Source organism: Rhinoraja longicauda, chromosome 12, assembly GCF_053455715.1.
Source record: "Rhinoraja longicauda isolate Sanriku21f chromosome 12, sRhiLon1.1, whole genome shotgun sequence".
Lineage (NCBI taxonomy): Eukaryota > Metazoa > Chordata > Chondrichthyes > Rajiformes > Arhynchobatidae > Rhinoraja > Rhinoraja longicauda.
In genome coordinates, this window is record NC_135964.1 from 37669569 (window position 1) to 37813747 (window position 144179).

The 144179-nt window shown below is 40.9% G+C and overlaps 2 protein-coding genes across 7 annotated transcripts in view; both read left to right on the top strand.

Annotated features, from left to right (window-relative positions):
• The first annotated feature begins 4288 nt into the window (after positions 1 to 4288).
• On the top strand, positions 4289 to 74246 carry LOC144598927 (sentrin-specific protease 7). 6 transcript variants are annotated; one of them, XM_078409515.1, is made up of 25 exons: positions 4289 to 4484; positions 5060 to 5151; positions 10459 to 10536; positions 21655 to 21771; positions 23983 to 24101; positions 27105 to 27317; positions 31650 to 31765; positions 34333 to 34523; positions 37075 to 37426; positions 41962 to 42152; positions 43572 to 43730; positions 45860 to 45893; positions 49079 to 49246; positions 49692 to 49951; positions 54652 to 54788; positions 57218 to 57334; positions 59776 to 59898; positions 60227 to 60319; positions 60771 to 60982; positions 61807 to 61868; positions 65336 to 65391; positions 67132 to 67200; positions 68585 to 68735; positions 70515 to 70641; positions 71776 to 74246. In XM_078409515.1, the coding sequence occupies exons 3-25, from the start codon at positions 10477 to 10479 to the stop codon at positions 71784 to 71786; spliced, it is 3138 nt and encodes a 1045-aa protein (XP_078265641.1). In that variant the 5' UTR covers positions 4289 to 4484; positions 5060 to 5151; positions 10459 to 10476; the 3' UTR covers positions 71787 to 74246. The 6 variants fall into 6 exon arrangements, with proteins under 6 accessions (XP_078265641.1, XP_078265645.1, XP_078265644.1 ...); XM_078409519.1 differs by lacking the exon at positions 27105 to 27317; XM_078409518.1 differs by lacking the exon at positions 21655 to 21771.
• A 7475-nt stretch (positions 74247 to 81721) lies between these two features.
• Positions 81722 to 144179, top strand: part of impg2a (interphotoreceptor matrix proteoglycan 2a) — a 63422-nt gene continuing 964 nt past the window's right edge. The window contains exons 1-19 of the mRNA XM_078408594.1: positions 81722 to 81780; positions 83864 to 84085; positions 93303 to 93469; positions 98156 to 98187; positions 98307 to 98330; positions 98754 to 98812; positions 99987 to 100045; positions 106139 to 106291; positions 109333 to 109391; positions 110101 to 110121; positions 111744 to 112000; positions 112114 to 112173; positions 114321 to 116215; positions 117253 to 117472; positions 118823 to 119033; positions 137825 to 138013; positions 139194 to 139395; positions 140440 to 140519; positions 144123 to 144179. The exon at positions 144123 to 144179 is cut by the window's right edge and continues 964 nt beyond it. Of these exons, the coding sequence (XP_078264720.1) occupies positions 83974 to 84085; positions 93303 to 93469; positions 98156 to 98187; positions 98307 to 98330; positions 98754 to 98812; positions 99987 to 100045; positions 106139 to 106291; positions 109333 to 109391; positions 110101 to 110121; positions 111744 to 112000; positions 112114 to 112173; positions 114321 to 116215; positions 117253 to 117472; positions 118823 to 119033; positions 137825 to 138013; positions 139194 to 139395; positions 140440 to 140519; positions 144123 to 144179 (3857 nt within the window). The 5' untranslated portion in view covers positions 81722 to 81780; positions 83864 to 83973. The remainder of the gene's footprint in view (positions 81781 to 83863; positions 84086 to 93302; positions 93470 to 98155; positions 98188 to 98306; positions 98331 to 98753; positions 98813 to 99986; positions 100046 to 106138; positions 106292 to 109332; positions 109392 to 110100; positions 110122 to 111743; positions 112001 to 112113; positions 112174 to 114320; positions 116216 to 117252; positions 117473 to 118822; positions 119034 to 137824; positions 138014 to 139193; positions 139396 to 140439; positions 140520 to 144122) is intronic.

A 144179-nucleotide genomic window follows, 5' to 3' on the forward strand; every position in this document is an offset into this window, starting at 1 on the left:
GTTTACTAGACTAATACCTAGAATTGGAAGTATCTTATGAAAAAGGATGGACAGGTTAACTTGTATCACTGAAGATGCTGGAGTCAATTATTAAAGAGGTAATAACGGCGCATTTGGATAGCAGTAAAAGGATTGGTCCATGTCAGCATGGATTTATGAAGGGGAAATCCTGCTTGGCTAATCTTCTGGAATTTTTTGAGGATGTGACAGGTAAAATGGATGAAGGATAACCAGTGGATGTTATGTGTCTAGACTTTCAGAAAGTTTTTTAAGGTCCCACATGGGAGATTGGTGAGCAAAATTAGAGCAATAGACAATAAAGAAGAAATAGCACAATGTATTGGGGGTAGGGTATTAACATGGATAGAGAATTGGTTGGCAGACAGGAAGCAAAGAGTAGGAATAAACTGGTCCTTTTCAGAATGGCAGGCAGTGGCGAGTGGAGTGCCGCAAGGCTCGGTGCTGGGGCAACAACTATTTACAATATATATTAATGATTTGGATGATGGAATTAGAAGTAACACTAGCAAGTTTGCAGATGACACAAAGCTGGGTGGCAGTGTGAACTGCGAAGAGGATGTTAGGAGGTTGCAGGGTGACTTGGACAGGTTGAGTGAGTGGGCAAATGCATGGCAGATGCAGTATAATGAAGATAAATGTGAGGTTATCCACTTTGGAGACAAAAACAAAGAGGCAGATTATTATCTCAATAGTGTCAGATTAGGTAAAGGGGAAGTGCAACGAAACCTGGGTGTCCTTGTACACCAGTCACTGAAAGTAAGCATGCAGGTACAGCAGGCAGTGAGGAAAGCTAGTTGGCCTTCATAATGAGAGGATTGAGTACAGGAGCAAAGAGGTCCTTCTGCAGTTGTATAGGGCCCTGGTGAGACCACATCTGGAGTATTGTGTGCAGTTTTGGTCTCCTAATTTGAGGAAGGACATCCTTGCTATTGAGGCAGTGCAGTATAGGTTCACTAGGTTAATCCCTGGGATGGAGGGACTGTCATATGAGGATTGGAAAGACTGGGCTTGTATTCACTGGAGTTTAGAAGGATGAGAGGGAATCTTATAGAGACATATAAAATTATAAAAGGACTGGACAAGCTAGATGCAGGAAAAATATTCCCAAACTCTGGGGGAGTCCAGAACCAGGGGCCACAGTCTAAGAATAAAGGGGAGGCCATTTAAAACTGAGGTGAGAAGAAACTTTTTCACTCAGATAGTTGGGAATTTGTGGAATTCTCTGCCATGGGAGGCAGTGGAGGCCATTCACTGGGTGAATTTAAAGAGAGTTCAATAAAGCTCTAGGGGCTAGTGGAATCAAGGGATATGGGGAGAAGGCAGGCACTGGTTACTGATTGTGGATGATCAGCCATGATCACAAAGAAGGGCCTAATGGCCACCTCCTGCACCTATTTATTATGTTTCTATGTTTCGAAAAATGAGAGGGGACTTGATTGTAATATTTACAAACCTATGATGACTTGACAGATGGATATGGGGAGAATATTGTGTTTTGTGAGAGAATCTCAAACATGAGATCACTGTTTAAACATGATCAGTAAGATTTCATTTCTCAGTGTTCTAAGGCTTTGGAACTTCTTTTTATCGAAAAATGAAGTGAGAATCTTTCAAAATTTTAAGCCATAGGGAAATAGAGTGAATGTGATATGCAGATACATGACAATAAGGAGGTTATCAGACCAGTCATATCGAATGAAATTGCTAAGGAGGTGTGACAAGCTGAGTTGCTACTGCTTCTAATTTGTATGTTCACAAGTTAAAGAATAAATTTAATTACAAAATATTGTTACATTTCCATCGGAAAAAGATTTAAAAAAATCATAAGTTCATAAGGGCGATCACGGTAGCGCAGCGGTATAGTTGCTGCCTTACAGTGAATGCAGCACTGGAGACCCGGGTACAATCCTGAATACAGGTGCTATCTGTACGGAGTTTGTACATTCTCCCCATGACCTGCGTGGGTTTTTCTCCGAGATCTTCCGTTTCCTCCCACACTCCTACATCCACTAGGGACAATTTTTACGTTTACCAAGCCAATTTACCTACAAACCTGTATGAGTTGACAGGTTTGTAGGTAAATTGGCTTGGTAAACGTAAAAATTGTCCCTAGTGGATGTAGGATAGTTAAAAAATGGGGATCGCTAGTCGGCGTGAACCCGGGGGCCAAAGGGCCTGTTTAGTATCTCTAAAACTAAAACACATAGGCTATTCGGCCCATCAAGTCTACTCTGCCATTCAGTCATGGCTGATCTATCTTTCCCCCTCAACCCCATAACCCATGACACCCTTACCAATCAAGTATCTGTCAATCTCCACTTTAAAATACCCAATGACATGGTTTCCATAGCCATCTGTGGCAATGAATTCGACAGATTCACTACCCTTTGAAGAAATAAATTCATCTCCTTTTGAAAGGTCTCATTCTTTTATTCTGAGGCTATGCCCTCTGGTTCTGGACACTCCCATGAGTGGAAGCATTCTCTCCACATCCACTTTATCCAGGTCTTTCATTATTTGTTAAGTTTTAATGAGGACACTCCCATGAGTGGAAGCATTCTCTCCACATCCACTTTATCCAGGCCTTTCATTATTTGTTAAGTTTTAATGAGGTCCCCCCCGCATCCTTCTAAACTAATTTGACGGGTTCCAAAACTAAAAGATGATTTACAAAACTGAAAAACTGCATTCTTCAGTGAAAACAAAAATTTGGGGACTGATTTGTTAGAGGCACTGAAAAATGCAAGAGTTGATAATGGCAAGTGTGGTAAATATATATCCACTGTTGGGAGAATCTAGAATTAGAACCAACTAATTAGTCAGGCCAAATTTCTTTAACAAAGAGTGGTTAGAATGGAAATATGTATTTAAGATGGGATGAAATATTATAGAATTGAGAATTTGAAATCACAAAATATTAAAGGAATGGAGGAACTCAACAGGTCAGGCAGCATCTTTGGAGGGAATTCTTATTTCAAAAATATATTTTATTCAGAATTAATAACTACAAAACAAAAACTGTACATTCAATAGTGTCATAGCTTCTCAGCCAGTCTGGTGGGGACTATTGTGTTGAAAGCTGAACTAAAATCAATGAACGGCATCCTCACATAGCCCCCCTTCTGGCTGTCCAGATGCGAGAGAGCGGTGTGCAGAAGCTGGGAGACCGCATCATCCGTGGATCTTTTCGGACGGTATGCGAACTGCAGTGGGCCCATATTGCGAGGGAGGAAGGCACAGATGTGGTTCTTGATCAGCCTCTTGAAGCATTTCATGATCATCGAGGTGAGGGCCATCCCTCAACATGTACTGCTAGTCTGGAATGGGCCAGTCGGCAACATTCCCTGATGGACATCTCCCTGCGCTAGGAGACCACCCTGTAAATCAAAGAGTCCTGTGTTACGGAATTGCTTGGATTGAACCATGATAGGCACCCTTGCATCCTTCTCCAGAGCCTCTGCACATCCACATTCCTTGAACAGGTGGGAAACCGTCTCCTCTTCATAGCATATACAAAAACAACTGTGCAACAACTCTTTCACGCATTCTCAGTGTTGAAACATTCAATAGTGTCATACTCAGTAGTGTTTGCAGCTAGCTTTAAACAAACCATCCTTGGCACTCTGGAGTGAGATCCCTTCCCTTGTTTGAGGATTGTCCCTACCGGACTCTTCCCCTCAATGTTCAGCAGGTCGTACCCCAGACTGTGGGCAGTGGAGGGAATGGACAGACGGCGTTTCGGGTTTGGATCCTCTACATTTCCTTGGTCATCGTTTGCTTCGATCTGTCGTTTTCAACGGTACCCTTCCATTTGTCACCCATTCCTTCTCTCCAGAGATGCTGCCTGTCCCGCTGTTTCTCCAGCATTTTGTGTCTATCTCCAGTGTAAACCAGCATCTGCGGTTCCTTCCTGCACATATTTTTCCCCGTAGGTTCACGATCACAATAATACTTTATTAGCCAAGAATGTTTTGCAACATACGAGGAACTACAGTCATAACAATAAAAAGTAACAGGCCACACACAAAATACATTTTAACATGAACATCCACCACAGTGACTCCTCCGCATTCCTCACTGTGATGGAAGGCGAAAAAAAAAAGTTCAATCTCTCCCTTCTTTGTCCTCCAGCGGTCTGGGGGCCGCGAACCTTCCGTTGACGGGACTTACTTGACTCCCGGAGCCGGCGGCGGGCATCCCTCGTCGGGCCTTGCTCCTTTGGCGTTGCGGGCTTTACTCCTCCCTTTCCGGCGTGTCGTGGCTTCCTTCTTCCCCAGACGGAGAGAGAGAGGGGCACACACACACACACACACACACACACACATACACAGACAGACAGAGAGAGGGGGGCAAAGGTGCGGCGGTTCTCCAGGGAACCCTATCCCTTTGGAAGTGGAGGTGGTCCGGAGGCCGGGAACCGGGCCTGGATTAGGCCCAAGCAAGGAGAGTGGAGCTCAGGCCAGGTTAGTGTCTCCGGAGATACATGACAGCCAGCGGCCTGGTAGCCCAGCCCGGCCCGGCCCGGCTGCTGCTGCCCTTCCGCAGTCAGCGGGCAACAGGCCGTTATCCGGGCTGGAGTTTAACTTCCCCAAATCCGACTCGGCTGGAGGCCGCTAGCTGCCGGGTGCCGGGCCTCGGCGGTGACCACTTTGCTTTGACCGTCGGTTCGGGCTGTTGCAAGCCCAGATGTGGCTGATCAACAAGGTGTTGTCTTGTTTGTTTTTGACCGCATCTGTCTTATTTGTTGCTTTGACCGCGAGAAGATGAACGTGTTATGATAGGTTCTGATACAGCAAACTGTTACTCCAGCATTTTGTGTAAAATTCCACTTTGTCGAAAAACGAAACTAATATGTTCTTGATTAGTTTTGAATTCCGTTCGAAATTCAGTCAGTGGTGTTTACTTCTTGATAAAACGTGAACAAGCTAATCGAAGAGGGGAGGAAATGTATAATTACGATTTTAACGTGATTACAATTTTAAAAACTTCCTGGAAATGGCAGTACTTTTATATCGGTTTTTATTTCCAAACCTTGTAGAGCTACGACAGATGAAGATGACTAGTGTCTAGCACCAGTGTGATCTGAAAATTCACTTGCTGCAACATCCGATCTCCTGCGGCATCATTTCGGTGAGTCAGATATTGTTTATATCTAGCGCTGTCTTGTACAAAGTGGGATGAGTGAGGTACTGCAGAAATATGAAGGTACATGGGATGTACTGCTATATGTCAGCATTTAAATTGGGATTCAGATTGGGACAAACCAGCACTCCTTTAAAACAAGGAGAAATAAAATAGTTTTCCCCCATTTATTTCCATTTATACAGCAACTAGACCAAGTGGACCCTTTGGGCCCGCTCCTTGTTGGGTTCCCATCGTGACTTGGGAAAATCGCGTAGGTTCTTTAAAATAACTGGCATTTTTTCTTTTAAAAAAATCTTATCTGGAATGTTTTTGCTTTATATGGTTACAATCCTCTCGGAGATACTCGAGACTGTGCCCTCATTCAACAGCAGCGTCAGCTCGACTGACGCAGTTGATTTGAGCGGGAAGGAACCGCTCCCCCCACATGGGACCCGGACCAATCGGGCGTCGAGTGGGAGGTTGGAGCCAATCGTTCGACCCGGTGTAGGGACCTGGGGAAATCGGGTGTCGAGCGGGAGGTTGTAGCCAATCAATGGACCCCACGTGGGGGTGAATGGCAGGAACAAATCAGGACGCGCCGGCAGCCAAACAGAGTGGGGAGTGCTGGCGCTCCCTCCACGTGGGACCCGGGCCAATCGGGCTTTGAGCGTGAGGTCGGAGCTGAACACAAAATGGCAACCCTCCACAACTGAACATGTGTCAGAGCTGAAGACAACATGGCAACCCTCCCCCAACTGCGCACGTGCCGGAGCTGAACACAAAATTGCAACCTTCCCCAAACTGCGCACGTGATGGAGATGAAGACAACATGGCAACCCTCCCTCCAACCGCGCACGTGCGGATCCGGCGGCCATCGTTTGACCCAAAGCTCTCCTGCATTGGTGTAGCACCCACCCCTCCCCGACTTTTCCCCTTCCCCCCCACACAACCCCCTTATCCCCTCTTATCCCCCCCCACACCCTCTCCATCCCCCACTCTATCCCCCCCTCTCCCCGCTCCATTTACCCACTCCATTGCCCACCCGCCACCCCCCCACACTCACACACTCCATCCTGTTACATATTTCTCATCTAACAAATCTGCTATCCCAGTAATCAATCTGGTAAAACTTAATTTTACATTGGTCTTTTCCTGGTGTTATTCAAACATTTCTTCCAGCATTTTGCAACCCAGATGCTTCATTTTCAGACATTTTGACATTAATAATAGTTTGTTTACCTGAAAAGGAGGGCCAGAAAATCAAGATTTTGGAGCATGTTCCAGTTCATTTGTTGATTCGGAATGTAAAACTGGTAATTATTTCAGAGACTGCAGAAGAGGTTTGCCAGAATGCTGCATGGATTAGGTGGCATTAGCGACAAGGACAGGTTGGGCTAACGAGTATTGTTTACTCTGGAATGACAGAGGTTGAGGGGAGACCTGTGGGAGGCATAGTTAAGGTAGACAGTCAGAGCCTTGCAGCACTCCACTCGCCACTGCCTGCCATTCTGAAAAAGACCTGTTTACTCCTACTCTTTGCTTCCTGTCCACCAACCAATTCTCTATCCATGTCAACACTCTACCCCCAATACCATGTGCTCTAATTTTGCTCACCAATCTCCCCTGCGGGATCTTATCAAAGGCTTTCTGGAAGTCTAGATCCACTACATCCACTGGCTCCCCTTCATCCAGTTTACTTGTCACATCCTCAAAAAATTTCAGAAGATTACTCAAGCATGATTTCCCTTTCATAAATCCATGCTGACTTGGACTTATCCTTTTACTGCTTTCCAAATGCGCCTTTATTACATCTTTAATAATTGACTCCAGCATCTTCCCCACCACTGATGTCAGGCTAACTGGTCTGTAATTCCCCGTTTTCTCTCTCTCGCTCCTGTCTTGAAAAGTGGGATAACATTAACTATCCTCCAATCCACACGAACTAATCCTGAATCTATTGAACATTGGAAAATGATCACCAATGCGTCCACTATTTCTAGAGCCACCTCCCTGAGTACCCTGGGATGCAGACCATCAGGCCCTGGGGATTTATCAACCTTCAGTCCCATCAGTCTACCCAATACTATTTCTCGCCTAATACAAATTTGTTTTAGTTCTTCTATCTCCCTAGATCCTCTGTCCTCTAGTACATCTGGGAGATTGTGTCTTCCTTAGTGAGGACAGATCCGAAGTACCTGTTCAACTCTTCTACCATTTCCTTGTTACCCATAATAATTTCAGCCGTATCTGCCGTCAAGGGACGCACATTTGTCTTTGCTAATCTTTTTTTCTTAACATATCTAAAGAAGCTTTTACTGTCCTTCTTTATATTCTTGGCCAGCTTCCCCTCGTACTTCATCTTTTCAGGCCATATTGCCCGTTTTGTTACCTTCTGTTGTCTTTTGAAAGTTTCCCAATCCTCTGGCTTCCCGCTACTCTTTGCTGTGTTATACATCTTTTCTTTTAGTTTTATTCCATCCCTAACTTCCCTTGTCAGTTGCAGTTGCCTCCAACTTCCCTTAGAATCTTTCTTCCGCTTTGGAATGAAATGATCCTGCATCTTCCGGATTATGCCCAGAAATTCCTGCCATTGCTGATCCACCGTCATTCCTGCTTGGATCCCTTTCCAGTCGACCTTGGCCAGCTCCTCTCTCATGCCTTCATAGTCCTCTTTGTTCAATTGCAACACTGACACTTCCGATTTAACCTTCTCCCTCTCAAATTGCAGATTAAAACTAATCATATTATGATCACTACCTCCAAGCGGCTCCTTTACCTCGAGTTCTCTTATCAAATCTGGTTCATTGGACAACACTAAATCCAGAATTGCCCTTTCTCTGGTAGGCTCCAGCGCAAGCTGCTCTAAGAATCCATCTCGGAGACACTCTACAAACTCTTTCTTGGGGCCCAGAACCAACATGATTTTCCCAGTCTACCTGCATATTGAAATCCCCCATCACCACAGTGGCATTACCTTTGTTACATGCCAGCTTTAACTCCCGCTGCAACTTACACCCTACATCCAGTCTACTATTTGGTTGTCTGTAGGCAACTCCAATTAGTGTCTTCTTACCTTTACAATTCCTCAACTCTATCCATAGTGACTCTACCTCATCAGTCCCTTTGTCACCCCTTGCAAAGGACTGAATTTCATCCCTCACCAACAGAGCTACCCCACCTCCTCTGCCTACCTGCCTGTCCTTTCTATAGGATGTATAACCCTGAATATTAAGTTCCCAGGCCCACCCTCCTGCTGCCACATCTCTAATCCACACAATGTCATATCTACCAATCTCTAACTAAGCCTCAAGCTCATCTACTTTACTTCTTATACTTTGCGCATTCATATACAATACTTTTAATTCCTTACTCATCTCACCTTTCACATTGATTCTTATTACACTTGGCCATATTCTCCTATCCCTTTGTGAGCGTTCTTTCCCGTTAATTCTGGGGTCATTAACTATCCCTTTGCTCTCTTTCCCTTTAACTCTATCCTTGACTAGCCCATTTGACTCCCCCCCCCTTATTTAGTTTAAAACCGCCCGTGGAGCAGTGGCAAACCTGCCTGCCAGAATGCTGGTGCCCCCCACCTGTTAAGATGTAATAATGAAGAAGATGTGCCACTGCCTTTGCTTTTGTGGAAGACATTCAACACGTTACTGGAAGTCTGATGAATCTCTGCAGGCGCACAATAGAAAGTATCCTCGTTGTGTCATGGCCTCGTACAGCAATTCCAATGTACGGAACACAAGAGGCTGCAGAGAGTGGTGGACTTGGCCCAGTCCATAATGGGTACTGCCCTCCCCACCACTGAAAGCATCTACATGAGGTGCTGCCTCAAGAAGGTGAAATCAATCATCAAGGAGTAAGCCCACTTCTCAATGCTATAATTGGGAAGGAGGTACAGAAGCCTAAAGTCTCTCACCACCAGGTTCTGGGTAGCTACTTTTCTCCAGTTATCAGTTTCTTGAACCAACCCACACAACCCCAATCTTGCTTATCAACTCTTTCACTGCTGTGGACTTCTAATTGCATTTTGCACTGGTGTCTTATTTCTTTTTACTGTCTTGCAGAATTTAAGTGTAATTTATGCATGACTTACGTATTGTGTGTTCGAGAATATGTACGAGAGGTACTGCATTTTCATTGTAGTTATACCTTACAGTACTTGTGCAATTGACAATAATGTAGACTGAACTTGACTTGACAGTACTTTGTGCCTGAAAATAGTGCACATGAATCTTCAGGACAAGTGTCTCACTAGTGAACCTAGCAAGAAGTATTTACCCAGAAGTTACCATGTCAACGTGGGTTGGAGGTAAAACTTAAAGTCAGTAGAAAGTTCTGACGCATTCAAATGAACACTGCAGCAGAGTACTGCCTACTTAACATATGTTGTATGACATTTTTTCAGACATACTTTTGCATAAGTACCCTGCAAATTAAAATTGCACTCTGGGCCATTGTTATCTTAAAACACAATCAAATGTGCCATGGAATATCAGATGCAAGAACTATTAATTATTACAACCAATGCATTTTGGTCTGTTGGTTAAGGACTGGCCAAGGTCCTGAAATTCAATTGCATGATTGCTTGCAAATAGCAGAACTCGTACCAAAAGGTCTAATTGACAAAAACCCTAGAAATTGAGAATCAGGAGAAGATGGGTTGACTGTCCCAAAAAAGTAGAGTTTGTTCTAATTTTCTCCCTCTTTAATTTATTTATAGTTATTCTTTACTGGTTTTTTTTTAAAGAATTTCAGCGCTTGATTATCATGACAATTAATTAAATTTCTAGAAGACATCTCTCTCTTTGCGGCCATTTTCTCTTTGGTGTTATGAACCTTAATAGTGTATCTTGTCCCCCTTGGTAATGCCGTCAATTAATTTGATTAAGCTAATTTGATAATTTCATTTTCTAATGCTCACTGATATGATACAATGCTAAATTACCACTATTAAGCACTCTAAACTCTTGTTACCAAGGACATTTTCCAGCACTGACATTTTCAAATTGGTTCTTTTCCGGTTTATAAAAATGAAGTAAGGAACCTGGAATAGCACCTCAAATTTTTAAATAGATCAAACTGAATGGAAGCAGCATTACTAAATATTCAGCGTCAAACAAGAATCCCCTTTTTTGTCTGCAAGTTAATTTTCCTGTGGGAATTCGTTTTGTGATGTTGGTTTAATTGTAACTAAATAACTTGAGACTTAATTCCCACTGTGATCTTTACGTCAATAAACACTGACAGCGGAGCTTGCATGCTGTTATTTAACGTTTTTGAATATTCTTTTTGTGCACATAGGACCCTGCAGTGATCTGAATGGACAGGAAAAAGGTCTCGACTCAATCCACTTGTCAGGATCATCCAGGGACATTGAAGGTTGTATTATTTATTTTATTCTGTAATTTGAACTGTTTAAAAAAAAAATTCTGCTTGTACCAACTTTATTACATTTTACTAATGAAGATGATGAATGTTTACACAATTTATTTCCTTTATATGGCAGTGGTCTACCATAATTCCAAGGCATAACAAAATATTTTTGATGGTGACAAGAATTAAATTATAGTTGATAATTGTTATGAACAGGATTAATATTTTTCCACAACATTTTTATTTTGGCAACACCCAATTGGGACAAGTTGATCTGGAGTTTCTGCTAGATTATGCTTGGGTAGTTTTTAGTGCAATCAACCCAACATACAAGATTAAGGAATTATAAAGAGTAGAATGCAGACAGTGTAAATTAAAAATCTACCGTATTTTACAGTAGTTCAGAAAATATTCTTTTAGAAATTAGCTTCACCCACATATTAAACAATTGGCTGTTTTACTTTTGGGCACTTTGATGTAATTCAAACTTCATCTTTTTGGGGAGGGGGCACACAGATTTAAGGGGATTTAAAAAAAAAATTGCCTTTCATTGAAACCCTGGTTCTGCATGGCAGTTTGAAGTCAATTAAGATTAGGTTATTCCTGGTGTACTGATTAAATTTCTACTTTTGTGATAAATGTTTTTCCATATAGACAATAGACAATAGACAATAGGTGCAGGAGTAGGCCATTCAGCCCTTCGAGCCAGCACCGCCATTCAATGCGATCATGGCTGATCACTCTCAATCAGTACCCCGTTCCTGCCTTCTCCCCATACCCCCTCACTCCGCTATCCTTAAGAGCTCTATCCAGCTCTATCTTGAAAGCATCCAACGAACTGGCCTCCACTGCCTTCTGAGGCAGAGAATTCCACACCTTCACCACTCTCTAACTGAAAATGTTCTTCCTCATCTCCGTTCTAAATGGCCTACCCCTTATTCTTAAACTGTGGCCCCTTGTTCTGGACTCCCCCAACATTGGGAACATGTTTCCTGCCTCTAATGTGTCCAATCCCCTAATTATCTTATACGTTTCAATAAGATCCCCCCTCATCCTTCTAAATTCCAGTGTATACAAGCCTAATTGCTCCAGCCTTTCAACATACGACAGTCCCGCCATTCCGGGAATCAACCTAGTGAACCTACGCTGCACGCCCTCAATAGCAAGAATATCCTTCCTCAAATTTGGAGACCAAAAGTGCACACAGTACTCCAGGTGCAGTCTCACCAGGGCCCGGTACAACTGTAGAAGGACCTCTTTGCTCCTATACTCAACTCCTCTTGTTACGAAGGCCAACATTCCATTGGCTTTCTTCACTGCCTGCTGTACCTGCATGCTTCCTTTCAGTGACTGATGCACTAGGACACCCAGATCTCGTTGAACATCCCCTCTTCCTAACTTAACACCATTCAGATAATAATCTGCCTTTCTATTCTTACTTCCAAAGTGAATAACCTCACACTTATCTACATTAAACTGCATCTGCCATGTATCCGCCCACTCACACAACCTGTCCAAGTCACCCTACAGCCTTATTGCATCTTCCTCACAATTCACACTACCCCCCAGCTTAGTATCATCTGCAAATTTGCTAATGGTACTTTTAATCCCTTCATCTAAGTCATTAATGTACATCGTAAATAGCTGGGGTCCCAGCACCGAACCTTGCGGTGTAAAAGAAAATTGTATCATTTTTCCAAATAATAACTTAGGATTCAGGGAGGGAGAGACAAAACGGGGAATTATAGACCAGTTAGCCTAACATCGGTAGTGGGGAAAATGCTAGAGTCAGTTATTAAAGATGTGATAGCATTACATTTGGAAAGTGGTGAAATCATCGGACAAAGTCAGCATGGATTTACCAAAGGCAAATCATGTCTGACGAATCTTATAGAATTTTTCAAGGATGTAACTAGTAGAGTGGATAAGGGAGAACCAGTCGATGTGTTATATCTGGACTTTCAGAAGGCCTTCGACAAGGTCCCACATAGGAGATTGGTGTACAAACTTAAAGCACACGGTATTGAGGGTTCAGTGTTGAGGTGGATAGAAAATTGGTTGGCGGACAGGAAGCAAAGAGTAGGAATAAACGGGTCCTTTTCGGAATGGCAGGCAGTGACTAGTGGGGTACCGCAAGGCTCAGTGCTGGGACCCCAGTTATTTACAGTGTATATTAATGATTTGGACGAGGGAATTGAATGCAACATCTCTAAGTTTGCGGATGACACGAAGCTGGGTGGCAGTGTTAGCTGCGAGGAGGATGCTAGGAGGCTGCAGAGTGACTTGGATAGATTAGGCGAGTGGGAAAATGCAAGGCAGATGCAATATAATGTGGATAAATGTGAGGTTATCCACTTTGGCGGCAAGAACAGGAAAGCAGAGTATTACCTGAATGGTGACCGATTGGGAGAAGGGGAGATGCAATGTGACCTGGGTGTCATGGTGCACCAGTCATTGAAAGCAAGCATGCAGGTGCAGCAGGCAGTGAAGAAAGCGAATGGTATGTTGGCATTCATAGCAAGAGGATTTGAGTTTAGGAGCAGGGAGGTTCTGCTGCAGTTGTACAGGGCCTTGGCGAGACCGCACCTGGAGTATTGTGTGCAGTTTTGGTCTCCTAACCTGAGGAAAGACGTTCTTGCCTTAGAGGGAGTACAGAGAAGGTTCACCAGATTGATCCCTGGGATGGCGGGACTTACATATGAGGAAAGACTGGATAGACTGGGCTTGTACTCGCTGGAATTTAGAAGACTGAGGGGGGATCTTATAGAAACATATAAAATACTTAAGGAGTTGGAGAGGCTAGATGCGGGAAGATTGTTCCCGATCTTGGGGGAGTCCAGAACCAGGGGTCACAGCTTAAGGATAAGGGGGAAGTCTTTTAGGACCGAGATGAGAAAACATTTCTTCACACAGAGAGTGGTGAGTCTGTGGAATTCTCTGCCACAGAAGGTAGTTGAGGCCAGTTCATTGGCTATATTTAAGAGGGAGTTAGATGTGGCCCTTTTTGCTAAAGTGATCAGGGGGTATGGAGAGAAGGCAGGTACAGGCTACTGAGCTGAATGATCAGCCATGATCATATTGAATGGCGGTGCAGGCTCGAAGGGCCGAATGGCCTACTCCTGCACCTATTTTCTATGTTTCTATGTTTCTATGATTCATTGCAATCTCTGATGAGTGTTGCATTAAAAAATAAGTGTTATGAATTTTGTTGAACATGCATTTTCATTGTGTATTAGATTTAAAAAAAATGTGTTTTACAGTATCTTGACAGCTGCATTATGAGAATAAAAGAGTTCTGTTCTGCTTGCTCCTCAACCACATTGAATGGGCAAGTGCTGAGAACATGCCAGTGTTTACCAAAGATAATAGAGCAGAGCAAGATAGACCACTCGACCCTAAAAACCGTAGTATGTCATGGCGCCATTTTAGTAGGCAGAAACTTGCAGAAATATTTTTAAAGAAAAATAATAAAAATCTGGGAATTGATAGATGAGAGATATTCTGCATTTTTATGGTATCATCACACATACTGTTCCCCCAAAACACTGATTACACTGCAAGAGGCATAACAGACGGCGGGGTTTGCTTACTAAAATGGCGGATGTTATGCTCCTTTGCATGCTACACATCAGTATAGGCGATTTCAACGGAGTGGTCCATCTTGCTTCTCTAGTATCTTTGGTGTTTACTGAGAAGTAATAGGAAAAGTTGGTGGAGAACAAATCCGCCTGTTGTTTCTTTATGAATTATGCAGCTAGATGCACTGGTATTAGGAGGCCTGGGAACAAAGAATGAAAAATATCCAAAGGATAAAGGATGTTAGTTATGTGATTGGTGGGAAGGGGAAATTGTTTTATTTTATTTGGTTCAATATGAATTAGTTGGAGTGACATCTTGGTTACTATACCAGGTAAGAGAATGGAACATGTCTGTAATGTATATATTGCATTGTTATAAGCCTTGTACAGCATGTTTGCTGATGATATCCTGTTACGTTCTTCATAAAAATTGTTTCTACTTAAGAAAACTGGTCTTCATCACTTAATACACTTATTTTTAAGGAACAAAGATTTTCTTGAATTACATTTGTGTTTAATATCCCAAGGCACTAATAGATAAACATGGAATATATTCATTGAATCACACCCTTTTAACATGAAGAATACAATAAATACCAGGAGTAGGCTACCAATACCTTCTCGCCTGTTCTACCAATCATCAAGATTGTGGCTGATCTTACACTTTTCCTACCTATTGCCGTTTAAAATCCAGAAACCTATCATGTTCTGTTTTGACTGAACTCGATAATTAAGCCTCAAAAGCCCTCCATGGCGGAGAAATTCAAAGTTCGCCATGTTCTCATGGAAAAAATTCTCGCCTAATTCGTTGAAAGCTTTTCAAGCATATAGGAACTGACTTCTGATTCTAAATTGTTCAGCCAGGGGAATTCTTCAGCCTGTCAAGGCCTGTAAGAATTTTGTCATAGTGTTATGATTTAAAGAGCATATGCTATTCAAACTGTAAATTTGTCCATGGTGGGTTGAACTCTATTTTTGTGTGTGATAGACTCCAGAGATGATAATTAGCTGTGGTGCTTGTCTCAATCGAGTCCTTGAGATGCTGATGCCATAAATCCTTTTAAAACTGTCCCAATGGGATGCATGCAGGTACCTATGATAATTGCTGCTTTGAGACGAAGAAAAATATTCAATTTTTCTCTTTCTTTTTTCTTCTGAAATATTTTGCATTCTTTCAAAAACATTTTTCGATTTTTATTTTATGGCACAATATTTTCTACGTGTTCTTGCCATAGAGAATACGGCCAATGTGTTTGCAATTAAAATCTAATATCTTTCAAATGTCACTATTTGCGTATTTGCAAAAGATTCAAGTAATAGATTTTTCTTGGCAAGACAGCCAATATCATAATGTTATGGTACTTGGCTAGAGAGTTTGATAATCCATTGAGAAATCTCTTAATGACACTTGGGATCTGTTAAGTAAATAATATGGAATAAAAATACCAAATATCAGTAACATTAACTTTTAAGGTAATAAGTTGGCATAAATCCTATCTTGGGGTCTCAAAGATTTAAACAGAAGGAAATCTGTGGTTGATGCCTGATTAGGTTATGATGTGACACCGGACCCAAATCAATGCATCCGTGTCCTAATTGCCCTCTGATATGGCCTTTTATCATAACACTATGACATATAATAAAAGTCAAACATGGCTGCCCATCCTTCAACCAAGACATTGGTTTTGGACACAAAGGGGCAACCAGTTCACTTCAAAAATATTGGAAGTAGCGTTAGACAGCAAAAGACCTTTAGACATCTCACAAGCAGCAAATAAAAATTGAGAAATTTCACTCAGCATTCTTGAATATTCCATAATGCTCTTTCCCACTGGCAGCACAGATCCACTAGAGGGGTAGCACAGTGATGCACTTGGGAAGAAAAGCCTTGAGAATTCACAGCATTGACGTTGGATTCTGTGGTCAGAGTTGCTGAGTAACTGCAGTGCATTTTCTGGATGCCACACATCAAAGCCACTGAGCTGGTGATGGAAGGAATTAATGTTTTGGGTAGTTGTGAGGTGTCATTCAAGTGGGCTGCATTGTCCTGCATACTGAATTTACTTGAGAGTTATTGGAGCTGTGGTTAATCAGGCCAGTGGAGAGTATTCCATTACACCTTTAAGCCTTGGCAATTTAAGTGGTTGTCGAGAAACTCGGGTCGCTTTAGAACATTTAATCTGTTATCCTAATCCAAGATCCTATAGTTTCAGGCATTTCTGCAAAGGAGAAAGGTTTCCTATTGTTAACCTACCACCCCCCCCCACCATACATCGCCTCCACCTCCGTCTTCATCCGACACCAACCCCCACACTTGCCATTCCCCCTGACCTCCCCCTTTCAGATACTGAACTGTCTGGCCTCAGCAGAGGCCTCACCTTTGTTCCCCTCCGCCCCCACATCAACGAGTTCCGGGTCCGCCACGATGTGCATCTCTTCTTCCGTCGCCTCTGCCTCCGAGCCTTTTTCCATGGGAAGGAGTCCTCACCACCCAGTGATAACCCCTTCTCCCCCTCCAGAGGATCCCCTCCTCTTGGACTCCCCCGGTTGGCCAACTACCCTCACTAGAACTTTTCATTTCCAACTGCCAGCGTGATATTAACTGCCTCAAATTCTCCACTCCCATGACTCACTCTAATCTCTCCCCTCCTGAATTTACAGCCCTCCACTCACTCTGCCACAACCCCGACTTAGTCTTCACACCCGCTGACAAGGGAGGTGCTGTGGTATGGCATGCTGACCTCTACCGGACCGAAGCCAGACGGCAATTCTCAGACACCTCCTTCTACTTATCCTTGGACCATGACCCCACTGACGAGCACCAGACCTTAATCACCAACACTATCACTAATCTCACCAATTCCGGCGCTCTGGCCTTTAATGCCTCCGACCTTATCGTTCCCTAGCCCCGCATGGGCCGAATTTACCTTCTCCCTAAAATCCATAAACATAACTGTCCTGGCAGACCCATTGTTTCTACTTGTTCACGTCCCACCAAACTAATTTTCACCTACCTCGACTCCATCCTATATCCCCTGGTCAAATCCCTCCCCACCTATGTCCAAGACACCTCACATGCTCCTCGCCTCCTCAATAACTTCCGGTTTCCAGGCCCCCACTCCCTCAACTTTATCATGGATGTCCAGTATATCATGATGTCCAGTCACTCTACACCAGTGGTGTCCAAACCTTTTTCAAAGAGGGCCAAATTTGATAATGTGGAAATACCCAAGGGCCAATGACCCCCCCCCCCCCCCCCCCCCCCCCCGGACCTTTAATTAATGCGCTCCCCCCCGGGACCTTTAACAAATGCGCCCCCCCCCCCCCCCCCGGACCTTTAATTAATGCGCTCCCCCCCGGGACCTTTAACAAATGCGCCCCCCCCCCCCCCCCGGACCTTTAACTAATGCGCTCCCCCCCCCCCGGACCTTTAACTAATGCGCTCCCTCCCCCCCCCCGGACCTTTAACTAATGCGCTCCCCCTCCCCCCCCCCTGGATCTTTAACTAATGCGCTCCCCCCCCCCCCCCCGGACCTCGCGTCTGACAATCCGCAGATCGGGCAGCGCTGACCGCCGGGAGGTATAGTCGCCGTCGCCTCTCCCGCTCGGGGCGGGGGGGGGGGAGGTCGGGCAGCGCTGACCGCCGGGAGGTGTAGTCGCCCTCTCCTCTCCCCCTCCCCCTATCTTCATTCTGTTAGACAGTGCTGGCGGGCCATAAATAATACATTTTAAGATGGAAGCTGCGGGCCGTATAAAATCTGACCTCGGGCCGCGATTGGCCCCCGGGCCGGACTTTGAACATGTCTGCTCTACACCTACATCCCCCACAAGGATGGTTTTGAAGCCCTCAGTTTCTTCCTCGACCGTAGAACCAGCCAATCTCCATCTACTAACACTCTGCTCCGCCTAGAAGAGCTGGTTCGTACCCATAACATCTTCTCCTTTGACTCCTCCAAACCCGAGGTGTAGCTATGGGCACTCGCATGGGGCCTAACTATGCCTGCCTCTTTGTCCGGCATGTCAAACAATCCCTGTTCCAGACGTACACCGGCCCCATCCCCGAACTCTACCTCCGCTACATTGACGACTACATTGGTGCTACCTCCTGTACCCATGCACTGACCATACATTTCACCACTAATTTCTATCCTGCTCTTAAATATACTTGGACCATCTCCGACATCTCCCTACCGTTTCTGGATCTCACCATCTCCATCACGGGAGACAGACTAGTGACTGACATCTACTACAAACCCACTGACTCGCACAGCTATCTGGACTACACCACTTCCCACCCTGTCTCCTGCAAAAACTCTATCCCCTACTCCCAATTCCTCCGTCTACGCTGCATCTGCGCCCAGGATGAGGTGTTTCACGCTAGGGCATCAGAGTTGTCCTCATTCTTTAGGAAACGGGGCTTCCCCTCTTCCATTATAGTTGAGGCTCTCACTAGGGGCTCCTCTATATCCCGCAGCTCTGCTCTTGCTCTTGCTCCCCCTCCCCCCATTCGTAACAAGGACAGAATCCCCCTTGTCCTCATCTTCCACCCCATCAGTCAGCGTATCCTCCAAATTATCCTCCAACATTTCAGTCACCGCCAACAGGACCTCACTACTGGCCACATCTTTCCACCTCCTCCCTTTTCTGCGTTCCGCAGAGACCCGTTCCCTCCATACCCCCTGGTCCACTCGTCCCTTCCTACCCAAACCACTCCGTCCCCAGGCACTTTCCCCTACAACCGCAGGAGATGCAACACCTGTCCCTTTACTTCCCCCCTCGACTCCATCCATGACCCAAACAGTCTTTCCAGGTGAGACAGAGGTTCACCTGCACCTCCTCCAACCTCATCTATTGTATCCACTGTTCCAGATGTCAACTTCTCTACATCCGCGAGCTCAAACGCAGGCTCAGCGAACGTTTCACTCAACGTCTTCGCTCAGTCCGCCTTAACCAACCTGATCTCCTGAGCAACCTGAGCACTTCAATTCACCTTCCCATTCCCAGTCTGACCTTTCTGTCATGGGCCTCCTCCAGTGTCATAGTGAGTCCCACGGGAAATTGGGGGAACAGCACCTCATATTTCGCCTGGGCAGCTTACAGCCCAGTGGTATGAACATTGACTTCTCTAACTTTAGATAGTTCCTCTGTCCCTCTCTCCTCCTTCCCAGTTCTCCCACTGTCTTCCTGTCTCCACCTATATGCTTTCTTTGTCCCTCCCCCATGACATCAGTCTGAAAAAGGGTCTCGACCCGAAACGTCACCCATTCCTCCTCTCCAAGATGCTTCCTGACCTGCTGAGATACTCCAGCATTTCGTGATACCAAAGTTTCCTATCCTATCCTCTACTCTTAATTTTGTATACCTCAGCCAGGAGTCCTTCAGCCTCTGCCATGCACGGGAAAGCAAATCCATTTTACTCAGTGTCTCCACATAACTGAAATGCTCCTTCGCTGGCAACATTATGGTGAATCTCCTGTACAAACTCCAGTACATTAATCCATCTGAAATTGGGGCAATCAGGACTGCGTTCCTTACTCCAGCTGTGGCTTGACAATGTTTTATACTATCCACTGGCTTAAATACCTTTTAATGTATCAATGCTGCTGCTTGCAGGGATTGTTGGACATGTATCCCTCTTTTCCTTGATATTTCCCAGGGTCTACCATTCATTGTCCTATCCTTATTAGGTCGTTCCCCCCCACCCCTCCCTCCCAATGCATCACTATTATCTTGATTAAGTCCTATCTGCCGTTGCTGTTCCATGTTTCCAACCGATCAATATCATCCTTGATTTAAGAGTTCAATACTATCAACAATTCCATCAATGTTAATGTTGGTTGCTAACTTGCTAATCATATCTCCTACCTTCATGTCTAAATTATTAATGTATGTATCAAACAAAAAGGGCCCTGGCACCAATCCAGATGCTTCACCAGTGGTCGCATGTTTATGATCACAAAAAAAACAACCTCCCTCATCATCCTCTGTCTTCTGTCATCCAAAATACTAAGGATACCAAGAGAAAACTAGTTATCCAGTTTTGATATTTGATAATGTGCACCTTTACTTTGAGGAATAGTATGTCCAATGGTTCTTCAGAAAACCTATTGATGGGACTAAGTGCACAAAATTTTAAACGTATTTGGGGTGTTTTCTTTCGATGTTCTAAATATTGTTTTTGAATTATACAATTATAATGTTAACCAAGGTTACGTAGGAAGTTGAGCCAATATTGTTTTCAGCAATCCTTGTTTTTTGAAAAGTTGAATGCTGTCCTGTCGATTCTAGAATGAGAATCAAACTAAACATTTCAAAAAGAGAAGGTAGGGGATTTAGAATCTTAACAATTATTTGGTACCCAAGGTATTTGTGTGGAATTCGTGCAATCGTAGATCCCTCATGACTGCAGGGATTGAGTAAGATATTTGTTTTGTTTATTCAGTGTTCTGAAAATGGAGCCAGACTCGTTTGCCTGCTGTGATGTATGTGGTAGGCTGCTGTTTCAACTCCAGAAGAAATATGGTTCTATATTTTGATCATTCTCCATTGAGGAATTTGAATTTCTCCCTTTTTCATTCGAGTTTGCCTTCTCTTTGTAGGTGAGCATTGGTCATCTTGGCTTTTAGGAGAATGCAACTTGCAGATGAGGCACAGGAGGAGACAAGCTTATTTTATTAATTAATTCTAACCTTAATTTTCCTGCGTAACTAGTGTTGTGAAATGCCTTTAGAACAGGTATTGGATAATTTTCTAGCATTACCAGGTATTCATTCATTTTTTGGTTCTTTGGCTCTGATGCCATTTTGGTGTGCAGTCAATTTATTCGATTTTTATTTCGATTCATTTTGTTCCTTAAATATTATTTGATCTTGGAGGTTTCATTTTATAGTCTGCTCCTTTGCCACTTTGTGCCTTTTTAAAAATAATCTATTACCGTGGCAACTTCTCACAGTTTCATTCTTTGTGTTGTGCTTGAAATCACAATGAGAATTTGACTACATATTTCTGCTGTTAGCAGGATTACCCATTTCCATCTCCATATTGTCCCTTGGTTTCAGCGTTTCCTCGGCTCATCTGCCAGTGAACCAATCATCACTGTGTCCAGTGCCCTCTTGGACAGCTCCCTTACACAATGCACTTCATAAAACTGATACCACCCAAGTAGCTCTTTGTCTTAATGTACTCTTCCTGCAGGTATGGCTAATCCTTAAGCATGAGAATTCCGCCGTTAATTTTTCCACCATTTTTTAACCTAAGCCATTCTCTAAAACTACCCCTTTGACCCAGCTTCAGATCAAATGTCCGAATACTTTCTTATGTGACTCAGTTTTGTTTTAGATTCCTGAAAATTGCCTTGGGATGTTCTGCAACAGAAAGGGGCGATGTATTATGACATTAAAAATATTTCAAAATGTGTGTCTATTTCAAATTCAACATTCACAAACTCCATGAATGAATTTAAGTTTACAGAATTTTTTTTAAAACTTTTAAGTAATTAGGTGAAGTTTATCTTTTATATTTTATTGTGTTTTTTTCTCATTTCTAGTCTGGGGGAAATTTTAAAATTCCAAAGAAAAAGATCTCTGACGTGGACAAGGTAGAGACACAATCTCCTCTATCCAGACTTTGTGAAACACGAATTGAAAATTTAAAAGCATCAAATGTGAGTTAGAGAAATTAATTAACCAGTGTCTTCCTTCTAACTCTTGCCATACTTCCTAAAAAAGGTTGGCATTGGTAAGTTAATCAAGTGGGGTTTCAGTTTTTTTTGTTCACTCATAGATACTGGAGATTGATGTCAATATCAGTATTAATTTCTCCTTAATTGGTCTTGATGACACAAGCAGTGTTGGGAAACATTTAAGGTTTAACCATATTACCTTGGCTCTGGAATTGCTAGTTGCTATGGGGCACAGGGTTTCTCTTCAAAGGACACCATTGATTTTGCAGCAATCTGAGTTTTTGATTAACAGTAATTGCAAGGCCGATCCTGCTGTACCTTTCATGTCCTCAACTGGGAACTTAAGCTTAAAAGTACCTTTCTGTCCTCAACTGGGAACCTAAGCTTAAAAATACATTTAAAAGACTTCTTGTTGGCTTTCCTTACTAGTGGCTCTTCCACAACTCGGCCACATTGGGGGGGGGGGGGGGGAAAGTTTCTGAGTCATAGAGCTGTAGAGCGTGGAAATGGTCTACCTGTACTTCAGTTTGTCCATGCCAAACATATTTGCGTACAGGATAGACACAAAAAGCTGGAGCAACTCAGCTGGACAGGCAGCATCTCTGGAGAGAAGGAATGGGTGACATTTCGGGTCAAGACTTCTTCAGCCTGTCCTGCTGAGTCATTCCAGCTTTTTGTGTCTTATCTACGGTTTAAACAGCATCTGCAGTTCCTTCCTAAACATGTTTGCATACAGGATTAGTTCTGTTTGCCTTAATTTGTCCCCGCTCTTATTAGGATGAAATTTCAGCTGCCGTTACATCTTACCAACTGATCGATATTAAACTGTGTCGAAGACTTCGTACCTTCAGCTGCACTATCAATTTTCAAGTCACTTGTAAATCATGCTTCCTAAACATGCCTGAATTTTAACGTATGTATTTAATAAGGGTCTGTGAGTGTCCCAGAAAAGATCCCCGTGGTACATCACTAGTCATAGGCTTCCAATAACAAAGCAACCCTCCACCATCACCCTCTCTCTATTGCCAGGCCATTTGTGTTTTCAATTTGTTTCCTTGCCCTGAATCCCATGTGCTCTATCCTTTTGGATCAATTTCCGATAGGAGACCTTGTCGAAGGCCAAACTGAAGTTCATGTAGACTGCATCATGTACATAGTCCTCATTAATGCACTTTGTTATCTCTTTGGAAAAAGTTTTATCTTGCTAAAAGAATTAAAATTACTAGGGACTACTTTTTTATTGAGAGAAAAATGACAATGGCGTTCCATTTCTCGAAGTTCAGTACTATAACAGAAAGCTGGAAATCTCAAATCAGACAATGTTGGAAGTGCTCTTCCAATGTGAAGAGTTGGAAATGAGAATTTGTGTTCTCGCTCCATGTGTTTGTTAGTTGTTACTCGATGAGTTTAAAGAATACTATATGGTATGGTTTATTTTGTTGTGTTCGAAAAATATTTTTATATTTGTGTTTCGAGCAATCTACGTTTGTAAGTCTATGTCAAGTTGGCCTGATTAATTAAAAACTCTAGAACTCCTCCCTGACTCACAGAGAATACATCAGGCAGCTACATGGAAGTGGAGACCTCTTCTGGAAGTTAGATTGTAAAGCTTCATGCACAAATGTTCACATTTAATTTTACAATAAAGATGTTGGTACTAATCTCATTTTTAAAATGTATTGGTTACTTTTGTGCAGATGTAAAAGATTTATAATCATCATTATCTTGGGAAAGGTTTTTACTTCAATGACTCTTGAATTGGTGCTGTAGAAAATCCATCTCTATTTCTCTCAATAGACTAGAAATGCATGATTGAATTTTCTCCATATTTTTTACTAAGTTAATTTTGTTTGAAAAAACTCCTGCTGCAAAGCACCCAATTCTCTGCTAACTCTATTCTAATCTCATTGGAAGGGATCAGCCATGATCATATTGAATGGCTGTGATGGCTCGAAGGGCTGAATGGCCTACTCCTGCACTTATTTTCTATGTTTCTATGGAAGGGAGTTGAATGATGATACAACACTGAGGGTCTGCTTTGTACTTTCGGCGGATCGGTCCTCACCATTTGCGAAGTATTGTTGGAACAAGTGGAAAGGCATGTTATAGTGTAGATGATTCCAGTGACATTTCAGTTGAATATGTTTCCACAGAAAAAAGTGTTCAAATCTTAAATCTTCAATCTGTTTCCAGAAATATTGCCCATTGAATTATAATGCTTTCAATAAAACAAGAAATCGTCATACGATTGTTTATAATCAAAGGAGGAACTGCCAATCAAGACGCAACGTCACTACCGCTGGACAGCTGAAGTAAGAATATAATTAACTGTCCTTTCGTTAGTCTGATTGTGGGGATGATTCTTGAAATCATTTGTATATAAAGTTTGATGTGGCATGGTTCAAATAACAGTAGACAATTTTAATCAAAAATGTGCTGTTTAAGTTACTTTTCTAAGTTATCTGGTTAAGCTATTTAATCGAAACTGTGTTAAATTATAATGTCATCCAATATGCCATATGCTCAGATTTACTCCAGGGGGAAAGTCTCTATTGACCTTTTATTGGCCACCTTGGAGGGTGGCAAATGTGCCTCTATTCAAGAAGGGCTGCGGGGAAAAAAGCTGGGTACTATAGGCCATTGAGCATAACATCTGCAGTTGGAAAGTTACATGAGAGTATTCTGAGGGATAGGGCAGACAGGCATTTGGATGGACAAGGGCTGATTAGGGATAGTCAGCATGGTTTTGTACGTGGGAGGTTCTGTCTCACAAATCTGAGTTTTTTTAAGACGTGACCAAAAAGGTCGATGAGGACAGAGCTGGAGATTTTGTACACATGGACCTCAGTAAGGCATTCAACACGGTTCCACATGGTAGGCTGCTCTGGAAATTTAGATCGCATAGGATCCAAGGAGAGATAGTTGAGTGGATAGAAAATTGGCTTCACGGAAGGAAGCAGAGGGTGATAGTGAAAGGTTGTTTCTCAGACTGGAGGCCTGTGACTACTGTTGTGCCACAAGATTCGGTGCTGGGCCTGATATTGTTTGTCATCTACATCAATGATTTGAATGAGAACATACATGGCAAAATTAGCAAGTTTGCTGATGACACAAAAGCGGGTGGTTTTGCAGACAGTGAAGATGGTTGTGAGGTCGATTGGCCATGTGCGCTGAGGAATGGTTGATGGAATTTATTATAGAGAAATGCGAGGTGTTGCATTTTGGAAAGTCTAACATGGGCAGGACCTACACAGTGAATGGTAGGGCTCAAGGGAGTGTTGTAGAGCAGAGCGATCTAGGAGTGTAGGTGCATGGTTCCTTGAAGATCGAGTCGCTGGTAGATAAGGTGGTCTAAAAGGTTTTTGGCACATTGACCTTCATCAGTCAGAGTATTGAGTATAGAAGTTGAGATGTTATGTTGCGGCTGTATAAGCCCTTGGTAAGACTGCATCTAGTGTATTGTGTTCAGTTCTGGGCACCATGTTATAGGAAAGATGTTGTCAAGCTGGAAAGGGTACAGAGAAGATTTACGAGGATGTTGCCTGGATTAGAGGGTCTGCGCTATAGGGAGTGGTTGCGTAGGCTGAGATACTATTCCTTGGAGCACAGGAGGATGAGGGGTGATCTTATAGAAGTGTATAAAATCATGAAAGGAATAGATTGGGTAGATGCACAGTCTCTTGCCCAGAGTAGGGGAATCAAGGACCAGAGGACATCAGTTTGTGAAAGAGAGAAGATTTAATAGGAATCTGAGGGGTAGCTTTTTCCCACAAAGGGTGATGAGTGTATGGAACAAGCTGCCAGAGAAAGTAGTTGTGGCTGGGACTATCCCAACATTTAAGAAAGTTAGACAGGTACATGGATAGGACAGGTTTGGACGGATACATACCAAATGCAGGCAGGTGGGACTAGTACAGCTGGAACATGTTGGCTGGTGTGGGCAAGGTGAGTCGAAGGGCTTGTTTCTATGCTGTATCACTCTATGACCCTTTTATATATTTGTATTTGCAAGTAATGACTCGACCACCTAGTTAATCTTTTAATTACAGTTTACCTGCTGTATAATGTTATGGTAATTTGTTTTATTTTGCATCTTTATTTGTGTTATGTTTGCTTTAGTTATTTAGCTTAATGTAGTTTTTATCCTTTATTTATACAAGCCCATACAGTAAACCCTCAATATTCAGTTTCTTGTTGAAGCCCTTCTGCAAGAAAGACGACAAAGACTCTTATTTATAAAACGTTTGAAAATAATATGATTTGAATAATGCCTGCATTTGATTTTGGCATCGTGAGGTTTCAGTAAAATTGAAGGGAATAGGGAATCCAAAGTTGTGGCAAGTAGAATGGGGGAGGGCATCACTGGCTGGATCACACAAAATAAATGTAAAATGCTTATGGTTCTTGGAGGTCAATCATCTTGAACATAATGTATTATTGCCGGGGTCCATCAAACTTCATCATTATCCTGCCGATCATTACAAGATTATTCTTGGGGGTTTATGTTTACTATTTGGAACCCTATACTCCATATTTGCAACTTGGACAGGATTCGAGCATGGACTGGATTTGTGGAAAGAGACATTTATGCCACACATGTCGAGCATTGACCATCTGTACCATGTAAATCTGATCATCTTCCCTAGATGTTCAATGGTCGTACTGGCCATATAATCCAAAGTTAACATCTTTGAATCATTATTAACCAGAAATTTAATTTGACCAGATTATTGTTGCTCAAAAAACAGATCAGATATCAGATGCTCTGCTTTTCTGGATTCAACAATGTCTTTCCGCTATCTACAAGGAGTGAATAAAGGTGGACTGCATTGAGTGTTCTCTCCTGGCCATGATGAATGCCACAGCAACAGTTGTTCAAAAGATTTGCATCATCCAGGACAAACATCTGACATCTTAACATCCACCTTAAATGGTCACCTTCTCCACCACTGCAGTTGCAGTGGGCAATTCTCCACTTGCAATGCAACTGACCAAAAAACGCATCATATACACCTTTCCTAGTGCAATTAGAGCTGACCACAAATACTGGCCTTCCTTGTGATACTCATTCTGTATGTAAGCTAAAATAAAATGGAATAGATAACCATAACCACAGAAAGCATTAAGCCCAACTAGAAAGCGTAGAATGGAACCGAACTGTCCAAAATCTAATAATTGCATCTCCATGAAAAGTCCTAACCTTTTACTGTATTCAAACTTTTAATTTTCCCCACCTATCTTCATTTTACTTTGGCAGTGCTTTCACTAATACATTTTCTAAAATAAATGTGTTTGTTACACTTTGCTTACAACAGGGAACCCAGAATTATACTCAGAGATGTGCTGGCGACGGGTTCAGGAAGACAACATTTAATGCATCTAAAAAAAGGAGACTGCAGCAATGCCAAAAATACTGACACTTCACTTGCAAAGCATCACACATCAGCAACCAGTGAGCAAACAGATACCTGTCATGAGGAAATCAAAACATCTCACCATGATAGTCAATCCAACATTTTATTCAGCAGGTGGGTTTGTTCACGAGCTTTGCATCTACCAGCTGCAGAATGCACAAATGCTGTAGCATCTGTTTGGTTTCTTCCTGAAGTCAACAAAAACTTATTTACGCACTGGGGTTATGCAAGTTGCCTCAGGAACATGATGATTGCAGGAAAGTAGCTGTTCCTGAACCTGGTGGTGTGACCTCAAGCTCCTATAATGAAAGCAATGAGAAGAGGACATGGCCCGGACGGTGGGGATCATTTCTGATAGATGCCATTTTTGTGAAGCAATGACTTGTGTAGATATGTCCCGTGACTTATGTAGATGCGTTCAGCAGTAGGGAGGACTGTGCCCATGATGGACCAGGCTGAGTCCACCATTCTGCAGCCTATTACCTTTCTGTGGAAAGGCTCTTTGGAATAGCCGTACCAAGCAGGATAAATAGCAGGATAAATTTTCATTGCAATCAATGAAACTTTCTACAGTGTATCCGTAGAAGTTTATTAAAGTATTCAGTGATATGTCAAATTTCTTTAAACATCAAGGAAAGTAGAGCTGCTGGCCTGCCTTTTTCGTGATTACATGTATGCGCTGGGCCCAGGACAGGTATCTGAGTTGTTAATACCCGTGAATTTGTAGCTGCTAACTCGCCAACCCACCGATGAAAACTACTATATAATAAAAGAAATACACATATGAAACAATCATTTTCCATCTATTTTTGGTTGTTTTCCATATCATTTAACATTGGGAGCGTGGGTGAGGGGGGAAATCAATGTTATAATCCAGATGAATGCATTAATGCTGTAGACACAGGCTGTGACCACTAGATGGGGAGGCTGCACTCTATCTTGACTCCTTTGAAACTGGGAAATGCCTTTCAATATGTATTGTTGTTTACACCAGCATAAAAAAATCCTCCATCAAAAAAGACATAATAGGATTGACTGGTTTGGTTTAGTTTAGTTTATTGTCACATGTACCGAGGTACAGTGAAAAGCTTTTGTTGCGTGCTAACCAGTCAGTGGAAAGAAAAGACATGATTACAATCGAGCCATTCACAGTGTACAAATACTTGATAAAGGGAATAACGTTTAGTGCAAGATAATGCCAGTAGAGTCTGTAAAGTTAAAGACTTTGGTTCTACTCTTAACCACCAAGAATATTTTTGTCTTAAAATCGCACAAGAGTCAAGGAAAATTGAAGTCCCTGCGATGTGGGTACACCTATTTGCCAATCCCGCAGGGCTGCACATACTTCACTTCCTCTGGAGATGTTCTCTGTGGCACCTTGTGTAAACTGTCTGCCGACAGATGATCCTAATAGTTTGGTGCTCTGATTAATGGCTCCAAATTAGAAGTAATACTAGCAAGTTTGCAGATGACACAAACCTGGGTGGCAGTGTGAACTGCGAAGAGGATGTTAGGAGGTTGCAGGGTGACTTGGACAGGTTGCGTGAGTGGGCAGATGCATGGCAGATGCAGTATAATGTAGATAAATATTATCCACTTTGGCGGCAAAAACAAGGAAGCAGATTATTATCTCAATGGTGTCAGATTAGGTAAAGGGGAAGGGCAGCGAGACCTGGGTGTCCTTGTACACCAGTCACTGAAATTAAGTGTGCAGGCAGGCAGTGAAGAAAGCTAATGGCATGTTGGCCTTCATAACGAGAGGATTTCAGGATAGGAGCAAAGAGGTCCTTCTGTGGTTGTATATGGCCCTGGTGAGACCACACCTGTAGTATTGTGTGTAGTTTTGGTCTCCTAATTTGAAGAAGGACGTCCTTGCTATTGAGGCAGTGCAACCTATGTTCACGAGGTTAATCCCTGGGATGGAGGAACTGTCATATGAGGAAAGATTTGAAAGACTGGGCTTGTATTAACTGGAGTTTAGAAGGATGAGAGGGGATCTTATAGAGATGTATAAAATTATAAAAGAACTGGACAAGCTAGATGCAGGAAAAATGTTCCCAATGTTGGGGGAGTCCAGAACCAGGGGGCACAGTCTAAGAATAAAGGGGAGGCCATTTTGAAACTGGGGTGAGAAGAAACGTTTTCACCCAGAGAGCTGTGAATTTGTGGAATTCTCTATCGTGGAAGGCAGTGAAGGCCAATTCAATGGATGAATTTAAAAGAGAGTTAGATACTCTAGGGGCTAGTGGAATCAAGGGGTATGGGGAGAAGGCAGGCACAGGTTACTGATTGTGGATGATCAGCCATGATCACAATGAATGGCGTTGCTGGCTCGAAGGGCCAAATGGCCTCCTCCTGCACCTATTTTCTATGTAACATTCTAAGAGCTTTGCCACTTGTGGAAGTGTCTTAGCATGTTTGCCAGGGTCAGGTCACAGTACTATGCCTTTCAAGAACTGTTTCTGACCGAAGCCTTATTATGTCTTGTTACCCTTCTGATTATTGGGTACGGAGGCTCGGATCTCTGTAATGAGGCAGGCAAATCCAGATTGAAAGGGATTCCGTAGTGCCGCACATGAGTTACTAATTTCTGTGGTCCCTTCCTACCTGTTCTCCAAAATAAAACATTTTTTTAATCTCGAATCCCACAAACACTAACTCCTTTCTCCTTCTAAAATCTACTCTATTTGAAAATTGTGCTATAATTTCCTCATTAATCTTTTTCCCTTTCTGTCTTATGAGACCTAATATAAAGATGCAGATCAGCAATGTCATTTTAGCTAATGTATCTTTTTAATTGAAGACCAATTTTCTTATTAATATTCAGATTTTCCTAAAGATTTCCTCTCAATGTAGGTATGTCTAGTCATGTTGATCAGTTTCCGTTTTTTTTTTAAGAGAATATATATTTCTTTAGGCCTTGTATTTTATTGCTGATATTGCTCCTTCTTTTGGGCACCCTTGCCTTGCTAAAATATTACACAGACGACCGACCCCATGTTATGGTAAGTTGGATAATGGAAATTCGCCCTTACAACATTTTCAGAGCACCAGCCAAAAATTTTAAATACTGAATAGAATTCACTCTGATGGAATTCAATGGCAAAAATGTTTTTTCCTACTGGCGTTTCTTGACGCATTTGCAGATGATGCGGTTTTGCATGAAAGAAAATTCTGATATGGACAATTACCCAGGCACGCAACCTCTCCTTTACATGGGGATCACTTGTATAGTTCTCCCCAGTCAACAAAGTAGTCAGGTTCCGAAAGAATCCTACATCATATGCAAATTTATTAAATGGGAGATACAGTAAATTCTTAACAGGATGGTCAATAATAAGAAAAAATCAGAAGGCAATCCAGGAGGGATGCAGTAAATCAAAAGCAAACTATATTTGTTATGACAAGTTGAAACATCCAAGTTGAAACTTGCAAGTCTTTCATGCTGTGGCTGTGGCCAAGTTGCCAAATAAGGAGGGCAGGTGTTCAAGATTTTTTTCCCTATTTTAAATAACTTACTTATTTCATAGACCTTCCCATTATGTAAAAGATTGTTAAAAGTTACTGTCAGTTTAACCATAGTCCTTCCAAGTTTGTAACCAAGTTTTCTTTACTGTATTAAATGTAAACTTTTAAGGTATTCTCATTTTATTTCCCACAGTCGAAATGCCAGGTGCAGAGTAGTCAGCATAAGTTTATCTTTCTTGTAATTAATGCAACTCGTTTTCCCTTGATTATTATTTTTATGCCCAGCCAAACCCTTTTTGTTATTTTAAACTGCTGTGTAACTATGTATACCTTTATGCAAATTTAACAAATATTATAAAGACATGATAAAATATGGTTCACACTGTATATCAAGCACATTTCATAAGTTAATATCTCACATTATTTCTCTAAAGTAGAAGTAACTTTAAAGTAGAAACAAATTCCAATATGGATATTTTTTAATTGTTACATGATTTAAAAAAATCTATATTCAAGATAGTGTAATAGCACTGGGCGTACAGTGGCACATTTGTTAATGCTGCTGCCTCACAGTGCCAGAGACCCAGGCTCAATTCTGACCTCCAGCATGGTCTATGTGGAGATTGCACCTTCTCCCTGTGACCCGGTGGATTTCCTCTGGCTGTTCCGGTATCCCCTTTCATCCCAAAGATGTGAGGCTTGCAGGTAAATTGACCTCTAAATTGCCTCTAGTGTTTCGGGAGTGGCCGGGAAAGTGGAATAATATAGAACTAGTGTGAACGGGTGGTCGACGGTCGGCATGGACTCAGTAGGGCCTGTTTCCATGCTGTATCTCTAAACCAAAGTACCGGAATCTATTGTCTGCAGTTAGATGATATTTAGGAAAAAAGGTCATCGCTTTTATTGGAAGGTTTCCATTACGAAGCACTGAGGTTTTTGCTTAAATTTACTTATTGCATGGAGTTTGATCATTTTCAGTGGGGGGCAAACCGAGAGAAAATTAGAATGTCGCATCCGGAAGCAGAATGAAAATTCAGTCAGACCAAAGGAAGATGATAGTTCATCACTGAGAATTTCAGAGAAAGAAGTCAAAGGTGCGTGGAATTGTATTATCTATTGTGTTAATGTGCTATTATAATCATATTAAATACCATGAGTAGAAATGTTTACAACCACCGCAGACATAATCTATTTCATCCAGCATGAGAAAAGTCTGAACATCAAACATTAATTTGTCTCTAACGATGGCTTGAAGAAATTCAACTTTTTGATCCGCCAGTGATCTGACACAATTTTGGTCACATAATTTACTTGTTTCTGAAATGATGATTGGTTAGATCGAAGATATTGCAAATATTTGTCACTGGAGTTGAACATCTTTATTTAGGGATCAGCCATGATTGAATGGCAGTGTGGACTCGATGGGCCGAATGAGCCTTCTGATCCTATAACTTATGAACTTACAGTTGCAATCTGTGCCACCTCATATCATCTGCAAGGAAATGCCTGTTATTCTAATTGTGATTGAAAGGCATGAGTTTGATTGACCTGTCCGACCTCTTTTCCCTTGTTTTTCTGCTCTTTGAACCCGATAGTTGCATGGTTGTATATGCCTCAGCCAGTCTTCTGCACTAATCAATTGTTAATTTTGTTAATTTAGCCCTGGTATCATTCTAAGTGACTCTGTGCACTAATCCTACTATTGCCACATTTCAGAAACACATCAGACTGCAGATGCAAGAATCTGAAGGTTCCCGACCCAAAATATCCTCTGTCAATTTCCCTCCACAGATGCTACAGGGCATGCTGATTGCCTAATTATTGCTACCAAGTATTTTACAGACCTATAATAATGATCAATTTTGCCTCTCTTCCCTATATGCTCTAATAAATGTAATTTAAATAAGTTACAATAACCAGGTTAACATAAATAATAAAGAGCAAGAATGGACTTTGGAAGATTCCTGTTTTTTATGACATGTACTGTAACAGCTTATGTGTGATGTTCCCAATTGAACTTATCCCTGTCATGTTAAGGTTCCTGTTAAATCTCAGGCACATTCACAATTTTTACTGAGACGAATGTGCAAGAAGAAATCTTTAGGAAAATCTAGATTTTAACATGAAAATTATTTTTGCAAAATGATTACCTTGCAGAATATGTAGGAAGGAACTGCAGATGCTGTTTTACACCGAAGATAGACACAAAATGCTAGAGTAACTCAGCGGGTCAGGCAGCATCTGGAAAAAAGGAATAGGTGATCTTTCGGTTTGAGACCTTCAGACTATTATTTTTGAATGGACATTATGATAAAACACAATCATTGACACTCCTGTGCACGTTTGGAAATAGTACATTTAAGTTTTTTGCTCAAGTCTTCACACATAATGCCCAAAACCTCTTTTTGGCACCAACAGATTTGGAATTTAGTTTCTCAATACAGTACAGGGAAGCTTCGGATCCACCATTATCTGTAATATCAGGGTGCCCAGACTTATAAAGAGTTTTTAACTCCGTATTATCCCAGGATTATTGTTCAATGCTAATGGAAGATCTTATTTCGAAAGCAACTGCCTTTGTGACTTATTTTAAGAGAGTTATCTTGATGATTGATTTTTGGCAAGCCTTCACAGCGTTCTCAAGAGCATGGTATGGTCTGGAACAATCTGCTACTTTTAAATGCTTAAGACCATGAGAAAGATGAAAATGCATTGTCATTTCCTAAAGTAATTCCAAACACAAATCCCAGTAGTGAAGGTAGAATAACTTGCAAAACTTTGATGCCATTTGGCACTATGTTTTAATTGACGTTACCCAACCTCCAGAAAGTTGGTTGCTGTCAGTGTTAAAGTTTTCACCAGAAATGCTTTTTATCATCATTTTGCAGAGATGCCCAATTCCTCATCAATCCTCCGAGAGATGTTCTGATAAGGAATTGACCGTCCTGTTCACACTCTACTCCAGATCCAAAGCAGCTGAAGGGGCTGGGAGGGAACTTGCCTTTGAGGTAGCTGCTTTACAGCACCAGGGACCCGGGTTTGATCCGGAGTACGGTGCTGTCTGTACGGAGTCTGTACACTCTGGTCTGCGTGGACTTGGTGGACCGAAGGACCTGTTTCCATGCTGCATCTCTAAAGCTGACCCTGCTCTACAATGTTTGTGGACAAATACATCAATCAAAACATTTTGTCCACTAACTCCAATGTGTTGTCTTTTCCACTACCAAACCAGCAACCCTTCCAATGCTTTCATCTTTGTAGTCATTCTTTTGGCCAACGTGTTAGGAAATAATGGAGATCCCAATTAACAGAGTTGGTAAGATGCTGAGAACAATCTACTGCGATAAGAAGTAGATGCTTGTTTATACATATTGCATTTCACAATCCCAGGATGCCCAGAAGCTGTGCAGCTGTTGATGGATTTTTGAAGTGTAAAATAGGAATCTTTGCCACATATTTGTCACAAGATCCCACAAGCAGCAATATGATATTGACCAGATTTTGTATTTGTAATTTTAAAGTTGAGAAAACCTTCACAATATCTATAGGACTAATGTAGTTCACTGATTTCAGAATTTGAATCAAACTGCTGAAATTTAGCGCTGTGAAGTTATGTGAAAATGGCACGTGCAATGAAGTGTTTTTTTGTTTCTTGCTCCAGGCATTTGCAGAATAAAGCTGACAGGAAAAGGAGAGCAGCTGTCTGAACATACAAAAATAAATGAAAGCCAGTGCAAAGTAAATGTTCAGAAAGACCCTATGACAGATTCACCTCTTCCAAGCCCCAAGAAAAAAAGATTATGCACTGAGCTTCAGGATCATCCTCTCAGAGGAGAGGTTGCATGTTCTCAGGTTGGTCACACATTTTAGCAGTCATTTACAAGGCATTTTCAAAATCATATAGATCCATGTAGTTCTCGTTGAATAACTTGTTTAAATAACTTGGAGTTCAGGAAATTTACTTTAGGTTGATTGATTTTGTTCAACAAAAGTATTTTTATGTTATCTTTAACTAGCCTTTTCACGTTGGACAAGCTGACCTAAGTAAGGGAATTGGAGGGGAAATGGTGTCTACCAATGGTTCAGTGGTTCTTTATTACCACATGTACAAATGTACAGTGAATTTCTTTTCATATAGTTTAGAAAATTATTACCACAATTTTACATACAGTTCAGAAACGTATTACCACAACTTTGTCTTGGATCAAGTTCTGAGCATTAATATGGGAGAAGTCATGGATCTAAATGGTTAAATTGGGTGATATATCTGAATTTATTTGAATTTGGTGAAGCCAGAGTTTAATGTTACAGTGTTTTACAAACAAGCCAAGCAGAAAGAAAAACATCATGTCAGACACAAAATGCGTGACAGGCAGCATCTCTGGAGAGAAGGAATGGGTGACGTTTTGGGTCGAGACCCTTCTTCAGTCTGCCTTCTGTGTCTACCTTCGATTTAAACCAGCATCCGCAGTTCTTTCCTCGACATCATGTCAGAGCTCATTATTGCTACTTCAAAATAGTTGATCACTTAATTGTATGAGACGTCACATATGGAATCAGGATACAAGGATGCATTATTGATTGCAAGGTGCCAGTTTTATTAATGTTTTCTCTAGATAATATTATCTAGATAAATGTTGTCACCCAGACCATTTTAGACACCATTGCTATTGACATTCTTGCTATTGAGGGAGTGCAGAGTAGGTTCACTAGGTTAATTCCCAGAATGGCGGGACTGTCATATGTTGAAAGATTGGAGCGACTAGGCTTGTATACACTGGAATTTAGAAGGATGAGAGGGAATCATATAAGATTATATAATCATATAATCATATATCATATAATCATATTGAAACATATAAGATTATTAAAGGATTCGACACGCTAGAGGCAGGAAACATGTTCCCAATGTTGGGGGAGTCCAGAACCAGGCCATTTAGAACGGAGATGAGGAAAAATGTTTTCACTCAGAGAGTTGTAAATCTGTGGAAATCTCTGCCTCAGAAGGCAGTGGAGGCCAATTCTCTGGATGCTTTCAAGAGAGAGTTAGTAAGAGCTCTTAATGATAGCGGAGTCAGGGGGTATGGGGAGAGGGCAGGAACAGGGTACTGATTGTGAATGATCAGCTATGATCACATTGAATGGCGGTGCCGGCTCGAAGGGCCCAATGGCCTACTCCAGCACCTATTGTCCATATTGTCATTAATCAACTCAATTAGATGAGTATATTGCTGGAACTGGAAATATCCCTGCCTTCTGAAACAGATGTGTAGTAAAGGAGAAGAAATTGTATTAGTTTTAGTAAACCCGCAACACTGGGTATTGTTGGATAAACCTTTCCCATGGTTTCATAGATTAATTAAATGTTTAGTGCACCCTTCCAAATTTGGCAGAAAGTTCCGCTTTCTTATTTAATTTCCGCCATTCCGATTTCGTTTCACATTTTTCCGCAAAACAGTTGGTAATTGCAATTTGTCAATTCGGCCACTAGAGATCGCTAGGGGTTCCGCGAGAAATCCCCTGCGCCCTGGAAGTCTCCCCGAAAATGTGGCAGCAAGGCTGGGCAAGGCAGCCAATCTCGACCTCATCGGGACTTCCATGGTCGATCGGTGGGTTGAATTTGCAACCTGCGGCCGGGGCACTGGAACACCAGCCCAGCTGGAGCCAGCACATCTATCCCCATTGGCCTGCTGCATAAACCAGCAAAGCTCTGGAACCAAGAGTGCCAGAAAATCAGTGGTGGAACTGTAATGAATAAATATTAAATTTAAGTGCAAGATTATATAACTAAATTAATTAATTAAGACGGGGCTAAAATATAAAACACAGCAGAAAAGCCAAATTCCACCTTTTGGGTTGATTATCAATTAATGTGCGAATTTACTTCAACAAATACCTCCGTATGCTTAGTCGAGTCGCATATATCAACTCTTTCTTCTTAACTTAGTCATACATTTTATGACCGTTGTTCTTTTATTCAATACCAAGAGAATTGGGATGTGTAAGGAAAAAGCAAAATAGAAAAAACAACACAAAACAATTTTTTCTGTGTGTTGCAAGAAGTATCTCTGTTCACTAACCTTTCTATAAATAGCAGAATATACTCATGATCGGCCTGACATTGTACATGTAGTTCAAGAACTACAGACTGCTGGAAATAATAGTCATTTTTCACCCATGAATGTATCGCAACATGTGCATACCTTTTTTTTCTGAAAAGTTGGATTATGCACCATTTTATGAATTTTGATGTAAAATTCTGAATTTTGGACATCAAAATTATGAATTTGTAAAATCAAATGTTGGGAGGTCTGTTGGTGTATGAATGATGCACAGTTTAGATAGGCAAAGTGTTCATGGAGCTTTGTCGTTTAAGCTGAAAATATCTTTATTTTTCCGGAAGGATGGTGAGGATTCGCTGAAGAAGCTGCTTAAATGTCTAACATGCGAAGAGCAGACTCAAAATTGTCATTGCTTTAACAATAATGCAGAAGATAAGGATCCACTTATGGAGATCTCCCAAACTGAATCTGGTCCACAGCAAGAGACATTTTCGTCATTGAATACAAAGCAACAAAGCCCCAATCATAGGGACCAAGAACCTGTCAATAACAACCCTTCATCCCCGGATGGTGATATTAATCGGAAAGTATCCCAGTGTCCTCCAGTACAAAATGGACAGAAATCTGGAAATTTGCCTATATTGAAGCTTCAGATTAAGCCCTTAAAACCAGTGGTTGTTTCAAGCGAACCAAGTGAGTATTATATTGCGCTGATTGATGTTTCAGAAGGTATAATGATTTCGTACTGATTGATTGATGCAAGACTGACAAAAATGGTAAAACAAGACTTTAAGGAAATGTTCAAAGTTTGTCAAGTCTTTGGCCTACTGAGATTTTGAAAGGTACTTTTTGTGCAGCAAACAATATGCACTGCAATTGGCTAGACTTGGCTTATAAATATCTGTGGTTCTGAACAGAGCTGTCGTGATTTACATGTTTAAATCCCAGCAAGTCCTGAACTTCTGCGTTTGTAATAGTTAATGCTGTATCTATTGATAGAGTCCAGAGGTGGATCTCAAACTTGCTGAGGTTCCCCAAATGGTGAACCTGAGTTTGGATCTTACACCAGTTAGACCTGGCACAGGATCCACAGCCCCTTGGATTTCAATGGGAAATGTAGGGCTGTAAAGAAGAAAGCAAAAGGGAAGGTAAGCTCTTTAATTATCCCAGTCTTGTGCAATGTTGTTAGTTTAAAAAAAAGTACTTGGATCACGTTTCATTTTAATAGGTTTTAGATGTATCTGAATGTTGGAGACTTTTGGAGATATGAGGTTTGAGGCATTTGTTTGAACTTGAGCAGATAGGATGTGTTGAAACACATCAAAATTCATTATGCTACTACCATTAGCAGTTGTATCATCAATGAAGATAAGTGAGCCAGTACCTTCAGCAGCCAGACATGCCCAGGTCATAACACCCACACCACCATGTTTCACAGATGAGGTGGTATGCTTTGGATCTTAGGCAGTTCTTTCTCTCCTCCATACTTTGCTCTTGTCATCACTTTGATATAAGTTCATCTTCGTCTCATCTATCCACAAGTTCTGTTTTCCAGAACAGTGGTTGCTCTTTTTGAAGTACTTCTTGGCAAACTGTAACTTGGCCATCCTATTTTTGGGGCTAACTAGTGGTTTGCATCTTGCAGTGTAGCCTCCATATTTCTGTTCATGAAGTCTTCTGTGAACAGCGGTCATTGACAAATCCACACCTGACTCTTGAAGAGTGTTTCTGATCTGTCGGACAGTTGTTTGGGGATTTTTCTTTATAATAGAGAGCATTCTTCTATCATCAGCTGTGGAGGTCTTCCTTGGCCTGCCAGTCCCTTTGCAATTAGTAAGCTCACCAGTGCTCTCTTTCTTCTTAATGATGTTCCAAACAGTTGATTTTGGTAAGCCTAAGGTTTGGCTGATGTCTCTAACAGTTTTATTCTTGTTTCTCAGTCTCACAATGGGTCTTTGACTTTCATTGGCACAACTTTGGTGCTCATGTTGACCAGCTTTGGTCCAACAGCAATAAAAGTTTCCAAAGGTGATGGAAAGACTGGAGGAAAGACTAGGTGCTGAGAACTCTCTTATACCTGCATTAAGGAGGCAATTGAACACACCTGAGCAATCACAAACACCTATGAAGTCATGTGCCCCAAACATTATGGTGCCCTGAAATGGGGAGGGGGGGGGGATATGTATAAACACAGCTGTAATTTCTACATGGTGAAACCAAAATGTATAAAAATACCCTTTAATAAAATCTGACAATGTGCACTTTAACCACATGTGATTTTTTCTTACAAATCTCAAATTGTGGAGTATAGAGGCAAATAAATAAATGATGGGTCTTTGTGGAGAAAACATTATGGAGGGCACTGTATTTAAAACTACATATTTTGTTGTGTGGAATTTGCATTTGTATTGGAGTCACGCTGCTGAAAGGTATATCTAGTTTTATTCAAATACTTAATTGAAAGGTCCGGATACAATCTCAGTGATCAGTGAGGCTTGTGGTTTCCCTTTAGTCTCTGTGCCGCAGAACATGTGATTGTTGGTTCTAGTGACCGTTACAGTCCCAGGGTCCAGTAAGGAGTTAAATCCGAACCCACCTACTCAGACTCCCGTTTTCCCCTGGTTAGACACTTTCACATTGATAGTCCAGTACATGTCTGACCTATTTTATCCATCTTCACCCTGCTGCATCTGAATTGTTGGTCACCATGGCAACCCCTCCAATTTTCACTTCACCAATTATGTAATACCTTGGTACTAACATATTGGTACAGAGCTAATCAGATATAGAGAAGCACTAAATTGACTTCCTGACGGTTCATTCAAAGACTTAACTCCCCGAATGAGTCTCATGATCAGGCCTATTTTAGCAAGAGTAAAAAAGAGTGTGAATATATGAATATTAAATTTAATCCCAACAAGGTTTTATGTAGAAACAAGTAACTACGGATGCTGGTTTACACAAAAGGACACAAAGTGCTGGAGTAACTCAACGGGTCAGGCAGCACCTATGGAGAACACGAATAGCTGACATTTCGGGTCGTGATCTTTCTTCATTCAGACTGATGTCTGAATAAGGGTCCCAACCTGAAACATCACCCATCCACGTTCTTCAGAGAATGCCTTACTCGCTGAGTTACTCCAGCACTTTGTGTTATTTGAAGATTAGTTAATTATGGACGGCACAGTGGCTGCTACCTCACAGCGTCAAGGACCCGGGTTCAACACTGACTTTGAGTGCTGTGTGTGTGGAGTTTGCACATTCTCCCTCTAACCGCTTGGGTTTCATCTGGGTGTTCCAGTTTCCACCCACATCCCAAGGACGTGCTCCTAGTGTGCAGGGTGTGGATGAGAAAGTGGGATAACAGAGAACAAATGTGAACCAGGGCTGAAGGCCCTGCTCCCATTCTGTATCTTTCAATAAATCAATCAAACAATCAATATAATTTGTTGCTGAAGTGTTGACATATTTAAATTTGTCCATTGTTTCCCATATGGTTAATTATCAGTAACTAATAGATATGAATTAGCTGTGTGCTTTGCACAATATTTTGGATATCTTGCAACAGTGATTTGGTATTAAATATTGTGTGGGCGTTCTTCTCTAAAGATAAGGTCCAATGCAGAATTGTTAATGTAGTGTTGATTTTCATGCCTGTGGTTAGGATTCTAATGAGATCTGTCAACTCATCCCCAAGAAATATGAAAAATATTGAGGTGTACTCTACTTGCACTGATAACACTTTGTATCTTTCCAACTAATCGCCAATCCACTTGTCAAGAAACAAACAGTTTTCAAGGATTTAGACGATGAAGAGAGAATGCTTCAACAATATAAAACTGTGATAAAAATAAAACATATAATAAAACACCAATAATTCAATGGTAAAACCACAATAAACCAGTGAGCCTCATGCCTTTCTGCACACCGGGGATCCCTTAACTGTGGACTGCCTAGTAAACTCAAGGGTCCTGGCACTTTTTGGGATCCCAGCCTGAGAAATCCACTGTGCTCGCTCGCCCGTAGCATGCACTTATATAGAAACATAGAAAATAGGTGCAGGAGGATGCCATTTGGCCATTCGAGCCAGCACTGCCATTCATTGTGATCATGGCTGATCATCCACAATCAGTAACCTGTGCCTGCCTTCTCCCCATATCCCTTGATTCCACTAGCCCCAAGAGCTCTATCTAACTCTCTTTTAAATTCATCCAGTGAATTGGCCTCCACTGCCTTATGTGGCAGAGAATTCCACAAATTCACAACTCTCTGGGTGAAAAAAAGTTTTTTTTAACCTCAGTTTTAAATGGCCTCACCTTTATTCTTAGATTGTGGCCCTAGGTTCTGGACTCCCCCAACATTGGGAACATTTTTCCTGCATCTAGTTTGTCCAGTCCTTTCATAATTTTATACGTCTCTATAAGATCCCCTCTCATCCTACCAACTCCAGTGAATACAAGCCCAGTCTTTCCAATCTTTCATCATATGACAAAGCCGCCATCCCAGGGATTAACCTCGTGAATGTACGCTGCACTGCTTCAATAGCAAGGTCACCCTTCCTCAAATTAGGAGACCAAAACTGCACACAATACTCCAGATATAATCTCACCAGGGCCCTATACAACTGCAAAAGGACCTTTTTACTTCTATACTCAAATCCTCTCGTTATGAAGGCCAACATGCCATGAGCTTTCTTCACTGCCTGCTGTACCTGCACGCTTACTTTCAGTGACCGGGGTACAAGGACACCCAGGTCTCGTTACACTTCCCCTTTACCTAAACTGACACCATAGAGAAAATAATCTGCCTCCTTGTTTTTGCTGCCAAAGTGGATAACCTCACATTTATCTACATTATACTTCATCTGCCATATAATTAATAAGCTTGCACTTCTTTCCTTACCTACTAACCACAGATGCCAGCTACTTTTGGAAAACAAAGGCTAGCCTCCCTCACACAGGATTAAAGTTATTTACTGCAATGGGCCCCATGCTAGTCCAAATCACATTTTCATAAACTAGTTCCTCTCATCCCACTATCTTACTATATGTTTTGCCGCTACAGGCTCCCGTCACCTGGGAGCTTTTAACTGACAACTCCATTTCAGTTACGGATATGTTTTGACTATTTGCATTACACCACATTAAATAACGATTGGAAAAGGGCATTAGTCCTCAAAAATGTTAGAATGAATCCATCTGATTGTGTTTTCTCACATTGTATCTCAGTTGTGCTTTCCAGTGATGATGAAGATGGAGAAAAGGTGCAATCTCATCTCCAGTACACCACATTAACTCCAGAGACTAAGCGTTTACATCTGGGGAGTAAGCTGCTGCCAACTGACAACTGCAAAAGAGAAGTTGAGACTCAGTCAGCAAAGCGGGTGACAGAGAATGTAAAACCATATTCAATCGGGCAGGTAAGCATTATCAGAATTTATCCATAAATGCTTTGATTTCCTTTTAAAGATGTTTTGATCGTTCCAATATTACTGCAGAAAATGACTATTGACATTTCATAAGTGTGAAACTTAAGAAATAATATATTTCATCTCATTTTCACTTCGGTCATTTATTATAGTTCTACTGTGCACCTTTTTTTCATCAAAGTTTTAATTGATGCTGTAAATCCTGCACAAGAGCTTACCCTCTTGTATACAATTCATTGCTTTAAGTATTGTTTTCAGTTATAAATCTGTGTTCGTTAAATGTATTCAACATAACCATTACGCCTTGGGCAAAATACAAAGGGATGGGGTAATTTGGTGGGTCAGACAGCATCTGTGAAGAAAAAGGGCAGATAATGTTTCCAGTTGGGACCTCGTCAGGCCGAGTTACTTCAGCACTGTGTTGTGCTCAAGGTCCCGAGGTTTCTTGCTTCTTTGTAAGCATTATATTGTGATTTAAAAAAAAAGATCTTATGTATCATCGGAGTGGATTAATTAAAGGTTCATGTTTGCTCTCAATTTCCTTCATCTACAGTAAATTTATAAAATATTGGTTCAGAATAAGTTTTCTGATTCCTGATAGCTGATTTTTCATTTGATAACATATTTTTGACCCTTCTCAATGGACATATATTATATATAAAAAGGAAAACACTGGAAATTCTACACAGTTGAGAAGCAAAACACAGCTAGAGTTTTAGGTCGAAGACCTATTGTCAGTTGTGGGAAGGAGATAAAATAAACTTGTTAAGCTTCAGGGCAGATGGGGCAAGATTACATCTCTGTTAGGGTATAACGGTTTGACTGTGGAGCTAAGCTGTGAACAAGGTTTAAAAGGTAGAGATGCAAGATTGCAGATGTTGGAATCTTGAGCAAAACACAAAGTGCCGGCAGAACTCAGCGAGTCAGATAGCACCTCGGGAGAGAATGTGCTGGCGACATTTCGGGTCAGGACCACTCTTTGGACTCTGTCTCTCCATCTCCATCACAATGAACAGATTGTGTAGAAGTTTTTAAGTAATTTTGTTCTTACATTTGGGAGACTGGTCTGTACATATATCGATGCATGCATCTAAGCATTCTCTGGCCAGAGTAATGTGAGGTTTTATTGATGTAATCCATATATATTTTAAATTAAAGTGTCTATCACCCCTAGCAGGCAAATGGTTTGGACATCGTCTTTCAGCAGATGCTTTCAAATTGGTTTTCGCAATCACCAAAATAAAAACCTGGGGTGCCACACACCCCTTTTGGAAATTATTGCTAATCTCTGAATAGCAGGCAAAGTCAGTAGAAATCAGCAGCTTGAGTAATGTAAAAAATAAATTATGTTGATTCCTTAACTGAAATACTTATTCTTGCATATCTCTGAAGTTGATTAATTATGTTCAGGATGCAGGTGAAACAAATGAGAAGAATAAGTTAGCTGATGCAATGCAGAGTACAGAAGATTCTTTGGATGCTAGCACGATGACAAAAGCAACGTTGGATCTCACTTTTGTGGCCGTACACATGGGAGAAATTGAAGGAAATGATCGAGGTTCTGTAATGGTATGTTGTTTTACGTGGGATTGGATTGTCCAAAGTTGGAGAGGGAGAAATAAGTATTGATTTATTATTGTCATGTGCAGTGAGATACAGTGAAAAACTTTGTTTGCATGCTATCCAGTCAAATCATTCTATAAGTGAGTACAATCAAGCCATTTACAAGTACAACAAATAGTGCAAAGACAAAAATAACCTGCAGGATGGAGTGTAGATATTATTGCTTATAGATACAGAGAAGGTGCAGGTTAAAAAAGAAGTGCACTGTAACAATAACATAGGTTGGAAGATCGGGACTGCACCCTAGCTTATGGGAGGACTGTTCAGTAGTCTGATAACAGTGGGGAAGAAGTTGTTCCTGAATCATGTGGTTCGTGCTTTCAAGTTTTGTATCAACTACCTAATGGAGAGGGAGAAGAGGGAATGACTGCACGGAAAATGATCTATGATTATGTTAGCTGCTTTTCCGTGGCAACATGAAGCGTCGAAAGGAGTCAGTTCGGGGTGCTGGATCTGATTTGTGTGATCGACTGGGCTACATCCACAACTCTCCACAGTTTCTTGTGGTCTTTGGCAGAGCTATTACCAAACCAAGTTGTGATACATTTAATAGGATGTTTTTTGTGGAGCATGTGTAGGAGACAATGCCAAACTGCCTTCATCTTCTGAGTAGAGGTGTTGTTGAGCTTTCTTGACCATTGCTTCAATGTGGTGGGTATATATAAATTGTTGGTGATATTTACACCTGGGAAAGTCTGGGGAAGGGTCGGTAGGAAATGAGTTTGGGACAAGGGCTAGCCAAAAGGAGGTGGTGTCGGATCTTTGGAGACTGGAGATTATTAGTTCAATGTTTGTGGGTTGGAGTTCATTATTCAATGGTGGTGAGTGAGATTCGTTAATTAGGGTTATGGTGGGTTTGGTCAGTGTCAGTGGGTGTGAGCAAGGTTGTTGGAGGATCTGATAGTTAAATGGAGGAAGCCTGAGGATGTTTTGAAAGGGACCTACACGAGCGGGGTACCAAGGATGGGATCTGCTCATGGAGGTACCTTTTTAAGTTGCTGAGACACAGACAAAAGGAAGGGCACAGGTATATGAGTGGTCTGTTGGTCATTTGTAGGGTTGCCAATTTTCTCACTCCCAAATAAGGAACAAAAGATGACGCCAGCGCCCCATGTGACCTCACCCAGCCAGCGGCCACATGCTCTTGCACCATCAATGGCGGCCGCCTGGGCCGGGAGTCTAGTTGCTACGCAACCTCCTTTAGGCGGTGTCCGGGCCTCCGGGCCTACACTGTTTGGCCTACAGTGGCCCCTGGGCCTACAGTGTCCGGGCCTACACTGTCTGGGCTAAAGTGGCCCCCGGGCGTACAATGTCCGGGCCTAATACGGGACAAACCAATTTAGTCCAATATATGGGATGTCCCGGCTAATACGGGACAGTTGGCAACCCTAGTCGTTTGTGCCTGATTAACGACTGGGGCAATGATGTACAAATGCAGGTTAAACGTAATTTGAAATGACTACGCACCTCCTGGTTCCTCTGTACATTCTTGTATCAAACGCATGGAGGACCTGAAAGAAAAATCACAGAATACATATATTAAGCCCCCAATTTTTCTTTACATTTTGTATTTTATTTTTAGACATGCTTTTTTAAATTGAAAATAAATACTATTACATAAAATATTGATCCAACACCCATTCAGGTTTTAAATATTTATGACGTAGCTGGTCTTTATAAACCAGCAATGAACTCATTTCACTGTCATGCTTTATTAATTTTTGAGCCACTAAATACTCTTTAATAGCAACAATTGCACACTGCGCCGACAAATATTAGACTGGAAATCTCACTGGTTGACAAAAGATTGTGGACATTTGGATTCAATTGTAAAATGTATAATCCAAAATATTAGCTGAAACCCATGTTGTTAAAATAAAAGTTGACTCATTTTGCATAAGAGAGCTTTCAGGGGTGGGCTGTCAAATCAACTTTTTTTGTGGCATGTTTGAATATCTGCAATTTGGTGCAAATATTCTAGGTGAAAACAAGCTTTAGCATTTAGGAATTGGTTTCAAATGTTATTTAAAACAAATATTTTCACAATTTTTAATAGATTTTTCTTTTTCTTGCAGTTTGGACCTGACAAAATTGTAATAACTTTAACAGGTAAAATAATTTGAATAAAATACAGTGCACTATCCTTGCCAAGTTTTCTGTTTGGTTCCTTTCTCTAAAAATCAAATTATTTGGATGTGTTATTTCCTTAAGAAATCTGTTTTAATAATTCTTGATTCATTTGTGCTCCTCTAGGTACAGATTTATGTTGACAGTAAGATTTTTTTCCCCATGCTTTGCTTACCACTGATGTTGTACAGACACGGCAGCAGTTATTTACAGTCTTCCAGTTCTTCAGCACTGTGCTTGTAACCAGAGAGGACCAGCAAAATGATAGGCAAAATTTACACAATGTCATGCCTTGCTATTTTCTTAGGACAATTTATGTGCACCTTGCACTTTATCCACTTTTACTGGTTAGATTCTTTTATTTTCTTTGGTAATGTCCATTTCAATGTTCTCTATGAAATTGCGCTCAAAAGTATTTATTTAGAACTGTAAATGTCTTCTGTCCTGAAGACATTTTCAAACCAAGGTTGAAATCTTCTTTATTACTCTCTCGTTAGTTTAAATATCTCAAACATGCTGGCCTTTTTTCTTCCATCTCTCATATAGTATCTTTGGGAGGGGTAGGGTCTGGAGTAAACCTCTAATACTATGAATGCACCTTTATTGTTATCTATATCTCCATCCCCCCTTCCCACTCGCTCGCCCATTATGTTCCTTTTCTCTTCCCCACTGGTTAGCTCTTTTAGTAATGGCCCCAACATTTTCAATATGTTTCTCTGCCCACAGTTCATTATCTTACTTTTCCGAGACTCCTTGGGTTATAACCATTGTCACCTTTGGTTTCCTTCCTTCAGACTTTCATTTCATTGTGTTATTTTTGCGTTATATAACCATGCTTTCATTTTCTTTCATCTTTCCTCTGTTTGGAGTTCTATAGCGAACTTCATTTTTATTTGTGTTTTTATTTATTTATTTTCCCTTCCCCCCCCCCCCCCCCTTCCCTCACAGCTGCTTTCTATTTTTATATCTTTTTTTTTGGCCTTTTCATTGTTTTGAAATTGCATGTCCTCCGCCTCACAAACATTATTTTGCCTTCCAGACTTGTGTAGTAAACTCTTTTGAATCTATTTTTCTTGTCTCCCTTGTCAACCTACTGTCAGCTTCCATCAAGCTGCTTTAAACTCTACGCAGTGGCATAGCACTATTCTCTACAAGGGTATTGATCCAGGACCTGTTTGAAATGCAACCCACCTGGCTTGTATTGATCTTGTCCCCTGGTGCCCAGGAATCTAAAATTCTTCCCTCGTAAACTGTTTCGCCATAAATTCATTAGCCCTATCTTTAGCTATATAGAGTCATACAGCTTGGAAACAGGCCCTTCGGCCCAACTTACCCACACCAATCACCATGTCCCAAATACACTAGTCCCAGCTGCCTGCATTTGGCCCAACTCCCTCTAAACCTATCCTATCCAAATACCTGTCTAAATGTTTCGTAAACATTGCGATAGTACCTGCCTCAACTACTTACCCCGCAGCTCGTTCCATACACTACTACCTTTTGTGTGAAAAAGTTACTCCTCAGGTTCCTATTAAATCTTTCCCCCCTCATCTTAAAGCTCTGTTCTCTGGTTCTTGATCCTACACTGGGCACGAGAGTCTGTGCGTTTATCCAATCTATTCCTTTCTTGATTTTGTACACCTCACTCATCCTCCTGCGCTGCAAGGAATAGAGTCCTAGCCTGCTCAACCTCTCTCTATAGCTCAGTCCCTAGATTCCTGCAATATCTTTGTAAATCTTCTATGCGCCCTTTCCAGCTTGACGACATCTTTCCTTTAACACGGTGCCTAGAACTGAATACAGTCGTCTAAATGCGGCCTCACCAACGTCTTATATATTGCTGCAATATGACCTCCCAATTTCTATACTAAATACTGATGAAGGCCTGTATATCCTTTTTGACCACCCTATCTTCAGTGATGCCACTTTCATGGAACTATCTGCCTGCACTCTTGGATCCCTCTTCCATACAACACTCCCCAGAGCCTTGACATTCGCTGTGTAGGTCCTGCCCATGTTAGACTTCCCAAAATGACACACCTCACATTTCTCTATTTAATTTCATCAACTATTTCTCAGCCCACCTGCCCAACCGATGAAGATCCTGGTGCAATTTTTGACATCTTCACTATATGATTTTATATTATAAAATAACATAGAATATTATTTTTGCTTCTACTGCTGTATATTATTTAAGATCCAATTTTGAACTTGTGCTTAATCAAATCTTTAGATACTGTTAACTTTGTCAACTTTGGACATTGCTGATCACAGAATGAAGCTGACTGTCAATAAATGTTAGACACAAAATGCTGGAGTAAATCAGTGGGTCAGGCAACATCTGGAGCAAAGGAATAGGTGATGTTTCAGTTGGGACCTTATTCTGTCTTAAAACTCTTACAATTTGTTTCGTTGGGTTGCTGTTGTTTAAATTAACTAAATTATTGCATCGTATGGGAGGCGCATTCCCAATCTCGTTGTACCCCTGTACAATGACAATAAAGATATATTGTATTGTATTGTATCAGACTCAGCCAAGGAGGGGGAAACTGTTAATTGAAATTTACAAGATATTTGATCAATTGTTAAAAAACACTATCCTTGCTCCTCGTTGCCCACAATTTCACTTCTTTACTCCCACTCAGTGTCCACTTTTGGTGTATTGCTGACCCACAGAGTTCTGGTCATTGCCAGGGTCTTTGGACCTCAGAGTGCCTATATAGACCTTGTATTTCCCCTCATTGCTCTGAAAGTCAAGACAGTGAACAGAAGCCAAGACTGCTTATTCCAAATAAGCAATTTTAAGTGAAGTCCAGCAACCTGAGTGTGTGACTGTTGTGTGATGACTGGATCAGGCTTTGTTGTGATGCTTTGCAGACCAGATGCTACCACCACTGTGCCCACCCCCTGCCTGTACAGCGTCCTCCTCGGGCGATCAACGTTGTTAACATTTTATAACTAATTGACACGGTATAGATGCGAAGCAAGCAGCATAGTCAAACCAAAAACTATTCCTTAGGAGCATATTACCAGGTAGCAATCTACTTAAAATGTTTAACTTGTAAGTTGTTTAACTTTTAGAGCATTGGAGTTTTATATTGTCAGCCAAGTTTCCAATGGTCATTTAATTTATTACAAAGTATTAAGCATTGTTTGTTTTCAAACAGATTTCCATACATTACAGCTGGATACCTCTCACTTGAAGAAATATAGTTTGTGGGAGAGACTGTCTGACTCGAACTTTGAGAATCACTCGGTCATTTTCCTTTGGTTTGCTGCAGATTACATAGATGAGATCAACAAACAGTTAAAAGTAGTTCCCCCAAAACAGGAATGTAAGTGTATTTTTACCATTCTTTTGGGATTTTATTTCTTTATGTTATACCTTATTCCTGGTTTTAAATCTGTGGCCGTTGAGCTTTTTGGAAATGAAAAAATATACTGTTCTGTCGTTGTGCCACCAAATCATGTTGGATGCTTGGCCAGTGAACGAGAATGCCCCGTTTGTTTTCTGAGGCAGTCAGTGTGTTTGGAACTTATTCCAGTACCCATCTGTCCAAGAAATACCCATCAGAAATTAATATTATGCCTTTACCCCCCCTCCCCCCCAACACCCAAAAATGATTCTGGCAAATTGTCAGAAAATCAGAACTATTTACACCCATTTGTATCTCTCTTAAAATTGCACTTAATGCTTATTTGTAAAGAAGTCAACTAACGGGGAATGTGATTGTAATGAGGAATATTTTCTGCTCTTCACAACAGTTGTTTTCTTTGCAGATAAGTGCAGTGAGTATATCTTCATTCAGCTTTCCCAATCTTTACAAGCTACAGAAACGGCAATATTGAAGAAAATTATGACTCTTATTGGTACAAGGAATGAAGTTGCAGACTTGTGCGAAATTATGTCTTTGGAAGAGACTTATCAGTTATTGGCTAAGCTTGATTCAGAGCAGAGCTCCTTCATATCGTCCTGCTGCAGATGTTTACAGCAACAAATGGACCCTGCTACCTTATCGCAGGATCACCAGATTTCACAGGTGACTTTGTAGATTAAGGTGGATCTAATGCAACTATTGTAAGTGCATAAAACAAAAGATTCCTCTGAATTCCTAGAGAGTATCCCAGATTGCTGAGGCTTTAAATCCAGTAAATCCAAAAATTTAAATTTGAATGTTTTTAAAAAAGCTTTATAGTTTCGAATATGCTATTGCAGTTACTGTTAATCGAGACTGGCTATGTACATTAAGTTCATTCTTGTGGTTGTGCATTATGCACCAAGTGCCAACATTAATTGTGCCGAGTGCCAAGTTAGGAAAAGGGGACGTACAACGAGATCTGGGTGTCCTAGTGCATCAGTCACTGAAAGGAAGCATGCAGGTACAGCAGGCAGTGAAGAAAGCCAATGCAATGTTGGCCTTCATAACAAGAGGAGTTGAGTATAGGAGCAAAGAGGTCCTTCTGCAGTTGTACAGGGCCCTAGTGAGACCGCACCTGGAGTACTGTGTGCAGTTTTGGTCTCCAAATTTGAGGAAGGATATTCTTGCTATTGAGGGCGTGCAGCGTAGGTTTACTCGGGTTAATTCCCGGAATGGCGGGACTGTCGTATGTTGAAAGACTGGAGCGACTAGGCTTGTATACACTGGAATTTAGAAGGATGAGAGGAGATCTTATTGAAACGTTAAAGATTATTAAGGGGTTGGACACGTTAGAGGCAGGAAACATGTTCCCAATGTTGGGGGAGTCCAGAACAAAGGCCACAGTTTAAGAATAAGGGGTAGGCCATTTAGAACTGAGATGAGGAAAAACTTTTTCAGTCAGAGAGTTGTGAATTTGTGGAATTCTCTGCCTTAGAAGGCAGTGGAGGCCAGTTCTCTGAATGCTTTCAAGAGAGAGCTAGATAAAGCTCTTAAGGATAGGGGAGTCAGGGGGTATGGGGAGAAGGCAGGAACGGGGTACTGATTGAGAATGATCAGCCATGATCACATTGAATGGCGGTGCTGGCTCGAAGGGCCGAATGCCCTCCTCCTGCACCTATTGTCTATTGAGATTTGGAATCCGTGTACAAACACAAGCCCCACTAATGACCTGTGGTTTCCCGATTCTCCTGTGGCACTGGACACCTCATGAAATCTAGCGGCATACTATGTATTTCTAAAGATTTCCTTGCACTTGCTGTGGGAACTTGAGTCCACTCATTTGACAAGGGGAGGAAATGCTAAGAGAGATCATTGAAAATTGACTGATATTCACAAACATTCGAACTTAATTTACCACAATTTAAAAAAAAATTAAAGCTTGGGGGTAAAAAAATCCAAGAAACCACTTAAAATAATTAGATTTGTTATTTTTTTCCCCCCTAAAAATTAGTTATTTTTTCACCTTTGCGCTACTTCCTCTCTGTTCAAATTAACAACACCTTGGAGAAAATCTGCAGAAGTTGGTACTTTTCCACTAGATTCCACTGTGTGTGCCGACTCAGAAAATTGCAGGTCCCTGCCAAGCACAAAGCTGGGACCTCTGCAAATGCACTTGAATTCCAAATGTATGTGTTATTACCGAGGCAAAAGGCTGGCATTTCTTTGCTGAATCAAAAAAGTTTTTTTGATCAGGCAGAAGGGGAAAGTTTAATGGAGATGTGCTGGGCAAGTTTTTTTTTGATCAAGCGTTGGAGGCCTGGAACCCACTTCCAGGGGTGGAGGTGGAGGCAGATACGATAGTGGTGTTTAAGAGGTTTTTAGATAGGCACATGGAAGTGCATAGAATAGAGGGATTATGGGTCATATACAGGTAAATGAGAACAAGGCACAAACATTGTGGGCCGAAGGGCACGTTCCTGTGCTGCACTGTTCTATGTTCATCCACAGCTAATAAAAGAAATGGAGTCCAAATGATCCAGTAAAAAGCTTCCCAAAATCGTTTGTATATAGCTCAAGAATAACATGAGTTCTTGATGGAAAGATAAGGGTGCTGTGAAATTGTGCTGTCTTACTTGCATGTAGCATGCAGGGAGGATCTTGTTAGAGGCGTACATGGAGGATTGTTGCATGGCTTAATCAGGGTGAGGATGGATGTATGTGGACGAGAAAATAATAATAGTTCTATAAACCATACTATTTGAGGTAGTGAAGTAGTAAACCTGGGTGCAGGAATGCACTAAAGAAACATTTAGGAGCCTGTGATGCAGTAAAATTGATTGTTCTTTATTGGCACGTGTCGAAGTGAATTTGATATTTTATCAACTTTTATTCAAGTGTGAAATAGTTAAGAACAGGAAGAAACATAAGAACGTATTTAAAAGTATACAAAATTGTGCAGCTGCAGTGAAAATAGATGGATGATGTGATGTTGGCAGACATTTGCGAGTTTCACTCAAACACTATCAAAAACTGCTCATAAAAGAGTTGCTGCTGGAATTAATTAGTAACAATTGAGGACGAAAGGATGATTAATTTGGAAAGTGCAACCCTGGTGCAGCAGAGAGCCAAATTTTCTATTATGCTAAGGTTGCCATTTTGGGATTTAGCTCTGCTTTACGCTGCTTTGTACTTTGAAAGGTCACTTCCATTGGTACTGAACAATAACATTCCTCCCTTCCTGCAAATGTCAAGTGCTGATTCTATAGGTATATTAAGAATAAAAGGGTGGCTAGGGAAAGAATAGGTCCTTAGATCAGCATGGGTGTCTTTGCGTAGAGCTACAAGAGATGGGGAGACATTAATTGAATACTTCTCAGCGGTTTTATTGACAGAATGATAATGGACGCTAACGAATTGAGGCATTGGAGTTGTAATGTTTTGGATCAGATATTTATTACCAAACAGGAGGTATTGAGTTTGAGTTTAGTTTATTATCACTTGTACCGAGGTACAGTGAAAAGCTTTTGTTGCATGCGAGGAAGTCAGTGGAAAGACAATACATGATTACAATCAAGCCACCCACAGTGTACAGATACATGATGAAGGCAATAACATTAATGACGTTTTGTGCTAGATAAAGTCCAGGAAACTCCGATCAAAGATAGTTTGAGAGTCTTTAATGAGGTAGATTGTAGTTCAGGACTGCTCTCAAGTTGTTGGTAGGATGGTTCAGTTGCCTGATAATAGCTGATAAGGAACTGTCCCTGAATCTGGAGGTGTGCATTTTCACACTTATGTACCTTTTGCCCGATGGGAGAGGGGAGAAGAGGGAGTGGCTGGGGTGCGACTCGTCCTTGATTATGCTGGTGGACTTGACAAAGTAGCATGAGGTGTAAAGGAGTTGAAGGTAGGGAAGTTGGTTTGTGTGATGGTCTGGGCTGCATTCACAATTCACTGCAATTTCTTACGGTCTTGGATGGAGCTGTGTTGGCAGTCTTAAGGTGCATTAAGGTTGGTAAATTCCCAGGGCCCGACCAAATGCATCTTCGGACCTTTGTAGGAAGCTGGAGAGGAAATTGCAGAAGCCCTTGTAAAGATAATTGCATCATATTTGGGATTGTTTTTCTAATTGGAGGACCGTGCCCAGTGGAGTGCCACAGGATCCAGTGCTCGGTCCACAGTTGATTGTTATCTACATTTATGATTTGCATGACAATCTAGTTTTGGAAGACCGAGCGATGGCTAACATTGTACCACTATTTAAGAAGGGAAGCAAGGACAAGCCAGGGAACTATAAGATGGTGAGCCTGATATCAGTGGTGGGAACATTGCTGGAGACGACTCTGAGGCACAGTATCCAGCGGCAACTGGAAAGGCACAGACTGATTAACGATAGTCAGCATGTCTTTGTGCATGACAAATCGTGTCTCACAAATCTGAAGAGGTCACTAAGAGGACTGATGAGGGCAGGGCAGTGGATATTGTTCAGCTTGCAAGTGTTGGCTTACGGCTTTAGTTTAGTTTAGAGAAGCAGTGTGGAAACAGGTCCTTTGGCCCACTGAGTCCCCGCCGACCAATGATCGCTCGTACACTAGTTCCATGCCAACACACTAGGAACAATTTACAGATGCCAATTAACCTTTTACAAACCTGCACGTCTTTGGAATGTGAGAGGAAACTGGAGCACCCGGAGAAAGCACATGCAATCACAGGGAGCGTGTCCAAACTCTGTACAGGCAAGGCCTGTTGTCAGAATCGAACTCTGGTCTCTGACGCTATAAGGCAGCAACTCTACCGGTGCGCAACTGTGCCACCCTCATGGTGAGAGATAAGAGATTTAAGAGGGACCTCTTTGGCAACTTTCTCACTCAAAGGGTAGTCCATATCTGGTGTGAGCTGTCAGAGGAAGCTATAAAAGCAGATATAATTACAGCTTTTAAAAGACATTTGGACAGATATGTGGATAGGAAGGGTTTGGAGGGCTATGGGCCAAATGTGGGCAAATGGGACTAGCACGGCATGCCAACCTGGTTGGCATGGGCAAGGTGGGCCAAAGGGCCTGTTTCTGTGCTGTGTACTTCTGATGATTTAGAAAGAGCAAGAGTGAAAAATCAGAAATCTACATATTACTAACTTTCAGAGCAACTAGAATATTGTACTTTTAAGCATAGCCTTGGTTTGAATGTATTTAATATCTACTGATATTGCAATGGAGTTGGAATTGTCACTTGTGCTGTAAACAATTTTCTGCTCAGATTTTGGAAATACATTCTTAAGGGCATTTTGACATCAGCTGCATTAGAAAGGAATATGCAATGCGGGATCTATTTTGGTGAATGTAGAACGTTACATTTTTGCACATTTCCACTTTTTTTCCATAGGAAGAAAATGCATATTCAACAAGAGTAAATAATTATACCTTGCGTCATGTATGGGAAAAGGATCATTATGTAGTTTCGCTTGCTTCAAAGCAAGAGAAGCAGAGGCATATATTTAGACAAAGTCGACCAGCTCAGAAGTAAGTTTGTTTTATGTCAGCTGGTAATAATTAATTAACACCAATAAAAGGAAAAATATATAGACCATACAAATATGGGCAACAAGATTTTATGTGAGTATGTGTGTGTGCATGCAAGACATTAAGAATCGAACAAAGTTAGTATTTAAATCTCTGGTAATCACATCCCAGCTCCGTAGTTTTGAATCCTTGATTACCTATAAGTACTAACTGAAGCACTTGAATAGCCAACTGTGAAGATCCTCAAAATGAGGCTAATCATTACACAAATACCTCAGTCCCCTCCAAAGATCACTTGTGTATCACTGCCTGTGCTGTTTACCATGGAAGTCAGCTGTGAAGGACAGATCATTTTTTATAGAAGCCTTAGTGCTGCAACCAAAGTTTGGCTTAAGCACATTTGTCGGATATCAGTCCAGAACAAGAGAGGCTATACTTCATTTTGAAGATAACCTTTCTGAATGATTTCTGAAAATTTACAGAGGCCAATTAACCAAGGCTGCACGTCTTTGGATGTTGGAGGAATTGGGAACACCTGGAGGAAACCTATGTAGTCAGAGAACGTGCAAACTCCACACAGACAACACCCGAGGTCCGATTTGAATACAGATCCCTGGCGCTGTGAGGCAGCAGCTCTACTAGCTGTGCCACTGTGCTGCTCAGAGATGGGTGGTTTTAGTTGCAGATGGGTGAACAAAGGCTTGAGAGAAAAGTGATAGAAAGGTGTTGGATAATGAGTCAAATGACATCTATGATTGTCCCACCCATTCTCAGTTGTATGATCAGCTTCCTATACTTACGCTGTCATTCAGAAAGTATGAGGTAATAACTTTAGCACAGAAACTGTGAATCGTAGTTTTAACAATTACATTAAGAAGAAAGGAACAATTTTATGATAAACTGGTAATTGTGTCCCTAATTTGTGTTTATCTTTTAATAAAGTGTAATTTGTGCATCCCATATTGTGTATAAATGCCCTCTGTTTTAAACAGCCATCATTCAGTTGTTTTATAATCTATACAATCATGTATGCACGGTGCAAAGAGGAAGTCCATTCAATTCACCAGACTGCTGTGCAGATGAGCGATTGGTATTTATACAAAAAGTAAAACGCTAAAGTTTCCGAACATGACATCAACCTTCACCTCAAAAAAGCTTTAGGGGGTCGCTGTTGGCCGCTTTATGGTTAGTGATACTCTAGATCAAAAGGAGAAATGGCTGGCAGTTACAAAGGACTGTGTCAGTGTAGTTCACATGCCTAATGCTCAGCATTCAGTGCTGACATTAAGCCAGTTACCTCCAAGATCATAAAATTCAATAACGTGACATATAGTAATTTCCTTTTTTACTCAATTAGATTGGCTAATGTTTTAACATTTTTCAACAAGTGATTTCATTTTTGAAAAATATTTTCACATCTTAAATGTATATTTTAAGAGTTTTTAAAAATATGTATATTTCTGAATGTTTGAGACATGCAAATATGAATATTTGAGATATGGCTCACCCAAATGTAATTTATTTACTGTTGCTTTGCACTGGTGATCATTTATTCTTCCTTGTCCTCCCACCATGTAATGAGACAACACTGTTGGGCTGGCCTGGAGGCAGAAATTGACCAGGAGTGATTAGTGAAAGATAAATTTGTACTTGGATCAACAGCATGTTCAATGAATGTGTGTTGATTGATTTAAAGAAGCAATATTTGAACTGTTAGCAGATTCATTATGATGCATCTTGTGTTACCATTATCACTGATCTATTTTTTTCTTCTACTTGCTTTACAAATGATGTCATTTAGTTATTTTTAGTTTTGGGAGATTTCTTATTCAATGCAGGGTAGCTGATGATTATCAAGTACAAGGAAATGTTTGGGGTCACGTGGATTAGAAATATCTAATTATGTATATTATCAAATTTAATTTGCAGCATTTTGTCCCTTTCACTTGTCTTTAACCAATTAATAAATTAATGAGCAAATCCTGCCATTTAGTAATTTCGCTAGTACCGGGCTCCCCAGGTTATGAATGAACCGATTTACAGGTCCAAGTTTACGTAAATCCTTCCATGGATTTTAAGATAGTAACTAGAATAATAAAGTATTTAATCATATCAATAATGATTGGATCTAGCATATATTCCATTAGTTTAATTATGGGTAGTGTTAGGGCGATTGTTCAAATGAATTGAAAAAATTATATCGGTTGTATGCATGGTGATATGATAAGGGTTACTGTTAAAAAAAAACCTTTGATTTAAGGAAAAATAAGCTTATGGATAGTTCTCAGGAACAGAATTATTGTATAACCTAAGAAATTCCTGTATAGGTATTTGTTTATGTTGCAAAACTAAAAATGATTTTATCCAGATAATTGGAACTGATTGGAGGCAAAGGAAAAGTTCTAAAATATGTTCTTCACTCTTCCTAGAATAATAGTTTTCCCTCCTCCACCAACCAAAGGAGGACTTGCAGTTACAACTGAAGATTTAGAATGCCTGGAAGAGGGAGAGTTTCTCAATGATGTCATCATTGACTTTTATTTAAAGTAAGTCTTGTCTATATATTCTACATTCTCCAGATATTTTGTAAGTGCACCATCTCTATTAGAGATAAAATTGCCAGTGGTAAGAAAAAAATCAGCAATTCATCATAATTATTCCTGCTGAGCATCATTAAACAGAATTAATAGTGTAGTCACAAAGTTCAGCAAGTGTTTGTTCTTTTCTGCTCAAATATATATTTTTGATCTTTCTCAAAAGTCATTTTAGTACTCAAATCAGAATTCAACTTGACCAAATTTTACAACTGAAAATTTCTAAATCATTCGGCTGATTTGATAAAATCATTTGTACTCAACTGGGTTTTATTAATAGCCACAGTGACTGGATATATTTCTCGAGTTATCACCAGTCCTACAGATGTTAATTACTTTAGGAATAAGCTTGCAGCCCCCTTTGTCTTCGAAGATCTTTCTTCATCCCAAGTGTCCTGAGAAAAGTATCTGCATACTATTAGTATAGTACTATTGGTAGTTGACATTTAAGAGTGTATAACAGATTTAGTGTATCACTAAATGCAAGCCAAATTTCAGTCAAATGGAAAAACCAGCAGATCAGGTAGCATCTGTGGAAAGCGTACCTGTCAACATTTTTGAACTGGGAAAAAGAAGAAGAAAAAAAACAAAAACAGTTTCAAAAAGGACCATAGTTAGGACAGAGATGTGTAAAACAAAAGTAATGTCGGTCGCTACATTTGCCTGTTCCCTCTAGTGGGACAGGTGCTGTTAACTGAACCAGGTCTGCATTGCATTTTTAACATGGGAATTGGATCAAATTAACAATGTGAACCTTTGTATGTAGATGGACCTGATTACCAACATTGTAAAGTGTGCTACTTTGCAGGGATGTTTTTATCCTTGACTATTGAATCCAGTGACTCAAAAATATTTTTAGTTTCTACCCTTTTTTTCACCATTTAGCGAAAAAATATTAATAAATATAACATTGCATTCTAAATTATTCATTTCTGTACCATATAATTGTTTTTATAAATGTGAACAGTATTTGCATCAGGTTAAACCTAGTGGGTAGATTTCTCACTGTGCGAGCTAGAAAAAATGCTGGCCTGCTGGGCTGCATGAGGAGTTTACTGATGCTTTGCAAGAGCTACTGGCAGCAATGGAACATAAAACCAATGATGAAATTTGGATCTTCTGTGAAGAAATATTGTTAATTCCAATAAATGTCCAGGCACGGGCAGAAAAAGTTGACTTTTTTTTGCAGTGCTGTTATAAGAGTCAAGTTTGTAAAAATCTCTTTGCATATCGTTAATTTTGATCAATGTGTAATAGTTCCACTTTACACAGGTTAACTACCTGCAATTAATGTAGACTATGCTTAACAGTGTTAGCTGTGAGGAGGATGCTAGGCGGCTGCAAGGTGACTTGGATAGGTTAGGTGAGTGGGCAAATGCATGGCAGATGCAGTATAATGTGGATAAATGTGAGGTTATCCACTTTGGTGGCAAGAACAGGAAAGCAGACTATTATCTGAATGGTGGCCGATTAGGAAAAGGGAAGATGCAACGAGACCCGGGTGTCGTGGTACACCAGTCATTGAAAGTAGGCATGCAGGTGCAGCAGGCAGTGAAGAAAGCGAATGGTATGTTGGCATTCATAGCTAGGGGATTTGAGTATAGGAGCAGGGAGGTTCTGCTGCAGTTGAACAGGGCATTGGTGAGACCACACTTGGAGTATTGCGTACAGTTTTGGTCTCCTAATCTAAGGAAAGACATTCTTGCCATAGAGGGAGTACAGAGAAGGTTCACCAGATTGATTCCTGGGATGAAGAAAGACTGGATAGACTCGGCTTGTACTCGCTGGAATTTAGAAGATTGAGGGGGGATCTTATAGAAACTTACAAAATTCTTAAGGGATTGGACAGGCTAGATGCAGGAAGATTGTTCCTGATGTTAGGGAAGTCCAGAACAGTTTAAGGATAAGTGGGAAGTCTTTTAGGACCGAGATGAGAAAGGTTTTTTTCACACAGAGAGTGGTGAATCTGTGGAATTCTCTGCCACAGAGGGTAGTTGAGGCCAGTTCATTGGCTATATTTAAGAGGGAGTTAGATGTGGCCCTTGTGGCTAAAGGGATCAGGGGGTATGGAGAGAAGGCAAGTACAGGATACTGAGTTGGATGATCAGCCATGATCATATTGAATGGCGGTGCAGGCTCGAAGGGCCGAATGGCCTACTCCTGCACCCTATTTTCTATGTTTCTATGTTTCTATAATTCAGAATTGATTAATAGAGTAGTTTTTCCTTTTATGTAATATGAGTCTGGAATGAACATTTTCAAGTGAATTATTCATTCTAAGACGCGTTCTACCAAAACATGTTGCATTCATTTTTCATTGTAAAAAGCTCAATGCAAAATTCAGCCAAGTTATCACAAATGCATTTACATAAATCATTTCTATATTCTAAAAGGTACTTGTTGCTCAAGAAAGCACCCAAAGAGCTTGCTGAGCGTACTCACATTTTTAGTAGCTTTTTTTATCGACGCCTGACCCGCAAGGATAATGCTGAATCAGAGGAGCCGAATAATCTTTCGTAAGTGAATTTACCACGATTTCTACATACTTTTGTAAGTTTTGGTATTGTTTTAATAAAACTGCTCAAGGAACACGGGCAGAATCTGTGGAGGGAAATGAATGGACGAAATTTCATGTTGGGACTTCACCTGGGTCTTGATCTGAAACGGTGACTGTCCCATTTTCCTCCACAGATGCTGTCTGACCCGCTGAGTTGAGCTCCTCCATCAGTTTTGTTTTCATTCAACAATTCCATTGTAGTGTTTTGTTTATTTGCAAATAACATTCAGTAGCAAATGTGTAATTTATTCGCTCGGACTGAGTTGCATGTTGTGTTGCCCTTGTAGAATACAGTACAAGAGGCATCAACGTGTGAAAACGTGGACTCGTCATGTGGATATCTTTACAAAGGATTTCATATTTATGCCTGTTAATGAAGAGTGAGTATGCTTTTTGTTGAAAAGCAGATGTTTCTGAAATATATAATCTGAATTTGGGTGAAGTGGTGTGATTTAACTGAAATATTATTGTTATCTGGCAGAATCTGCAATCTTTTTGTTTTGTGCGAGAGCTGTTAAGTGTTGTACAAGAGCATTGAAGTGCTTTGTGCAAGAGCTTTGAAGTGTTAACGCTAGAAATAGCTTATTATTAAGATAAGCCATACTTTTACCCATTTTTGTATGACTTACACTTGGCAAATTGAATATAGTGACAAGAAATGTTGAATGCTGTGTTTTAGCTGTACAAGTGAAAGATTTATCCATTTGACCAGATCATCAGATGAAGGCTGAAGGGACATTTGAAATATTAATTATTAGTAACTGAACTAGGGGTAAATTGGAAAAATGCATTTAAAAAACCCCAACTTATTTCTGTCATATTATGTTCCAGGTCTCATTGGTACCTAGCCGTTATTTGTTTTCCTGGGTTAGACAAAATAGTTTATGAATCTGATATAGCCAATGAACCAAAGACCAGCAAATTACTTTTAAATCCATCATCCACACATTCTAACAGTGAAAACGTGAGCAAAGACCACATATTATCACCAGATGAAACTGATGGGAATACCTCTGAGAGTATGCCATCAGAGGATTCAGAAGGTAAGAAGCCCATGCCTTTGACTTGCATATTTATCGTTTTATTATTTTGTAATATATTTTCATTTGTAGTTTGTATAAGCAAGCCTACAATAGTTTTAGTATTTATCTCAGTACAAATGCACCAGTGGTCCTAATTGGATTCTGCAGTGAATTAGAAGAATAGAACAGCACAGCATTGGAACAAGCACCACAGCCCACAATGTATGTGCTGAACATGACATCAAGATAAATTAATCCTATCTGCCTGCACACCATTCCATTCTCTGTGTATCAATGTGCCTACCTAAAAAGCCTCTTAAACCCCACTCAAATTAAAAATACACACTGGATGAAACCAAAACACGTTGAACATATCTTTACCAAAGCCATGTAATGAATCACTTGACTGAAGAAATGAAGCGTGAAAAAATAGTTCAAACAAAATTTTATAAAAGCTCATCCTTTCAACATTTGCTTAAGCCTCAAAATGCTATATTCATGGTTATTTATGCATCTTTTATGCTTGCTTTTTAGAAAAAGAGTCCTACTTTATGGTCATCCCCTGCCAGTTTCCTCAATGGTGCTGAAGCCCCAAGAAGCCTTTTTCTTTCAAAATATTTATTTGCAACTCCTTTTATGTTGATCGTTCCGTATAATTTAGTTTATGTGCGGCAGCTCCTTACATTAGAAAAATGGGCAGTCATGAGCAACTTCTAATTATTCATTACAATGGTATTATGGATTAATTCAGTATGGTGGAGATTGGCATAAAATGCCATCCAGGTCAGTGTTTTGCTTATCGAGGCATTTACTTTAATATTCCAACCAAATTTTGTTTATTTCAGATAAAGATTCCAGCACAGTTCCCTGTGCAACTCCTTTAGTTTCACCCGGTCCCAACATACAGGTAAATAGTAATGGTGATTTAGTCTCATTTTTCTAAATAGTTATTCTCTTGGAAATGGACTGTTTGCTTCAAAGTTAATTTAAAAGTAAGTACATAGAAAATGTAGCCACTGTTTTGAAAAGCTGGAAAAGATCTAGAGTTATTGTCAAACTTTACTTTGCATTTTTGTTTCAGCGGAGCAGTGTACAAGGCATATAAAATTGAGTTTCATTACTGGGTCATTAAGGCACAAGATTCTGGGAATCATGAAGTCTGGGAATGCTTAATCTTAATTTAAAAAAATACCAGTGGAGTAACTCCTGTGGGTCAGGCAGGATCTCTGGAGGACTTGCATAGGTGACATTTCATTTCGGGACTTCTTCAGAGTGATTGGAGTAGGGGAGGAGAAAGCTGGAATAGAGGTGGGGCGGGACAAAGCCTAGGTAGATTTAGGTGAGAGAGGGTTTCATTGGCAGTTAGGTGGAAAAAGGTTTGAGATGAAAAGGAGACAAATGGGTGTCAGATAAGAATAGAAGAAGAATTAAATGTGAAGCTGCGGGAAGGAACAAGCAGGGGATAGGGGTCCAGGATAGTGGGAGAATTGGATACGCACTGAGTGGGGCACAGGAAAGGGAACGGGGAAATAAACGGGCGGGGGGGGGAGGAGGGGAAATAAGTGGTGTTAACTAAAATTGGAGAGTTCAATATTAATATCGAAGATAGACACAAAAAGCTGGATTAACACAGCGGGGCAGGCAGCATCTCTGGAGAGAAGGAATGGGTGATATTTCGGGTCGAGACCCTTCTTCAGACTCAAGAACTTCAGACTCAGTCTGAATAAGGATCTCAACCTGAAACGTCACCCATTCCTTCTCTCCAGAGATGCTGCCTGTCCCGCTGAGTTACACCAGCTTTTTGTGTCTATCTTCGGTTTAAACCAGCATCTGCAGTTCCTTCCTACACACTCAATGTTAATTTCGTTGGGTTGTAAGCTATTCAAGAGGAATACGAGGTGCTGGTTCCTCCAATTTGCGAGAAACCCAACTCTGGTAAAGGAGGTGGCCCAGTTTAGAAATGGCAGTATGGAAATGGGAAGTGGAGCTAAAATGGTGAGCAACCGGGAGATCCAGCAGGCCAAGGCAAAATGAGACAAAGCACAAACTGGTGGAACAGCACTTCATATTCCACTTGGGTAGCTTACAACCAATGATATAAACATTGAATTCTCCAATTTTAGATAACACCAACTACCCCTCCCCCTTCCTTGTGCCCCACTAGGGCTCACACCTGGTTCTCCCTCTATCCCGCCCCCAATTCTCCCTCCTTCCCTTCCACTGTCCCCTTCCACCCATATCCCTTCATCTAGCTTCTCTTTTCACTCCTCTTCTCTCCTTCTTACACTCTTTTGTTTCCTTTTCCATCTCGCCTTTGTCCATTCATCTGCCAATTAAATCCCCCTCGCCCTTCTCCACTGTTCACTTGCCAGACTTTGCAGGGTGACTTGGACAGGTTGTGTGAGTGGGCGGATGCATGGCAGATGCAGTTTAATGTGGATAAGTGTGAGGTTATCCACTTTGGTGGTAAGAATAGGAAGGCAGATTATTATCTGAATGGTGTCAAGTTAGGAAAAGGGGACGTACAACGAGATCTGGGTGTCCTAGTTCATATCCTAGTCACTGAAAGGAAGCATGCAGGTACAGCAGGCAGTGAAGAAAGCCAATGGAATGTTGGCCTTCATAACAAGAGAGTCAGATAGTTGTAAATCTGTGGAATTCTCTGCCTCAGAAGGCAGTGGGGGCGAATTCTCTGAATGCATTCAAGAGAGAGCTTGATATAGCTCTTAAGGATAGCGGAGTCAGGGGGTATGGGGAGAAGGCAGGAATGGGGTACTGATTGAGAATGATCAGCCATGATCACATTGAATGGTGGTGTTGGCTCGAAGGGCCGAATGGGCTACTCCTGCACCTATTGTCTATTGTATCTCCTCTGCACCCTCTCCAGTGCTATCACATCTTTCCAATACTATGGTGATCAAAACTGCATACAGTTCTCCAGCTGTAGTTTGACTTATGTCTTATAATGTTAGAGCAAAACCACCTACTCTTGTATTATAATGCCTTGAAAAATGAAGGCCAGTACCCTATTGGTGCTTTAACCATGTAATCTTCCTGTGCTGCCACATTCAAAGATCTTTGGACTCGTGGACCAAGGACCCTCTGTTCCTCTATACAGACCACATAATTGATATTGTATGTGCTGGCCTCATTGGTGCTCCCAGGATGCATCACCTTGCACTTATCATGATTAAAACACCTGCCCTTTCTCAGCCCATTTCACCAACATGTATTGTACATCAACATTGCAGACTAAGAGTACCCTCCCCTGTCAACAACTCTACCAATCTCTGTGTCCCCATCAAAATTGCCAATCATGCCTCCTAAATCCCCATACAAATAATTCACGTATATTACAAGTAGCAAGGGTCCGAGTACTAAATCCCTGCAAAACACCACTAGTCACATGTCTGCAATAACAAAACAAACCCTCTACTATTACCCTCTGCCTTTTATTGTCATGCCGGTTTGGATTTTGATTTGCCACCATGCCCTGGACTGCATGGACCCTAATCTTTTTAAACTAGTCTCCCATGCGGGATTTTGTGGAAGACCACATGTAAAATGCAATTAACATAAAGATAAAAAATATCTGTATTGTACATATTTCTACAGTTCCTATATCTTTGACCCCCCCCCCCCCCCCCCCCCGTCTCCATTCTCCACAAAGATGAAGATATGCCAAGTTCAACCCAACTAATATTCCTGCTGTACCCCAGTTGTCTGTTCTGTTGAATGCTCTTGGTCTGGTTTAAAGTGCGGATGGAAGCAACTGATTTGTAATACATTAGTTTTATTGAATAAGTATCAAGACAGCAAACTGTAACATGTACTTTATTTATTTCAATTCCCAATGCATGGCGCACAGTTTCAGTGATCACTTTCTTACTTTCTTGGTTGAGATTAGTTAGGACAGGTTAGAAATAAATTTGTATGCTTTATTAGTACTGGTTCTATATTGTCACATGTACTAAGATGCAGTTAAAATAAAACTTTGTTTGTATGCTTCCAGTCAAATCATACTATAGAGAGACACAATGTGCTGAAGTAACTCAGCAGGTCAGGCAGCATCATGGGAGAAAAAGGATGGGTGATGTTTCAGGTCAGAATCCTTCTTCAGACTGAATAAGTTTGAAGAAGGGTCCTGACCCGAAACGTCATTTGTCCATTTTCCCCAGTGATGCTGCCTGAGGTGTACAGTGAGGTGGAGATGGGGTTGATGGTTTGCATGATGGACTGGACTGATCCACAATTCTTTGTAATTTTTGCAGCCTTGGGCAGAGTGGTTGCCAAACTATGCGCTATGTTGCATGCTACATTTACCAATTAACAGAATAGAGCTACCCTTTTAGAATATTATTTAATTTTTTACAGGAATGTATAAAAGTACCAAAGAATCTACACCAACAAAGAGTTAAGATACTCAAACAGTAAGTTGGATTGAAGTTATTATTTCCTAATTGATTTTGATTCCAAGCAATGTATTATTGTTGGAAATAGGTTTCTGTTCTTTTGAAGATAGCTTAATATTTTGACGAATGCCACAATATAATGAGCAGTCCCTTTGATATTTAATTATTTTGAATCAAGCTGTAATATTTTGGCATTGGGAAGTTTTACATTTTACAACTAATCTTCTCACAAAGTCCTGAAGTTAAGAACTAAACTCAAAATTGTTGTGCCTATGTGGGATGTATAAAATCTTCTTTGGAGAATTGTTCATGCCATCCAATTCTGGCATGTTTCAGAACAGATTCTTTCAGGACATTACTGAAGATAGCTGTATGGATTTTTATGCAAATCAGAATATAGTGAACTGCCGAGAGGATTCAACATTTTTAAACATTCAGAAGAACTTTCTGTGCCAAAATGTAGATGGGAAGGGATGACAGCATATCCATTTCCCTCCTGGGATAAAGTTCTATCATATCATAATCTTTGGGAATGTAGTGAGGCAAGTGGAGGCACGGTAGGGTTGGAAAACATTTTGTAAAAAGTGACTACGGTTTGATTGAATCATTGATTGAAAGATACAGCATGGAAAAAGACCCTTTGGCCCACCAAGTCCATGCAGACAGCACCCAAGGTGAGGATCAAACTTGGGACTCTGGCGCTGTGAGGCAGTAGCTCTATGAGCTACGCCACTATGCTGCCAAATCTGTAAGGCAGTATGAAGATGGGTAAGGATACACAAGAAATTATGGTTGTGAATTGGGAGGTGTGATTTTGACATGATAAGACAAGACCTGGCAAAAGATACTTGCAGACAAATATGAAATAATAAGACTTCAGGCCCAGTGTATTTCCATAATGGTAAAAGTTAAATTGAGCAAATAAAAAGGAACCCAAATGTCAAAGGCATAGAGGTTGGATTAAAACCCCCCATCATATCTCGGGTTTAAAGAACTGAACACAAGTGAGGCCCGACAGGAACATAGAATGTATAGGGGAGACACTTAAACAATAATGCTAAGATTTGTCACAAAATGACACTGGTAGAAAAGATTATGCATTATCTCTTTTTTATGTATAGTAGGACAAGACAGTAACCAGGACCCAGTAATGACCATAGTGCCCTTCAATGCATGCAGTTGTGAGATCGGAAACACATACTTGCCATTTGTATTCAGTATGGAGCAGAACATTGCAGTTGGAGAATTCGGGGAGAGGATCATATCTTTGTCTATGCAATGCATTATGTCTAATGTCTAATATTAAGGAGCTTTTTAGAAATTGATAAGCAAAAATTCCCCTCTCTTCAAGTTTGTATGGTTGGTTTGCAAAGTATAGTTTGCACATGGCTTTTTAAAGTAGCCCTTGCTGATGAGAAAGTATTTCAGTTTACCCATTGGTCTTCATTAATTTTATGTTTTCTTACTATCTATACAATCTGTGTCTTAGTTGCAAGCTCTCTATATAAAGAATATTTCAGATTTGCTACAAAGAAAAATAATCCTAATTTCTGTGGCTTTGCAAATTGAAACTAAACCTTTCCAATCTAAACTTTTCCAAAATCAAGGAATAATAGTTATCTAAAAGGCTCAAATGGTAATTAATATTTTTCATTGGGAAATGGCGCAGTTGATTCATTTGTACAAAATGATTTCAGTCTCTACATTTTTTTTAATGAAATGAGTTTTGGTAACTGATATTTTTAATTATATCTTCAGGCCGTGCATTCTTATAATGGACTCTTTAAGAGCAGCTTCACAATTGCACACAGTGAAGATTTTGAGAGAGTGAGTATCTGTAAAATACGGCTATCTGTTTGACTATGGCAGAAACATAACATCGGTTTGCATTCATGGAGCATTAATCAGACTTTAATTTTTTTTTGTCTTTCAATTATAACAAACATCACAAAGAACACATTCACAAATGTGGTATTCACCCGGTTCAATGTACAAAATAACTTTTACTACAATTATATTCATCTTGTTTCATCTGAGACATTATATTGAGACTGCTTGTATCAGCTTCTGCTTTCTAGTGGAAAATTCAGGCAGTGGTCCCAATCCTAGTTAACATTCATATACCCCAACTGTAGGTACAGTGTTGACTGAAGAGCATAGAAACCAGTATGGCATGTGGCTGGTATGAATATCCATTTGCTGACCCTATCCCTATCACACAGCCATTTAAGGGAGGTCAGATGAAACAAACAAAGGAGGTTTTTTTTTTTACAATTTTGTTTTTAATGTGAAAAGGTCTTGGGAGTAAACTGCACCAACTTGATCAAATGGGTTAGAAAGTAACTTGTTTAAAAATGGTATCAATAACCCATTAAAGGAAATAACTTGGTTTGGGTGATATATCCTTTCGGGCGAGCAAACAATTTTATTATGTCATGCTCTAATTTTGGAGTTAATAATTTTCAACAGTATTTCATATGATTAAAATTCATACGTTCACCTTAACCTTCATGTTAGAGATGAAGATGCGGGTGCTTAAGATTGTATCTTAATTTTCAAAACAATAAAGCAGTGAAAGATTTTAAAATATGGAGGGAAAAGTTAATTTTGGTTGTGGTTAATACATTAACAATATTTGAACTTTGGCAGTGTTTATATATATTTTTTAAATGTTATCATTTTCAAACTTGTTCATAATTGAGCAATGATGTTGCCGGAGTAATGATTTTGGTGGAGATGTGGATCGTAAGGAAGGTCATCCAAGGATTTATTAAGCTACAGATCAGTTGGAAATGTGGGCAGAGAAATGGCAGGTACAGTTTAATATGGATAACTGTGAGGTATTTCACTTTGGGAGATGAAATGTAGGTGAAAAGTACACAAGAAACTGCAGGTGTAAATGTGATAGGCCGCTGACGAAATGGGTGCTGTGGAGTTTGAAGCTGTAGACCATCTGTACAACAGTTTTATTAATGAGACAGATTTGTGTTCACCAACTTGTTTCCCTTGGCCAACCCTTTTGCTGACGTTAAGATACTGGCTGTTGTTCTGACACCATGATGCATGATTCTCAGTCTCTTTCCTGTACTTCCCATTATTGTTGATAACAGTGGCAAACTAAAGATTGAGTTGGCTTTGTTCCAGGCCTCTTGCTTGCAGAAATGCACCAGGAAAATGTGATGACCTTTCATCCCCTCCTTTTTTTAAACAGGTATCTACAGGTAGAATGGGAAGTGAAAAAAGGAGGACAGCGCAATTTCACAGTTGACACAATGAAAGGCTCGGTCCCCAGAGTCCCTAAGCAAGATAACAGCAGTGACTGCGGCATTTACTTACTGCAGTATGTGGAGAGCTTTTTTCAGGTAATTTTTTTTAAAGTTCAAATTCAGTTTCATTGAGATGCTTGATATTTTCCAACAAAGACTGTTGTTGGATCAAATATTGCTGAATAGGAATAAATCTTTCTCTTAATCATTTCCCTACACAGCCAGGTTCAGTAACATTGGGCAGGGTCCTGGTAAGAGGAGGGATCTGGGTGCTCTAATGTATGATTCATTAAAGACCTGTATGGCAATACTGCAAAGAATTAAGAAAGCTAACATTATTGTTTATTGCTCGGAGAATTGAATACAGTAAGAAGGTCATATGCGACAGGATAAATCACATCTGAAATACTGTGTACAATATTGGTTTCCTTAATTAAAGATGAATGTTATGCTGTATGAGAAATTATGTTATACTACTATGTATAATGGGCTGGTTGTCACGTGTAGAAAGGTTGGACAAGCTAAGATGATATCCACAAGTTTAGAAGAATCTGAGGGGTTTTGATTAAAGCAGATAAGGTTATGAGGGATCTCGACAAGAGAGGACATTTCGTCTTGTGGAAGAATCTTGAACGAGCGATCACATTTTTAAAAATGTGCCATCCGTTTAAGACGGATATGGTGCAAAACATTACTCAAAGGGCAGTGGGTGTATAAGAGGTAGAAAGATATTTGATAAGCAAGGGGGTGAAAAGTTACCTTGGGCAAACTACAATGTGCAACTGGAGTTACAATCTTCTTAAATGGTTTGAAGGGATGTGTGGTCATCTCCAACTATTTTGTATGTAAATCTAATGAACTACCCTAAGAGTCTAGATTTGTTTGGCTCAAATATAAAGTTTACAATAATTAGTGCATTGACTTTCTAAACTCAATTGCCAAGTGAGCCCTCTTTCCATTCTTCTTGAAGAGGGTAATCGCTGCGTGGTTGCTACCACCAAATGTAGGCTTAGCTTAGTTATTTATATTGCTTGATTCAATACTGTTACGATCATTAGTTAACATAAAACCAGGAATTCTCAGCATTGATTTGCTTCAGATCACAAAGAAAATCCTTGCAGAGGATCGTTTGAGTTCAAAGGGACTTGCTTCTCTGGTAACTGGATTGCACAATTATGGAGTTTCCAGAGGCGAAGATGTTGCTCAGTGTCATCAGTGTACATCGAGAGGCCAATCCCATGTTCAATGATTATGCTGCCAACTGGCAACACTTATGAAATGTGAAAAACATGCAAGGTGACAGGCAGGGATAAAAGTGAAGTCATCAAAGAGGGCCCTGAGGAAAGAGTTGGATTTGTAAGAGAGGGACCAAATGACAGTCTTGTGAATAATTAGAATCTTCCATGGAAAACAAGAGTGCTTGTAACATGGGAATACTCCCGGTGCCAGCCATGTTTACTGTCTTTGGAATCATTTCCATTAATAATTATGAGCAGTATCAGACTTGAAACATTTGTCATTCAGGTGAATTCATACAATTCAAAAACAAAATATTGCATATGTTGGAAATCTAAAATTAGAACAGTATTAGATAGCATCTGTGTGGATAAGAACACAGTTAATATTTCAGGACATCAATTTAAATAGAGCTACATGATTTCTGATGAAGACATTTTGCAACACAAAAAAAAGCACAAAGTGATAGAGTAAATCAGCAAATTAAGCAGCGTCTGGAGAAAAAGGATGGGTGATGATGTTTCAGGTCTGAATCCTTCAGACTGATTTGTTTCTATACTTTGCAACACAATCTGTTCTTGTCTTGGATATTGGCATTTTTATTCCCTCCTTGTAAACTTGTATTTTCTCTTTCCACAGAATCCCATCACGAATTTTGAATTACCGTTGCAGCTGGATAAATGGTTCCTGAGACAGGAAGTAAAGAAAAAACGGGAAGAAATACAAGATTTGATTCTGCATTTACACAATCAGCAGAGAACTGAGGGTGAATAATTCCATGCACATGGCACTGATGTATACGAGGTCATTTCAAAGCTGCTGATCATCTTGAAAATATGAAGATTTTAATTCAACTGTAAATGTTTGAACTAGATGACTAATATGTAGCGCTCAATTTAAAACATTTTTGTTTATAGTAATGTACAGTTTAATAAATTATACTGATTTGTGACTTCTTGCTACAAGCTGTTTATTTCTTGCATTTTTGTGCCCTCAAAATGGACAATGTTGGCCTTTTCGAGTATTTAATTGCCCTGCCAGAAGATACCGTACAAATCTTTATTGAAGTATAAACTTTATGTGGTTCTGCTGTTGCTAAAATGCTTGTTCATCAATTGAAACATTAGCAGGAGATAAGTGTTCAGAACTATAGATATTTTGTAGCACACTGCTTTCAAGTAATTGGAGAATTGGAGATGTGAGTAATATGAAACTTAATTAATTTAGAACAATTGTCAAAAGGGCACAATGCCATAGCATACCTGCAGATTTTCTTTCATTAATTCTCAGAGTCTTTCAGCTATGGTTTTTTGACTGTTGTGATGGGGGTGAATTCGAGGAAAAGCAGGTCAGTGCAGTAATAACGGAATTGAGTAAGGTGCCAACTATTGTTTTTAAGAGAGGAGGCATTGTCAAATGTTAAAATATTCAATGACTGATTGTATATGTTAAGTTTGTCATTGCAGAAACAGGGTGAATCTTGGCAGGAAAATAAATCTCAAAATGGAGAAAATGAAAAACTAAATACATTATGTGAAAGGACTATCTCCCTTTTGGAAAAATGTTCTTTGCCATTGTGTAGTTTTTCACCCATATTGAACAGATTCAAGCAATTTTGCTTTATCTTAAAAAAAAAAAAGTGTGAATATAGAAATGGTGGAACTAATTTTGGAATACTGGAGAGATGTAAGTAAGCTAGATTGCGATAATTGGTTTCGAAATGCAGAAGAAACTAATACGATTTTTGTAAATGGAGCAGATAAGGATAATAGAACAATGGTAAAATGGGAATAAATTATTCAATGTGCAACTGTTTTAATGTTGAGATGCATGTGTATTTTAATTAAAAGAAGAAATGTGAAGGATATTGCATGGCTCAACACCAACATTTATTCTTCAGCAAAGTATTAACTACTCTGGAAATATGAAAACCTGAATAAAATATGTCGTAGATGCTGGAGCACGTAGAAGCAAGGAACTACAGATGCTGCTTCACAAAAAAAGACACAAGTGCTGGAGTAACTCAGTGGGTCAAGGAGCATCTCTGGAGAACATGGATAGGTGACATTTCGAGTTGGGACCCATCTTCAGGCTTATTCAACAGGACCAGGCAACTTGATCTTTGTAATTGCTCTGCCATTCATCTACCTTGCATCACTTTCCTAAACTGACCCTATTCCCTTAAGGTTCAGAAATGGATTGATTTCTGAGCTTCTGTGTTCTGCATACTTTTTGGTCTCCATAATTGACGAGGAATGGAGTCATTGCAGTGAAGGTTCAGTTGATTGATCTTTGGAATAATGGGACCAACACCAGAAGAAAGGTTGGGTGTTTCCCCTTTGGAGTGTAGAAGAATGAGTAATGATCATATTGAAACACATGTGTCTATGGGGATTGATGATGAAAGGATATTTTCCCCTGTGCAGTCTAGACAGAGGGAGGCTCCCTTAAAGGATAATTTAAAACAAAGATGAGGAGGATTAATTTGTTTTCTAAAGCTACCCATTTTGTAGCGTTCTACCTACATAGGCTATAATTCATGAATTGAATAATTATCCTAACACTTCCCATAATTAAACTAATGGAATATGTGCTGTAATCAGTATGCTATTCATAGACTATAACTCTGCCTTCAACACAGTCATCCCCACCAAGCTCATCACCAACCACCAGCTAGGCCTCAGCTCGTCGTTATGCGACTGGACCCTGAATTTCTTGATGGAGCGACCGCAGGCAGTGAGAATGGGCCCGCACCTGTCCTCCACTATCACCCTGAGTACCGGCACACCACTGGGCTGTGTTTTGAGCCCTCTTCTCTACACCCTATTCACACACGACTGTGTCCCTGCATTCGACACCAACACCATTGTCAAGTTTGCAAACGACACAACGATGATCGGGCTGATCACCAACCATGATGAAACACACTACAGAGCGGAGGTGCAGAACCTGGCAGACTGGTGCTCAGATAACAACCTGTCCCTAAACACCTCTAAGACCAAGGAGCTGATCATCAACTTCCGAAGGTCATATAATGGGGAATACGCTCTGATCTTTATCAATGGGGACAGTGTGGAGAGAGTGTCCAGCTTAAGGTTTCTGGGCACTCGCATTTTGGAGGACCTCACATGGTCCAATAACACTGCTGCGCTGGTCAAGAAGGTGCAGCATCGACTGTTCTACCTGAGAACACTGAAAAAGACTGGTCTGCCCCAATAGCTGCTGACGATCTTCTACCGCTGCATCATAGAGAGCATCCTAACGGATAGCATCTCTGTGTGGTATCTCAGCTGCACGGAGGCAGAGAGGAGAGCTCTTCAGCGGGTAGTCTACAGAGCTCAGAAGATTATCGGGACACAGCTACCAGCCTTGGAGGGCATCTACAATAAACGATGCCTCAGGAAAGCCACCAGCATTCATAAAGACTCCTCACACCCCTGCAATAGTCTGTTTGAACTTCTACCATCTGGCAGACGCTACATGGCCTTCTACGCCCGCACCTCCAGACTCAGGAACAGCTTCATCCCCAGGGCCATAGCTGCTCTGAACCGGTCTTTCTGAGTCGGATGGTCACATCGCACATTGGCCCGGCACAGACCTATTTGCACTTTATACTGTTTTAACTGTTTCTAATTTTGTTTCTCTGGGTTGTCTAAATTTCTGTTGATTAGCTAATTAATTTATTGCATCGTATGGAAGTCGCATTAACAATCTCGTTGTATCCCTGTACAATGACAATAAAGATGTATTGTATTGTATCCATGTATTAATGAAGACAATGAAACCTCATTATACCTAGCTTGAAAAATGGTTTTAAAATATATGGAAGAATTTGTGCAAAGTGAAACTTGCATAAACAGGTTATTTGTAATCAGAGAAGCCCCATTCTTGAATTCAATGGTTGAGCCATTACAGCTATTTTGGGTGAACTCTAGAGATTCAGTACTCTGGTTGGAAAAAAAAATCATCACATCTCAGTCTGGAATGGGTAACCTCCCTGCATCAAATGCTTTACGGCCTGTCTAGATTTTGTATATTTCAGTAATATTCTTTCCATCTGCCATATGTGAGTCCCACCCTGCTTAATCTTTCCACTTCGGATTAACCCACTCCCAGCAATGAATTTGTTGAACCTTTGTTTACAAAAAAAGGCACAAGTGCTGGAGCACATTGAACTCAGCTGCCACTTGTTAATAGGTTCCAGCAATTCCCAATTAATTTTGGACTAATTTGTCTATGGTTCTCCATTTCTCTCTACCACCTTTCTCAAATTGCAGTAATATTTTTTTACCCATTCTGGGATCTGGAATAATTCATTTAACAATAGGTAAGTGTATTTTTAAACTACCTGATTTCTTCCCTGGATTTAAAAGTTAGCTACTAGATGTTTATTAAATAATGAAGTATGATGGCAGTTAAGCGGTTAATTAAAACAAAACTCGTGCAAGTACCATGATTCTATTGTTGCCGTCTACTTGCTCATATGTGGTTACAGATTTTTTTACACTTCAGCTCATGCATTGTTTTCAATGTAGTGCTGTAAATAATGCAAATGAATCATGGCATTGTTAAGACTTGAGTAGATACTATTGTATTTTCATGGATACGGTTGGGGATGGACACAATCGCAGTGAGTGAAATTTGGGGAATGGTATTCCACCACCTTCACTGAAACCAGCAAATGAGAAGTTTTAATGCTAAAATTCTTCTTGCAATTGTAGAATAAGAGGAAGGCTCTTTTATAAGGTTCATACATAGAGTGCATTCTCTGGGTACGTCTAATTGGCCATGTGAAAGGAAAACGTAGGTTTCATTATTAAAGTAGCTGACATAAAAGTACAATCTTATCAGTTTTGTTGTGCAGGACTGATTCCAAGCCATAGCTTGTTAATAATGAGCTGATTTTCAATAATAAATGTTTTAGTATATTGAAAATCTTGTCACATGGTTATTCATTACACTTGAGACAGGTAGAAAGGAAATTTGATTCGTAAGTTCACAGAGGAGCAGAATTAGGCCATTTGGCCCATCAAGTCTACTCGGCCATTCAATCATGGCTGATCTATCTTTCCCTCTCAACCCCATTCTCCTGCCTTCTCCCCATAACCACTGACATCCGTACTAATCAAGAATCTATCAATTAGTGCCGTAAAATTATCCATTGACGGCCTCCACAGCCTTTTGTGGCAATGATTTCGACAGATTCATCACCCTCTGACTAAAGAAATTCCTCCTCATCTCCTTTCTGAAGGTACGTCCTTTTATTCCTGGGCTATGGCCTCAGGTCCTAGACTCTCCCACTCGTGGAAACATCCTCTCCACATCCAATCTATCCAGACCTTTCACTATTTGGTAAGTTTCAATGAGGTCCCCTCTTGTCATTAACTCCAGCGAGTACAGGCCCAGTGCTTTCAAACTTTCATCATATGTTAACCCAATCATTCCTGGGATCATTCTTGTAAACCTCCTCTGGACACTCTCCAACGCCTGCACATCTTTCTTCAGACATGGTGATATGGGGCTTTGGCTGGGAAGGGTAATTGGCTGTTTCTTTGGTTTTTCGACTGTGCTCACAAGATGTCTATCTGAGAAAGCCTGGGCTACATAGGCCCATCCAGTTGCACTCTTCATTTAGCCTTCAATTAGTTTCTGTGCTTGTAGAATAACTCTGCCTCCCAATAGATTATTTGTGCAGTTGCCTTGGCCTGGCCTGTTTAAATTAAATATGACTCTGCTCCAATCATTACCATGACTGGACGCTAAACTTTAAACTACATGTGGAAAAATACTAAAACATTTGAACAAAATGTCTGGATGTGTGGACGTCAGACTCTTAATATTGTAATTAATATAAATGGAGGAAGATAGTATTTGATAAAATAAGGCCGATCATTTTATATGCAAATGAAAATGCACCTTTAAATGTTCAGTCCAAAGTTTTTCTTCTGTTTCTAAAGATTGTTCTCAACTTACTAGGAATATTAACTATTGGATTAATGTAGGCATGCAATGTATTATCTTCACAAAATGCTGGAGTAACTCAGCAGGTCAGGCAGCATCTCAGGAGAGAAGGAATGGGTGACGTTTCGGGTCGAGACCATTCTTCAGACTGATGTCAGGGGGGCGGGACAAAGGAAGGATATAGGTGGAGACAGGAAGATAGAGGGAGATCTGGGAAGGAGGAGGGGACGGAGGGACAGAGGAATTATCTAAAGTTGGAGAAGTCGATGTTCATACCACTGGGCTGCAAACTGCCCAGGCGAAATAAGAGGTGCATTTCCTCCAATTTCCGGTGGGCCTCACTATGGCACTGGAGGAGGCCCATGACAGAAAGGTCAGACTGGGAATGGGAGGGGGAGTTGAAGTGCTCGGCCACTGGGAGATCAGTTTGGTTAATGCGGACCGAGCGCAGGTGTTCAGCGAAGCGATCGCCGAGCCTGTGCTTGGTTTCGCCGATGTAAATAAGTTGACATCTAGAGCAGCGGATGCAATAGATGAGGTTGGAGGAGTTGAGGGGGGAGGTAAAGGGACAGGTGTTGCATCTCGTGCGGTTGCAGGAGAAAGTGCCCGGGGTTCGGGTGGTTTGGGTAGGAAGGGACGAGTGGACCAGGGAGTTATGGAGGGAACAGTCTCTGCGGAATGCAGAGAGGGGAGAGGATGGGAAGATATGGCCAGTGGTGGGGTCCCATTTTAGGTGATGGAAATGTTGGTGGATGATTTGTTGGATCCGCTGGCTGGTGGGGTGGAAGGTGAGAACGAGGAGGATTCTGTCCTTGTTGCGAGTGGGGGGAGGGGGAGCAAGAGCGGAGCTGCGGGATGTAGAAGAGACCCTAGTGAGAGCCTCATCTATAATGGAGGAGGGGAAGTCTCGTTTCCTGAAGAACGAGGACATCTCTGAAGCACTAGTGTGAAACACCTCATCCCGGGCGCAGATGCGGCGTAGACGGAGGAATTGGGAGTAGGGGATAGACTTTTTGCAGGGGACCGGGTGGGAAGAAGTGTAGTCCAGTGGTCAAGATGTGGTCATAGAGTAGGAGGGCAGGAGAAATCACAGAGGGGGAGCAACGAGAGAGCATGTTGCTAAACTCTCGTCGAAGAGAGGAGGAGAATTTCTTCAAAGTGGACAAACCTTGAGGAGAAATCGCAGTGGAGCAACTCGTCGAAGAGAGGAGGAGAACTTCTTCAAAGTGGACATACCTTGAGGAGATCGTCGAAGTGAGGAGGAGATTATCTTAACTTGTATAAATGTATTATCTTACTTACCTACTGAAACCTGTGGTCATCGACCTACATCAAATTAAGATAAATATATTAACAAGAGATTTAAATGAAAAAACTATAATGGTAAACAGCAGGCTCTTCATAAAGTATGCTTTATATATATCTATATATATATATATATACTTTATATATAAACGAAACTAGCTAATGGAACTGGAAAAACAACATGTGTGCCAATCTATCAGAAGGGGATTTTGACAAATATAAATTGTTAACAAATTTGCGGAGTGAATATGTAAATGTTCAATGAATTTTGGTGCATTAGTTTTTTTTAAAAACTGACAATGCTTGAAATCTGAAACAAAAACAGAAAATTCTGGAAACATAGCATCTGTGAAAAGGTAAAGGCAGTTAACGATTTGGCTTGGAGACCTCTTTCCACAGCTGTTGCCTGCCCTGCCAAGTGTTTATAATTGTTCACAATATAATTGGGAGGAATACGACGGCTCCCTACTCCTTGGAAAGTAAAAGGTGGGTGGTGGGGGTACAAAGCTGGAGAGGTAGCAGGATAGGTTATTGTCATAAAGAAGTGTGTGAACAAGGTACTAGGATTCATTAATGAAATCTGGTTTTATGAGAAATTATATTAAACTGATATAGAATCTTTAGACTGCATCACACCATCTTGAATTCTATCATAACAGAAAGGATATGGAAAGTGGTATAAGAAGATTTATTTGAGTGATTCCAAGAGTTTGTATCTATCTGAAAAGGTTAAACAGCCTGACATTCTACGGAAAAGAGAAAATTGACGAGTAAGAACAGAGATCTTTATGATTAAAAAGAGCTTTGAAGTAGATGCAAATGCAGCTGTGGTGTAATTGTTAGGTAATGTGTAACATTGCTAGATTAGGGAAAATCTGGTGATCTGACTCTCAGAAAAACGCATCAGTCCTTGAGGATAATTAGATTTTATTTTACATCAGTCTGTAGAATCTTAGTCTTCATTTGGATGCTCACTAGTTATTTCCCAAATGGTTTTTAATATTTTATGATCAAATTACAAGTTATTTTTTTCATCGTACTTCGGAGTTTCTGCGTATGTACTTTCTCCAGAGCAACATTCCATTTGTACCACATCGGAAGATGTGGAACCTGTCTTGTTTTTTTATAATATGTTCCATATCGCAAATAAGCACGGGCCCAGAATAGAATTAAACAATGTTCTATCTAACTTATGTTTTTGGAAAAAGGTATTTGAAGATCAAGACCTCAGACTTGGCGCAAAACTCATAGTTTACCAGGAAGCAGTGATTCCTGCCCACCTACAGGATTCTGAGACCTGGACTACCGACAGCTGGCATCTCAAGGCTCTGGAAAAATATCACTAATGCTGTCTCCATAAAATCCTGCACATTTACAGGAAGGTTAAGTGAACCATTGTTCACCTCTCCTCCCAGGCCTGCATCCCCAGCATTGAGGTGCTGGTTACCGAGAGTCGGCTCTGTTGGGGCGGCCATGTCGTTCACTTGCTCGACACCAGACACTTGAAAGTGACATTTCATCTGAGCTCTGTTGCAGGAGATGGCCAAGTGACAGCGGAAAACATTCAAGGGTATGTTTAAAGCCGCCTTGAAGTGCAGCATCCTCACTGTTTCTTGGGAGCCTTTGACCCAAGAATGCTCAAAGAGGAGCAAAAACATTCAGGATAATATTGAAAACTTGCCAAGTTTACTTCCCACTCCCTTTAAACCACTGTTGGATATTTATTGTACACTTGTGTGATATGTAAACCAAAGAAACAAAAGAGAAATAACATCCGATAAATCATCTAGTCCAGCACCACCAAAGTTCAGAGAGTGACAGATTATCGGTTTTGCTATATTTCTGAAAGAAAAACCTGCCTGACTGGAGTCCGTTAAGTAAAACATTCCAAAGACATGATCTCTCCTCAAGTGAGGTCTCAAATCCAAACACAGCAGTCCACGTGAGGTGTGATCACTGGTTCAGCAAGGTGAGTATAGAGGAGGCAAGTAAAATGGCAAGACTAGGACATTGAAAAGCAAGTGATTAGCATGGAAGTAATTGAAGTTGAAGAAGTAAGATTTGACAGTGGTCAATTGGGAGAATAATGACAAATCCACGGGAAAGGCAGCACTTCATCCTCAAAAGGAAACAAGTGGGGTGAGGGCAGGAGAGTTGAAATGTCAAATAATAGCAAAAGACGTTGGAAGGGAAATTTGCTTTTTCGCCTTTGATAACTACAAATGTATTGATTTTATATTATTGGTATTAATTGATTGGATTGGTCAGTTTTCTATCGATGATACAAAGATGATTGAGAAATAAACTATAACCTTTGCATTCACTACTGACTTATCACCTGGTTGACATTAGATCAACTGCAGAGGTTTTAGAATTTTACACCTGGTATTGCAAGTTCTGACTGAGGCCTTCGGGATTCCATCTCAATTGGAAAACATTTTTCCAGTGTCTTCTGGAATCTGTTCCTCAAGTCTCTTTTAAATCCTTTCCCCACACCTTAAACCGATGCTCTCTAGTTTTAGACTCCCCTACCTTGGGGAAAAGACTGTGACCATTCACCTTGGCCGTGTCTGTCATGATTTTATGAACCTCTATAATGTCACCCCTCGGCCTCCTGTGCACCAGCGAAAAAAGATCCAGCTTCTCCCTATAACTCAACCTTCCAGACCTGGAAACATCCTCAAAGTCTGCTCTGTACCCTTTCCAATTTAAAGCAGGGTAACTGGAATTGTACATAGTACTCCATATGTGGAATTACCAGTGTCTAGCCCTGAGAAAAGGAAGCTAGTGTTTATATCAATGTAGAATCTCCTCAATATTCATTATCCACTTTGGTATGTCTTGTCCAGCATTTTCTTTTGAAAGATTGGTGCTATGGCGAATATTCCTCAATTATTGTGCACTGCTCTAGTTTGTGGGCAATCGTGACCAAAGTACCAAGGAATTGGACTCATAGCCTATTTGGTATCTTTAAAAATATCCACTTTTTTTTCTTTAAAAAACGACCCAGGAGTAAGTAACTCAGCGGGTCAGGCTGATGGATAAATTGCATTTTGGGCCAGGGCCCTTCTGACTGATTTTAGAGGGAAGAAAGCTGGAAGAGAGGAGCTAGGTGAACACTGAAGATAGGTGAACGCAGGCTATGGATTCCACCTTGACATCTATTTTACCATTCATTTTCTCCTTGTACGGCCGACTGGACTATCTCCCAATTCCGATGAAGAGGTACAGACCCAAAACATTCTTTCCAGCTGGGTCTTTGCAGCATTTTTTGTTGTTTTTATTCCGCATTTTCAGCATATACAGATCCTTTAACTTTCACCTTTCAATTGGTCTACTTAACTCTTTTATTACGTGCCACCACCTCGCCTTAGTTCTCCCTTCGTCTCATTCGACCTGGTTGCAAGGAGGGAGCGGCGGCGTGTAATTTAGACCTTTGTTTACGCGTCGAGGGTTTTTACATCGAGCGTCTGAAATCCTTCCAGCGACACGTGGGGGGAAATAGTCCACATGTGCGTTGCAGAATCCGAGACAGAAAACTGGTTGCGTGCTTCTTGAAGCTTAGCATTAAACCCATAATGAGTGGCTGTGCAGCGAACAGCTCAGTGAAATCCAGCCTGTTTACCTGTAAGGAGAGTTTGGGACACTTAAGTCATCCACCAGCCAGCACCCCAGAGTTTTAGGCACCGATTTTTTTTCTCTTGGAAGGAAAATAATGCAATGCAATGCAAGACTGAGGAAGGCAGCCCGTTTTTCTAACATTTCACATAAAAGAACAAAGCTTTGACATTTGTGCCGACAAAACGTCAAAAAGTAGAGCGTTGCTAAATACCTGTAAACTCGACCCAATGTAAATTCAGTTCATGGAAATAACTATAACAAATATTCGAGCTTGACCTTATAATTGGATTTTGCTTAAAACAAATTAGGACATATAAATTATTGCTCTGAACTTCCAAGTTTAGTTTTATTAATTATACTTTAGAAATATGCTTTAGAAACCTTACGGCAGCGCTCTTTACGATTATTAGTTAATATTCTGAATACCCGCATCAATACATTAACCCGTTTATTGAATGAGGTTGAGTTGGGTGGTATGGAGTGGGTAGTGTTGTCTGTTTGACAATGAGGGTGTTTTTTTAAAACTGCATTAGAATAAGTTAGACCACTATGGTATGATCCACTATTCAGTCAAACTACTTGTACGTGACGCTGTCCCTATAACGGGAACAGCTTCGGAAAGCCGATTAAAGGGACAAGCGTGTCATTGACGCCTTATCCAGCAGAAGGGACTTCTGTCTTCAGATCCGTCTCCTCGGCGCCCGCTTACACATTCATTAAGTCCAAAGGAAAGGTAAGTTGCATGTTTATTTCAAATGTTTACAAAGACTGTCTTCACCACTGGCCCAAAAACCCTCACCACAAACTATTGAGATATTTATCAATATGACAAGTAATGTTGAGAGGAACCACTTCATCTTAGATCCTCCACAACCATACCACACATGTTTTTGTTGATTCTCTCTCTCTCTATTTTGAAGGTTGTATCGAAGAACGAGAATGTTTGGTTATTGGTGGAAAGTCTCTTCTGTGTTTCCATATGTCCTTCTATTCAATTACATTTTAGTGACAAATACAGGTACTTTTTTTTCAAATCAGTTAGCATATCAAAATAATACGTAAAAAGCACCATGTTTAACATATGTTGTGTATTTGAAGTTGGCAGTGCAAATGTAAATAATTGTAACGATTGTACTCTTTTTTCAAGCATGCATGCAGGAGTGATGCAGAATGTAAATTCTGAGACAAGTGCATTTATTTTTGTTTAAACTTGACCTTTTTGGTTTTCTCTTCCTTTTGCTTTCTTGTACATAACTGGCTGTGAATGATTCATGTCTGAGCCCTGACAGTGAGCCATGGGTGATATCACAACCAAGCCTGGTGTTGTCCTGGCCCACTGTCCACATACCTGGGTGTTTGGCAGGCCATTCTGGACAGTGATCAGGAGTGGAAACTCTGGCAACATTCCCTTCCTTCGAGACTGGAACAAAATTGGAGACTAACTGTGGCATCATTGTTGCCATCCTGTCTGAGTCCAGGCAGCTCAGTACAAAAAAGGGACTGAATTTGGAGCTTGTATATTCTCCTATTCACTATTTAAACTTCCTGGAAAATATAATTTCGATCAGTCAAAACAAGAAAACCAAAATATTTGTTTATTTTAATGTGATGATGATTCAAGAGGGCAGATTATCTGACTTTAGCCATAGATAGAAACAGCATTTTGAAAATTATTTGAAATTAACAATATTTGCAGTTTAAGTGGCCAGTTGTTATCTGGAATTGTGAATAATTCAGAATTTAGAATAATTCAGACCGTTTCACAGAACTGCAATTAAAATCATTACTTACCTTGATTCTTTACGAAGGAATAATAACACCGACGATAATGTGCATCAGCTGTGGTGTGTTTGTTAGCAATCTGCCTCTGACTCAGATGTTTGTTGGCTTGGGATGTGCAAACAAACTGCAATTGGGGAAAAAACCCAGAAAATACTGGAAATATTCAAGAAGGTCGTGTTTATAAAGAGTGAAACAGAGGCAAACTTCAATCGGATTTCTGATAACCCCACGCATTAACGGAGAGAGTTTTGCACAGTTGAAGGCTATAATTTTGAGTGTGACATTGAAAGACACAGCATGAAAACAGGCCCCTTCGGCCCACCGTCCAAACTGGCCATCAATCACCCATTCATACTAGTACTATGTTATCCCACTATCTCATCCACGCTAGGGACAATTTTACAGAGGCCCAACAAACCCGCACGCCTTTGAGTACACGCCTTATGGCAGTGTATCTGTTGTTCATGACGAGCCAATACTTGAAAAATTGAAACCTATGAATAAAATTGACAGTATCACATTAATTTCTGCTTGATTTCTGTCTTGATGTAAAGCCTTAATTTGTATTTTTTTAGTAAAAGTATTAATTATGTTGTGGATTTTTTAACTTAAATGTGTGCTTAGGTTTTTTGAGTAAAGTTTACAAATTCAATAGCCCCCATTAAAATATGTTTCAACAAGCAGGCTGACTGTTTGAAATACTAAATACATTGTACAGACTTTTACAACTTATAAACCATTATAAGCTTGATATTTTGTTGTAGGTTACATCATTATTTGAATCATGTGTATCAAATAGAGGCCGGTTCTGAAGGTATGAGGTATTTGTGATGAAATGCCTCAAATCTTCAAACATAATGTCTACAGTAATAAATTAAATAACATTCTATCTTAGCAACATGAGCTTTCTATGAATGTTGACGGATATTTGCAGGGGTTCAGATTTTCTAATTTTAGAATTAAGGTTTATTGTGAAGAAAAAGAAAAATCTATTCTCATTTTCTTCACTTATCATACTTTTAAAAATCATTTTCAGGATTCATGTTCTGTTTATTTAATTATTTTTTGATCACTCTAATTCATGAGTGATAGGAGCAGAATTAGGCCTTTCGCCCATTAAGTCTACTCCCCCATTCAATCATGGCTGATCTATCTCTCCCTCCCAACTCCATTCCCCTGCCTTCTCCCCAGAATGGTATGATGGTAATAATATGCTATTGTATTGATTTTAATGAGTTCACATTATAAAATATCTAGATAAAACTAAAATGCTGACAAGTCGGGTCATCAGTAGTGCACATTTAGATTTGTCTTTTCAGATGTATTGAAAAGGACTTCAGGTGAGAGGAGACTGCATCAAAATCCAGCAAGTCTGCTTCATGGCAACATTAAGTCTCGTGAAACGGGAAGCAATGTACAGATAAAAGATATGATTCGCCGACATAAGCGAGCCCTTTTGTTTCCAAACAATATTAAACTTTGCCCAGAGGAAACTGTGTCACACGCCATCAGCAGCTACCTCATGTATTATAAGTTGAGAGGTAAGGAAGCTCCTGTTCATTATTTAACTTTCTCTATGATCTCTGGTAAATACTTTATTTTTGCAGAACAAATCATGCCTATTGTTGTGGATCGTTTGCACCCTCTGTTTTTCAAATATATTCTTCACTGAAAGGAATTAGGAATGATTTATCATGAGATCTTGCATTTTATAGCAAAATAAATCTACACAAGGTTTTGTAAAATCTGAAGTCTCTGATGATGCATATTAAACCCAGATGAACTGTTCTGTGGAATGTTGCAGCTCCTAGACCATTTCAGATGGATTCAATTAAGGCCAAAAACCTATTTCACTAATCCAGGATATCACTTATTCCTTCTGATAATAGCTAAAGATGTTTTAAGAACATAAGGAAAAAGGCCAGAGCTGGGCAATAATCCAGCTGTGGCTGAACCAATATTTTGTAAGTTTGTACCGTGACTTCCTGGTACTCGCATCTTATGTCTAGCGAATGAAGGCAAGTATCCCATATTATTTTCTCATGCCTGATCTTCCACATTAACTTTGCTTACCTAAGCTCCTTATAACCATTGATTCCATTCATGCCCAAAAATTTCCCAATCTCAGTCATGACTGTACTCATTGAATCTAATGGGCTTAAAAGTAGAGGATTCAAATCTTCTCAGTGAAGAAATTTCTTCTCACCAAGTCATGGAGTAATTGAATCACACAACACGGAAGAAGGTCAGCCGGCCAATTTCCAGTCTTTAATGCCTTGTTTGTTGAGATGCTTCAAAAAGATGATGCCTGAAATGCATCGCCATGCGCTTATCAGGATTAAATTCCATCTACCATTTCTATGTCCATCTTACCAACTCACTAATATCGTCTCGTAGCCTAGGACCACCTCCTCATTAGCAATAACACTACCAATAGTCTTCCCATTGGTAAACTTAATAATTATACCTCCTACATTCATATCCAAATTTATCGTGTATAACGAATAGTAAGGGTTCCAGCACCTGTCCTACGATACACTATTGATTACAGGGTTTAAATCACAAAGCAACTTTTGTTAATCACCTTCCTATTACAAAGCCAGTTTTAGATCCCGTTTGTCAACTTGTCTTGAATCCCAAAGGATCTTACATGATGAACTAGTCTATCATGTGGGACCCAGTTAAAGGCTTTTTTGAATTCCATGTGGACTATATCAATGACATGTAGTTGCCTCTGCAAGAAAAGTCAAATTGGTCAAGCACCATTTTAGTTCAATGCCAAGTTTAGAAACCTGTTTGAAAGGGTTTAAACAAGGACTTCAGGAAAATTGGGCATGGATTTGCAAGATGACAGTACATTTAAAATCATCAGAGAGGAAAGAAGTACGAGAGATTGGTGGTAGTTTGCAATGCAGAGGAACCTGAGAGGTTTTCTTGACTGATTTGGAGAAGAGGAGGGTTGTTAACTTCATATAATTAATATGATCAGCAGATGTGGTAGGCAGGAGAAAGGAATGAGTGGCCAGTGTACTGAGAATATGTTTGAAAGATCAGAAGGTTTTCAAATGAGAGTTTGAAAAGGGCAGGAGAGAAGCTAAGAGAGGAAACTAGAGGATGATGCAAGTTAAGGCTAAGTCAAATGGGTTACCTGAAAGAAAATCCAGTTTAATGAAAATTCTGAATGAAATTCTGATATTATCTTTTGCTTGTTGCTGGCCAGAAACAACTACAGTGCATACTTTTGGGACATAAATCCACTATCTTCTTGCTCCCATTGAAAATGGACTACAGCCCATGTAAACCATTGCAATACAATAACATAGCAATTAAGTTACTAAACTTGATCCAGAGCTCCGGGTTATAGACTGGGAGATCTGAAGCCATTCTCTTGGGGGCTATGAATTCAAGTGATGAAATCAGGAATTGGAAAACGGCTAACAGCAACCATGACCATGAAACCATGCACAATTGTTGTAAAAAAACCCCATCTGCTTGTATTAACTTTTCTTTGAAATGGCCCAACAAGGTACTCTGTTCACTGGGCATTAGGGATGGACGATAAATGCTGGCCCAGACAGTAAAACTCTTGAATGATTTTTATCTTTAAAGAAAGTCATGTTAGAACCTATTAAATAATAAAGATGGCTGCATGTATTTGTTATCACAGCCTTCTTATAAAACCCATGTCTGTTGCTTGCGTTTACTACTCTTCTAAACTCAGATGTGTTTCAAGCCATTACAGCTGTGCTTGGAAGTACATGTGTTCATATTAGTTTATTTGCTATAAGCAGCAGTTGATTTCATTGCAGATTAGGGAATGAAATACGTCCTGATCAGTAATCTGCTTTCCCCTGGACATCTGTGAACTGCCTTGTTTATTAGTGCTAATTCAACTATTACCTATGAAACAACAGTAGGATTTCACAGCTCCCTCAGTCATCCATGCAGTTATTTGCAGAACATTCACTTACTCTATTGCCAAAGAACTTATTCAAGACTTATGTAACTGCCCACAACAAGTTGCGGCTGAGTGGAAACACTGAATCTTGCTGGTTTTAGCTTGAAGTTTAACTTGTTTTTGAATATTGACGTGCTCTGCTGAGAATATAGGTGTGTTTTGCTGAGAATATAGGTGTGTTTTGCTGATATGCCAATTAACCTTTTGAACACAGTTAATGCGAGCCATGATCCTCCAAACAGCCAATGATTTCATTTGAAATCCCAATAATCTTTCATTGTTTCGCTTGTTAGTTTTCCTTCGGTCAGTTGCAGCCAGTGGAATCTTACCTTAATCATTATCTGTTTAACTGGTGGGGTATAGTTGTGAGCTCTTAAGAACTGAGATAGTTCCTTATTTCCAGACTATATTTGAGATTGGGAATGCACTTCAGTGCACTCAGTATCTGTGGAGGGAGGGAGGAAGTTCAGGATCAGAATATAGTGGGAGAGACGAGGACCAGAGGTCGCAGCCTTAGAATAGGTTAATTCCCGGAATGGCGGGACTGTCGTATGTTGAAAGGCTGGAGCAATTAGGCTTGTATACACTGGAATTTAGAAGGATGAGGGGGGATCTTATTGAAACATATAAGATAATTAGGGGATTGGCACATTAGAGGCAGGAAACATGTTCCCAATGTTGGGGGAGTCCAGAACAAGGGGCCACAGTTTAAGAATAAGGGGTAGGCCATTTAGAACGGAGATGAGGAAGAACTTTTTCAGTCAGAGAGTGGTGAAGGTATGGAATTCTCTGCTTCAGAAGGCAGTGGAGGCCAGTTCGTTGGATGCTTTCAAGAGAGAGCTGGATAGAGCTCTTAAGGATAGCGGAGTGAGGGGGTATGGGGAGAAGGCAGGAACGGGGTACTGATTGAGAGTGATCAGCCATGATCGCATTGAATGGCGGTGCTGGCTCGAAGGGCTGAATGGCCTACTCCTGCACCTATTGTCTATTGTCTATAATAAAGGATGTACCTTTAGAAAAGAGATGAGGAGAAATGTATTTAGTCAGAGGGTGGTGAATCTGTTGAATTTATTGCCAAAGACGGCTGTGGAGGCCAAGTCAATGGATGTTTTTAAGGCGGAGATTGACAGAATCTTGATTAGTATGGGTGTCAGGGGTTATAGGAAGAAGGCAGGAGAATCGGATTGAGAGGGAAAGATAGATCAGCCATGAATGAATGCTGGGGAAGAGTTGATGGGCCGGATCACCTAATCCTGCTTATGAACATCAAGCTTCAGGACTGAACAGAAGATTTTCAGAGTATTCACCTGATTGTATTTTGCCACCACAAAGCAGAGGAAACTACACTGTGCGCAGAAATTATAATTTTATTAAATCCCTTATAAATCCCTGCAGGCTGTGGACGTGAAAAGAGACAAAAGGTAGATGTTGCATCTCTTGTGGTTGAACCAGGGATGCCAAGTGAAGGGGCATGAGTGTTGGTGTGGATGGAGGAGTAAATCAATGGGAATGGTCCCCACAAAACGCTGAAAAGGAATGGGAAGATATCATAACTTCTGATCATTTCCACAATCTTGTGATTTTATTTTAGTTTTAGTTCATGCAATGTATTTTGCTTAGATCTCTTCATAATCACCGGTACTTATGAATCAAAATAGATTCAAGAGGGGAAATGTTTGCAGGCGGAAGGTCCTTTGACAAGCTGCAGCCTGCTGATCAGTATGTAATAGAGATTAGACACAAAATGCTGGAGTAACTCAGCAGGACAGGCAGCATCTCTGGTGAGAAGGAATGGGTGACATTTTGGGTCGAGACCCTTCTTCAGACTGATGTCAGGGGAGTGGGCGGGACAAAGATAGAATATAGTCGGAGACAGTAAGACTTGTGGGAGAACTGGGAAGGGGGGAGGGATAGAGAAGGAAAGTAACGACTAGTTGAAGTCAAGAAGTCAATGTTCACACCGCTGGGGCGTAAACTACCCAAGCAAAATATGAGGTGCTGTTCCTCCAATTTGCGCTAGGCTTCACTCTGACAATGGAGGAGGCCCAGGACAGAAAGGTCAGATTGGGAATGGGAGGGGGAGTTGAAGTACTGAGCAACTGAGAGATCAGTTAAGTTAAGACGGACTGAGCGGAGGTGTTCAGCGAAACGATCGCCGAGCCTGCGCTTGGTCTCGACAATGTAGAGAAGTTGACACCTGGAACAGCGGATACAGTAGACGAGGTTGGAGGAGGTGCAGGTGAAACCTCTGCCTCACCTAGAAAGACTGTTTGGGTCCTTGGATGGAGTCGAGGGGGGATGTAAAGGGACAGGTGTTGCACCTCCTGTGGTTGCAGGGGAAAGTACCTGGGGAGGGGGATGGTTTAGGTGGGAAGTGACGAGTTGACCACTGACTTGTCTAACATCAAATAGCCCTTGCTTTCCCACCCCATCCCCTCCCCCTTCCCAGTTCTCCCACCAGCCTTACTGTCTCCGTCTACATTCTATCTCTGTCCCGCCCACTCCCATGACATCAGTCTGAAGAAGGATCTCGACCTGAAACGTCAGCCATTCCTTCTCTCCTGAGATGCTGTCTGTCCCGCTGAGTTAGTCCAGCATTTTGTGTCCACCTTCGATTTAAAACAGCACCTGCAGTTCTGTCTTACACATGTAATAGAGATTGTCATCTTTAAGGTGCACATATCTCTTCACCAATGACCATGAGATAGAGATTAATCAGTCATGTCATGTTCCTTTCATAAATACATGGTACAGTAGTCTACAACGTCAGACTCTGGCATTTAGGAAAATGTCCTGTACACGGCTGAGATTGCAGTCATAATATTGATAAGGAAACAGTCTTAGCTATGGAACTGCTGAAGACATTGTTTGAAGGAAAGGATAATTCATTTTGCATATGACCAATGTGTGAACATCCATCAAATCTACATCATTACTGACTTGAATAGCTGTTCAATAGTCCACATGGAGGCCCAACATATAGCCTCGAGGATGATGGTAAAACACTGATGCATTTTTATAACTCACCACTGTGGCATGGTGGCGCAGTGGTAGAGTTGCTACCGTACAGTGCCAGAGACCTGGGTTTGAACCTGTCTACGGGTGCTGTCTGTACAGAGTTTGCACATTCTCCCCGTGATCCATGTGGGGTTTCTCCGGGAGCTCCGGTTCCCTCCCACACCAAAGACGTACAGGTTTGAAGGTTAACCAGCTTGGTAAGATTGTAAATTGTCCTGAGTGTGTATAGGATAGTGTGGAATCGCTACGCCGAAGGGTCTGTTTCCGCGCTGTATCTCTAAACTAAACTAAACCTATGAAGATCAGACACCTACTGATATTTCAAACTTACATGGTAATTAGTCTATTGGGCATCGAGAAGGCTAGTAGAATAGCTTTTTGATCAAGTAGGTTTCAAGGTAATAAAGTTGCCATTGGGTGAATATGATAGGGGTAATCCTTCAGGTCAGAAGTAACATTTTGATAACAGTCATATATGGGTGATCCCAGCAGCAGGACAATGATACGTTAGTTGGCCAAACAGGTTTAGTTGGCATATGCTTTGGGGCTCCTTTTTTAAAAATCAAAAATATTTATTCAAATATTAAAATAATATATACAATACATTAAAACCAAAACAGAACTCACCACCAGAATACTATACAAACAAATATACCAATAGAAACTATTATACAATTAGACAATAGACAATAGACAATAGGTGCAGGAGTAGGCCATTCAGCCCTTCGAGCCAGCACCGCCATTCAATGCGATCATGGCTGATCACTATCAATCAGTACCCCGTTCCTGCCTTCTCCCCATACCCCCTCACTCCGCTATCCTTAAGAGCTCTATCCAGCTCTCTCTTGAAAGCATCCAACGAACTGGCCTCCACTGCCTTCTGAGGCAGAGAATTCCACACCTTCACCACCCTCTGACTGAAAAAGTTCTTCCTCATCTCCGTTCTAAATGGCCTACCCCTTATTCTCAAACTGTGGCCCCTTGTTCTGGACTCCCCCAACATTGGGAACATGTTATCTGCCTCTAATGTGTCCAATCCCCTAATTATCTTATATGTTTCAATAAGATCCCCCCTCATCCTTCTAAATTCCAGTGTATACAAGCCCAATCGCTCCAGCCTTTCAACATACGACAGTCCCGCCATTCCGGGAATTAATCTAGTGAACCTACGCTGCACGCCCTCCATAGCAAGAATATCCTTCCTCAAATTTGGAGACCAAAACTGCACACAGTACTCCAGGTGCGGTCTCACCAGGGCCCGGTACAACTGTAGAAGGACCTCTTTGCTCCTATACTCAACTCCTCTTGTTACGAAGGCCAACATTCCATTGGCTTTCTTCACTGCCTGCTGAACCTGCATGCTTCCTTTCATTGACTGATGCACTAGGACACCCAGATCTCGTTGAACTCCCCCTCCTCCTAACTTGACACCATTCAGATAATAATCTGCCTTTCTATTCTTACTTCCAAAGTGAATAACCTCACACTTATCTACATTAAACTGCATCTGCCATGTATCCGCCCACTCACACAACCTGTCCAGGTCACCCTGCAGCCTTATTGCATCTTCCTCACAATTCACACTACCCCCCAACTTAGTATCATCTGCAAATTTGCTAATGGTACTTTTAATCCCTTCGTCTAAGTCATTAATGTATATCGTAAATAGCTGGGGTCCCAGCACCGAACCTTGCGGTACCCCACTGGTCACTGCCTGCCATTCCGAAAGGGACCCATTTATCCCCACTCTTTGCTTTCTGTCTGTTAACCAATTTTCTATCCATGTCAGTACCCTACCCCCAATACCATGTGCCCTAATTTTGCCCACTAATCTCCTATGTGGGACCTTGTCGAAGGCTTTCTGAAAGTCGAGGTACACCACATCCACTGACTCTCCCTTGTCAATTTTCCTAGTTACATCCTCAAAAAATTCCAGTAGATTTGTCAAGCATGATTTCCCCTTCGTAAATCCATGCTGACTCGGAACGATCCCGTTACTGCTATCCAAATGCTCAGCAATTTCGTCTTTTATAATTGACTCCAGCATTTTCCCCACCACTGATGTCAGACTAACTGGTCTATAATTACCCGTTTTCTCTCTCCCTCCTTTCTTAAAAAGTGGGATAACATTTGCTATTCTCCAATCCACAGGAACTGATCCTGAATCTATAGAACATTGAAAAATGATCTCCAATGCTTCCACTATTTCTAGAGCCACCTCCTTAAGTACTCTGGGATGCAGACCATCAGGCCCTGGGGATTTATCAGCCTTCAGTCCCATCAGTCTACCCAAAACCATTTCCTGCCTAATGTGGATTTCCTTCAGTTCCTCCATCACCCTAGGTTCTCCAGCCCCTAGAACATTTGGGAGATTGTGTGTATCTTCCTCAGTGAAGACAGATCCAAAGTAACGGTTTAACTCGTCTGCCATTTCTTTGTTCCCCATAATAAATTCCCCTGCTTCTGTCTTCAAGGGACCCACATTTGCCTTGACTATTTTTTTCCTCTTCACGTACCTAAAAAAACTTTTGCTATCCTCCTTTATATTATTGGCTAGTTTACCCTCGTACCTCATCTTTTCTCCTCGTATTGCCTTTTTAGTTAACTTTTGTTGCTCTTTAAAAGAGTCCCAATCCTCTGTCTTCCCACTCTTCTTTGCTATGTTATACTTCCTCTCCTTAATTTTTATGCTGTCCCTGACTTCCCTTGTCAGCCACAGGTGTCTCTTACTCCCCTTAGAGTCTTTCCACCTCTTTGGAATAAATTGATCCTGCAACCTCTGCATTATTCCCAGGAATACCTGCCATTGCTGTTCTACCGTCTTCCCTGCTAGGGCCTCCTTCCAATCAATTTTGGCCAGCTCCCGCCTCATGCCTCTGTAATCCCCTTTGCTATACTGCAATACCGACACTTCCGATTTTCCCTTCTGCCTTTCCATTTGCAGAGTAAAACTTATCATGTTGTGATCACTGCCTCCTAATGGCTCTTTTACCTCTAGTCCCCTTACCAGATCAGGATCATTACACAACACTAAATCCAGAATTGCCTTCTCCCTGGTAGGCTCCAGTACAAGCTGTTCTAAGAATCCATCTCGAAGGCACTCTACAAACTCTCTTTCCTGGGGTCCATTTCCAACCTGATTTTCCCAGTCTACCTGCATGTTGAAATCTCCCATAACCACCGTAGCATTACATTTTTGACACGCCAATTTTATCTCCTGATTTAACTTGCACCCTAAGTCGAGGCTACTGTTTGGGGGCCTATAGATAACTCCCATTAGGGTCTTTTTACCCTTACAATTTCTCATTTCTATCCATACTGATTCAACATCTCCTGATTCTATGTCACCCCTTGCAAGGGAATGAATATCATTCCTTACCATCAGAGCAACCCCACCCCCTCTGCCCACCTGTATTACAATCCCCATCCAGGATACATCCAATTCCCCGCGGTGCCCAGCGGTCCCGGAAATCCTCCAGGGTGCCCGTGGACAGCGCGTATTGCTTTGGTGCTCCTTTGTGTTTGTTGCGTGAGCATTCTGTTTTTATATGACTTTGTAATAACATTGTGGATTTATCATTATTTATCAAATCCTTTCGAATGGTGAGAGCCTTCCACAAGTGTTTGCCATCTAGTGAATTATTAACAATAATTGTAGTTCAATTACTAATGTGAAATTGAGTTTGCTCTTCAGGTGGCAACTTGACATATAGAGATAAATTACAATGATTCATAGAAAAGTTAGTAAAAATAACATCTCCTAATGTGACTATATTTCTCAGTTTGCCAAGAAGCAATATGGGAAGCATTCAAAACCTTCTGGGACAGGTTACCTGAGCAGCATGAACATCAGACTTGGATAGATGCTTGCAATCAAGGACTCCTAAATATTTTTGACATTGGAATGAGTTTCAGCAAATCAGAAGAACACCAACACTTGATGATGGAGGTAATTTTTGGATTGTATTAATGGTGTAATTAAATCGTGTTTAATTGGGGTGTGTATTTGTCATTAAACTCTGTTTTGCTCTCATTTATAATTCCTACTTCAATTTTCCCTTTTATTTTATCCATATGTTCTTACTTATGGTGATATGTTAAACTATGGTTCTGTTGGCAGCAGTCGGCAACTCGTCCACTTGGTCATTCTTTATGTATGAGCGAGGCCAGTGATCGTGGAGTCGATGCAGCTCCTATTTGACATTCACATTAGTATACTTCCAGTAGGGGACAGTGGAAGACAATCAACGGTGAATAGCTTGGCGAGCCTTTCTCTTCCCTTGCTGATAGATGCTGATGTAAAATTTGAAATGGCCTTGCCAGTACCCAGCAGGATTAAAGAACTCAAAGCAGACAAGAATCCAATTATTTTTTTGTCTGAGCTTTAAAATGCAATGCTGTGATTATCTAGTGAGCGCTTTAAAGCTGTAAACTGCATTTTAAGTGTGAAAGGATATGTTTATAGGCAGCCGGGTGTTCTATTTATACATAAATATAATTTACATTTCTGAAAGACTGAGATTCATGTGAATGTTGAACTCATTCGCTGATGGAGTCTCGTTGGCAAAATGGCTGCTTTTGTCTGCTCTTGGAATGTCTGCCTTCTTCATGGAGGTGTACAAAGGACATGTAGAAAACTGCAAAAAAATACAATTTGTGACTGACATAAAGAGAATTATTATTGATTCCTGCTCGCCTAAAAAGGACTTGACATAACTTGTATTTGTTTAACTTTATTACATTCTCTCTCTGCACCTGCTTTGATTTGAGATTAAAAACCAGCTTTTCTGGAATATAGCTGGACGGCTTGGTAAATAAATTCTGCCTAAATCAGCAGAGAAGGGTAAATGAAGGCTAATAAGCAGCTTCTCCTGTCCTGTGTTTAATCTGTATTAGACATCAACAAAAGGAGCTATTTTGCTGCTAATACTCCTAAGTAGGTTTTGTGTGACAGATGTTTTTATGATTCTGCTAAAAAGATGGGTTACACCATCATTGTGGTATGCTTTATAGAGTTTGGATGTCAAGAGCATTCTATTTCTAAAGGGGCATGCAGTGAATTTGGCAACATAGTGAAGTATATACCTTGTATGGAGCCATTGAGCTGCTCATTCATAGTAACCTTGTGACTCATAAAAATAGTTTTTTTTTGGCCCTAACTAACCCCCTGAATTTAATGTTTCTTCCACAGCAATGGTCTTTCAAAAGGCGGAGGAAAGTCCAGAGTTTCATAATTGCTGATAGGGCATTTACAATGTTCTCTGTTCTTTCACTGTGCCTTGCACTTTACTTTAGCCTGAGATAGATCTGCCTCCATTTTAACACATGTCTTTAATGCCAACTGCCATCTTCAAAGGCAGTCCTTCAGGATCGAGGATGACTTACTTCCACCTTAGTTCTATGGTGACTGAGGAGGTCAATGTGGGAAGTGTGGACTCTTCCACAGATGTTGCGGAGGGGGGTAGGGGTGAACGTATAGTTTGTGAGTCAACCCCGTTCTTTCTGCCATTTACGCAGGGTTTTTAAATGCTTCTGATTCATGTTCACCCAGAGCACGACCTCTGCACTTTGAACAGTAGTGGGCCAAAGGTTCCCAGGAATTAGTGGGGATGCACCATCTTCTCAAGGAGGCTTTGAGAGTATAATTGAATCTTTTCCTCTGTCCACCTGGTAATCTCTTCCTGTCACTGATCCTGAATAGCATGCAAGCCATAATCCTACCCAACAGAGCGAAGTTAAGTAAAGACCAGAGTCAAACAAGGCACTGTCGTTGCTTGGGCCCTGTCAACTATACTCTGCTACAGCAACTGATTATTAGTCTTCAAAGTTGAGCAGCAAATTAACTTTTATAACATCTGCAATATCCTGGGAGAGTCTACAGAAACTGTCCCGAGGAATGCTTCATTAACTCCTTGACTTCTGGAGCAGATTAAGCAGAGGATCTTGCTAACCATCCAATTCTATTTACGTTGCTTTGCTACTTGCATGTGTTGTGAGCATAACTCAATATCTCACCTACTTCATTTGAGGACTATCTTCAGATTTCTATAGAAATGGTTTTGCTGACTTTTTCTTGTGCAGTGATCTCACTCACTTTAACTCTATGTTCAATGTGTTCTTGTTTTAAATCTGCATGCACAAGATAGTTTCTCTTTACCATAAGATAGACTTAAAAGGGGGAAACTTTTTTTCAATCTCTTACCTTGCCGGAGATGCGATTGTTTTCCGGATCCTATCTCTGGTCGCTCTGCGGCCTAACATCACGGAGCTGGAGGTCTCACTCGGGACTCACTCGGAACCCCATCGCGGGGACGTGGACTTACCATAAGAGAGAATTACCATCAGTGAGACTTACCATCACCTTGCCTGGGATCGACGCTCCAACTGCGGCCTGCGGACTTCAACATCGAGGAGCTCGCATTCTCGTGTAGAGACTGATGGCGGGAGCTCCAAACGACGCAGAGGGTTTCGACCAGCCCCGACCCGGGTCCAATCGCTTGGCGCAGGGGAGCTGAGATTCCCCCGATGCAGGAGCTTGATTGGCCCGATGTGGAGGGCCCAAACGCTGCCGGCTACGGGAGTAAGATCGTCCCGTCAACGGAAGGCTCACGGCCCCCGAATGCGGGAGAACAAAGAAGGGAAGATTGATCTTATTTTCGCCTTCCATCACAGTGAGGAATGCGGAGGAGTCACTGTGGTGGATGTTTATCTTAATATGTATTTTGTGTGTTCGGTTGCTTTTTATTGGTATGACAATAGACAATAGACAATAGGTGCAGGAGTAGGCCATTCAGCCCTTCGAGCCAGCACCGCCATTCAATGCGATCATGGCTGATCACTCTCAATCAGTACCCCGTTCCTGCCTTCTCCCCATACCCCCTCACTCTGCTATCCTTAAGAGCTCTATCCAGCTCTCTCTTGAAAGCATCCAACGAACTGGCCTCCACCGCCTTCTGAGGCAGAGAATTCCACACCTTCACCACTCTCTGACTGAAAAAGTTCTTCCTCATCTCCGTTCTAAATGGCCTACCCCTTATTCTTAAACTGTGGCCTCTTGTTCTGGACTCCCCCAACATTAGGAACATGTTTCCTGCCTCTAATGTGTCCAATCCCCTAATTATCTTATATGTTTCAATAAGATCCCCCCTCATCCTTCTAAATTCCAGTGTATACAAGCCCAATCGCTCCAGCCTTTCAACATACGACAGTCCCGCCATTCCGGGAATTAACCTAGGTATGACTGTATGGCAAATGAAATTCCTCGTATGTTGCAAAACATACTTGGCTAATAAAGTATAATTATGATTATGAAATGAATTCTGTTTCCACCCTGTCTTGGTAATTATACTACCTAGTAAAATTATCCCCTTTAACTCAGTCCAGCTACTCAATCATGGTTAAACTCTTCGCTTGAAACATGAAAATACTATTGCATTTCAGCAAAGCATGTGATTCAAGCATTGTGATGTGCAGATGTTCCCCTTGGTGGATCTCTGAAACTGCTTCAGGGACACTTTATAAAATCAATTTCAATGCCTTGGTCCTGGTGGTGTTCTCAATAGAGAAGGAAACCAGAGTGAAAATGGTAGCCAGCTTGGTGAATATAAAATGAGATTGATTAAATGTTCATTGTTCAGATATTTAACTCGTGTCCTGAGATTTAATATTACGGGTTAGCATTGATTTAGGTTATCTTACAATCTATCTTTAATTGGACTTTCCAGGACTTTCTTGCACTAAACGTTATTCCCTTTACCCTGTATCTGTACATTGTGGACGGCTTGATTGTAATCTTGAATAGTCTTTCTGCTGACTGGATAGCACACAACAACAAGGCTTTTCACTGTACCTCAGTACACATGACAATAAACAAAACTAAACTAATCACTGCAAAGTGATTTCACCAAGCAAGTGTATGTGGGTGGCCAGAATGGCATGTGACATCTCCTATAGCGAAATAGTGTGTTGCCAGTGCTTCAATGGTGAAGGAAGGGAGCAATATCACAGCATGTATTAAACCTGAAGTATGAAAGTACAAGAGTACTTTTTCAGTCAGAGAGTTGTGAATCTGTGGAATTCTCTGCCTCAGAAGGCAGTGGAGGCCAATTCTCTGAATGCATTCAAGAGAGAGCTAGATAGAGCTCTTAAGGATAGCGGAGTCAGGGGGTATGGGGAGAAGGCAGGAACGGGGTACTGATTGAGAATGATCAGCCATGATCACATTGAATGGCAGTGCTGGCTCGAAGGGCCGAATGGCCTCCTCCTGCACCTATTGTTTATTGTCTATTGTCTATAAGAGTATATTTAGCCGTTCAAGTAATTGTGCATTAATGGAATTGTACAATCTAGAGGCCACAGCTGGAAGCTGAACTTTAAACCCCATATCCTGCATGTCGCCACAACATTATTTACCCCAACGGTTCCGACTATTAATTTTTGTTCTTTCTGAGGAGCACAAATTATGTCCATGTGCTGCACTGCAATTATTGATTTGAATTTCCCAATTGAAAATTATGTTTAAATTAAAATTATTTTTTACTCGTTGAAAAGCAATGCCATTTATTGAATGGTTCAGTGATTTATGATTTGTATTGTTTTTCCTCTCATTCCACTGAGAATGTTATTTCCTCCCTAGAAAGCATCTCTCCAGATGGAAAATGTAAGTAGGTAAGTTGAGATCTATAGAATACATTTTCCATTGTTGGCAGTGTATTAAATTCTATTATTCAAATTAAGGATCAGTAATCACAGAAAAATTAACCATATATTCTCTGATTTTTTGTAAGTTCAACCCATGAAGACTTGTGCTTGTAAGTCACGTTTCATTCTGTTCCTTAGAACTTGCAAATATGCTTTGTAGAAATTAGGAGCTTTCCTTAGGGTAAAAAAGATATGCAGTACAAAGTGTCCTGTGTCGCTAACCTTAAATAGTGCCTGCAGAATTAGCTACCCCTGGTACTTTCCAATATTGGTCCCAATTAAGTCAAACATCAGGAAAGGAGTTCAGTGGGTCCCCAGCAATCACTGACAAATATTTACTCATGAAATCTAAAGCTTTTATTCCACCACTGATTTGCAATTGAACTTAGTGACTTCTGGTAATAAACACGCTTGGAGAAAATTCTTCACCATATTATTTTAACAAAGGAATTAACTTCACGTGGAATGAAACAGCTTGATGTATCCTGCTACATATGTGACAACTGTTATAAATATCCATTTCCTTTTTCCAGTCTAGAATCAATCACAACTACAAATGCAACATCAACAGAAAACAACTTCACGCTAGAAGGTTTGTACATTTATTAGTCAACGTCTGGTTTTAAATTGCTTTAGCAGTGATACCTGGATAATCTAAATGATCTTCATGAAAGTGATGACAGCTGAGCTACCTCTCCAGAGAAAGAGTTTGCTTTTGTAAAGGAGACATATTAAGACTTTCATTCTCTCTAGTTTGATGCGTTGGTTCTGAACCTCAAGTGGGCTTCACTTCTGTAAACTCCATTATGGTTTCCTGGTCTCTGTGGGTTTCTCTAAAGAGATGAAGATGCAATAACAACTGCCTTGTCCCTGATATTTATAAATTCACATGTCCAAATAATGTAAATAATATAACATATAATGTAAAGATAAGATTGACTAAAATGTTACCAGGGATCAGGAACGGAGGGACTGGAGTTATTCTCCTTAAAGCAAAGAAGCTTAAAAGAAGGTCTGACACAGGTTTGTGGCAGCACAGTGGCACAGCTGGTAGAGTCCCAGGTTTGATCCTGACCATAGGTGCTGTCTGTGTGGACTAAGCACATTCTCCTTGTGATTGCATGAATTTCCTCCAGGTGCTCCAGTTTCTTCCCACAACTCAGACATGCAGGTTTGCAGGTTAATTGGCCCCTATCAAATTACCCCTATTGTGCAGGGAGTGGATGAAAAAATGGGAATATGTAAAACCAGCGTGAACAGGTGATTGATGGTCGGCATGGACCTGGTGGGCCAAAGGACCTGTTTCCATAAACCTTTCAGAATCATAAGCAGTTGTATCTTTGAACTTTTCATAATGATAAACCGTTATGATGAAATAAATGAGAAGAAAGTTTCTGGTGGAAGTGGCTAGATTAAAGATGATTGTCAAAAGAATCAGAATGAGTATGAGGATTTTCAGCAGTGAATTAGGTAAATATTTGAAGGGAAACATATATACGTTGAATGTACATGTATGGGGCATGTGGAAAGAGCAGAGGACTGAATCTAATTAGTACAATCACAAATGGACCAAATTGCCACCACCTATGTATATGGTATGTCATTCTATGAATCTCTGATGAACTGACGTATTCGTCTTATAGAAAAATCTTCATTGTTTGATTTTGATGTATATTTATTTCCTGAACCATTTCTAGAGTTATGTAATGATACTCATGGGCTAATGACTTCAAAAGCACTAAATAATGAAAAATATTTTATTCTAGGTGCTGAAAGAATTACCATTGATGGTATTAATATCTCAGTGGAAGGAAATGAGAACACTGTAAGTCTTGTTTTACCAGATTGTTTTAATGCTATAATTTGGAATTTATCTTTGGATTAAATAAAGAAGTTGCATCAAGTTAACCTGATCAAAATCCTTGATGGATGAGAGATGAAGGGTAAAAAACACGCGTGTTGAGAATGTTCTGTTTATCGTGAGAATTCTTCTGATCTTAGCCATGGTCTTAAAAGACAGGGTGATGTTTTCAAAGCTGGAATATATATATATATATATATATAAGGTTGGTGTCACACAACCGTTCAAGTTGCTTTATAACACTACCCTTTCATTAGCATCGATTTTACAAGGATCTTACATCTGCACTGCTAAGTAACTAATCTGCAGAAAGTGTGAATTGTGCTCTTTCTCAAGATGATTTCTTTCACCCAGTGCTTTGAAAGGAACCTTGGCTGAACATTGGCAAGACTGTCGCAGCCAACACAAACAAAGTGGGCTGAATAGCCTGTTTGTGTGCACTCTGTATTTTGAGATTTTCAATAACATGAAGCCATTGATCTATTGCTTAGCTCAAGAGATAAATGCTTCAATACTTTCAAGGCATTCACTAAAGATTAATTCTTCTAATATTATGGAAGATTATTATAAAACGGAATGAAAGATATAAATTTAGTTTTATTATTATGTTAGGTATTTTTATTTACTTTAAATAAGCACCCAACAAATATTCACAGACTTTTTTTATCACCAATATGAATGAAAATAAATATATTTTGGGTTTTGTGGACAGTGACCTTGCACTTCACTACTTTTGATTTTGAAGGACCTATTTTCACCATTTCAAAAAGAGGAATAGGTAAAATGCCAATAGCCAAAATGCCATGTTGTCCTTGCTTTTTACCTTTCTCCATGTTGGTAACAGTGAGGCTGATAGTCACGTCAGTGCCTTCACAATCTTTAATTGCCATCTCTATTATCTGCAGCATGCCTGGGCTTGAATGCAAAAGCTTGTTCAGTGTCTGTAATCATGACATGGCAAATGCTCTTTTATCATCCATCCCTGACTTTGAAAGGCGATAGAATAAGCAGTGCCCTAGACCGTGATTTAAGATATCAGAAGGCCTTATTGGGAAGTGAATATACACTGCAGAGATAACGAAAGACATAGTCTGATAAAATTGAACATGGGGCTGAAAGCACAAAAGCCAGAATTGCATTTTTGGACGCAATATTGAAGTTTATAGAATTGTGAGGCAGAGAATCAAAGGAATGTTAACAGTTTTGGATCCTTGCCCTGGTCCGATCTCATCAGCATTGCATTTTCAAAACCGTTAAAGATTAATAATGTCTCATCAGAAGATGAACAGAATAAATAAATTGCAAATTCAAAGCTAAAGGTCTCATTAATATCATTTGTAAATGGTGGTCCATTGCCAACCTTACTTGAAGCCATTGTGCTCTTCATAATACATTCAGACATAGTGGCATGAAAAATTGACTTCAATATCATGGCCAAAAATGCAATTCTGGCTTTTGCACATTCTGTCCCACGTTCAATTTTATCAGTCCATGTCTTTTGTGAGCTCTGCAGTGTATATTTCCTTCCCATGACAGTGTTCCGATATCCTAAGGGGCTTTGGGTCTAAGGGGCTAGCACCAAAGTGAAAGGACTAGCGTCAAATACACTGGAGGTCAGATGCCAGCACACCTGATCTCTCACTCCACCACTAACCCACTGCTGAATTTACGGATGATTCCAGATCATAGCAGGGTCCTCAAATCTGTGCCTGCTGTGGCTGGTGCATCTAGTTTCCAAAGTTTCATTAATTAATTTCCTCTCGGTATCTACCCTTTCAACCCCTTTCAGAAACAATGCACTGTAGAATTGTAGCAAGTCCTCATCTAATTTTTAATTTCATCCCTTTGCAATAGAGGTCAACATGATATTTGCCTTCTAATTGCTAGCTGTGTCTGCATGTTATCTTCCTACGTTTCATATACCCCAAGACCCCTCTATGCATCAACCTACCAAAGTGTCCCCATTTGAACAATATTCCTCGGTCTATACTGAAGACTTTTTGCCCGTTGAGTTAATTTATTGAAATCCTTCTGTGGACTCTGTCTTCCTCTTAACTTGTTTTCCCACTTGCCTTTGTATCATCAACCAATTTGGTTATATACATCCCGATCCATCATCTAAGCCATTAATACGAATTGTAAATAATCAAACCCTAGGAGATAGCCCTAGGAGATAACCTCACTACTTCCATTTTACCAATTTGAAGTTGACCCATTTATCAATCTCTTTTTTCTGTTCATCAACCAATCTACAGTGCCCTCCATAATGTTTGGGACAAAGACCCATCATTTATTTATTTGCCTCTGTACTCCACAATTTGGATTGTAATTTAAAAAATCACATGTGGCTAAAGTGCACATTGTCAGATTTTATTAAAAGGTATACATTTTGGTTTCACCATGTAGAAATTACAGCTGGTGTCGGGGGCAAGGGTTTAATAATAATAATAATAATAATAATATCCTTTATTATCATTGTACTTAGAGATACAACAAAATTAGGAGAGCTACTCCTGATCAGTGCAACCAAAACAAGTTAAAACAAGTTTAAAAACATGCCCAAAACGTCATTTAAATGCTTAAATGTAGTAAATGAATAAATATATATCACACCTTGGTAGAATATTGCACTTGAGAGAATATTGCACTTTAAAATGGATGAATACTTTAAAGAAATGGAAATAAGAAATATTTGCTGAGTGCTCTGTTTTGATAGTGGAATGGATGACAGCATTTCTCATGTCGTGTGAATATCTGAGGAATTTAGAGTTCTGATGGCCCTGGGAAAGAAACTGTTCTTGAGTCTGTTTGTCTGGCTTTTGATGCACCTGTACCGCCTTCCAGAAGGCAGGAGGTTGAACAGGAACTGTCCAGGATGGGAGGGGTCTTTGATTATTTTCCTGGCTCTGCAGAGGCACCGAGAGCTGGAGAGGTCTTCCAGGAAAGGCAGAGGGCAGCCGATGATTTTCTGGGCAGTTTTGATGACTCTCTGCAGAGCTCTCCTGTCTGCTGCTGAACAGCCGGCATACTACACTGTGATGCAATATGCCAGCACACACTCGATGGAGGCTTAGTAGAAGGCCACCAGTTTTTCATCTAGATTGTTCTTCGTTAGCACGCTCAGGAAGTGCAATCGCTGCTGGGTCTTTTTTACCACCGCTGAAGTGTTGGCAGACCAGGAGAGGTCTTCCGCGATGTGTGTTCCCAGGAATTTGAAGGTGGAAACCCTCTTGATGCAGTCCCCATTTCAGGGATCATTGGGATCTATTTTGGGGGAGAGGTGACCTGCACAACATCGACAGTTTATACCTGAACTGGAGGGTGACCAATATCCTTGGAGGGAGGTTTGCTAGTACTACTCAGGAGGTTTGCTAGTACTACTCGATAGGAGGCAGATGAGAGATTGGGAGAAAATGCTGTAGTCAAAGAAAGCAAGATTAGCACTACCGGTGGGTACACGGTAAAGAGAGGGGAAAGAACAGTGATTTAAACTGCATTGACTTCAATGCTAATGGTTTAACAGGTAAGGAAGATGAACTTGGCATGGATTGGCTCGGGGAACTGGGATTTAAGAGCCAAAAATGGCAGAGCGGAGTGTGAGACTGGCAGCTCAATATTCCAGAGTATATATGCTGCAGGTGTGGTAGAGAAGCAGGTAATAGAGGAGAGGGGATTTTGACAATGCCTTTGACAAAGTCCTGCATGGTAGGCTGATTACATTATAACAGTATAACAGTATAACAGAGCTTTATTTGTCATTCGGTACCAAGGTACCGAACGAAACTACATAGCAGTCATACAAAAAAAGAACACAAGGCACATAACCCCAACACAAACGTCCATCACAGTGACTCCAAACACCCCCTCACTGTGATGGAGGCAACAAAACTTCCACTCTCTTCCCCACGCCCACGGACAGACAGCTCGTCCCCGACCGACCCGCACAGTCCCCGCAAGGGGATGGAAGTCCCCGCGGCCGAGCCGCACCGGGCGCTGAAACGCCTCGCGGCCGAACCGGGCGATGGAAGGCCCCGCGACCAAGCCTTGCGCAGCTAAGTCCCGTGGTCGAGCCGCACCGGGCGATGTTAAGTCCCGCGGCCGAGCCGCACCAGCGATGAAAAGTCCCGCGGCCGAGCTGCACCGGGCGATGTAAAATCCCGCGGCCGAGCCGCACCGGGCGATGTTAGGCTACGCGGCCGAGCTGCACCGGGCACTGTTAAGTCCAGCGGCCGAGCCGCACCAGCGATGTAAAGTCCCGCGGCCAAGCCGCACCGGGCGATGAAAAGTCCCGTGGCCAAGCCGCGCCGGGCACTGTTAAGTCCAGCGGCCAAGCCGCACCGGGCGATGTAAAGTCCAGCGGCCGAGCCGCACCGGGCGATGTTAGGCCCCGCGGCCGAGCCGCACCCCGCGCCGTGAGGAAGAGACCTAAAAGAGAAAAGTTTCCCCCACCCCCCCCACCACCCCCCCACCCCCCCACCCACACCACCCACACCACCCACACCACCACCCCCCACACATACACAACCAAAAAATTACAAAAACCATCCCAACACCGACACACAACAACAACAAAAAAGGAAAAAAGACGAACAGACTGCTAGCGAGCCGCAGCCGTTAGGCGCCACCATTTAGAGCAGAAGGTTAGAGCACATTGGATCTAAGGTGAGCTAGCCAATTGAATTTAAAATTGGCTTAGAGGAAGGAGTCAAAAGGTTGTTGTGGAGGGTTGTTTTTCTGATTGGAGGCCTGTGACCAGTGGAAGTATGCAAACAAAATCACAGGAACTGGTGCTAGTCAAGTTCGTTGGGTAGTTGAAGGTTATCAGATGATCACCAGCTTACCAGTTTTATATCCCCATTTTGGATTCGAATTTGTTTGTCATTGATGTAGTTGGAAATACATCATTATTGCCACACATCATATCAAATAATATTATTTTATTCATATATTATTGAACAAAATAATCATTGTTCTTTTGATAATATATACATTATATTTTATATATTATCATATGTAATATTACATTTCTTTTTGATTCATGTAAGAAGAGGACATAGAAACCAACATCAATAAACTGAAAGCATTGCAGGTATTTAATATGCTGCATAATAGGAATGGAACTTTTCATTGGACTTCTACGAACAGCAAAGTTTCAATTAAATGGTCACTGCATATCAAATAATATTATTTTATTCATATATTATTGAACAAAATAATCATTGTTCTTTTGATAATATATACATTATATTTTATATATTATCATATGTAATATTACATTTCTTTTTGATTCATGTAAGAAGAGGACATAGAAACCAACATCAATAAACTGAAAGCATTGCAGGTATTTAATATGCTGCATAATAGGAATGGAACTTTTCATTGGACTTCTACGAACAGCAAAGTTTCAATTAAATGGTCACTGCAGGATTATGTTCCATCTATTAAATATGATGCTAATCTGCAGTAAAAATGGCATATTTTATCCAAAAAAATCAGCAAGGGGTAAGATAGTTGAAAATCAAATGGCTTTCTTGGCTAAGCAAGTACAACAGTTTAAAAACAATATAAATTTAGTATTCTATTGGCAACATAATTAGTACTTTGGGGTGGCAACATTGTTCTACATTGGCAACAGCAAAAGGAATTTGTGTTCCATTGACCTTGACACTGTTGTCCACATTAATTCCAGATCAAAGAGTCAATTTGTGCTGAGGAGCCTATCCCCATTAAGAATGCCTTAAAATTTCTCCAAAGATTTTTTTCAGATTGGTATTTGGAGACATTGGAAAAAGACGACTTTCATTTTGCCTTGGACTAAATCCAGGTTCCAGAGAATAAAGCACAGTGTACTAATGTTCTCTATTACTCAGCTCCCCCGAGGGTCCTGCATGTCATCAGACTGGCCTTACTGTTCAAGTATCTCTATTCTATTTTACTCTGTTATAATATCACCTCTGTATTCAGATTGGAAATGTATGGGCTAGTTTGATTTATGTTGGGCCAGATAGTAATGAATAATTTTCTGCATTTTGGTAATTTATTCCTACACGCTCACAGACCCCTGGAGAAACTGACCAAGTTACAAAGAAGCCATCAAATCAAATTGTGGAATTCTTTATCCAGCTTGCTGGGGAGAATTATACTGGGGAGGAACTCACTGATCCAGCTATGTGGGATTATCAGAAACTGACTGATCATGTCCATGCCAAGGTAAACTTAAGGTTTCACAGAGGATTAAAAAAAATATGAAAGCCTGGAAAAGTGGTTGTCTGTGCCAATCAATGTTAGCATTAAAACTTAGAGTCAATTTATAAGCTAATTGTTAGTTATGTCACCAATTCTGATGACAACAACCACAATACATTGTACATAATGAGTTATTTGACTGAGTTGCTCATGCTGGGTAGGAAGGTAAGTGCTTGAAATAATTATAATGCCATATCTTTACAGCACATGAGTGCAAGTTGGGAGCAACCTTAAAGAAACTTGCTGTACTAAGTTTAATTAGACTAAAATAAACATTTTGGGGGGGGGGGGGGCTTTTGCCTAATGTTGGGTACGAATCTTGAAATAAATTAGAATTCTTACATTGGTAAGGAAAATTTCTTGTTGAATCGGAAATGATGTGTTTCTTCTTGTGGGAAAATCTAGTCCGCCAGTCACTGGGTCACCACTTAATTCAGAGATGAGGTGAAATGCTTTTCTCACATAAAGTTGAGAGTCTTTGAAACTCTTCCTCCACAAAGTGGGTGGTGGGAGCAGAGTTCATGAATATTTTTAAGGCAGAGAGTCAATAGACACCAGATAAGGAAGTGGGTGAAAGACTAAGAGTCGAGTGTTTAATTCTCCAAAGTACCCACAACAGAACAGTGAAACTCTTACTTGCAGCAGCATAACAGGCCTGTAAAGGCAATACTCATAGATAACATATAATAAACAAAAAATTTGTAAATTAATAATCCAATTACCGCATGTAGATGGGAATCAGGTTGCAATGAGATCACACATGATTTTATTAAATGGCCAAGCCGTTCAAGGGCCCATTCCTGCTTCTTTCTGTTTGTTATTACCACCTTTATAGCCCAACACATTTGACAATGTTTCTTGCCATAATGCCTCACCCTAGAGTGAAGGTCACCCTCCAAGTCAACTGTTCAACATATGTCGCCTCCACTCCAGACCAAGATTACCTCAACTATAATTGCGGAGCTGCAGTAGGCAGATAACACGTGTGCAGGGTTCAGATGTGACGTTTTGAGTAATCATCAAAACATTCACAGAAAATTGAGCCTTGCTCTCAACATCTGCAAGGCAAAGGTCTTCCCCCAACTTGACCCTTGTATAGCACCACCCGACAACAATGAAGGTCTATGATGAGAAATGATGACCACCTCATATTGCAGGAGTCACTTCCCAGTGAAGGCAGATGTTGATGATCAAATTCACCATCATGCCCAATACATTCATGCAGCATTTGGCCAACTGAGGGAAAAAGTTGATTTCAAGATCAAGGCCTCAAACATTGGTCAACTGGACAGTAGTTATCCCTGCCTTCCAGTATGTTTGTGAATTTTGGGCTACCGAGAGCAGGCACCTCCAGGCACTGGAGAGGTATCATCAATATTCTCTTTGTCAGATTCTCCATATCCACAGGCATAATTACCAAGGTAATTCTCTCCCAGGCTATCATTCCCATCACTGAGGCTCTCATTGCATTCATGCAGGCCATGGTATTTCCATCAGATTCTCAAACCACACACTGTTTTCCAAGCATACCAAATGAATGGAGGATTCAAGGAACATGAAAGCCTCGGTTGGAGTTTATATGTTCTCCCCGTGACCTGCGTGGGTTTTCTCCGGGATCTCCGGTTTCCTCCCACACTCTAAAAACGTACAGGGTTGTAGGCTAATTGGCTTGATATAATTGTAAATTGTCTCTAGTGTGTGTAGGGTAGTGTAGGTGTACGGGGATCACTGGTCGGCGCAGACTCGGTGGGCCAATGGGCATGTTTCCTCGCTGTATCTCTAAACTAAACTAAAGAATTAGTTCTGCAAGACAATGAATGATGGAAGTAACATTTATTGTAATCAACTTATTTTGACAAACATTCCAACTACAATACCACAAAGTATTTCATCTTAAATAAAATATCCAGCCAAAGACCACCATACTGTTAATTAGGTGCTCTCCAATAGGATTTTCAATGATTCCAGGGTGTGCCAAATGTCTTCTTTCACATTAACTAGAGGAAAATAATAGTCAACCTATATTGTAAATTTTTCATTCAAGAGGAATGTTTTATCAATTAGTAGTTTAGTTTTGTAGTTTAGATCATTGTTGGTGCAAGCTGGGTCCAGTGCCCCAGATTTAAAATGTATTGAGAAATGCAAACAAGCTATCAAATTGGTTTGTCTTCACTGAAGAATAAAAGTGTGTGAATTCCTTCCATATTTCCTACCTTATTTCATACCACTATTTTGGAGGCATCTTATTTTCTAACTTTAGATGGGCGGGTTAAGGACAACATGAATAGGCTTATCTTTTAACTTTAGCAGCAAAAGGCAGTTTAACGTCAGCAGGATTCAAAGAATAAAAGTGTGTTGTTGACTGACATGGCTGCTGTATTTACGTATTTCCTTTAGTGCTCTAAAGCTCAGGGCAACATAAATCATCACTACTTTGGAGGAAGAAAAGTTTCCTCAAGTTTGGTGTTCTTTTGAATAAATGCACGCATGTGTGCAACATATTACCTTTATTTTCCTAGGCTATACTGGCATAAGCGTAACAGTGGATGTTGAAATAAGTCATACAATGGAGGAGTGAAGTGAATGTTTTAAATCTGACGCAGAGTCTGGATAGCATACGTAGGCCACCTGAAAATCTGTTCATTTGCACATGTACATTTACAAGGTTGGCAATATAGCCTAATACTGGTATTAAATCTGGCTGATGGCATTGTACGTAACAAAAATAATGATTTGACTTTGCTCCAATCATCCAGATGCAGACTTAAAGTTTAATTACAGTGCTTGTGAATCAAGAACCTAAAGTACTTCTGTCGCAGGGTAGTGCGTGATTCCTGACCTTTAGTATTATTTCCTCAACGTCTGTTGTTCTGCTTGATTTTCATGTTAGTCCAATGTTGTCACGTTGTTCCAGGAAATCTGAGTAAATAATTACTGTTTCTATATTCCAAATGGTTCTTTTCAAAATCTAAAGCTTTCATTGTACATATTTTTTTAAATTTCAGATGGAAAATATCTTTGGAAAATTCCCAGGATATCAAACAATTAATATCTTGGAGTTCAGGTTTGGGAACTTTAATTTTAAAATGTAATGTACTATGCATTGGGTATCATTTAATGTATCTATATACTAAAACTCTCATTTGTTATCTTGTTTGTGACTGAACTTCAGCCAAATAGGTACACGATAGCCTGACAATTTTAGGCCCACCTTACTCACCATTGTCACTTTAGTGATAATGCAAGTAGTTTTATTGAAATCGGTGTATATTTTTAAAGTTATTCACATTTTAAAGTTTAAAAGGAGGGGAGGGGGAGGGGAGGAGGGAGGGGGGAAGGAGGGGGGAAGGGGGGAGTGGGGGAGAAGGGAGAGGGGCGGGGGTGTTGAGGAGAGAGGGGAGGGGGGGAGGGACAGGGTGCTGTACCAATGCAGGAGAGGTTTGGGCCCACTTTGTCTAGTAGTTTATAAATTCAAAGAGTGATTCTGACATGAAGTGGGTGTTTACTTGGTATTTTTTGTAAGTTATAGAGCCAAGCAACTAAATGTATTATACCATAACGTAGAGTATTTTATTGTCTCATTACAAGCTATTTTATTGTTTAGTTTTTCTATAAGCTTATCTGCTAAATGTATCTAAGCAATTTTCCTATCCCATCTACACTTAATGAAAATAATTTTTCAACTTTAAAATAATATGGGTAAATTATTACAATTTTAATATTTTATGTTTCAATACTGAAATATATTATTAATGTTTTAATTTCTATTTTAGGAAAAGCCAGAATCCAGACAGGTAAAATAATGCAAAATGTCATCGTAAATATATACACACATTATCCATTGCAAATCCTGGAGTGAGTTCAGTAAATAGATTTATGCACTTTTTTAAATGATTTTCTTTTGTGTTTATAAAGCAGTTGTTCATATATTATAAAGTTCTCCAACTGAAATGTGCCTGTTAGGCATCTGAATGCTGGGATTTGCTGTCTAATATACCTGACTTTCTTGTGTTTAAGGCAACAGCCAGATCAAGGCATGCTCTACCTCTAACCAAATTTTTTGGAGAGAATTCTTTCCAAAATAAAAATTTTAAAGTGTCGTATTACTTTGAAAAAAGATTACAAAAGTTGGAGCCTCACAAAGATTTAAAAGAGTAATTTTCAGGCAGCTTTTGAAATAAAAGATAGATTGTTTAGAGAAACCTTGTCAAATTGGATAAGCACTGGAAATTAGTTAAATTTGTTATTTTTTAATCTAATTACAAATCTTCATTTTTTTGCAACTGAATAAATGATTCAATCAACCATTTCTTTTAGCTTAGAGTTGAGTGAAGAAGGGTTTTCTTCACGGCTGCAGTGGGAATGGTCTATTGTGCCCACAGGGTAGTTGCATTATGTCCATATCTTGTCTCTACCCGGCTCTGTTAAACTGCTAAATATAATGTGCAGGAAGGAACTGCAGATGTGACACTGTCCAGGAACCCTGACAGTCCTTTCAGGTGATGCAGAGGTTCACTTGCACCCCATCCGACCTCATCTACTGTATCCGCTGTTCTAGGTGGGGACTCCTATATATCTGCGAGACCAAATGCAAACTGGGTAAACGTTTCGCTGAACACCTTCGCCCAGTGCGCCTTGGCCTACGTGATCAAAAGTTGTCAAATACTTTAACTCCACTTCCCAAACCCATACTGACCTTTCTGTCCTGGGTCTCCTCCATTGTCAGAGTGAGGCCAAATGTAAATTGGCGGAACAGCACCTCATATTTTGCTTGGGCAGCTTACAACCCAGCGGTATGAATATTGATTTCTCTAACTTCAAGGAACCCTTGCATCCCATCTCTTTCCGTCCCTCCCCCACCTAGTCGTCGTACTAGTCTGACTATTGACCTGTGGAGTTTCACTGTCTGTGTAACTCATTATCACCTAGCCCACAGCCAACAATGGATCATTGCGGGCTCCATCCTTCCTTGATCATTGTTCCTTTTTGCATATTTTTGATTAATTTGTTCTATATCTCTCTATATCTATCGTTTCCCTTTCCCCTGAATCTCAGTCTGTCGAAAGGTCTCGACCCGAAAAGTCACCTATTCCTTTTCGCTGGAAATGCTGCCTGACCCACTGAGTTACTCCAGCCTTTTGTGGCTAAATATAGTGTTGACTTGAATGTCAGCAAACAGAAAATCATGTTAATCTCAGATCACCGACTGTCAAATTCCCCAACTATGTAAATTAGCTATTTCCAAATTACATTCTAATGCTCACAAACTCTATTTACATGCTCTGAACTCATTGGTACTATCTTCTCTATGTAAATAGAAATTGTTTGCTCCCACAATATCCTTGATTGTTAATTTATATTTGCAGTAATTGTGTGCTCGGTTAATCTCTATTTATTTTTATTTCATCCTGAGTAGCAGTAGTAATGTGACAGTTCACTGCACTGTTACATTCGATGTGAACACTGGCGTTTTACCAAATGAAACACTTCAATTCATCAACCTAAACTCCGAAAACATGGAAGATGACCTTCCCCATGAAACCCAAAATCAACCTACAGCTGCATGTACAATTACTGACTTTAGGAATTACATAGTTGAGGCCTTGCATAAGGAAAATCTAATCGGAAATGGATCACTAACTTTCAATCCAGAGACTCTTCATTTTATGAATGGTAAAAGCTGTTACTTATGATTATTAAACTTGGAATTGGAAAATATGCTGAAGTTCAAATTCTGCAGAAACAAAATTTCAAACCTTGTTCCATTGAATTTTTTTTCTTTACAGAGCATTCAATCAATGAAGCATTAAGCAGCATTAAAATTGAACTGGAAGACCAGAAAATAGGTATCTATATTTTAGTATCTTTATGTGCTTTCTCTCTAGCCAAGCGGCAAGCTAGATGCACTGGGGAACATACAAAGCTCTAAGCTATTGTTGGGCCAGTTTGTATTTAATCAGGTTAAGTTCGCTGTTATGTGCTCAAGTACGGTGAGGTACAGGTACAATGAAAATCTCGCTCGCTGGAGCATTACAGGCACATAAACTCAGACAAACACACAAAAACATAAAATATGCATAAATTATACATTAATTACACATAAAATTCTGCAAGACAATAATTAGGAAAAATGTGCAAAAATCAAAACGTTGGTGCAAAGCACACTTTAAAAAAAACAAGTCCATGTTATTGCAAGAGGTGGACCATAGTATTCCCTGGTCTAAATAGGATCAGGGCTGTGCAGGTAACTGGAGCACCCAGAGAAAACCCATGTGATCAGAAGGGAGAGCGTGCAAATTCGCCACAGACAGCACCCATAGTCAGGATCGAACTTGAGTCTCTGGCTCTGTGATGCAGCAACTCTACCGCTGCTTTATTCATGACATTGGGGACCCACCTGTGTGTAGCTTGCATGTACTCCCTCTGACCATACGAGTTTTCCATGCACGCTCCAGTTTCCTCCCATCCCAAAGATGTGTGGGGCGGTGGATTAATTGCCCGCTGTAAATTTTCATGCATTGGGACACAAAGTGCTGGAGTAACTCAGCGGATCAGGCAGCACCTCTGGAGAAAAAGGATGGGTGACGTTTCGGGTCTGAACTTTTCTTCGGAGAATCTGGGGTGAATTGGTGGGGAGAATGAAATGGAATTGATGTGGAATTGGTGTAAGTGGTAGTTGATGATTGACCAGAATTCGGCAGGTCAAAGGGCCTGTTTCCACGCTAGATGACTATAGACTCAGTGGTGAGTGCAGGGATGATCTGGGAGGTCAGATGTATTGTCACCCAACCTCCAGCACGTTGTATACTTTGGCACGCTGTGTGCTGATATGGGCCTTGTAGCCAGATGCACATCTGTATGGAGCCAGTGGCTGGCTGTCAGCATGATCCAACCCATGAAGTATTCCTGACAAAGACCAGAGCAGAATGGATGGAACTCTGAAACTCCTCTCTGCTAATCTGACGTGGTGCCCCTGCTGACAATAACACTAGGTAATGTTGCATGGCAACTTGCACTTCTGCCAGAATACCCCCTTAAGGACCACGTGAATGAAATTGTCATATGTTGTTGTTGGCAGCTGTGAGTACAAAACTTATGAAACTCTATCTACATAAAATATAGATTTTGCACATTTGTGTGATAAAATGTTTTTTTATCCACTTAGTGCATTAACATATGACACATATGTTTTTAAGACATATATTGTTTGAGGAAGTCAAGTGAACAATATCTATCATTAGCATTACCTTGCTAGGACATACCTTTAGAAAGGATTCAAGGTATTTTTTTAAAGTGGAGATTGACAGGTTTTTGATTAGCAGGGATGTCAAAGGTTATGGGAAAAAGCAGGAGAATGGGGTTGAGAGGGAAAGATAGATCAGCCATGATTGAATGGCGGTGTAGACTCTGGGCCAAATGGCCTGATTCTGTTCCCATGGCTAATTAATTTATGAACATTACTGTTTGGTTTAAATCCCATGAAATCTAACCTTTCCCATCAAATCAAGCTGTTTGCCCAACTTCATTCAACCTTGACACTCACAACTATGATATTCATGCCAATTTTCATTCACCGTCAAAACTCTCAGAGGATTAAAGATAGCATGGCCAAGCTTTTTGAGCAGGACGAGGATATGTAGACCCAGGGATCACAATCTCAACATAAGGCTCAGCCTTTCAGGTGAGAGATGAAAATAAATTTCTCAGTGGCACATTCCACTTGTGAGTTTCCCCAATAAAGTGCTTCATCCAGTATCTGACAATTGTTGCTCTCCTCAATTTAAACAATTGAACCCATTAGCCTGTTGGCTTCTTCCAACGTATTAAGCACCCGTTATGTTGGTGGAATCAGCAGATTTAAGACAAAGCTGCCAGCTGCAAGATCACTTATATGGTCCACAGCCTATCACTGAAGTATAGAATAGTAAGGTGTTATCAGAACTAACCTAACTACATTCTTAAAAAACCTGTGAATTTATGCTTTTGGCTTTAGAACTTTTAAACAAAGGGGATGAAGAAGGACATTTCCTGGAGAGTAATGAAGCATCAGGACAATTACATTCAACAATTATTGATCTGCCGTCTGTCCAAACAATCGAGGACAGGTGGTGGAACGCAGAAGCCTCCCCTGTCACTTTAACTTTTTTGGAGCCACAAAGTATATCTGAGGAGACAATGCCACTGCCAAGCAGCAGAGAGTTCACACTTTTCGCACCATCTGGAACAGATGTGTCCGCAACAATTAATGTTGGTGAGAAAACAGAAGGGACCTCAGATCCCCTCACATCGCAGATCCTTGTATCTGACGGTATAATAAAGCAGTCCATTTTTGACAAAGGCACTGTTTTTGACTCCGAATCTGGTTCTGGGATTGAAGAAGATTATTTGTGGTCCTGGACTACGATAGCTTCTCGATCAGTTTCTTCCAACAAGCCACAAAGTGGGGCACAGAAAAGCAATCCTAATCAGTCGAGAGGTGCGAAGATCCAGGATGATTTGTCTATGGATTATGATGCAAATCAATCCGACGTTAGTATCAAGGAATTGATTAATAATCCAACTGCAGCAGGCACGGCCACAATCATCTCAAATGAAGCAGATGCACTTTGGTCAAATGAAGCAGCTTCAGGTTTTGGTGCTGAAATCATACCTCATCTTGCAGAGGCAATAACTAAAGAAGCCCCAATTGAATGGACGCCAGAAGATTTTCTGGAATTAACGATGCAAACATCTGAACCAGCTGAAAATGACTTGGTTTCAGTGCTGCCAGTCACTGAATTATCCACCAAAGGTCAAGCAATAACAGAAACCTTTGTCATGCAACCGTCTGGAGCACAGACATCTGCCAGAGAAAACCAAGCCACTGATTCATTCATCTTGGAACAGTTTGCCGCAGGACCTTATGCCAAGGGGCACATGTTAACTGAGTTGGCCACCATACAGCAAGAAATGTTGGCATCAGCCACCACAGGACACACAATGACAAAGTCTTTGCCTGCAGAAGAGGAGGCAGCAGAGACACCCACCACAGGCTCCATTAAACAATTCCTCACAACAGTTTCCAACCCGGAGCAACTGACCACTGAGCGGTTCCCCACTAGCAGCGGTCTCTCTGCATCACCATGGGCACCCATGGAACTGGGCATTGATTTCTCTTCCACAGTGCAATCAATACTGGATTCGTCAAATATGACTCAGTCACACACGGAATTACCCAATGATGTGCAACCTTTTAGCAAAATACCAGCTGCAGTGGACACTGTGTTATCCAACTTTAATGATACTGGATTGAACAATCCTGTCCTACAGAATGCAGATAGTTCCACAGTCATTGAACCTGGTACTCGATCAACTACAGGAGTGCACTATTCTGAGTACATTGCCAACATGTCTCTTGCATACAGCGAACCTGATAATGGTGTTAATTCTGCTAATGAACCCATTTCGGTTTTAAAACCCAGGACAACATCTGCAGAGGTACAGCCCTCTGTCATACCGTCTGTCATACAGGACATGGTGGGAGAGCATGTTACTTTGGAGCCCCGTGACGCTACTGTTACAGAGCACAATGAGGTGAAATCATCTCAAAGTGCATCGCAGGATAATGAAGAGTGGTCTGAGGTACAAGATATCTCAATTGAACTGGATCATTCAGACATAATCTATCCTCACGAAGAATCTAACAATGATGAAGAAATGGCAACTGGCTACAGAGAATATGGTGCTGCAGTACCGACAGATCAACCTGTATCAAGTGATAGTCGTACATCTTCGCAGGCACTGACAGTCTTCTTTAGTCTGCGTGTTACAAATATGATTTTTTCAGATGACCTGTTCAACAGAAGTTCACATGAGTACAAAGCTTTGGAGCAGCGATTCCTGGAACTTGTAAGTTTACCATTTCAAATCTGTCAATTATGGTCTAGAATTTGTAGTCAGTGCTAAGATGACTGCTTTTCAGGGACTCTTAAAATGCTTGTCACAAAGTTCTAGCAATCTCCGTGGCACGTTTCTGATGTACACTATAATAAGGCTTTAGGAAGACCAGTAGCTGTGATGTCACCCAGCTGGCTGAGGATTAATACTTAGAGAAGATCATGGGGCAGCATGGTGACGCAATAGTTGCCTTACAGCGCCAGAGATCTGCGTTCGATCCTGAGCAGTCATGGTCACCCTGCTATAGGAAAGATGCCATTAAATGGGAAAGAGTGCAGAGAAAATCTACCAGGATTTTGCCAGGAACCAAGGCCCTGAGCTACAGGGAGAGGTTGAGCAGATGTGGACTTTATTCCTTGGAATTCAGGAGGCTGAGAGATGATCTTTAGAGGTGCGCATAATCATGAGGGGAATAGATAGGGTCTTTTTTCCCCAAGATTGGGGAATCAAGAATGAGAGGGGATAGGTTTAAAGTGAGGGGGGAAATATTTAATAGAAACCTTTGGGGCAGCTTTTTCCAGAGAAAGGGTGGTGGTATAATGGAATGAGCTGCTAGAGGAAGTAGTTGAGGCAGGTTATCAACATTTAAAAGATTTTGGAAAGGTATACAATTAGGAAAGGTTTAGAAGAATATGGGCCAAATGCAGGCCTAATTCTACCCCTAATTTTTAATTTCAACTCCCTCTCCTCCAACCAATTATTAATCCAATTTACTTACCATGGCCTCCCTGCCCTATACTATTTATAATATTCCCCTAATTTAGTACTTTACTGAAGGCTTTCCTGAATTCCACATACACTGCATCTAATATATTTCACTTCGCTACCACATTCATTTTCATCACAAGGAATTTGATGGTTTGTTGAGTTTAATAATCACTTCTGGAATAATGTTTGAATTTGGGGAAAAAAAGTGAGAGTAGAAAGCATAAAATGTGGATATTAATGCAGCTTTATATTACAGCGGAATTTTTTGTGCTTCTTTCCAGCTTGTTCCTTATTTGCAGTCCAATCTGTCTGATTTTAAGCACCTTGAAATCCTGAACTTCAGAAATGGAAGCATCATTGTGAACAGCCGTATGAAGTTTGCAAAGCCTGTACCACAGGATGTCACCAATGCTGTTTATCTAATCCTGGATGACTTCTGCAACACAGCATACCAAACAATGAACCTTGCCATAGATAGATTTTCTCTGGATGTTGAATCAGGTAGGCCATTCCTTCTGTACAATGTTTGTTCACTCAATCTTTATTTTTGAGTCTCCATTTGTCTACATGAAACATGGATGCGCTCTGATAGGCCCTGATAATGACCTTAGAATCCTGGAGCGACAAGCATTGTGCTGGAGGAACTCAGTGGTTCAGGCAGCATATGCGAAGGGAAATGAACAGTCAACATTAAAGGTCAGGGCCCTTCATCTGGACTGAATCTTGATCCGAAAAGTGACTGCCCCATTTTCCTTGATGTTGCCTGACCCGCTGAGTTCTTCCAGCTGATTGTTGCTCCAGGTTCAAGCATCTGCGATCTCTTGCATCCATTAGAATCTTAGAGATTGTTCTGAACTTATGATCACCAAGGCATTTCCAAAATGTACTTGCCTAACAGAGCCAGCATGTGGTATATCAGACATGGAAAACTATTGTGTTCCTTTTTGGCAATGGGATTGCCCCATCCCTACAAATTGTATCAACTTATGCCCAACCATCTTCACATACAGCATTAAGATAATAAAGAATGGCTTCAGATTGGGTTCCAAACACACTTAAAGTTGATGATATTCGTTTGGTACATGCTCAATGTAGCTGTTGGGAGTTGCGCCACATAACAATATTTTCAGTGTATGCAAGAGTCCAAATAACATTCATCTACATTTATTTGTGTGGTCATTATGATTATTATTTAACCTCTAAGCCATGCCCCCCCCCCCCCCCCAGCAGGCTTAACATTTTTCTACTGGCAGAAGCAAATGTCTGGGAATGGGGATAGACACAAAATGCTGGAGTAACTCAGCGGGACAGGCAGCATCTCTGGAGAGAAGGAATGGGTGACATTTATTTGTCGAGACCCTTCTTCAGAATGGGAATTCGGAAAGTTGTTTGAGGAGTCCACAACTTCTCCTCCCCAAGGAGTTAAACCTGCCATTTTATCCCCTTGCCAACTCCTTTGCCTGAAAGTAATTTTGGTAGGCAAATGCATGTACAAAATCCATGCCTTATTTCAATGCCTTTTTTCCAAATAGTGCTTATATTAGATCACAATGCTGTAAAGGCTTTATCATGATATCAGAAATCAGTTTTATGGTCTTCAGAGAAAGGATAATTGGAGCCAGCTCAAAACTCTGGTGTAAGCAGAATATACAACATAAAACAGTTGGAGATTTTATTTATTGTCTTTCATGCACCTTTTTCCGATTAGTTCCTTGCAGAATGATTATGCATCCCACTGTTATCCATTGTGTCTGCTGCATATTGAGTTGATCCCATGTGTACGTTCAAATGGTTCCATTGTTCACTGTGAACAAATTGTGGCTAATGCACACCTATGCCATGTAATTTCAGGTAATGGTGCAGACCCGTGCAAGTTTCAAGCCTGTAATGAATATTCTGAATGCCTGGTCAACCACCAAACAGGCGAGGCTGAATGTGTCTGCGATACTGGGTATCTGAGCGTAGGTGACCTGCCCTGTCAAAGTATTTGTGATATAGACACAGACTTCTGTCTCAATGATGGCAAATGTGATACAATTCCAGGCCAAGGAGCAATCTGCAGGTAAGTTGTGGGTGACTTTCTTCGGACACTAAACTGCCATTTACTATCTTATTTATAGTGGCTGATGCAGTTATTTACAATTTCCCTGACTTATAAGTCACTTACTTATTTTCTGTTTATCAAAAATAGTTACCTGAGATCATTAGTAGTTTTCAGTAGATCAAATCTTCTATTGTTGTTATTCTGTTGGTAACATCAAAAAATGAATTGTTTTCCCATTAAATTTGAGACAATCAAAATGTTAAGTTTATCATATCATATCATATCATATCAATACAGCCGGAAACAGGCCTTTTCGGCCCACCAAGTCCGTGCCGCCCAGCGATCCCCGTACATTAACACTATCCTACACGCAGGTCACGGGGAGAACGTACAAACTCCTTACAGTGCAGCACCCGTAGTCAGGATCGAACCTGAGTCTCCGGCGCTGCATTCGCTGTAAAACAGCAACTCTACCGCTGCGCTACCGTGCCGCCCTATCTATCCTTTTATTTTCTCATTTTGATTTGAGATAAGGTGAACTCTGTAAAATAATGACAGGAGGATACAAAATGGTCTAGTGACTCAACGGGTCAGGCTGCATCTCTGGAGAACATGGATAGGTGATGTTTCGGGATGGCACCATTCTGATCTACTGAGTTACTCTAGGATTTTGTGTCTATCTTTGGTAAACCAACACATGCAGTTCCTTGTTATTACATCTGGAAAGTAACCATTATTCTGCCAAACTAAATCTAAATACCAGATTTGGAGTTTATGTCCAAACTCAGCAAACTGCTACAGAAACTGTACTTCAATATGCAATTTACAAGAATTCATCTTGTTGCCGGCAGTATGAAAGTGATGAAAAGTAATGATACGCTGCTGTTAATGAGGACAGTTTTGAATGTTCTAAGTAGTTAACACGACGTTTAACCAGTGTGAGTGTTTGAAATATTAATAATCGAGCTAGGGACAGTGCAGTGCTTCAAATGAATATCTAAGCGTCCATAGTGGAAGAATGATAGATGAACAAGATCTGTGATTACTAATAAGCTCAAAAATGTTTTCAAACTGGAAAGATTTGCAAAGATCTTGCTGGTACAAGAGGATTTGAGTTTAGGAGCAGGGAGGTTCTGCTGCAGTTGTACAGGGCCTTGGTGAGACCGCACCTGGAGTATTGTGTGCAGTTTTGGTCTCCTAACCTGAGGAAAGACGTTCTTGCCTTAGAGGGAGTACAGAGAAGGTTCACCAGATTGATCCCTGGGATGGCGGGACTTACATATGAGGAAAGACTAGATAGACTGGGCTTGTACTCGCTGGAATTTAGAAGACTGAGGGGGGATCTTATAGAAACATATAAAATTCTTAAGGGGTTGGAGAGACTAGATGCGGGAAGATTGTTCCCGATGTTGGGGGAGTCCAGAACCAGGGGTCACAGCTTAAGGATAAGGGGGAAGTCTTTTAGGACCGAGATGAGAAAACATTTCTTCACACAGAGAGTGGTGAGTCTGTGGAATTCTCTGCCACAGAAGGTAGTTGAGGCCAGTTCATTGGCTATATTTAAGAGGGAGTTAGATGTGGCCCTTTTTGCTAAAGGGATCAGGGGGTATGGAGAGAAGGCAGGTACAGGCTACTGAGCTGAATGATCAGCCATGATCATATTGAATGGCGGTGCAGGCTCGAAGGGCCGAATGGCCTACTCCTGCACCTATTTTCTATGTTTCTATGTTTCTATGTTTGATTTTCAGTATAAGGAGAGTTTGTAGACTGGGTGTGTTTTCCCTGGAGGGTAGTTGGCTGAGGTGTGGCCCTGTAGATATTTATAAAATCATCATCATGAGGGGCATTAATAAGCTGAATGGTCACAGCCTTTTCCCAGGGTAGGTCTCCTAAGATCACAAAGTGTGGTGGGTATATGGAATGAGTTGGCAGAGGCAGTAGTAGAGATGGGTGCAAATACAACATTTTAAAGTCATCATTTCAACAGATACGTAGCTAGGAAAGGTTTAAAAGGATGTAGGCCAAATGCAAGCGAATGGGACTAGCTCAGCATCTTGGTCGGCAGTTGATGGCTCGAGCCAGAGGGCCTGTTTTCTTGATCTATGACTCCATGACTCTAAAACAAGAAAGATATTTTCGATGGGGCTCGGTATCAAAAATCACGAAAGATACATTCATTCATAGATAGAAGCATTAGATTTGGTACTTCATACTGGTAAGGATAAAATAGTTTTCCTAGATTGTATGAGAATCCAGAGCTGAGTGCAGCAACATTATTCATTGCCTTGCCGCATGTGATACTGCGAGGTAGTTTAGGTAATGTGAAGTGAGTTTTAACAGCTGTATGTGCATCTGGTTTCCATATAAATTGTGTCACTGATTACCAAATGAGTCTGTACCGGTGGAGGCCCCAAGCATAATAGCAGAGTTTTGCCTGAATGCTTCCACTGTTACTTTAACTGGTTTCAAGGATTCATAATGGAGGGATTCTGAGCTCCCATAGAAGCCCAGCACTGCATTCCAACAGATCAGTGGCTTCTGTAGCAGCTTTCAGTTGGCAACGTGCCACTGTGCAATGCTGCAAGTGACGGAGGACACTGCTTTTGAAAGTGCAAAATAGCCAGCAATTGCTGCTACGAGTGCCCATCACGACTAGTTGCAGCCATCCACCAGGACTTCATTAACTTGGGAAGTGTTTGATCACACATAACTTACACCAAAAACATAAAAAGACCCATTGCACAAAAAGTGATGACTGTACCTTGATGTGTATACATGCTGGCTGGCTGGCTGGCTCCATCCTGGGGGTGGAGTTGGATTCACTAGAGGTGGTCTTGGAGGGGAGGATGCTCCTCAAACTTGGACAATACAGCTCCTAACCCTCTCCATGACACACTGGTCAACCTGAGGAGCACCTTCAGCAACAGACTGGTTCCACCAAGATGCAGCTCAGAAAGCCACAGGAGATCCCTTTTCCCTGTGGCTATCAAACTGTACAACTAAGGTGGTCAAAAAAGCTTTTGGCACTTTGACCTTCATCAGTCAGCGTATTGAGTATAGAAGTTGGGAGGTCATGTTGCAGTTGAATAAGATGTTGGTTAGACTACATTTAGAATATTGTGTTCAGTTCTGGGCAACATGTTATAGCAAAGACATTGTCAAGCTTGAAAGGGTTCAGAAAGGATTTACGAGGTTGTTGCCAGGACTAGAGGGTGTGAGCTATAGGGAGAGGTTGAGTAGGCTGGGTCTCTACTCCATGGTGCGCAGGAGGATAAGGGGGGGGGTCTTCTAGAGGTGTACAAAATCATGAGAGGAATAGATCGGGTAGATGCACAGAGTCTCCTGCCCAGAGTAGGGGAATTGAGGACCAGCGGACATAGGTTCAAGGTGAAGGGGAAAAGATTTAATAGGAATCCGAGGGGTAACCTTTTCACACAAAGTGTGGTGGGTGTATGGAACAAGCTGCCAGAGGAGGTAGTTGAGGCTGGGACTATCCTATCGTTTAAGAAATAGACAGGTACATGGATAGGACAGGTTTGGAGGGTTATGGACCAAGTGCAGGCAAGCTGGACTAGTGTGGCTGGGACATTGTAGCCGGCGTGGGCAAGTTGGGCCGAAGGGCCTGTTTCTGCACAGTATCACTATGACTCTATGACTCCTACCCCTTCTGTCGTGGGGTAGACTGACACCCCTCCCCCCCCCATCCCCCCCAATCCTTGCACATCCCCAATCCTGGACTTTCCACATCACTTTGATGTCATGTTTCATGTATTTTGTTGTGTTTTATGACTGTTGGCAAATCAATTTCCCTTCTGGGATAAATAAAGTTCTAGAGTATATGTATCGTATCGTATCATATACGTATTTTTCTATAGTGTGACGCAGCTTTAAGTTGGAGACACAAAAATCTGCAGATGCTGGAATCTTGAGCAAAACACAAAGTGCTGGAGTAACACAACGAGTCAGACAACATCTGGTGGGGGAATGGACAGGTGGTGTTTTGAGTCGGGACCTTCAAGCTGAATGGAGTTGGGGCGAGAAAGTTGGAATAGAGATGCGAGGGCGGGATAAAGTCTGGCAAGTGATAGGTGGTTACATTTGAGTGGGGTTTGATTGGTAGGCGGGTGGGGTAAGTGACAATGCCTAGAGGTGAAAAGGAGATAAAAGAGTGACATATACGATAAGGTGAGGAGAAGTGAAATGTAACTCCCGAGGGAAGGATGTGGATGGAAAGAGACAGGCGGGAGGGGTACGAGGGGTATAAAAGAGAAGTGAGGGACCTGGGGATGGGAGATGAGTGTATGGAGGAGAAAGGAACAAAATGACCTTGGGGTGGAAGGTGTTGGGAGAAATGGAAGTACATCAGAGGAGGAGTGGGGGATACTGGAAAGATAGAGTAGGGCAATTATTATTTGAAGCTGGAGAATTCATTGTTCATAATGCTGGGTTGTAATCTACCCAAGCAGAATATAGGGTGCTATTTCTCCAGTGTGCATGTACAACAGTGTCATTCCGACAATGGAGGAGGCCACGGACAGAAAGGTTTGTATGGGAATGGGAAGGGAATTAAAATAGTAAGCAATTAGGGAGATCCAGTAGGCCTTGGCGGACAGAGCCCGTGTTTAGCCAAACAGACACCATGTCTGGTCTTGCCATATGAAGGAGGCTACATCAGGAGCACTGAGTGCAGTAGATGAGGTTAGAAGAGGTATATGTAAATCTCAGTCTCACCCGGAACAGCTGATGGTCCCTGGATGAAAGTGAGAGAGGATAATGCAGGGACAGCTATTACATCTCCTGTGGTTGCAGGGGAAAGTACCTGGGGGGTAGCAGATTGGGTGGCAAGAGATAAGTAAACCAAGAAGTTGCGGAGGGTATGGTCTCTATGGAAAGGTGGGGTCGGGAAGATGTAACTGGTGGTGGTATCGCATTGAAGGTGGCGGAAATGTCAGTGGATGATGTGTTGGATGGGGTGCCTGTTGGGGTGAAAGGAGAGGACTAGTTGAACTCTACCATTGTTCTGCCTGGGGAAGGCAGAACGAGCAGAACTACAGGATATAAGGGAGAGACAGGGATGAGGACTCCATCCACATAATATACCTCCAGGGGGCGCCGCACGTTGGCTGCCTCGTCTACAGTCTGTCTGTCCTTTTCAAACTCTTTTTGTTATTTTTGGTAAGTTGTAAAAGTTTGTGTAAATGTTCTCTGGTTTGTTTTATGTGGGGGGTGGGAGAGGGGGTCGGGGGAAACTTTTTTTCAAGCTCTTACCTTGCCGGAGATGCGATTGTTTTCCGGATCGTATCTCTGGTCGCTCTGCGGCCTAACATCACGGAGCTGGAGGTCTTGCCTGGGACTGACCGCGAGTCCCCAAGGGGGCGTGGACTTATCATCTGAGCCTGCGATCCCTTGCCTGGGATCGACGCTCCAATGCAGCCTGCGGACTTTAACATCAGGAGCTCGCAGTCTCGGGTTGAGACCGGTCGGGAGCTCCAAAAGCTGCACAAGGTTTGACTGGTCCTGACCCGGGGTAGATCGCCGGCGCGGGGAGCTGAGATCCCCCCCCCCCCCGATGAAGGAGCTTGATCACCCCAACGAGCAAGGCTCGCCGCTGGCTACGGGATTAAGATCATCCCGTCAACGGAAGGTTAGAGCCCCCGACGGCTGGAGGACAAAGAAGGGAGAGATTTAACTTTTTTTCCACCTTTTACCACAGTGAGGAATGTGGAGGAGTCACTGTGGTGGATGTTCATGTTAAAATGTATTTTGTGTGTCCTGTTGCTTTTTATTGTTATGACTGTATGGCAAATGAAGTTCCTCGTATGTTGCAAAACATACTTGGCTAATAACGTTTTATTGTGATTAATGTGATTGTGATTATTATATACAGGGGGCAAACCATATTTAATAAGGAAAGAAATGAAGAAACAAGTTGATGTTGTTTTATTTCTACCGTATCATACAGGGCTTTTTGTTTAGGTCATTTGCCATTCAGAAAATTATGTGCAAATAAAGCAGATGTTGCTTTGTGTAATACCTTGCGCATATCATGAAGTCCTTACAAAATAAAAGTTCAGGGGTGTGTGGAGATGGTGCATTGGTCAGTTATGGACTTGTCAACTCCTGTTATTCAGCATCAGCTATTCAGTGAGGACTTGCGTCCCTTGATGACCGCAATAAGTCCTTGTAATAGTCCATGTATAAACTTGTATAAAGTATTCAGGTTTCTGGTTCCACAGGTTTGAATTGTTGTTTAAGTTAAGTAATACTTTCTTTTAACGTGACATTTAACATTGAAAAGGATTATGTTTTCACTGTTTTATCCCATTTTCACTAAGAGTGTTGAATAGTGAGGCATTTTTAAATGGGTTTCATCTAAAATTCTGTCTTTCTTTAATTGTGTACAAGGATTTTATGCCTCTGGATTCTGAATATGGAACCTGTGAGTTGCCAAGGCTGATTGTGCTTGAAGTATTCCTGCACCTCGTTGTGGGGAGGCATTGAAGTTTGTGGTCTGGTTTTATCAGGTTCCTCAGTGTGGGGTTGGACACAGCTGTGTAATAGAGTCACACAGTCATTTAGTGTGGAACCAGGCCCTTCGATCCAACTTGCTCACGCCAACCACCATTCCCCCCCCCCCATCTACACTAGTCCCACCTGCTTGCGTTTGCCCCACATCTCTCTAAAGCTATCCTATCCATGTACCTGTTCAAATATTTTTTAAACATTGTGATAATACCTGCCACAACTACCTCCTCTAGCAATTCATTCCATATACCTTCCACCATTTGTGTAAAAAAAAAAGTTGACCTTTCAGGCTCCTATTAAGTCTTTCCCCTCCCTTACCTTAATCCTGTGTCCTCTGGTTCTTGATTCCCTACTCTGGGTAAAAGACTGTGCATTTACCCTTTTTAGTCCTCTCATGATCTTATACACTTCTATAAGATCACCCTTCATCCTCCAGTTCTCCAAGGAATAAAGTTCTAGCTTACTCAACCTCTTCCTTAACTCAGGCTCTTGAGTCTTGGCAACATCCTAGCAAAGGAGTTAAAGGTGGTTTGGGCTGGGTAAGTAGAATAGTGTGAAAAGATCCTCTCAAAAATCATACTACTCAATAATGTAGTTCTCACTGATTGTAATGCATAAGTAGCAGCATCTGGAGAAGAGGACCCAGTATTTAGTAAAGATATATAGAAACAAGAACTGTAGATGCTGGTTTACACAAAAGGACACAAAATGCTGAAGTAAAAGTGGGTCAGGCAGCAACTCTGGAAAATATGGATAGGTGCACAGACTGAAGTCTGAAAAAGAGTCCCGACCCGAAACATCACCTATCCATGTTCTCCAGAGATGCTGCCTGAACTGCTGAGTTGCTACTACAGCACTATGTCCTCCAATATTTAGTAAGGACTCTGTGTCCTCCAATATTTAGTAAGTTGGCTTCTCAACTGAAGAAAGAAACTTGATGCAGTAAAAGTTTGATAATCCTATATATGACTGATTGGAAATTGTGATGGTCTGGCTGTTGTCTTATCTTCAAGTGTAGCACAGGAAAAAATTGATTGTAAAAGAGTTTTGAGATATTGATAGAAATAACAACCACTGAAATCTTGAATGTCGTGAAGTATTTTAGAAGGGAAATGTTTGATCTAAAATTTATAACAGTCACAGCCAGTATGCGGCTGCACTTGTCTAAATGCATGAGTCACTTTTCTTTTCAATGGTAGGATTTACCTATATGAGATTTGCATCAGGCATTGATTTCAGTGAATTATTAATTTTGTTTACAATAGGCAAAACATTAAATATTTGAGTAATATGATACTGAGGCTGATAAAATTCTGCAAGAATTCCAGCATCTTTTGCATTCAATCATGGGAATTTCGTGCTTCCTTAGTAGGTTCCTTAGCATGGTTAAGTCATTAAATATTGACAGAGTTGGAGCAAGTGATTTTTTTGTAATGTCCATGATGAGTTCCATTCCATCTGCCGCCTTCCCTCAATGGCAGTTAGTAACAGTTTCAATAATGGAAAAATAATGTACTATAAATATTTCTGAATATGTCTAAATTTGACAACAGTCCCATTGATTTGTTTTCACTGCACTCCCTTTAAAGTCACTCTGTTACTCAAAAACCATCAATGCATTCCACTGGATGAGGTCATTGAATGCCAACCCAAAGCCACTTTCAGAATGATGAAAAGTAACTTGTTGGTTACAAAAATAACGCTCAGCAGATACTGTCTATTTGGTGATGCACAACATTTAACAAAGAAATCATTGACATCTTGAGGGTTGCTGGCAAGGGGTGTATTCACTGTCCATTCATGGGTGCCCAGAGAAGGTAGTGGTGTGTTCGCTTCTTGCTGGTTTCCTACTGCTAAAGAGATTGCCAAGTCACTTTGCAGTAACCCAACACAGTTAAGGACCTGTCCCACTTAGGCGATTTTAAGGCGACAGCCAGCGACTAGGCTGTCGCCGACAGTTCGCCGGGGTTTTGCGGGCATGATCGTGAGGAGTCTTCCAAGAATTGTAGTGGATCTCAGCGTGTCGCTGAGAAATCAACTGGAGTGAAATTTCTCGGCGACAGCTGGCTTGTCGCCAGGTATCGTTGCTTATTGCGGGCGCTGTCGCATGCTGTCCCCTGGTTTGCTAGGTTATCTTAGATGCATTTAGAAGCACATAATATTAAAATAAGTAAAGTCATTTGAAGATACCATAAAATACTTGTGTTTAACCAATTTATTTACTGTCAGGACATTTGACAGGTAGATTGGAGGCGACAGTTTGACGGTCAGGTAAGCGTGGGAATTTTCGCGATGTTTATGGCCTTCAGCGATTAAATTTAAAGTAGGCTCCCAACCCAGATATGCAACCCAGAAACCAGATATGCATATCTCGTACATTTTCAAAGAATGCCCACACACTTTTCACAAAAATCCATTTAACCACTTTTAAAATTAAATTTCTTAATACTGCTATTAGTAAACTGGAAGTAAATCCAGTTTATGCCTTGTTACCGTGAATCTTGGTTTTCAAGTAACCCAAGCAAGATGTTATATTTCAAAACTCTCAAGTATTTACCGACTTGTCAGTGATTTCAGCGAAAATTAGGACGCCGGAGAAGCATTGACAGCGTGGGAATTTCTGCGATGTTTCCGAAGACGGTGTAATCTTGATCTGACTCGGCATTGTTGTGGTCATTGTCGTTGGGTAAAAGAAAATTTTGGCGATCTGCTACGACTTTGAGAGTCGCCGGCAGTCGCCTAAAAAATTGCCTAAGTGGGACAGGCCCTTTAGGGCGGCACAGTGACGCAGCTGTAGAGTTGCTGCCTTACAGCGCCAGAGACCTGGGTTCGATCCTGACTACGGGTGCTGTCCGTAAGGAGTTTGCATGTTCTCCATGTGGATTTTCTCCAGGTGCTCCAGTTTCCTCCCACATTCCAAAGATGTTTATATGTTAATTAGCATTGTTAATCATTGTAAATTGTCCCTAGTGTGTAGGATGGTGCTAGTGTACAGGGATCGCTGGTCGGTGTGCACTCAGTTGGCCGAAGGGCCTGTTTTCGCGCTGTATTTCTAAACTAAACTAAGTTGATGTGAATCTAGAATCATGATTAAGGTCAGGCAGGATGCATACTTCTCTTTTGGAAATTCACTTAGAACTTCACAGTGGTCTGCAGCACTAAACACACTATATAATACCTGCTGTGCTCTATACTCCTCAAATACTGTTCTGTTGACATAAATGGAATTGAAATTTGGAAGTGGAGCAAAATGTACAGCTGCTTCTGTTTAGTTGGGGATGAAGTTACAAACTGGGATGAATTTCTGGGCAATTGTTCTGTTTCTCTGGTCTCTGAACAAAGCTCTTCACTACTGCTGAAGTTCAATATTTAACTAATTATGTTTAGGCCTGCATCGAGTTCCCAAGGTAGCAATTAAGGTTGCAGACTTTACCTACAGACCTGACTACCTGACTATGCACCATTCTTTTCCCCCTACCATGACCAGTGTTGTGTATGACTCTCTGAATCTGAAAGAAAAGTTGTCTTCTCCACGTGAGATTGATACAGAACACCAATTTTATTATTGGCCACAGAAGCTGTTGTAGTTGAGGATGTGGGGTGTGCATGCAAAGAAAATGCTGGGCATGCGAATGCACAGGGATGCTGGTGATCTCCAGGGCAACCAGAACATCCAATGATGTTGTCACCCATTCTGGTATTGATTCATTATTGTTACATGTACCGAGATGCATAGAAAAGCTTTGTTTGCATGCCATCCAGTCAAAACACATTGCACATGAGTACAATCAGGTCTTGCACAAGTCCAGCAAGTAGTGCAAAGAGAAAATTATCAGAGTGCAGAACATAGTGCTGCAATACAATAGTGTTAGTTGCAGTCAAAAACTCCAAGGTCTGCAATAAGGTAGGTTGGAAGATGATGGGAGGACCATTCAGTAGTCTGATAACAGCGGGCAAAAAGCTGTTCTTGAATCTGGTGATAGGTGCTTTCAAACTTTTATATCTTCTGTGTGATTGGAGAGGGGAGCAGAGGGAATGACCAGGGTGAAAAGTGTCCTTGCTTATGTTGGCTGCTTTCCCGAGGCAGAGTGAAGTACAGATGGAGTCTGTGTTATGGACATGGTTACATCCACAACTCTCTGATATTTTTTTGTGGTTTTGGGCAGATCTGTTGCCACACCGAGCTGTGATGCATCCTGAAAGCACGCTTTCTGTGGCAAGAAGTTGGTAAGAGTCATTGGGACATGATGAACTTTCTTAGTCTGAGGATGTAGAGGCACTGGGAGAGTTTCAGCCATACTTTAACTTGAAACACCATGATAGGAAGCCAAGTCTTCAGGGTCACATAATGTGAAGCCACAGGCTTTTCTATGTCCTCCTGATACTGGGCTTGATTCTTGGAGACCATTTGATGCCAAGCTTGAATCCTCAGGATTCATCCTGTCGAGTTCAAATCATTGAGGTCTACCAAGTCAGGCTTGGGTCTTTGAAACCCATTCAATATCAGGGTCAGGTCCTAAAAGGCTACCTGCTATCAAGTCATCCTCAAAGATCTCAGATTTAAGACCTACCCAATGACCAACTGGAACCATACCAGGCAATTCAATGGCTGGCACTGACTACAATTTCAAAGACTGGTTCTGTGGTACAGAGGAGTAGGGTGAAGCCAGGCAGGGCTATATTAAAAGGAGGCTCAATAGTTAAGGGGACTATTTTTTAATCCAGGATGGTATGTGGCCTCCGTGGTGTGAGGGTCGAGGATGCCTTCACGGAAAGTTCTCAAGAGGGAGAGGGAGCAGTCAGAAGTCGTGTACCTTGAAACACATGACTTGGGTAGAAAGAGGGAAGAGGTTCTGCAGAGTGAATATAGGGAGCTAGGCAAAAAATTACAAAGGTGGACCTCAAGGTTAATAATCTCTGAATTACTCCCGGTGCCACCTGCTAGTATGAGTAGGAGGATAGGACAGATGAAAGCTTGGCTGAAAATTTGTTGCGGGGAGCAGGGATTCAAGTTTTTGGACCTTTGGGATCTCTTGTGGGACTGAAGTGAACTGTGGAGAGGGACAGGTTGCACTGGAACTGGGGGGAGACCAACATGTTTTTGGGTTGATTTGCTAGTCCTACCAGGGAGTAAAGATGTTTATTAACATTTATAGTAGGACCTTGATCAGCTGAGTGAGTGGGCCGAGGAATGGCAAATGCCGTTTAATTCATATAAGTGCGAGGTGTTGCCTTTTGTGAAGTCCTTCACAGTGGACAATAGACAATAGGTGCAGGAAGAGGCCATTCGGCCCTTCAGTAGGTTCTGGGGAATGTTATCGTTCAGAGTTTCCAGAAAGTGTTGTCTCAAGTAGACTGGACGGTGAAGAGGCTTTTGGCTGTGAAGAAGACTTTGGGCATAATGTCCTTCATCAGTCAGGGCATTGAGTACAACAGTTAGGATGATATATTGCAGTTGTACAAGACATTAGTGAGGCCGCACTTGGAGTATTGTACACAGTTTTTGACAATGTGCTACTTGAAATATTAGGCTGGAGAGAGTGCATAAGAGATTTTAAAGGATGTTGTCAGAATTCAAAAAACTGGCTTATTGGGAGAATTTAAGCAGGCTAGGACTTTATTCCCTTGAACATAGGGGACTGAGGGGTGACGTTATAAAGATGTAAAATGTCCTGAGAGGCACAGATTGTGTGCCTTTTTCTTAAGATTGGGGAATCAAGAACCAGATGGCATAGGTTTCAGATGAGAGGGAAGACAATTATTGGGAAACTGGCAGGCAACTTCTTCCCACAGAAGATGGTACTTTTATGGAATGAGTTGCACGAGGAAGTGGTTGGGGCAAGTTCAATGAAAGCATTTAAAAGACGTTTGAACTTTACATGGATAGGAAATCTTTCGAGGGTTATAGGTGAAAGGCAGACAAATGGGATCAGAGATGGGCAACTGGGTCGGCACTAAGGGGTTGGGTTGAAGGGCCTGTTTCCATCCTTTATGACTCTATGATAACTTTAGCCTGAGGGATTCCCAGAAAAAGCAGATGTTATAACGGTCACTTGTTTTTAAGGGTGGACTGGGAGGAAATGCAACCAACCTTAGGGCAGTGAGAAATGTTGGCTCTCTGGGTTTATAAAGTGAGCAGATTTTTTTGGAAACAAAAACCCACTGCTCTAATGTATTTTTTGAATAGCTTGGAGTATTGCCTTTAGAATTTAGTGGTCAGATCTCAGGGATAGATAGATCCTGTATGATATTTTCTTTTTCCTCTTTTGCTTAGTTAATGTCATTTCGTGTTATGTTGACCATTATACAGACAGTTTGGCCCATTGGGCCATTACTGCTCTTGAGATCATCTGTTACACTGCAGCACTTGTTGGAATTGAATTTTGGCATCTTTAGCCATGATCCCATTACCTTCTTTTGTGTAGTTAATAATGATCTACATGCAAATATTTTGTGTAGGTCCCAATGCATATTGTTCTTACTACCTAAATCATTGCTCTGTTGACAATTGGATGTACTGCCCCATCTACTTAGCTCATTCTTTCAAAGCAGATCAACACACTTCAATAATTTTGCCTCTTGTCTCCTCTTGTAATCCACAGCTATTTCCACAGCCAACCTTCTTTTCCTGACCCATCTCTCTCCTCCCAATTACAACTTTGTTCTACACTATCAAATCTTCGATTTGAAATCAATTTAAAATATCTAGTCCAAAATTGTATTTCAGTTTTAAAACATAGAATATAGAACAGTACAGCACAGAAACAGGCCCTTCAGCTCACAATGTCTGTGTCAAACATGATGACAAGTTGACCTAATCTCATCTGCTTGCATGTGATCCATATCCTTCTGTCCCCTGCATATGCATGTGACTATCCAAAAGCATCTTAAATGCCACAATCATTTCTGCCCCCACCACCACCCCTGACATTGCATTTGAGGCACCCACTGCTTTCTGTGTAAAAAAAAAATGTCCTGCATATCTCCTTTAACATTTGGCCTTTTCACCTTAAAGCGATATACACGTCTGGCTTTTCCACCCTGGCAACAATTCTGACTGTCCACCCTTACTTCTTTCGTGTCCATCATCCATGTTTCAAATGTTACATCACTGTCATCGTCCGTCCTGAAAAGGGCGCAAGCTTCCGCGACAATCAGTGGGAGCCTCACTTGTACAGTAGACGATGGTGGCAGCAGAATTAGCTCAGGACACTTCCAGTTTCCAGCCCCGCGACGTGGACGCTTCTGCTATGGGGCCAGTGTCTACCCTATCTATGCCTCTCATAATTTTATATACTTCTATCAGGTCTCCCCTCAATCTCCGACGCTCCAGTGAAAACAGTCTTAAGGCTTTTTTTAACGACTCTAACTACTTGTGTTGCCATTTTCGGGGAGCAATGGATTTTGATCTCAAGATACCCCCGTGCACTTCAATTTTTAAAGAGCTTTTGATTCAATCTTGGGGGATATCCAAGTCAAAATCTTAAGCGGAACTTTCTCTGTAACCAGGAGATGAAAAAGAGTGTTGATGCTGGAGTCTGCAGCAGAAACCAAACTGCTGGAAGAACTAAGCAAGACAAACCTGGGGATGCCTCCATAGATGCTGCTCATCCCGCTGAGTTCCTCCAGTATGTTTTATTTTCTCTATAACCCCAATGAAACGTCCAATCACTGTTTGATAGTTTTGATAAATGCCATTGCCATTTGACAGATCGACCACAATAAGGACTCAAGGGGCATATTTCAAACATTAAATTCTAATTTAATTACTTGAGCTGTATGCCACATTGGAAAATAAGAATGTTAACTTTTTTGGGAATGTCAATTTATTAAATGAATGCCTTATTGTCATTTGATCTTAATTGTCGCATGCAAGGTTGCAACCTATTCCACAGACCAAAAGTGGACGCAATAAAATTAAACACAATGCTGTCAGAACTGTATACAAATCAATAAAATTGCACTGCTGATATGTTTGGCAAACTAATTTAAAGACCGTAACAGATGGAGTAAATGTTGCCAGTTTATTCATTTACTGCAGTGTCATGTAAATTTATTGATGTGTAAATAAGAGAAACCTTACAAATTTACACATTGGAATATTTAACAGCCACACATTATATGGTAACTTGCTTTCATTAACTAACAAATTTCTCTAACACAGAGAAACAAAATATACATGTTGGAGTAATTAGCAGCACATAATACAAGGTGATTCGCTTTTATTGAATAACACATTTCTCCCACGTGTGAAAATGACAAACCACATTACACCAGTAGTTTTGAATCCCAGTTGATTTCTATAGCTGCAATGCACCTGTGCCCCACATCAACCCTCCCTGCTCCCCCCCCCCCCCCCCCCCCCCCCCCCCCAGGCAATGAATACTCCACCTCACCCATTCACCAGCCCATCCCCTGCTCCACTCTCGGTGAAAGAAACCCCATGCACTTTAACTGCTGTGAGCTGGAGAGCTCTCATCCAGCGACCAAATACATTTTCATTCAAACAGAAAGATATAATGAAGTGCAATTGTGTGCTTTTCACTGAAAATGGGATATTCGTGCCATCTGGAAACTCAAAAAATGGCAGACAGATTGCAACCCCAATTATGCAACGTGATCTGTCCCAGTTCATGCTTGCTACCACAGCAGAGGAGTGAGAGCTATTGCTCCCCGAGGTGCCTCTTTCTCATGCACAGAATTTTTCTGCAAGACCTGGGACTCCCCAGTGCAGGTGAAGGATCCTTTACTGCCTCGCTGTCATGGAATGAGTTATAGTAGAGCGCTCTGAGTATTGGAGTTTCACAGGAAAGGGATGAAAGCCATAAGCCCTATATCTCACACCGCAAGAATTTGTCAGCAGGGGTAATATCTTTCAATCTTGTTGAAGAATCAGGACCGTGGAACAAGAGTAGATATCAAATCACGGCCCGCGGAGAGTAGGGATCAGACTGTGCAATGAAACTCCCTGTATGCATTGCTGGCTTTAAGGATATAAGTGCTTTTTCATTCATTCACCGGATGTGGGGAGTTGCTGACTGGGCCAACATTCATGACCCATCCCTCATTACTCCTGAACTGAGTGACATTCCAGGGAGCTGTTGGGTGTCAATCATGTTATGGAAAGTCTGGGGTCACACACAGGCTAGACCAGATATGGGCAGCAGATTTTTTTTTTACAGTAATGCAGTAGTTTCACAGCAGCCATTAGCGCGACTAACTTTATAGTTTAGTAAGTCTTTTTCTTAAGAACTATGTAATTATTAATGATTTTAATTGTAAGTTTTTTTTTTGTGTGCATGGGGTCAGAGATGAAATAGCAGCCATTATCTCCCCATGGTTGCAAGGGTTTTGCATTAAGTCCATCAGTTCGTAAGTGATAGGAGCAGAATTAGGCCATGTGGCCCATCAAGTCTACTCTGCCATTCAATCATGGCTGATCTATCTCTCCCTCTTAACCCCATTCTCCTGCCTTCTCCCATAATGCCTGATACCCGTACTAATCAATAATCTATCTCTGCCTTTTAAATATCTATTGACTTGGCCTCCACAGCCTTCTGTGGCAATGAATTGCACAGATTCATCGCCCTATGTTTAATGACATTGTCAAGCCACTTACGGATCAATTCTATAGGTAGTCAACAGCTGAGTCAATAATGACTTTTGCCTGATCTCAATGTGAGCCACATAAAACTTGGAATAAAGTTAACCATAAATATATTTTAATTTTAATGTTTATTTCTATTCTTTTGTCAGGAGGAGCAGAGATCTTCCTAGGTCCCATATGCAAGAACAAGGCTTTGCCTGCCCCACGTTCACACTTCTGTACAGCTGTAAGGTTGATTCTGACCTCTGGTGCTGTCTGTGTGAAGTCTTGTGCGTTTCATCCCAGTCTCAATTATCCTCTGGCATACCAAAGAGATGTAAATTGCCCTTCCATGTAGATTAATGGCAAAAAGAATCAGAGGGTTTGATGGCCACAGGTGAGAAAAAACTAAGTTGCAGGGCATTAGGAATAAGGAGAAGGATTGGGCTTCAAGTGATTGTTCCCCTGAGAGCCTGCATAGACAGAGACATGAGGGCCAAATAGCTCCCTTCTGCATCATTATAATTACAGGATCGCTTCTTTCCTGGATATGGGGCTATCTGGAAGAAACCCTCTGCGATATATTTGCATTAGGGAGGCCTTTCCTGCCATTGATCTCCTTCTGCAAAATCATCTGCTGCAAATACTGCTGGTGAACAATTCTGGTGTTCCAAGACTGGAGAATCATCACTTTGGCATTGGTCAGATGTTGAATGGCTTACTTGCTTTAATTCATATTATCACCTTAAAAAAAAGATCACACACATGCACGCATTAAGATGTAAAGAAGTACCTAATTAATATTTTCCACATCATTGCTGTTATAAAGAATTGCAATGAAGCTTGTTATATTTTCCTTTCATGTGCACACTGTATTAATTTCCAGGAAATCATAGTGAAGCAAACATTCGCAGATGTAACAACAAAATAGCAGCCATAAATCCAGTAAATTGCATCGTCCTTCTACTTTCTTTTAATCATTGGAAGCTTATTACCATCTGAATTCGAAACATAGAAAAAAAATAGGTGCAGGTGTTGGCCATTCAGCCCTTCGAGCCAGCCCTTCGATTCAATATGATCATGGCTGATCATCTAAAATCAGTATCACATTCCTGCTTTCTCCCTTATCCCTTGATTCCTTAAGCCCGAAAAGCTAAATCTAACTCTCGAAAACATCCAGTGAATTGGCCTCCACTGCCTTCTGTGGCAAATCATCTGATTGTTTTATTATTTTGATTATTTTAACATAATCTCTTACAAGTGTTTTATAGCTTCACGCTCTTCTGAAAGCTGGTTTACATACACAGGTAGTAGATTGAGGTGTCTGAAGTGGGCAGAATATCATTCTGACCACTGATGTCTTTAATATCTAACCAGCAGTTAACCAGTTAAACTCTTCTGCCTAACCTTCCATTCTCGTTCCCTTCTTAAGATCAAGGCAACTAACTTTGAACTAGGTCACCAGATGGTCTGAGGTCCTGTAGACCGTGCCTGCACAATGAGGTGACAGATTTAAAATAGACAATAGACAATAGACAATAGGTGCAGGAGTAGGCCATTCAGCCCTTCGAGCCAGCACCGCCATTCAATGCGATCATGGCTGATCACTCTCAATCAGTACCCCGTTCCTGCCTTCTCCCCATACCCCCTCACTCCGCTATCCTTAAGAGCTCTATCCAGCTCTATCTTGAAAGCATCCAACGAACTGGCCTCCACTGCCTTCTGAGGCAGAGAATTCCACACCTTCACCACTCTCTGACTGAAAAAGTTCTTCCTCATCTCCGTTCTAAATGGCCTACCCCTTATTCTTAAACTGTGGCCCCTTGTTCTGGACTCCCCCAACATTGAGAACATGTTTCCCGCCTCTAATGTGTCCAATCCCCTAATTATCTTATATGTTTCAATAAGATCCCCCCTCATCCTTCTAAATTCCAGTGTATACAAGCCTAATTGTTCCAGCCTTTCAACATACGACAGTCCCGCCATTCCGGGAATCAACCTAGTGAACCTACGCTGCACGCCCTCAATAGCAAGAATATCCTTCCTCAAATTTGGAGACCAAAACTGCACACAGTACTCCAGGTGCGGTCTCACCAGGGCCCGGTACAACTGTAGAAGGACCTCTTTGCTCCTATACTCAACTCCTCTTGTTACGAAGGCCAACATTCCATTGGCTTTCTTCACTGCCTGCTGTACCTGCATGCTTCCTTTCAGTGACTGATGCACTAGGACACCCAGATCTCGTTGAACATCCCCTCTTCCTAACTTGACACCATTCAGATAATAATCTGCCTTTCTATTCTTACTTCCAAAGTGAATAACCTCACACTTATCTACATTAAACTGCATCTGCCATGTATCCGCCCACTCACACAACCTGTCCAAGTCACCCTGCAGCCTTATTGCATCTTCCTCACAATTCACACTACCCCCCAGCTTAGTATCATCTGCAAATTTGCTAATGGTACTTATCATCTAAGTCATTAATGTATATCGTAAATAGCTGGGGTCCCAGCACCGAACCTTGCGGTACTCCACTGGTCACTGCCTGCCATTCCGAAAGGGTCCCATTTATCCCCACTCTTTGCTTTCTGTCTGTCAACCAATTTTCTATCCATGTCAGTACCCTACCCCCAATAGCATGTGCTCTAATTTTGCCCACTAATCTCATTGTAAAACTACTTTTTTGTCTTGGCAGGTGCCGTGTGGGTGAGAACTGGTGGTACAGAGGAGAGCACTGTGAAGAGTATGTCTCTGAAACACTCGTTGTGGGCATTGCTATCACCTCAGTGGCTGGTTTCCTTTTGGTAGCTTCCGTTGTGATTTTCCTTGTAGCCAAAATGCTCCGTGCTCAATATGCCAAAAGTGAAACTCACGAATCTAGAGAGTAAGTACCTAGATAAATGGATAGATTAAAAAGAGCAGATGAATGGTCCTCCCTTTGTTAGAACAATATGAAGCAGGCTGCTAAGGCAGAGATTGACAGGTTCTTGATTAGTATGGGTGTCGGGGGTTATGGGGAGAAGGCAGGAGAATGGGGTTGAGAGGGAAAGATAGATCAGCCATGATTGAATGGAAGAGTAGACTAGATGCGCTGAATGGCCTAATTCTGCTCCTATAATTTATGAATTTTTGAACTTGTGACTCATGTTTGATGCCTTGAGATTAGTACCCAACCCCAACGTGCCAGTAGACTCTGGTGAAAGACTAGACTATTCCCCATCATTGGTGAGTTGCCTGCAGAGCACCCAAGAACTCAATTGAGATACACTGGAAATCCACCCATTGATAGAACCTTCCACCCTTCCACCAGAGTACCTTCCATCCTTTATTCTAAAAAAAACCCAAATTCTGGCTAATTTAGTTTCTGCGGGGAACCCAAAGCAAACTTCAATGGAAATGACATCAATTCTTCTACATAGAAACAGTATTTCGTCCAGCTGGTCTGCATTCCCTACAAGCCTCTTCCAGTGTACACCAGCTAATTCCATCGATATGTCTTTTCTTCTTTTCTCCTATGCGTGTTTATTTAGCTTTCCCATTAAAAACAACATAACAAGATCCATATTCTAAACATTCTTTGGTAAAATGTTTTTTTTTTCTGAATTCCCAACTTGATTCTTTCCTTGAGCAAGTTATACTGTTGATTTGCTCTGATTAGACCAGAACTCTAAGGTGGAACCAGCCTTTCTCATCACTATTTTAGCAAACTTTTCATAAATTTCCCTTCCTTTTTCCAATAAAAATGAATCTCAGCTTGTGCAATCTTTGACAGCTCTGGCTTCTTCATTTTCAATCTAAAATGCAAAAAAAGAATTCAGTTATCATCAGAAGATTGAACATTGCACTATATTTTTTCCAATAATAATTGAAGATTATGGTTTTCTATCAAATTTTGGTGGATGTGACAATTTTTTAAAGAAATGCTCAAATTTTGTCCTTGCCTGTTAATAAAAGTCCTATTCAGTTACTCCTCAAAGAACGTAGAAAAAGATTTTATATTGTTTGTCTTTACAGTTTTAACATGTCAAAAATAAAGAAAAACACATGTGCCATTTCTCCATTAGAGATGACGATAGCCTGGCTTCAGCAGAAAATGGAACAAAACATAACCCTATGTATGAGAGTGATGCCACGACCTCGTATAGTCACTACAAGAGACGCTACCCACATGTATCCCCCTACAGTTCAAGCAGTGGAGAGACATCTGCCAACTTCAGCAGTGATGAGATTCGACATGTCTATGAGTGCACTGAACTTAGCAAAGAGGTAGAGTTCAGAAAGTTTAAGGTTTTGTAGTTTAAATTTATTTGAGCTGCATTAGATTATGCAGTGAAGTTAGGTCCAATGCAGCTTCAATGACGAATGTGCCTGGTGAGGATTTGGTTTCAATCGATTGTGTAAAATAATCGGTGTTAACACTGCTTTAGTAAAATAAAATTTCCAATGAACCATGGGTACACTACAAATTTGCCACATCACTAAAAATACTTTTAACATTGAAGTACATATGGGGTTAATAGATGATTTTTAACTTGTAGGTCTATGTCACTTAGATGGAATCTTAATTTATGGTGCAAAATAAAGTATAGCCATACAGAAGTCATACTTCTACAACAGTAAGCTTGTAAGCCTCATGAGAGTTATGTTCTTCACTTAAGATAACAAGAGACTGCCTGACAAATCTGATGAACTTTCATTTTCTGCAATGGAATTGCAATTTTGATGACTACACTTTGGATAATTTTCTTCATCAATCAATCACAGCCATTTGGCTACCAGGCAAAACATATCTTAGTTGCATATCTTTCCCCTGAAGTCAAGTTCAAAGTGATTATTTTAACCACTACTTATGTCAGCTGTCTCAGTTGGCAGCATCCTAAACTCGAAATGAGAAGGTTTGGGGTTCAATTCCTGCTCTGGGGACTCAATTAGATAAATGTAGGCTGTCACCCCTGTGCCTCATTTACAGAGTTTCTTCCTTTTGGATAAGATAATAAGCCCATGAAAACTTTCATGTCAATGTGGAAGGTCACCTTTTTTTAAAAAGAGCATGAGAATTATCATTCTAGGTCGCTAGGATCAGTATATATGTTCAAAATAACTTGCCCTGCTGTAGAACATATTGAGATGGCTTGAAACAATGGTAGGCAGGATATGATTTTGTTTATTATTTTCTGTTTTCATTAGTGACACTGTAACAAAAGCAAAAGGTCATGAAACTAGCTTAACTTACAAAATTCGTTAGTGTGTTAGAAAATGAGACCGACTTAATTATCAAGCTACTGACTGTGCTTATTGTTGCTCTTCTAGGAAATTCAAGACAGACTTCGGATAATAGATCTGTATACGAAGGATAAGCAGTTTGCAGAGTTGGTGCGACAACATCAGACGTAAGTTGTGTATATTGTGCTCACAAAATCTTGGCACAGCAGAAGGGACAAATATGAAAGTTAATATTGTCTTATAGTAAAATATGGACATCTACAAAGTCATGGCACAAATCACTTGGCGTGTTTCAGGATTAAGGGACCCCCTTACATTTACGTAGCGTCATATAACGTTACCAAATTCCTCATATTAGAGGAATAAAAAACGAGATATAATCTTAAAATTCAATCTATTTACGACAGGAAGAAATTTTCACACCATCTAAAATCTATTCTCCAACATGTTGTGGATAAGACACAACTGGATCATTTCGAAATGATGTTGATAGAAAAAAACATTAGTAGAAGCAGGAAGAGGCCATTTTGCCCCCTGCACCTGCTCCACCATTCATTAATGTCATGGTTGAACTTCTTCCTCAGTGGTGCTGTCTTGCATAAATTAACCCCACATCCATTTATTCTCTAATATTCAACTATCTTTAAACTCTGTCTTGAATGTACTTGGCAACCAAGCTTTCTCCACCCTCATGGAAAGAGACTTCAAAAGAATCACAGCCTTCTGGGTGAAGACATTTCTTCTCACATCAAACCTTAGTGACCCTTGGTTCTGGACATATCCACCAGGGGAAATGTTATCACTGCACCTGCCTTGTTAATCCATGTAAGAATTTGTTTCAATAAGAATGTCTCTCATTCTTCTCAAATCAATCTGAATTGGGTTAAGGCCCGTTCTGTTTAAAGTCTCCTCAAAGGACAACATCCTCTTTCCAGGAATGAATTGACAAATCTTTGTCACATTGCCTCAGTTTATCCTTCCTAGAGATGAAAGATCAGACCTGTACACGGTATTTCACATAAAATGTCACTAGGGCACTGCACATATTTGGTAGGGAATCTTTAATCTTACAATTACTCCATTTACCTAATTATTTGCTGAATCCTTCATTGACTAATTTAACAGGGTGCTTATGTCCTTCTGAACAACGATACCTTTCAATTTCTAATCATTTGAAAAATGTGCTGAGTTTATTTTCTACCAAAGTGGATGACCTGTAATTTTCCCCACATTATATTGCACTTGTTACATCTTCACTGATATACTTAACTTGTCCATATACTTCTAAAGCCTCTATACATCCTCCTTACAACCCCATATAATCACTTAGTTTTGTACCATCAGTAAACTTGGACATATTACACTTAGTCCCGTCAATGAAATCATTCATATTGATTCCGAAAAACTGAAGGCTAGTGCAGATCACTGCAGTATGGTACTCATCACGGCAACCCAACCCACAATTGACCATTTTATTGCTCCTCTCTATTTTCTGTCTTTCAACCAATTGAGAAAATGTGGCAAGTCTCAAAAAGCTCATGCAGACAGACTATGTCTGAAGAAGGGTCTTGACCTGAAACATCTTTCCAGAGATACTGCCTGTCCCGCTGAGTTACTCCAGCTTTTTGTGTCTATCTTCAGAACCCACTTTGTTTAATGATTGTAATGCTAACTGTAGATTATGCCGCTGGTCTCACCAACAGAACAACTAAAACCAAATTAGTTATACGTCACTGATGACCAGAACACACGGTCCCTCGCTCAAACTAAAGCAATCTAACATTGAATAAACCGCAATGCAAATAATTTCAATTGCTCATGAAACCTATTTTAAAATTAATGCAGCATAGCTTAATGAAACATACTGGAATGGTACCATGGAAAAATGTAGAAACAAGGAACTGCAGATGCTGGTTTACCAAGGAAAGACACAAAATGCTGGAGTAACTTCGTAGGTCAGGCAGAAAACATAATAGTTTTCTTCCACTCCTACAGTTCAAAACTGCTCTGATTTTATTACTCTGTATCAATGCGACTTAATTTATGTGTCTAAATAATGAATATCAATATAGATGATTATTGTGTGCTTATTAAACATGGATAGATGGCGCTTCGGGTTGGGATCCTTCTTAAGACTATGCACCACATCCGAATATAGGTTTTGGATTTGCTGCGCACCATGCATTTCCAGTTTAAGTTTATTTGCACAGATTTTGTATCCAGATAATTGACAAAGTGAATCATTATGGAACGAATAAAAATAATTACATTATTTAAAGTTAAGATGAAGAGTATTTATTGTTATATGGGCCTAGATACATCTGACCAGCCCAGCTAAGCAATAGCAAGGTACATTGATGCTATTTCTAATGGACATTTATTTTCTTTTTCTCCCATAGAGCCATAGATAATAACCCAAGAAATCCTCCAAGCTAGTCACTCAGAAGGAGAAAATATAAATGGTAACAATTCTGAGTTTAATATTTTATTAAAATATCTTATTAATGTAAAATATCATTACAAATTAGTAAAATCAACTTTGTTTCCAAGCACCAAAAAGTCTCAGTGGGAAGGGGTGCCAGTGATCCTGATGTCCTTCCCTCCTGATAATGATTTAAATGGGATTGAAAATCAGGGTGAGGTTGCAACGAGCAGCCAATAATAGCACCAGACATCAAAGTCGAATTCCCACACTTACAATCTGCAACAGAGAATGAGGGGGGGGGGGGGGGGGGGGGGGGAAGGAATGACACCGTTTATCACCAACAATGGATCTATAAAGCCATAAAAAGAAAACTTCAAAAAGGTGTTTTCTTGAGTACGAAAAAAAACAAAAACTAGAGAACTTACATCAAACATTAAATCTGGGTTGAACATCACCTTGATAATCGTAAACAGTTACGCTCTGTGTTTAGTAAAAGGAATAAGGAAACGCCTGAAAAATCTACAAGAAAAAAGCAATAATGATGTGCTAGCATGATTCTAGAATTACACACATTTCGTCAGTCTGAAAGGTAAAAACAAAGGTGACCTTTTGATTCATGTTACAGATTAGGAAATGACTTGACAGGGCAGTAGACATTTCCACTTGCAATTGAGACCACATGGGGGCCAAGAGAGTAGTATAAATATGGAGCTTGCTGCACAAGAGGAAAGTAGCATGGGTGTACTTGAGAGGAAGCTAAGTGAAAATAGTAGAGCAAAAAGAATTGATGGAAAAACTGATTGGGTCAGATGAGAGAAACTAATTATTTGTTTTCTCACTATTTAGAAAGATAATATCTGTTTATATTTTGGATACTCCAGAATGAAGGAGAGGACATTGATCACTTGAGCTAGTTTAGTTTAGAGATACCGCATGGAAACAGGCCTTTCGGCCCACCAAAACCACGCCAACCATCGATCACCCATTCACACTAGTCGCGTACACTCCCTACACACTAGGGACAATTTACAGAGGCCAATTAACTTGAAAACCTGCACATCTTTGGGATGTGGGAGCAATCTCCACACAGACATCACAGGACCCAAGGTGAAGATTGAACCGGGATCTCTGGTGCTGTGGGGAGTGGCTCTACTAGCTGCGACACTGTGCCGGTATTAGAAGAATTAATTCTCAGTTTTCATCAGGTCAAATCAATAGAGGACCAGTTATAATAATCAGGCCAGAATATTGACTACATGCTGGGTGTGGAACTCCTGCTTACTCCCCATAGAGGAGATTAAATTGCACCATGTTGCTGATAAATGAATCCTTTGTCTCTGTACAGATTGTTCAATCTTCTATCAATCACACCTTCTACCAATGATGGAAAAGGCAAGAAATG

Bases quoted from the DNA above. Each gene is read 5' to 3' on its own strand.
- LOC144598927 (XM_078409515.1), top strand. From the start codon at position 10,477: ATGGACAGGAAAAAGGTCTCGACTCAATCCACTTGTCAGGATCATCCA. The intron at 42,153-43,571 runs GTAAGCATTATC...AATTATGTTCAG, and splicing joins AACCATATTCAATCGGGCAG to GATGCAGGTGAAACAAATGA. The intron at 60,983-61,806 runs GTAAGAAGCCCA...TGTTTATTTCAG, and splicing joins GCCATCAGAGGATTCAGAAG to ATAAAGATTCCAGCACAGTT.